The sequence below is a fragment of the Malania oleifera genome, chromosome 6, assembly GCF_029873635.1.
Source record: "Malania oleifera isolate guangnan ecotype guangnan chromosome 6, ASM2987363v1, whole genome shotgun sequence".
NCBI classification, from domain to species: domain Eukaryota; kingdom Viridiplantae; phylum Streptophyta; class Magnoliopsida; order Santalales; family Ximeniaceae; genus Malania; species Malania oleifera.
Genome location: NC_080422.1, coordinates 108,712,201 through 108,839,655, shown reverse-complemented (window position 1 = coordinate 108,839,655; position 127,455 = coordinate 108,712,201). Strand labels below are relative to the sequence as shown.

The following is a 127,455-nucleotide window of genomic DNA, read 5'->3' as shown; positions in this document are numbered from 1 at the left end:
TTAACTTGAATTCCAACTATGAACTCTACGGTCCTCAAAACTACGAACCGAGACTCCAAAACCTACAACCCACAATACAATACATACTTACAATCCGTACTACTACACATATTCTGAATCAGAAATGAAAACCAAGTCTTACCTCAATTTTAGCCCGAAACCCGAAATCGCACGAAACAAGATTCCAATCCGCTAGAAACGTAGAGAATCCTTCACTGATCCTCGTAGTAACTTTGGATTTGCGAATCAGGCAACAAACAACGAAGAAATAGAAGAGAGAGAGAGAGAGCGAGAGAGTGCTTCGAATTCTAGAGAGAGAGGGAGAGGATTTCCAAAACTTAGCAACTAAGCAACCCCAAAAGATCTTTTAAAGGCCTTTGACCTGGGCGATTTCGTCGATGAGATGGCGTCCTCATCGATGAGGTCTTTAGGAATTTCATCGACGAGACAGAGATTTCGTCGACGAACCTGATATTTCCAACTTTCCAGATCTCTCGGCTTTTCCTTGTCGATGAGCCTCTGAATTTCATCGACGAGAAGCCTTCTACCTTCGTCGACGAATTATGGCCTCGTCAACGAAGTCTGCACAATTCTATTTTTACCCCTTTTTTACATAATAAACTCATATATCACGGTTCAGGTTCTTACATATAGGGAATTGGAGGAAGGGTATTTTCATAATTTCATAAATTACTTAAGGATTAAGAAAATAAATAAAATAAATAAAATAAATAAATAAGGGAGAGAGAGAGATAAGGACAGAGAGGCAGAGGAAGAGGGCGAGAGAGACGAAGACGAAAGAAGGGAGGCTACTTCCATTCAGATTCAATTAAATTTTATTTCCTTTATTAAGTTGATAAGGATGCAAGGATGCAATGCATCCTTATCATCCACACACACACACACACACACACACACACACACACACACACATATATATATATATATATATAATTATATTATTATATTAATTAATAAATAATGTTTTTATTTTTTTATTTTTTATTTTCATTTTATTTTTTTAGAATTATTACACTAATCATGTATATATATATATATATATATATATATATATATATATATATATATATATATTAGAGTTGTTACAAATAGAGATGCCAATGAGGAGTTCTTATCATCCCAAGCATCTCTAAGTCCAGTTTCAAAAAGAGAGAAATCAAGTACTCTCCTGCAAAGTGTCCATATTGTAGTCTAGTTTCTCCTATTTCTTAGAGAGATTTGTATACTCATAATTCAAGAGAGAGAATTATCATTGTTATCTTATTGTAATTAGAAAGAAGTTGTAACATCCTTTTTTCATAGTGGATTTCTTCTACTCTTATTAGTAGAAAAGTTATGCTGTTACTTGTTGACGAGAGCTGGAGTTTGAGGTGGGAAGTATGGTGTTCCTGAAGATTGCTCCAATGAAAGGGGTGATGAGGTTTGGGAAGAAATGAAGGTTAAGTCCTCGATATATTGGGCCTTTCGAGATCCTAAAAAGGATAGGTTCGGTTGCTTATCGAGTGGCTTTACCCCCAGCACTATCCAGAGTTCATGATGTGTTTCACGTGTCAGTGCTGAGGAAGTACATGTCATATCCATCACACGTGCTGAGTTACGAGCCTCTAGAGATCAGTGAAGCCTTATCATATGAGGAGGTCTCAGTGCAGGTATTAGATCGAAAAGTTCAGCAGTTACGAACTAAAGAGATACTGATAGTGAAGGTATTATGGCATAACCATGTAGTGGAGGAAGCTTCATGGGAGTTAGATACGCCAGAAGTACCCTCACTTATTCAGAGATAGTTAGAGTTATATAGGTAAGAAGAAGGATATGTAAGTAAATGTATGTGTGTTTAGTAAAGTATATATGACTTTGGGGGAGTTTGTATGTATATTGTAATCTCCCGAAGTATTATATTGTAACCATGGTATTCCTCTGCCATATGTGAGGGCATGTAATAAACTTGGGCCAGAGCCGCTATGTGGGTGGCTTTTGACTTTTCAGTAGGACTGAGCCGTAAGTGTAGAATAGGCATAGTATCGATTAGCAAATTTTGAGGACGAAATTCTTATAAGTAGGGGAGATTGTAGAGACCCGAACCCGTAAATAAGGAAAATAAATAAGAAAAGGGTAAAAAAGGGATTTCAGCAGGGTTTGTCGACGAATCCCTTTAGTTCTTCATTGCTGAAATTCAGAGCGTTGTCGACGAAGAAATACCGATCGAACCAAGAAAATATCCGGATGGGGTTCGTCGACGAAGGAAGAGCTTCGTCCACGAATAGTCCAGGTGGTTCGTCGACGAAGGCGCCGCTTCGTCAATGAATTTAACTCGGTCAAAGGCTCTACAAATATCATTTTTGGTTACTTAAGGGGTAAGAAAACCCAAAAGATCTCTCTCTCTAGAACCGACGAGTTATCTCTCTCTCTCTCTCTCTCTCTCTCTCTCTCTCTCTCTACAATCCTTCACCGTTCATCATCCGTTTTGACGATCGGAGGTTTTTGCGTGGATTAGGGGAGGAAACTCTACAGTTATAGTGGATCAGATCATCGTTTTGATGATTTTCAGGATTTTTTCTAAAATCGAGGTAAGGATCTGAATTTATTTTCATTTTTGTAGATCTGTAGTAAATTGAATAATATTGAAGTATTATTCTTCAATTTTTAGGTTTTGAGGATCTCGTGTTGTAGTTTTGGATCAATAAGCTCGTGTTTCACTTTCAGGATAAAGGTAAGGGGATTTTTTTACATCAGTATTTTTAGAAAACAAAAACGACATAATATGTAGCTTATGTTTATATGTACTTGTTGATTGCTTATTTGCAAAATTTTACTGGGTAAAAATTCCGATTCTTACGATTTTCACGATTTTACGGTTTTGGCAAAAATGAGGTTTTTGGCATATGATTTCCAAATTTCTTAAACTACTTTATTTGCACTAAAACTAAAGTAGGAGATGCTTGAAACTTTTAATAGCAACAGAAATGATATTTTACGAACCAGTTTATATGAAACGTATAATTGACCAAATAAGTGTGATGTATGATATGAATTGAATCTATATTGATTTGAGATATATGTATATGAGCTATTGGGGACTAAGGTTCTAACGACCTGTTAAATTAACTAAGTTTTTTTTCCTCTTTATAATAATAATAATTATTGTGAAATTCCATTTCTCTGATACCTTCCTATACAAAATTAGTCATCCACCTAAGCAGCAAGAAGCTAAAATCCCACAACCACCACCTTATATAAATATGTACAATACCAGAGAGCTACAATGTTCCCAAACTATACATATGTGACTATTTCCCAAAATACCCTCAACTGGGTTAGGGCTATACATAAATACTCCCAAAAATACTCACTCTACTGATAGGGCAGTATTGAAGCCCCTCTACCTGCGAGTCTGATCTGCTCGCTTGGCTGGATCACCTGAAAAATATTAATTTAATGGGATGAGACAACGCTCGGTAAGACGAAATATGCTATTACTAGTGTGTGGCAAATGAGTTACAATATTATGAAAATTTGTTTCTATATAATCATGTATAATTGAATCTGTAAATACAGTACAAGTAATGTAAACCACCACCTTTTCCATGTTGCTTAACATATCTGTATTTTAGGTTTCTATACATAATACTTTTAATACATACACACGTATATTCCCTATTTTCGTGAAACTTTACATACATAATAATAACTGAAAACTTCCCTGGATGGATAACTGAATGTCATGATTTAACCCCTTATGACAGGATTTTGCAGCCCGTAGGCGGGATCTATCACTGGCTGGCCTACCAGGATAAACCACTATACTCCGTCAGTCCAATCGGCCCTCCTCAACCCATATCTAATGGGGAGCCTGTCCACACGTAGGCACGATCGACTTATCTACCATGTATTATCTAAATAGGTGGTTGCACTCTATTCTTTATATAGCAATGGTACCGTGCTCTGTAAACTATATATGTAATGGTCCATCAGGTTCTGATACTATATAATACCTCTCTATATAAAACTATCTGTTTTACCATGATTCTATAATAACTATATTAACCATGAAGCTGTAGTAAATTGTATCTATATCAATTGTGTTTCTGAGATTCACTGTAAATCTGTATGTCATGGTATTGTAAAACTGTATAATCATGGTATTCTGAAAATGCTGTAAAACATATTCACTGTTTGTGTATTTTGTATAACATAACTCTGAAAAATAATGTAAAACATGTTTCTGTATTATATCTATATTCCCAAGCCATGCAGTATTTTAAAACATATTAAACATACTTGATAAACTGTATTAATTTCTGCTGTGAATAATAATCTGGTAATAACGTATAATTTATACTGAAAACATACTAGAATTGTCTAGAATAACATATTTCCCTTACCTGATTCCTGCTAAAATCCCCTACTATGACGGGTCTTACACTTGCAGGGCTCTCCACTCAACACCTTGAAAACCATATATCCCAGAACAAAATATTACTATTTCTACGTCTACTACATTTCCTACAACTGTTGGAAAGTCAAATTTCAACAAAAAGACCTTATCCTGAATCTGGGATGAAATCCAACTTCGTCCATCGACGATCCGCTTTGGCAGACTTAGGGAGAACTTCCCTAGGATCGTCGTGGTGGCCTCAGATGGTCGATGAATTTTATGCATAAAACCCTTCGTTTAACACTATTTATATTGCGAGCTTCGTCGACGAGTCACGTCTCCTCGTCGATGAGGCCAAGAAGAAGGTTCGTCGATGAACACCATCATCTCGTCGATGAAATTCAGAACTTGAACACAGTCTCTCGGTATCTTCTCGTCAACGAAACTTGTCTTCGTCGATGAGGCCCTCTTATACCCTTGTCAACGAATCCCTTGTGTTCATCGACGAGGACTTAATAAATTTTCTTGGGTCATTGGATCCCAAAGAGCAACGTCGCGTTCGTCGACAAAGTCGACTGCCTCCTTCTGTTACTGTTTCCATTTCCCCCACTCTTTATTATTTAAATACCATTATTATTTGGGTCATTACAAAGGTTCCAAGTGATTATCAGAAAATGCAGAAAGCAGGTGCCAGTTAGATACTGTGCCAAGTATAAGAAAAGGGTAAAACCAAGAGGTTATGAGCTGATTTTTACCATAATATGAATGAAAGTATGCATGAATGAGATTATGAAAATACTGGAATTGCACAGGTTATTATGTTTTAATGTAGATTGTATATATGATATTAGGGCCACAACTTGTCTCAATAGTATATAAAGCCTTAAAAATGCTTATATTATGTAGGCTCGATACCGTTGCCAAAACAGAGGTACAGTACAACCACACACAGTTATTTTTCTGTGTGAGTACCTAGTAGTAGGCTTGGTAAGAAGGGCCACTAGTCAAAGGGATCAAGGTGGTGATGGCTAAGTCAGATTGCAGTATGTTATGATGCCTGACAATGCCTGCACGAACAGGGCTTGATCAGTGCTTTCTTATTGCACAACCCTTACCATAGGGAGTTACTAGCATAGTTATGATAGTGTCAAGCTGGACGGTGTTCTAAATATGACTATGCATGATTTAAAAGCTTTAATGGGCAAAGTCACAGGTTTAAGTACCGAGCAGAGGGATTGTACAGTGTGTGAGCCTGTACCCTACCCTAACCTCAGGAACTCTCACTTACAATGATGTTGGGTTGTATATTATCAGGGATTTATATATGTACTATATATATACATTACGGTATTGAGAATGTGCAATCTATGTAACTGTTTTCAAACAAGAATATAACTGTACAGTCACACACTGATGTAATATCTTCCTCCTTATTGAGAAGTGTCTCACCCGAATCTTACAACCTTTATTTCAAGAGTTACAGGAAATCGGTCCTAGTCTTCTAGATAGACTTTGGAGCGTCGCGTCTGGTTAGTTTACGTAAGTTTTGTATGAGTTCTGGGTTGTTTAGCCAGGATAAGTTTTCTTTTTGGGAATGTAATACAATTTATGTTTTATGTACGGATGAATCTAGGAAAAAAACAGTTAGATACTCTGGTATGTCTATTAGAATCTGTATGAATGTTATGTTTTCCGCAATATATGTGAGTACAGATCATTATGAAATACTCGTATATCCCTGTTTAGGGCGGGTAGTTATGTATTGCTTTTAAGGATTTGTACAGGATATGTATGTATAGTAGCACTCTGGGGCTGTATTAAGTGCCGGGGTGTTACAGACGGTTAATTAACCATCACTAAAAGGTACCATTTAGTGACGCATTGAAATCTTCACTAATACCCAAATAATCGTCGCTAATTGTTTCTCAGAATAGTTTTCACATGAAAAGTGGTTTCCCATGTTGGTTTGAGTGGGGAAACTAGAGTATTAGTGACTGAAGTATTAGTGATAGATGAAATTTCGTCACTAAAAGTGCAGTATTAGTGACAAATGACATTTTGTTACTAATAATCGAACTATTAGTGACGTTTCTAAAAAATCGTCACTAATATTGCACTTTTAGTGACAAAATTTTATCTGTCACTAATACTTCCGTCACTAAAAGCCAATTATCTTGTAGTGTCGTGTTCACACACATTCATACAATTATTTATCAGTGAAGGTTCCTGAGAATAGGGGAGATTACACGTCCATACATGTAACTCCCCTCTGCTCTAATACGTTATGCAACCTAGTATGGCTACATCTGATACCTATCAGGGCACTCGCTTTTCTCAGCAAGCCCTCGGGCAGAGAGTTTACTTCGCCCCAAGTACATATTATACTAAAATATATAATACATTTATTCTTTACTCTTTATCTGTTGTCTCTGTAATACTCATCTCTTCAAGATCTCAGTTCTCACATTTCTCAGTATTTCACAACACATAATCTTATTTCACATTTCTCATCTTCTATCTTCACATACTTAGTATTCACAGATATTGCACATACACTGTTATATAATATTCACCGGTTAAATCAACAATTATGCATTTAGAATTCACTGCCAGTGGATAAACACTGTCATGTTTCCCTCCATGATGGGTTGTGCGGTCCGTAGGCTGGACTTAATCCCGGTCAGCCCACTAGAGTTAAATTAGTAACAACCTCTTCAGTCTGTAAGTCAGATTGGCTGTTCTTATACTGGTCTAGACTCCAAGGGGACTCTACCCTTCTTAGTACAATCGACCATCCCGTCTCTACACACTCTCTAAGACGTGTGGGTGCACTAGTTCTTCAGAAATCACACGCAATAATACTGTCCCTACTATGGTCCACCGGAGTTCTCAAACCATAACTTGCAATTTAACATTCACATTTAGCTTTATTTTAAACAATCATACACAATATATATTCTTAATGCATTTCATTATTCCCAACATCTCACAAATATATCATAATTCAACACAATATATCATACCATACGATTTGAACAATGTGCATAATTATATCATCTGAAACAATAAGCCAACACATGTTCATCATCTGTTATACTGAAAATACACGTTAAATTATCTCCACAATTTATCCTGAAAATCCATTACTTTAATCATTCTATTTTTGTAAATAATAACTAATAACACAACCCTAGGCTCAAAATCACAGTTCAAACGGTTTGTTTTTGAAAACCCACATGATAACCATGTATATATATATACACACACACATATAATTTCCATTTTAACTGGTTGAATTACAAAATTACTAGTTTAATCTATTCCCCTTACCTTATTCACGGAAACTGTGACTGTAAGATTCCTAAACCGACGCCTACGACATTCAGAGCACAAACTTTGTAACCACATATTTCAGTATAATCAACTAAGTCCTGAAATAATAATTATTTTAATATTCCTAGGCTCACACACTCCCGTTAACCAGTTAAATTCTAAAATCGGGAGTATGATTCACTTCCCATATTTAAATTTAATCTCTAACATAATAAAAAAAATACCAATATGATCAAATCCTTACAGTTTAATCTTATTTCAAAATATTCCCTAAATTCTAATTTAATCCAATCCTTGTGATTTAACTTAATTCCAAAATGTTCCCAAAAAATTCTATTTAATCAAATTCTTGCAGTTTAATTTAATCCAAAGAAGATCTCCAAAAAAATCTAATATAATCCAATCCTGTAGTTTAATTTAATCCTACGAATATTTCCAAAAATCTAATTTAATTAATTCCCTACAATTTAAATTATTCCCAAAACACTCCCAAAAATATGATATAATTAAATACTACAATTTAATAAGTTAAAAATTTTAAAATAGCCTACATAATTTGTACTCCTCACCTTAGCCTCCGAGTGGTGCTTGGAAAGTCCAGTTAAAAAATTTACTTCGCTAGACTTGTAGATAAACGCCCTAGATCATCGTGGTGATTTATAATCGTCAGTTTGGCTAAAGATTGGGGAGAAATTGAAGAGAAAGACTGAATTTACCTTACCCCAGGAGTGGTGCTTACAACACTCTTACGAAAAATCCATTCCGGTTAAATTGACGATGGTAGAGAATGGAATCCAACGGTATTTTCCGTTTTCCGATCGGTCAAATATTTGTCAAGAAAATGAGGAGGGAGAGAGAGAGAGAGAGAAGTGGAATAAAGAGAGAGAAGTGGAATAAAGAGAGAGAAAGCACAGAGAAACTTGTTGAGAGAGAGACGACCAACATTTGAAATCTTCAGAAGTCTCTGGAAGCTCCTGAGACTTCCCTTTGGTAATATACATATTATTATAACTAAATAATATAATATTATATTATAGATATATTATATACATAGTGTTCTTCAATTTAACAATAATATAATTCAATTTAACAAGAATGAATGAATAAATGAATTAATTAATAATGATAATAATTTTTTTTTTCGAGTTACTACCACAAGACCCTTTTGAAAAAGGGATCTTAAAGATTATCAAATGAGCGCTTCTAATGATGAAGGCAGAAAAGATTGTGGCACATCTATACATGTTGCTGGCAATTATGACACAATAGGGAGACACATCAGTTGCATTAACCTAGGAAGAATCATCGATAATATGATATCGTAGACTTGACCACATGTTTAAAAGTGGTTTGAAGATTCTTTCATAACGTAGTGTTCTTCCTGGACTTAAATCAGTAAGTCTACCTTCTTGTGAGCACGATGTTACAAGTAAGCAGCATAGATTAAAATTTGATAGATCTACTGCTAGAAGCAAACACATTTTAGACTTCATTCACTCAGATGTTTGGGAATCACTAGTTACATCCCTAGGAGGAGCAAATTATTTTGTGTCATTTATTGATGACTATTCTAGGAGATTATAAGTATTTCCAATTAAAAGGAAGTATAATGTGTTTCTAGTATTTAAAAAATTCAAAGCGTAGGTGGAATTTGAATCTGAAAAAAGAATCAAGTGTTTAAGGACAGATAATGAAGGAGAATATACAAATGACATTTTTTTTTTTTTCATTTTGTAAGGAAGAGGGTATTCTAAGGCAGTTCTGTAGTAACCGGGTAAAAAAAATAAAATTTAAAATAATAATAATAATAATAAAATAATAAAATAAAATTAATTAATTAAATTAACAAATAAAATGAATAGTATGATAAGGACAAAATATATATATATATATATAAGTAATTATGATATTATATATATATATATATATATATATATATATATATATAATAAAAGCTTCTTCAAAAAAAAAAAAAAAAAAAAAAGAAGCTTTGAAAAGTCAAATAAATTAAAACCACAAGCTTAAGCTTTGAAAAGTCAAAAAAAGAAAAAAATCCAATTTGAATTGGATTCATTTGCTGTGCGTGAGTGCTCTCTCTCTCTCTCTCTCTCTCTCTCTTTTCTCTCTCTCTCCTACGACTCTCTCTCTTCGATTCCGGGCTAGTTTTACGCCGGATCGACAAACCGAAGCCACCACGACGCTCCTGGCGAAGTTCTCTACAAGTTTGCAGGAATGGATCGTCAGGAAAACGAAGTTGGATTTCATTCGAAATCCAAGGTAAGACTTTATATTCAATATTTGGATTTTTGACAGTTGAAGAAAGTAATATACGCGTAAAAATACTGAACTTTAATACTAGAAATTTTCAGTTCCAAGGTATTAATTGGGAACCTTGGGAATCATCCCTAAGTTGAGGTAAGATTTTTTAAGTCGAATTTGACTTAGTGGTAGTTATAAAAAATATTGTACGTACGAAAATACTAAACTTTAATTCTGCGAGTTTTCATTTTCAGGTATTGAGTTGAGAACCTTGTGGGTACGGGAAAGATTTTCTTAGGGGCTTTTCAGAAATCAGGTAAGGGGATAAACTAAGCTAGTTTTGTTTTGAGAAAATGTATGTATATATATATAGCATCTGGTTTCAAGAAAAATAAATATATTTATATATATGATTTATATTTGGAAAATACTGTTTAAATGATGATATGTTGAATACATAGAAAATTTGTTTAGTGTGGCATGAGTATAAAAATGTTGTGAAATACTGTTTTTTTTGGGAATGGGGACGATATGGATTTCTATGATGGAAAACCGGCGTACGGGCCGAGATATTTTTATATGTATATGTGATTTGCCGGCGTATGGGCCGTGCTATGTGGATGAGATTTGCCGGCGTATGGGCCGTGCTATGTGGTTTGCCAGCGTACGGGCTGTGCTATGTGATTTTTCGGCGTACGGGCCGTGCTATGTGGTTTGCCAGCGTACGGGCTGTGCTATGTGATTTGCCGGCGTACGGGCCGTGCTATGTTAAAATGTGTAATACCGGCGTACGGGCCGATGATTTTCATGATACACGTATATATGTGAAATGATATGATTGATGTGAAAATAAATGATATGAGATATTTATGTATCACGGTTTTAGTATATGTATATGATATCAGAACCTGGTTGGCTTGGTCTAGGCTAGCACTTGCACGGTACCGTTGCTATGTGTCTATGGTCCTCGTGATCATGATATCTGTGTTAACGCCGCTGTACGGAGTGGTGTGAGATTGGATGGTCGATGTGGTTATTTTCAAGAAGTGTGCTGTTATCGCCCTTGGTGTACGGACCAGTCTGGGTAGACCCATCGGACCTATAGACTACTGTTTGACTTGGCAGTGGTCGGCCAACCATTGTCAGGTCCCGCCTTCGGGCCACACAATCCAGTCATGTGGGGGTAATACATGACAACAGCCAGCTAACCTACCAGGATTGTTTTATATTATTATTAGTGTATGAGATGAGACATGTATGTTTTCCCAGATTTGATAAACAGTATTGAATATGTTATGTATGGTATATGTAGAACACATAATACTCATGTTGCCACACACTGGTATTAGTTTATTTCCCTTACTGAGAGGTGTCTCACCCCTAAATCTTATACATTTTTCAGGAGCCCCTGATAGGAGAGTGGGAAAAGCCCCGCTGATCTAGATCAGTTGTTTGCTCTCTTTGGAAGGGTAAGTTTTTGGTAGGAACAGTTAGGTTTTGTGGGGATTGTCCCTAGATTTCATTTTTGAGATGTATATACTGTGAGATAGTAATTGTAGTGACTCTGGTATGTGTTATGCACTTTATGATGAGATGTATATGATTTTATACTTTCTGCTGCGTAGGCTTCTGCTGTATGTTTTGTTATATCCCTGGTGCCCACGGGCCCAGGTGGATTGTGACCTGCTGAGTTGGGATGTATGATGTGATGATAATTTATTTATATATAAAAAAAAAAATATGTGAAAAAGGAGCAGGTCGTTACAGTTGGTATCAGAGCCTAGGTTGCTAGGTTCTGTAGACTTTAGAGTGCAGCAGGAATAATACCAGAGTTTAGGAAATGATTTGAGGTTTTGTTCTACAGTCTAGAGGCAGGACTTCCGTGGTAGTTTCTGTGCTTTTCCTGGGGTGACGATTTCAGGAAAACCATAGTAAGCTATTGTCGGGTTGTGTTCCTAGAATGTAGGACTGGGGATTAACAATGAGTTAGAAATGTTGAGATGAGTGGTGAGGATAGGTGGGTAAATTATGAGGATAGGATTACTGAATTGCAACTGCTATTTTCCAGGATGGATCGAGAAGGAAATAGTGCCCATGCGAGTGGCAGTGATGGAGCAGGACCATCAGGTACAGCTGGGACCGACTCTGATGCGGTATTACGTAGCGTGGCTCAGCAGGTTATGGCTGAGATTGCTAGGAGCTCGAGGGAGCAGAGTGGTCCATCTACAGGCCATGGGTGCACTATAGAGAAATTTACAAAGATGAATCCTCCGGCGTTCACAGGTGGAGTTGATCTAGTAGCCGCTGAGAACTGGACGCAGGAGATTGAGAAAATCTTGGCTGTGTTGCAATGTACTGAGGAACAGAGGATCCTCTTTGCCACCTATAAATTGACAGGAGAGGCTGAGAGGTGGTGGACTGCGGTGAGACTATTAGAGCAGCAGAGGGTGACTCCAATAGCTATGACATGGGACCGGTTTAAAGATCTGTTCTTTGACAGATATTTTCCAGCTACTGTGAGGGAGGCTAAGGTAGAAGAGTTCCCGAGTCTGAAGCAGGGACAGCTATCCATCCAGCAGTATGCAGCACGTTTTATCGAACTCTCTCGATTCGCCCCATACATTGTTCCTGATGAGGTGAAGAAGGCGAGGCAGTTTGAGAGAGGCTTGAGGCGGAGTATATTTAGGCAGGTGGTGGTGCTGCGGATCCAGGACTTTGCTGAATTGGTCGACAGGGCGGCCTTGGCAGAGATTGGTGAGCGTCTTGATGCGGATGAGCAGGGACAGAGGAAGAGATCTGCATCTACGAGCTACCAGCAGGGTCACAGGCCGGGTCAGTGGAGGAGAGGTAATCATGGTAGAGGGCGGAGACAGGAGACGGGAGGACGCCAGGTGCAGATAGGGCAGGGTCCTCCAGTTTGTCAGACTTGTGGTAGGAGGCACTGGGGAGAGTGTCGAGCTGGTGGTGTAGTGTGCTACCGCTGCGGTAGATCGGGACATATAGTGCGAGATTGTCCTACCCCACCAGATGCAGCTCCGGTGTGCTATCGCTGCGGTAGATCGGGGCACATGGTTCGAGACTGCCCTACTCCACCAGATGCAGTTCCAGCTCCTAAACCATATCGGGGAGGTTATCAGGCACCAGGGGGGGCCAGCAGAGGAATACGGCTCCAGCCAGGGTGTTTACTTTGACGCCGGGTGAGGCTGAGGTGTCAGGTGACGTGGTGACAGGTATGGTCATTATGCTTTCTTTTAAAGTTATTGCATTATTTGATTCAGGAGCTACACACTCGTTTGTGTCCTTGGGGTGTATTAAATTATGTGAGGCTGAAACACAATCATTAGATGTTGAACTGTTGGTATCTACACCGACTGGGTCGGTAGTGAGGTGTGGTAGGGTACTCCACGACTGCCCAGTAGAGATTCAGGGGAAAACATTGTCTGCTGATTTGATAGTGTTAGACATGCATGGGTTTGACGTTATATTTGGCATGGATTGGCTAGCAGCTAATTTTGCCAGCATAGATTGTCGTGCACGAGAGGTGATATTTACACCCCCGGGGGAAGCAGAATTCAAGTTTGTAGGGTCGCATGTACAATCCCCGCATCATCTAGTTTCAGCTATTCAGGCCAGGAGACTACTGCTGAATGGTTGTCAGGGGTTTGTGGCGATTGTGAAAGAGATGTTAGAGAATGAGTCGAAACTTGCTAGCACGCTTGTAGTGAAGGAGTTTGTGGATGTTTTTCCAGATGAGTTACCAGGCTTGCCACCCAACCGTGAGGTGGATTTCTCTATTGATCTACCTCCCGGTACAGCGCCGATTTCTAAAGTACCTTATCGAATGGCGCCAGTGGAGTTAGCAGAATTGAAGAATCAGTTGCAATATCTGCTAGATAAGGGCTTCATACGGCCCAGTGTATCTCCGTGGGGAGCTCCAGTTTTATTTGTGAAAAAGAAAGACGGGACTATGAGGATGTGTATAGACTATAGGGAGATAAATAAAGTGACAATCAAGAATAGGTATCCTCTACCCCATATCGATGATTTGTTTGACCAGCTCCAGGGTACACGGGTGTATTCGAAGATTGACCTCAGATCTGGCTACCATCAGGTGAAGGTGAAAGCAGAAGATGTCTCAAAGACGGCCTTCAGGACTAGGTATGGGCATTACGAGTTTCTAGTGATGCCGTTTGGTTTGACGAATGCTCCTGCGGTATTTATGGACTTGATGAATAGAGTCTTCCATCAATACCTAGACCAGTTTGTTGTTGTTTTTATTGATGATGTACTGGTCTATTCTAGGAACTATGAGGAGCATGAGACACACTTGAGGCAGGTTTTGTAGACACTTCGGGAAAAGAAGTTGTACGCCAAGTTCAGTAAATGTGAATTTTGGCTGGAGAAGGTCGTGTTCTTGGGGCATGTTGTATCTGGAGGCGGTATTTCTGTGGATCCTAGCAAGATTGAGGCTGTAGTGAATTGGGCTAGACCGAGAAATGTCCAGGAGATTAGGAGTTTCTTGGGGCTAGCAGGCTATTACCGTCGTTTTGTTGAGGGATTCTCAGCTTTGTCAGGGCCTTTGACACGACTGACTAGGAAGAATGTTAGATTTGAGTGGGACGATAGTTGTGAGCAGAGTTTTCAGGAGCTGAAGCAGAGACTAGTCACAGCACCAGTGTTGATCATCCCATGTGGGGGTGAAGGGTATACCATTTACAGTGATGCGTCCTTGAAGGGACTTGGCTGTGTATTAATGCAACATGGCAGGGTAGTGGCGTATGCATCCAGGCAGTTGAAAGAATATGAGAAGAACTACCCTACCCATGATCTTGAGTTGGCTGCAGTGGTACACGCACTGAAGATTTGGAGGCATTACCTGTACGGTGAGCAGTGTGAGATCTTCTCTGACTATAAAAGTTTGAAGTATTTCTTTACGCAGAAAGAACTGAATATGAGGCAGAGAAGGTGGTTGGAGCTGATTAAGGATTTTGATTGTACCATCAGTTATCACCCAGGGAAAGCAAACGTGGTAGCTGATGCGTTGAGCAGGAAATCCAGGGAGCCAGTGTTGGCGGCTATGGGGATCCAGCATCCGATCATAATGGATCTGGAGAGACTCGGCATAGAGTTGGTGGAGAGTGATCTCCCAGTATGTATTGTCAGCCTAGTGGTACAGCCTACCCTGCAGGAGAGAATTAAAGCTGCCCAAAAGGAAGATCCAGAGCTAGTGGAGGTGATTGACAGAGTACAGAGTGGGCAGGGGGAGGAGTTCAGTATCGCAGATGACGGAGCTTTGCGGTTCCGTTCCAGATTATGTGTTCCTGCCGATACTGAGATCAGGAAGACTATTCTAGAGGAGGCTCACAGATCTTTGTATACAGTTCATCCCGGTAGTACGAAGATGTATAGAGATCTGCGAGAGTCATACTGGTGGAGTGGTATGAAGAGAGAGATTGCTGAGTATGTAGCGCAGTGTTTGACGTGCCAGCAGGTAAAGGCTGAGCACCAGAGACCGGCAGGGCAGTTGCAGCCGTTATTCATCCCGGAGTGGAAGTGGGATCACATATCGATGGACTTCGTGTCAGGACTGCCGACGGCGTTACATGGTCATAATGCCATCTGGGTGATTGTTGATCGATTGACGAAGACCGCCCACTTTATTCCCATCAAGATCTGCTACTCCCTCAGCCGTTTAGCGGAGATTTACATTCAGGAGATAGTACGTTCTCATGGGGTGCCTGTATCTATTGTGTCGGATCGAGACCCACGATTCACATCACGATTTTGGAGGAGTCTGCAGGAGGCTCTGGGGTCTCAGTTATCTTTTAGTACGACATTCCATCCTCAGTCAGACGGGCAGACTGAGAGGACGATACAGATATTAGAGGACATGCTCAGAGCGTGTGTACTAGACTTTGGGGGTAGTTGGACTCAGTTCATGCCATTAGTAGAATTTGCGTATAATAACAGTTATCAGTCTAGCATTGGCATGGCACCATTTGAGGCTCTGTACGGTAGGAGATGTCGTTCTCCTTTGTTCTGGGATGAAGTGGGTGAGCGGTGAGTAGTGGGGCCAGAGTTGGTTCAGCAGGCATGTGATAAAGTTCGTCTTATCAGGGACAGAATCAGTGCAGCTCAGAGTCGACAGAAGAGTTATGCCGACAATCGCCGTAGGAATTTAGAGTTTGACGTAGGTGATCACGTATTTTTGAAGATAGCTCCGATGAAAGGGGTTATGCGATTTGGGAGGAAGGGTAAACTTAGTCCTAGGTTTATCGGTCCATTTGAGATTCTAGATAAAGTGGGATCGGTAGCCTACAGGCTAGCTTTGCCACCTGTATTGTCCAGGATTCACAACGTATTTCATGTTGCTATGTTGAGAAAATACGTCCCAGACCCTTCTCATGTCATCAATTATGATGAGTTGGAGCTTAGTGATTCACTGGGATATGAGGAGGTACCAGTACAGATTCTGGATAGGAAAGTGCAAGAGCTACGTAACAGGACGATTCCTCAAGTAAAAGTCTTGTGGAGGAATCATGCAGTAGAAGAGGCTTCTTGGGAGTCTGAGGAGCAGATGAAGCAGAGGTATCCGCATTTATTTCAAGAAGTCTGAGTGAATAAATGTAAATAGTTAAGTAGTTTTCTGTTGCAGGTACATGTAATGGTTGAATAGTGTAGTACTTTAGTTTTGGGAGAATGGTTTTTTTTTTTATATGTAATCTTCCAAGACTCGAAATGTAACCACGGTATTCCTCCGCCATAAGTGAGGGTAGGTAATAAAATGAGTAGACCCTTTTTCCTAATTAAAGGATGGCGAATTACGGAAACAGTAAATTTCGAGGACGAAATTCTTTTAAGGGGGGAGGAATGTAGTAACCGGGTAAAAAAAAATAAAATTTAAAATAATAATAATAATAATAAAATAATAAAATAAAATTAATTAATTAAATTAACAAGTAAAATGAATAGTATGATAAGGACAAAATATATATATATATATATATATAAGTAATTATTATATTTTATTTATATATATATTTATATATTTATATTTATATAATACAAGCTTCTTCAAAAAAAAAAAAAAAAGAAGAAGCTTTGAAAAGTCAAATAAATTCAAACCACAAGTTTAAGCTTTGAAAAGTCAAAAAAAGAAAAAAATCCAATTTGAATTGGATTCATTTGGTGTGCGTGAGTGCTCTTTCTCTCTCTCTCTCTCTCTCTCTCTCTTCTCTCTTTCTCTCTCCTACGACTCTCTCTCTTCGATTCCGGGCCAGTTTTACGCCGGATCGACAAACCGAAGCCACCACGACGCTCCTGGCAAAGTTCTCTACAAGTCTGCCGGAACGGATCGTCAGGAAAACGAAGTTGGATTTCATCCGAAATCCAAGGTAAGGCTTTATATTCAATATTTGGATTTTTGACAGTTGAAGAAAGTAATATACGCGTAAAAATACTGAACTTTAATACTAGAAATTTTCAGTTCCAGGGTATTAATTGGGAACCTTGGGAATCATCCCTAAGTTGAGGTAAGATTTTTTAAGTTGAATTTGACTTAGTGGTAGTTATAGAAAATATTGTATGTACGAAAATACTAAACTTTAATTCTGCGAGTTTTCATTTTCAGGGTATTGAGTTGAGAACCTTGTGGGTACGGGAAAGATTTTCTTAGTGGCTTTTCAGGAATCAGGTAAGGGGATAAACTAAGCTAGTTTTGTTTTGAGAAAATATATGTATATATATATAGTATCTGGTTTCAAGAAAAATAAATATATTTATATATATGATTTATATTTGGAAAATACTGTTTAAATGATGATATGTTGAATACATAGAAAATTTGTTTAGTGTGGCATGAGTATAAAAATGTTGTGAAATACTGTTTTTTTTGGGAATGGGGACGATATGGATTTCTATGATGGAAAACCGGCGTACGGGCCGAGATATTTTTATATGTATATGTGATTTGCCGGCGTATGGGCCGTGCTATGTGGATGAGATTTGCCGGCATATGGGCCGTGCTATGTGGTTTGCCAGCGTACGGGCTGTGCTATGTGATTTGCCGGCGTACGGGCCGTGCTATGTGGTTTGCCAGCGTACGGGCTGTGCTATGTGATTTGCCGGCGTACGGGCCGTGCTATGTTAAAATGTGTAATACCGGCGTACGGGCCGATGATTTTCATGATACACGTATATATGTGAAATGATATGATTGATGTGAAAATAAATGATATGAGATATTTATGTATCACGGTTTTAGTATATGTATATGATATCAGAACCTGGTTGGCTTGGTCTAGGCTAGCACTTGCACGGTACCGTTGCTATGTGTCTATGGTCCTCGTGATCATGATATCTGTGTTAACGCCACTGTACGGAGTGGTGTGAGATTGGATGGTCGATGTGGTTATTTTCAAGAAGTGTGCTGTTATCGCCCTTGGTGTACGGACCAGTCTGGGTAGACCCATCGGACCTACAGACTACTGTTTGACTTGGCAGTGGTCGGCCAACCATTGTCAGGTCCCGCCTTCGGGCCACACAACCCAGTCATGTGGGGGTAATACATGACAACAGCCAGCTAACCTACCAGGATTGTTTTATATTATTATTAGTGTATGAGATGAGACATGTATGTTTTCCCAGATTTGATAAACAGTATTGAATATGTTATGTATGGTATATGTAAAACACATAATACTCATGTTGCCACACACTGGTATTAGTTTATTTCCCTTACTGAGAGGTGTCTCACCCCTAAATCTTATACATTTTTCAGGAGCCCCTGATAGGAGAGTGGGAAAAGCCCCGCTGATCTAGATCAGTTGTTTGCTCTCTTTGGAAGGGTAAGTTTTTGGTAGGGACAGTTAGGTTTTGTGGGGATTGTCCCTAGATTTCATTTTTGAGATGTATATACTGTGAGATAGTAATTGTAGTGACTCTGGTATGTGTTATGCACTTTATGATGAGATGTATATGATTTTATACTTTCTGCTGCGTAGGCTTCTGCTGTATGTTTTGTTATATCCCTGGTGCCCACGGGCCCAGGTGGATTGTGACCTGCTGAGTTGGGATGTATGATGTGATGATAATTTATTTATATATATAAAAAAAATATGTGAAAAAGGAGCAGGTCGTTACAAGTTCGCTGTTGCACATACGCCTCAGCAAAATGGCGTAGCAAATTGGATGAATAGAACCCTATTGGAGAGGACCAGAGCCATGTTGAAGACTGCAGATCTAGTTAGGCCATTATGGGCTGAAGCAGTTAGAACCGCTTGTTATGTGATAAATCAGGCACCGTAAACAACAATTGGTTTGAAGACACCAATGGAGATGTGGACTGGAAAACCAGCCCAGTATTCTTCTCTTCACATATTTGGATGTCCTGCATAGGTAATGTATAATGCCCAGGAAAGAACTAAACTGGACCTAAAGTCTAGAAAATGCATATTCTTGGGTTATGCTAACGGAGTCAAGGGGTATCGCCTGTGGGATCCCACTACCTACAAGGCCGTAGTCAGCGGAGATGTGATATTTATAGAAAATGAACTGCAAAATAAAGAAAACATCAGCACTTTGGAAACAACTACTACTGTTCAGATAGAAGAAAAGAAAGATTCTTCTAAAGCCACACCAAAGCATGAGGAATAAGAACCAAATGAGGCCAATGATACATAAATTTAACGTTCAGTACGTAAGACAAAGAAACCATCATGGCACTCAGATTATGTCATGGCAAGCGATACTGCATATTGTCATCTAACAGAAGATGGAGAGCCATCAACTTTCCTTGAGGTTGTTAGTAGCATTGATTATTATTTTTTTTTTTTGTGGATGACAGTAATACATGAAGAAATTGAAGCCTTGTACAGAAATAATACATGGAAGCTTGTTCCATTACCACACGGACGTAAAGCCATTGGAAATAAATGAGTCTATAAGATCAAGCGAGATGACAATGATTAGGTGGAGTGATATCGTGCAAACTGGTGGTGAAAGGGTATGCTAAAAAAGAAGGTATTGATTTTAATGAGACATTTTCTCCAATTGTTAGACTTACTACTATCAAAAATGTATTGGCTATGTGTGTTGTGTTTGATTTATATCTAGAGCAGTTAGATGTGAAAATTGCTTTTCTTCATGGTGAATTTGAAGAAAAGATTTACATACTCCAACTAGAAGGTTGTGAAGAAAAAGGAAAAGAAAACTTGGTTTTTAGGTTGACCAAATCTCTGTACGGCTTAAAGCAGGAGCCAAGGTGTTGGTACAAGAGATTCGATTCCTTCATAATTAGCCTCAGATACAACAGATTCAGTTTAGACCATTATACATACTACAAGAGGTTTGGTGATAATGATTTCATTATTTTACTGTTGTATGTCGATGATATGTTGGTTGTAGGTCCCAACAAAGAAAGAGTCCAAGAATTGAAGGCACAATTGGTTAGGGACTTTGATATGAAGGATTTGGGACCAGAAAATAAGATTTTAGGGATGCAAATTAACCGAGACAGAAAATACAAGAAGATTTGACTTTCTTAAAAGAATTATTTGAAGAAAGTCTTGCGATGCTTCAACATGCAAGATTGTAAGCCAATTTATACCTCACTTGTTGTCAATAATAAATTATCCTCAAGTATGTGTCCTAACAATGAAGTAGAGAGGGTGGAAATGTCTTGAGTTCTATATGCATCAGCAGTGGAAAGCCTAATGTATGCTACGATTTGTACGAGACCAAATATTGCTTTGGTAATCGATATTGTTAGTCAGTTCATGGAGAATCATGGTAGAGAGCATTGGAATACTGTGAAGAGGGTCCTAAGATACATTAAAGGGACCTCATATGCTGCATTATGTTATGGAGGATCATAATTTATTCTCAGGGGATATGTTGAGTCAGATTTTGCAAGTAATCTAGACAAAATAAAATCCATTACAAGTTATGTATTTACCGTTGCAGGAGGAGCAGTAAACTGGGTATCAAAGTTACAGACTGTTGTGGCATTGTCTACGACTGAAGCTGAATACATGGTAGTTATGTAGGCTTGAAAGGAGGCAATCTGGATTAAAAGGTTAATGGAACAACTCGGACACACGCAAGAGAGGATTCTTTTGTATTATGACAGTCAGAGTGCCTTGCATATTGTAAGGAATCCGTTTTTTCATTCCAGAACAAAACTGTAACACCCCGACCCCGAGGGGCCTGGGATATTAACTTTTTACTACTAATTTACAGCGGAAGCAAATAAACTCAATTTTATTTAAACCAGAGCGCTAATTATTCATGTTACAATCACTTATTTCAAATGAAGAAAATTACACAAACGTAAATATCTGAAATCATACTAATGTTTCTAAATAAATCTTTATTTTTCTAATTCCCACCCGCATGCTTGCTAAGCCTGATTTCCGACATGTCCTTCAGAGTTATCTGAAATAAAATATGATTGGGGTGAGACGACGCTCAGTAAGTAAATAAGATTATTATTAGTGTGTGACCAAAATGAGCTTTTAAAGAATTTCGTAAAACAATATTTAATACTATAACTTCAATACTGCTTTTAGAATAAACATAAATTTAAAATTTCTGCATAAAACTTTTGTCATCAATTTCAACAGTAAATTTTTACAATCATATACTATAACTGTTAAATTAAACTTTTAACTTTAAAACTGTAAAAATATTTAATGATAAACATACATATACTTTTCCTTATACGTGTTCCTTAGATCGTCATTTAAGTACCAAAATGATCCTTTTCACGTAAACTTACACTTTTCCTTCAAATCATCAGTAACTTTGTACACGTAATTAAATATGTATAAACATATATTATAAAAACCCACCCTTAGGCCTGTTTGCCGTAAGTCATGTTTACCCCCATGACTGGGTTGTGCGGTCCGAAGACTGGACTTAGCTGGCTGGCCGACCAAACTAAATCAACGTACGTAAACTTTAAGTGAGATTTTCCTTATTAAGTCCTGGACTTAAACCAGGTGTGCACTCAGGAGAAATCCACTAACATAAATAACCACTCTGTAAACAGTGTGGGTGCACTCTGATCCGTATAAACTTTAAGCTGCGGTACCGAGCATCTGTAACTTTGAACTTTCGTTGCCATAAGGGGTTTGAAAATCATCTTATTATAATTTATGCAATTTAAAATAATATCGTGAAAATCTCATCTTTACTCATATTTACATAAAAAATGTAACGTAGAAATAAACTCATGCCACACAATTTTTGTGTTATAAATATATATAATTTTATTTTTGAATAGAAAGAAATGCTGAAAATTTACCCGAGGGGATTGGAACATTTCTTAACCTAAAAATAGATGCAAGTATATTAAAGATAGAACTGGTATAATTAAATATGCGTAAAAATAAACTCATAGAAATTTTGTGGAACTAAGTAACATAATTAAAATTTTCGTACAAAATAAACTCGGGTATGAATTTAAAATAAAAAGAAACTAACATAATCAAAATTTACTTACCTTCTTCTTTTACCGTGTGCTACGAACACAATAATTATCTTTAAGAAATGAGATCGGAAAAAGTGGGTGATTGAGAACTTACTCAAAATTCTCACTCCACCACAAATTCTTTCACTCACTAATCCTTCTCTTCCTTAGAAAATTGTTGTGAAAAATGAAGGTTGAGAGCTCCCTATTTATAGGAAAATTTTGGAGAAGAAATGAAATTTATAAAAGTGTGGGGAGATGGGTGAAATTATAATTTTTTTAATTAAAGAATGGGCAAAGGATGGGCAAGGTATGGGTTGAGTATGGGATGGGGATGGAGGCCATGTGGGAGTGCTTGCCACCATTCCCATTAAATAAATTCTTAATTAATTACTTACCTAATTAATTAATCAATTAGTTAATTAATTATTTTATTATTTTTCTTAATCATTATTATCATTGTTATTACTTTTAAACTATTTTTAGTATTTATTTATTTTATTATTTATTTTTGAACAAGAATTTAATTTGAATTTTGAAAACTCATGTGGGCCCCACACGGTCTTGTGGGCCCCACACAACTTCGAGACCCGAATGGATCCTACGTAACTCGAATAATTCTTATACGATTTTATGCATCCTAATTAGCTTCGAGACTCGTGTAAACCTCCATACGGCTTCGGGACTCATGTGGGCCCCACACAGTCTTGTGGGCCCCGCATATGATACTTACATTATTATTATTTTATCATATATTTCTACAAATTATATCAGTTAAAACATTATTTTATGTACTTATTTACGTATATAAACAGTGTCTTGTGGCTCCGGGACTCATGTGGACCCCACATAGTCTTGTGGGCCCCACATATGATACCTATATTATTATTATCTTATTATGTATTTCTACAAATTATGTCTGTCAAAACACTATTTTATGTATATATACTTATTTACGTGTACAAATAGTGTCTATCCTGTTTATCCTATGAAATTCCATTTTGACCAGGCTGACCTCCAGGGAGCGACTGAGCCGCAATGGTCTCTGAGCACTCGCTAAGACAAGGTCTTTCTTAGGCATCAAACATGGAATCAAGGATCCTACAGAAAAACACTTCTGTATTGATATTAACTTAATGACTATTTTTATTATTTTATTATTATTGTACTTTAATCATATATATATATTTTTGGGTCATCACAAAAACACATTGGAATACAGTATCACTTCGTTCGAGAAGTTGTGGAGGAAGAAGTGTGGACATGCAAAAGATTCGCACCAAAGACAACCTAATAGATGTTATGACAAAACCAATCAATGTTGACAAGTTCATATGGTATAGATCCTCTTATGGCCTAACAGAAACGTAAGTGACATGAAACTGGCAAGACTAGAAAAGGATGAAAAGATGTTTGAAAATGACTTTAAGTGGGAGAATGTGAAATGTAAAACTTTTTTTCAATATTTGTGGGTTGCAATTGTCAACATACGTGGGTTGCAATTATCAACATATGTGGCTACAATTGTCAACAAATGCGAGCTATAGTTTTTTCAACATTAGTTTGCTGAAGGAGTCTATAAAGGAGGGTTGCAGGAATCAATAAAAGTAGACTACAAAATTCAACAAATGTGGGCAGTACTCTCTACTATAAATAGAGATGCCTATGAGGAGTTTTTATCATCCCGGGCATCTTCAGCTCTAGTTTCAAAGAGAGAGAAATCAAGTACTCACCAGCAAAGTCTCCCTATTGCAACCTAGTTTCTTCTATTTCTTAGAGAGATTTGTATACTCTTAATTCAAGAGAGAGAGTTATCATTGTTTTTTTTCTTGTAATTAGAGAGAGTTGTAACATCCTTTTTCATAGGGGATTCCTTCTACTATTGACCGTGGTTTTTCCCTCAATTTGTTTGAAGATATTTTTCACGTAAATCTTAGTGTCAATTCTTATTTTCTCATTTCTTAGTTTAGCCGTACAATATTGATCCTACCCATTCAATTTCCAAACAGGGGGGAATTAAATTAAAGGGGTGTATCCGACACCCCCCATCATTCATATATATATATATATATATATATAATATTTTTATTTATATACTCCATTATATATATTATATATATTATTTATTTATTTATATATATTATTTATTTACATACACACACACACACATATATATATATATATATGTATATAATTTTTATTATTAGTTTTATATATTATTACCCAACTCTTAATATATTATATATACATATTATTATGCGGGTAAACGGAAATAAAAAAGAGTTTCTAATAAAATATTATTTTATTATATTATACTACTTTATTCTACTCATATATATATTTGACATCATTACATAAATGGAAAAAAAGTATTTCTTAGTGGGACATTTGTCAAATTGGCAATTAGAAGCCAATGTTACTATTATTAAAATGCTCTTTCTTGAAACCGTTTCTGGATACTCCAAAGTCCAATCTCTTTGCCTCTGCATGCATGGTTTCCAATGTTTAATTTCAAAAGTTCTATTGTACTTTAGCAAGAATAAAATGTATCTACCTAGAATAAAATATATTACAAAAGTTACTTTTTGAACTTTTTTTATTTATTTATAGGGAAATGAGATAAGTAGGGATGAATATTTGGTTGGTTCGGTTAATTAGTCGAAACATTTCGTTTAAAAAATCTTATTAACTAATTCAAACTGAAATTTCATATTAACTGAACTCAAAATCGACCAAATCGAATTCGTAAATTGGTTAACGAATTTTAATTGATTTAATATTTTAACATATATAAAATATACAGTTATATAATACTAATATATATATATATAAAATTAATTTGTACTATTCGATTAATTCACTTAATCGAACTAAAAGCCAAAAATCAAAATTAAATGAAAATAAAAAAAAATTTAAATAAATTTTTTTCAACCAAATCAAACTAATTAAATTTGCTCCATTAATTTGATTTTAACTTTTTTTTTTTTTTTTAGTAAGTAACGCGTGACTCTATTCTTTCTCCCACTCAGACATTCTCGTCTCCCTCCCTCCCTCTCCCGCACTGTGATCTTGCGCAGCTGCACCTCTACGGTGCCTCCGCCGCCGCCTCCTCCTCTGCTGATGCCTCCTCCTCATCCTCCTCCGTTAATGCTTCCTCCTCCATCTCCTCTGCTGCTGCCGCACCCTCCTCTTCCTCCGCTCCTCCGTCAGTGCTTCCTCTTTCCGGCGCTGCTTGCTTGCTCTTTCTCCTCCACCTCCTCCACCCCGATTTATGCTTTGACTACCGAATTTGTTTTTTTAATTTTTATACAACTTAGATTTTTCCATTTGTGTGATTAACAATTAGTAAAATTTTGTTAATATGTACTTAATGATAAGTAATAGAACAAAGTTAATATGAATTAAAAGTCTTAATTAATACATAATATTTTAAGAAATACTAACAATTTATATTTAATTACTTCTAATTATTGTCACATTTTTTCATTAAAAATATTTCTAATTATATTTTATTACTTTGAAATATCAACACATAATTAATGTTACCATTGCAAAAAGTAATATTCCAAATGTTAGCCGAGGTTTTTATCTTGTAGGACAATAAAATGTCTAATAAAAAGTATTAAAATGTCAAGCAATATAAATATTCATTACATTTTGATTTAAGAAGCAATTGAAATGTTAATTAAAAATATTAATAAAAAATGTTAGTTTATTAACATAATCTAATAATCATAAGCTTTCTCAATTGACCCCTTTATTAGATAATATTAAAAATATCAATTAAGATATAATTAATATAAATATTTATTGATTTGTTAGTTTAAAAATAAAAAATGTTAATTGCAAATATTAATTAGATCGTATTAATTAAAAATTTTAACATAAATTAATAATTATATATAATCTTGTTCTACATTACAATATGTTAATTATATGCTAAAATAATAATTCTATTTATATGATAATAATATATATTTAAAGAGTACTTATAGTAAATGTATTATCTAAATACAACTTATTTTATAAGTACTTACAACCAGTAGTTATTTTTAAATATAACCAAATAATACTTTTTTAGGGTTTGAATTTTCATTTAATTTTAATCTTGGGAAGGGGTTGGAAGGGATTTGCATGGGACGGGGGTTAGACTAATCCTATCTCCATGTTTGGAGAGAATTAGGATTTGGATAAGATGTAATACAAACTTATATTGAAATTTTTTCAAATTCACCTAAATCCAAATTCAAGATTAGAAATTCGTGCCCCAAAACACATTTGTGTAGTGCTGGTCGAATATTAGAGTTAGAGAATTCATCCTCAAAATCTAAGTATTAAAGAAAGAGAGTTAAGAGGATCTTATACTACCTTGGGATTGTCCAAAAAGGCGATGTGGGATTAGACGCACACCAACACTCTCCCTCGAGCCCATAGGGTGATAGGGTACCTTTACTCTTATCAATAACAAAATTTAAAGACGGAGAGCAGAAACAACCCAAGGAAAAAATAAGAAGAAAATTGCTGAATACACAAACTAGTAGGAAAATATTTTACAAGATCCTACTTCTATCAAGCAAAACCAAATACAAATACACTCTCTAATTGGCAAGAAACTAGCCTGTTAATTATCTGTTGATGGTCGTTCAACGTGATAACATCCAACTGTACTTGCAGCCCCTTCTCCATTTCATTAACATGTTTCATGCTATTTTCTCTGTGGATTTAACCCTGATAAAAGCTTTAATGCATCTTCTATGGATGTCCAATTGAACTCACAAATCTCTCTCAGAAGAACCTCCCTTGGCTAGCTTTGTACGCTTCCTCCCGCATTCGTCAGCCTACCATTTGTTAGAATTTCCACGATGACTTCCACAAATTTGTAAATGTCCATGCTGATTTCCTCTTTGGTGACACTGTTGAACTCACCTGTTCAGACAAGACAGAATTAGCTTTAAGAATGTTTATTGAAGAAATATAGGTAAGTGATTAGATGCAGGATCACATAGAAAAGATGTCAAGGTCTTAATTACGGTAAAGATACTATTGCAGGCAAGCACCGACTTAAACTAATTATACTGAGACAAATGACCACTTTCATTGTTGAACCTTTTTGTGGTTTACCCAAAACTTGTAAAGTACTCGTTGTACTAAACATTCTTCTGGTTTAGCATCCTTTCAGGGCTTATCATCCAGTTTGCTGTCACTATTTTCAGTCGACCAATTGCTGTGGTTCTGCATATTGCTTTCAACAAAATTCAAGTTATGTTAAACTTAACAATACAATCTGCAGAAACAATTCAGAAGAGGCTCGAGGTGCAATTGCTTACATGCAGAATTCATTCTCCATCTTGGACAGCTACAGAAGACAAAAACAATTTTTTATCTCTAAAAGGGCACTGTGTTGAACTTTTTTCTGTTCTCATCCACCCTACCTCTTCTATTTACATTAGACAAATTGTGATGCTGACTTCTGCATATTTTGGCTTAACCTTCACGTTAGCATCAAGAGGACCCAACATCAACAAAAAGGAATTTTAACTTTTAATATAAAGATTTCTAACTTGAATATTTTGCCGACATGAGCATACTAATGGAATAGGAAATATGATTATGGTGGCAACAACAACAGGAAAAATATAGGAAGAAAAATTGTTGAATAAATACAGTAATTCACTTATATCTTCCACCACAAGCTTAAATACACAAACTTATAGGACAATACTTTACAAGAGCCTAATTTCATCTGTACTGACAGGAACAAGCTATCAACCAACTCAAATACAAATGCAAATGCACACTCTAATTGGCAGCTATCTAGTCTATTAACTATCTGTAGATAGTCCGGAACTTGCAGCCCCTTCCTCATTACACTAATATGTTTCCTGCTATTTTCTCTGTGGCTTTAAACCTGATAGAAGCTTTAACGCATCTTCCATGGATGGCCTATCAGAAGGCCTGCTTCTGGTGCAGAGCAATGCAACTTCAAGCACCAGTTTTATCTCCTCTTGTGATGAGCAGGTGGAACCAATAACTCTGTTCTCCTCACAAACCTCTCTCAAAAGAACCTCCCTTTGCTTGCTTTGTATGCTTCCTCCCGCATTCGTCAGCCTACCATTTGTTAGAATTTCCAGGATGACTTCCCCAAATTTGTAAATGTCCATGTAGAGTTCCTCTTTGGTTGCAGTGTTGAGCTCACCTGTTCAGACAGACAGAATAAGCTTTTAAGAATGTTTCTTGAAGAAGATAAGAAAGTGATTAGATACAGGCCGACATAGAAAGATGTCAAAGTCTTAAGATTAAGAAATGGTATATTCTTGCAGGCAAGCACTGTTTGAAACTATTTTTATTGAGACAAATAACAAGTTCCATTGTTGGACTTTTTGGGGTTTACCAAAAGCTTGTAAAGTATTGAAGTACCATACAAACATTCTTCTGGTTTAGCATACTTCAGGACTTTTCAGGAAAGTACTGATCCCTTGTCTGATTACGGAGAACAAGTTATTTTTGGAACAGGACCATACAGTATTTTGTACTAGTCATTGATTAAGATGTGCAAGAAGTTGGGTAGTTGGCGTACCTGTTTCTATCCCAGAAAATGCTGCAGAAAATGATCCTCTTTTGGGTTGAACAAGAGATTTGAATCCAAATTCAGCCAAATGGGGTTCCATATTTTCATCAAACAGTATGTTACTAGATTTCAGATCACCATGTGGAATTGCTGGATAACAATCATGATGAAGGTGACAAAGTCCTCTAGCAATGCCAATTACAATTTTGTACTTGGCTGCCCAATCCCTCTTCAATCTGATCTTCTCAGCCAGGTTTCCATTAGGCAAGTAATCATACAAGAGATAAGCAAGATGCTTGTTATAGCAGAACCCTAGCAATCTTATCAAATTCTTGTGCCTTACATTGCCCATTTGGGTTATGATATCTGACATGACCTTCATTCTTTTTGCTTCCCATTCGACCTTCTTCACTGAGACTGTTATTCCTGTGGGAAGAACTGCTTTGCAGACTGAAGCCGATTGCATTGTTAATGTTTCCACAGGTTCTGTGGCGTTGAAGCTTCGCAGAACATCATTTGCTGTGAACTGGGGGAGCCCAATGAAGGATACAATCTTCCACCGGCCTTTAATTCTTTTTCGAACATAAATTATCCCCATAACTGAAACTGCAATGAACAACACAACCCCTGCACACAGCAGCAGAACCCATGTAAGTTTGCTTCCGCATCTTAGACCATGTTGAATATCCTTTGAATCAGCACATGGTTGCAAAGGTGCTCCGCACAGCTTTGGATTTCCAACAAAAGCACTGGCACCCATCAAACCGAATCTCTTCGCCGAAGGAATAGAACCTGAAATATCATTGAAAGATACATTCAAGAGTACTAATGTTGAAGAATTACTGAACCTCATGGGTATAGGGCCACTGAAATTATTCTGTGATAGGTCTAGGACTTCAAGTGCAGGAAGACCTGCAAGCTCGAGAGGTATAGGGCCTGTTAAATTATTGTCTGCTAAGTCCAACCTCTCAAGAGCCCAACACTTGGAGATGCTATCTGGGACAGACCCTGATAAGATGTTCCCACCCAATTCAATCACATAAACTGACTTGCATACTTGGAATGGAGGAAGATTGCCTGAAATATTACACGAGGATGCTGAGAAATTCTGAAGAAATGACAGAGACCATGTTTGTGCTGGTACGGTGCCTCCAAGCCCTGGATTCTCTGAAACATTGAAGTGCTGAAGCTTGGAAGATTGGGATACATCAGAGGGTATCCCACCTATGAATTTGTTTCTGGACAGATCAACATAGGTGATATTGGACAGACGGCTAAATTTCAATGGGATCTCGCCTGAGAATGAATTATCTTCAAGACGAAGACGAACAAGGGAAGAACAGTTGGAGAGTGATGGAGGAATCCTGCCCGTAAAATTATTCGAAAACAACATCAACTTGAGCAGCACACCTCCATCGCAGATGCCTGGAGGAATGCTGCCGATAAAATTATTTGATGAAACATCCACCGTTTTGAGTTTCGAGTACATTCCCAAGCTGGGTGGAAGTGACCCAGAGAAGAAATTGTTCCAAATGAGAAGAGCATCCAGTAATGGGAGTCGTGCAATTCCTTCAGGAACAGAGCCACTCATGTCATTGTACATTAAACTGAGCAATCTAAGATTCTTCAGCCAGGCAAAACTCTCAGGAATTGCCCCAGAGATTTGGTTTACAGAAAGATCCAAGTTTCTAAGAGCACTGATTCTGCTGAATTCCCGAGGAATCGATCCAGTGAGCTGGTTTTTGAAGAGAAAAAGTGATTGAAGATTGGTGAGATTGCTGAGTTCTTTTGGGATTGGTCCAGAGAGATTAGCGCCAGCAATATCAAGATACTGAAGCTCGCTCATGTTACCCAATTGCCAAGGGATGCCACCTTGGTAAGAATTGTAGCCAATCTCCATATGTGTCAGAGTCTTAAGCTTACCCAATTCTGGTGGAATGTTTCCACTTAAAAAATTTCCTGCAAGATGAATAAACTCAAGGCTCTTGAAAGAGCCATACTCTGGTGGGATTGGTCCAATGAAGTAACTCCCAGCTAAATTGAAAACTCTGAGAAGTTCAAGCTGGGAGACCTCTGACGGCAATGGCCCGGAAAAGCTGTTGCTGAGTGCATCAAGCACAACAAGGTGCCGGAGGGCGGAAATCCCAACAGGGAAGTGGCCAGAAAAATTGTTTCTGCTGATATCCAAGCTTCTCAGATTGTTGAGATTGAAAATCTCCACTGGAAGCCGGCCTGAGAAAGAATTGGCACTGAGGTTGAGATCAACAAGCTCAGTGAAGAGATTGAATTGCTTTCCAGAGATCACACCATCAAGATTCTTCCCGGAGAGATCCAAACCAGTGACTGTGGTAAGATTCTTGTTGCAGGTGACACCAGACCAAGAACAGGCATGGATTTTTTGAGATGGGTTCTCTCCTGGAGGCACAATCCAATCACTCAAACTGTTGTAGTTATCAGCAAGCTCAGACTTTAAGCTCAGGAGAGCCTCAGAGAAGCGATCAGCTTCTGAAACTGCAGAGACAAGCATTGAAGCAAGAAGGAGATTGAGGTAGAATCCTCTGAAGATCTCCATTGGAACTTGCAGACCAAACCAGAGAATGACACTTGCAGAAATTAACAAACCACCCCCCCCCCCCCCCGGGCCAGGGGGAGAAAGAAATTAAACTGTGCAGTTCATGATAAATTTTGCATTTTTTTTATGAATTGGGCGAGCGATATTATGCATGGGGACTAGAGAAAGCTTGTGAAAAAGAAGGAAAGACGTGGTGTAATTAGGTGATATGAGATTATAATTTAGCTGCTTTTTGAAACAAGAAGGGGACCAGAAGGGCGTTTGTTTATTTCAATAGCGTAGCAGTGTTGGCCATTTGGGAATAAAGGTCGAACACATGGTGGGCATCTTTTATCTCCCCTTTCGCTGAAGAGAATCCAATAAGATAGCAGGGAGATGGAGTTCGTGTATTGTAATTTGAACGTTGTGGGGCAATGCTTCAAGTCCTCAAAATCTATGTTGTGTGAAAAACAAGCTTCACCCATGAAAAAGAAAGTAACATTTGGTTTGTTTCATATGCAGACGAAGATAGAAATGAATTTAAAGGAATTTCCATAAACTCTGAGTGCATGTGTTGACTGAAATGACAGGGGAAGGTGCCCTTTGGTAGGGACTGAAGACAGATTTGTGACTAAAGCTAGCAGTTCTATCTTTTCTTTTTTTGATTACGAGCTAGCCACAAAACAGCACCATTTTGATCTTGTATGTAAATAATAAAAATGATGATCCAATGCAATGATCTTTTTGTGAAATGGGCTAATTTATTGAGCTAATACTATTTTGATCGTTTGATGCAGCAGCTAGGAGCTAGCTAGCTTATGAGAAAAAGAGCAAGTGGGCTAGGCTGCTATGTAGGGGTTTGAACTTTTGATTTGTTGGGTGTGAGAGAAAATTACTTCAAATTTTTTTCTTTAAGGGTCAATTTAATCGTGAATTGTGTTGAGGAAAAGAAAGGAAAAGAAAAATAAGATAAAAATTTATTTTCCCCTCTATTTTTTCTCCATATCAAATACCATCAAAAATAAAAATAAAAAATATTTTAAAATAACAAAGAATTTAGAATAATCAAATAGTGAATAATCTTCAACTCTTCTGATTCTCAATAAATTTCCTTAGTAGTCTTAAGGTTCCAGACCGATGATAAATTTTCAAAATTAAGATGATAAAATAGGGAGCTTATTATGTCATCATTAACCTAGAGGAAAACGTAGGTAAGAGGAGAAAATTGTAATAGTAAATAATCATTTTTTCAATTGTTAACAAAAAAGTTTATTGATTAAAGGAGAGTACACCACAAATATGGCCCAAGTGAAAACCTAGGACCCCATCTAAAGAAGACTTTGCAATTACAGGTACGAATAAAGTTGATGTATGTGATGATGGGAGCCCAATTAAACCAAAGGATAAGTGGGAACTTGACCAAATACATCATAACAACAGTGTGTAGCACAATGAAATGAAACCCAAAGCTAGATTAAAGTATTGTTGGCTCTTTATATTTTTGTATAAACATATTGATGGGAGTTGATGATAGTGTGCAGAATAATAATGTCATTGATAAAGACTAATGTCACGGTTCGCGATCATTATACTCACAAAGTCTCGTGCAAGATGAATGTCAGTGCTCAATAAGTCATGAACAAGCATCTGAATGTATGTGTCAATTAACCAAATTTGTAGTTATTTCGGTTAATCCAATTTAATCGAATCAAATTATAATTAATTATAGAAAAAAATATATGATCTTATAATTTATATGCTTTCAAAATTCAACTTAATAATTTATATTTAATTATTATTAATTATATAATTCAAAAATTTTATGGATTTGGGAAATTGTGGGAACCCTAAATTATATAATTGATATTTAATTATTAATTAATTGATGGGTGGAGGAGACTCGCTCAATCACTGGTTGTAATTGAAACTCAGTGAGGAATTACACTCAATTGATTTCAATCTAAAAAAAAAAAAGTACAGAGGAATTCAAAATACACAAAACACTTCTTCTCACTGGTTAATGTCTCCCTCTACACCACACATTACATTACACACACACACACACACACGCACACATACACACATCTATTTATAGCAAATGATGAATGGTAGGTAGGATTAAATTCAAACAAGTAGGCTAGTTGGTGAAGGTAGGTTGCCTACTCTTCATTGCAATTCAACAACAGTGGGCTGGGGTTGGTGGAGCTGTCGTCGTCAAATTTTGCTGCCACCGTCAAGTTTAGTTTTAATCTTCAACATCCCCCCCTTAAACTTGACTCTCTTGGTTTTGTCATTCCGAGCATTGTCTTCAGTCTTACAAAAATATCATACTTGAGTGGCTTCGTGAAAATGTCAACAATCTGATCATACGTTCTGCAAGATATCAACTTCACTTCTTTATTCTTGACATGCTCCTTGATAAAATGATACCGAGTATCAATATATTTGCTTCTTTCATGGTAAACTGGATTTTTCACAAGTGCAATCACTGATCGATTGTCGATGCAGAATTTCGTGGGGTTATCTTGAAGATATCCTAAATACTTCAGTACATTCCTAATCCGTATACGATGACAGACAGTTGAGCTGGCAACAACATACTCAGCTTCACATGATGACAATGTTACAATGAGTTGCTTCTTTGTGACCATGTAAACGTTGTATCTCCCATGAAGAATGTGAATCCAGTCATGCTTTTTCTTTCATCAAAATCTCTTCCCCAATCGCTATCTGAATAGCTGATAAGTTTGCAATCTCCTCTTAATGAATAGAACATACCATCAGTGATGGTACCCTTAACATAGCAGAATATCCTTTTCGCTGCATTTAGGTGGAACTGGTTAGAAGTCTCTATGTACCTGCTAACAAGTCCAACTCCATAGAGTATATATGGTCTAGTGCATGTCAAATACCTTAACGAACGATCTTGTGAGTCGATCGTGCAAACTTATCGACTTCTTTTGATGGGCTTTCTTGGTACCCATCTTCAACGATGTCCATGACATCTTGAGCACCTAGAAGAGCTCTCATTTGAATAGACCAGTTGTCATAATTCTCTCGTGTCAACTTTGGAATGACCGCTTGGGTGCATCGTTCCCCATCGGGTTTAATATATATATAAAACAGAGTGATAGAGATTGATTTTGGCAAATCTAATGCCACCAATGTGTTCAGAAGGTCAAAAAATTTTAGGAACTGGTTTTGGGTTACAACGAACTGATTTAAAAATCACTGAACTGGCTAAAAAATAATTCTGGACTGGTTTGACTTAGACCGATTTTTCTTAACGGAGATAAACGGTGTCAGCTCTTACCGTTAGTCCACGTGGCGACTTCTAGGCATGCCGCGTGTTGACGATTGGACGCGGGTCTGTTAGTCGGGTTGGGTTGTGCTCGCGGGTTTGGATTCAAGTTGCTAGGCCGGGTCGTGGATCGAGTGTCCGGGTCGGATTACGTCAGTCAGGCGAAGAAGATGCGTGCGGGCGCATGAGGGACGTGGCGTCAGTAGTCAGTATCTTTGCCGGCGTGTGCGGAGGACGCTATTTCGTTTGTTGGCGCGTGAAAGCGCGTGTGGGGGCTTTGGGACTCCGGTTGAGACGTGGTTTCCACCTCTAGACTCGTCTCAACACGAATTTCACAATGGTATACTCAATTTCGGATTTTGAGCAACTTCAAATCTAAGAAAAAATTCAAATTTCCCATTTATTCGCCTCTGTTTGGCGAATTTCGACAAACCTAAAGCTCTGATACCACTAATGGGTGGAGGAGACTCACTCAATCACTGGTTGTGATTGAAACTCAGTGAGGAATTGCACTCAATTGATTTCAATCTAAAAAAAAATTACAGAGGAATTCAAAATACACGAAACACTCCTCACTAGTTAATGTCTCTCTACACCACACATTACATTACACACACACACACACATCTATTTATAGCAAAGGATGAATGGTAGGTAGGATTAAATTTAAACAAGTAGACTGGTTGGTGAAAGTAGGTTGCCTACTCTCCACTGCAATTTAACAATAGTGGGCTGGGGGTGGTGGAGATACCGCCGTCAAATTTTGTTGCCATCGTCAAGTTTAGTTTTAATCTTCAACATTAATTACATAATTCAGTTAAATCGGTTAGTTGAAATTCACTTTCTCCATAATCGAACTGAATAACCGAATTTACCAAATTATAAAACCAAATCAAACCAAATAAAAAATGAACCTAACGAATTGACCGAATTTGGTCGCCAAATTCGGTTAAAACCGAATTATGCTCACCCTTATGTATGTGTGTGTGTATGACGATGGTTTATGTGAGTGAGGCTCTTGAATTCTATAACCATGTGTCTAATAACTGTTAGGGCACCAAAAAATAAAATATATATATATGATGACTTAATTAACAAAAAAAATTAATTTTTATACATCATTAGCATTGATTTTTTTTAAAAAAAAAATTAGATTGTGTTAAAAAGATTATCGTTTTTAGTATTATTTAATATAAATAAAAATAAGAGTAAAAGTCAAGAACTTAAAAACACACACACACACACAAACTTTCCAAATGTTTTAAAAATTCTATGTAATTTTGATAAAAGATGTAGATTTCTCCATATTTAAAAATCTCATGAACCTCTCTTCACATTTAATTTTTAGAACGGAAACTTATACTCCCTCATTGTTGACTTGTTTTGCTGTCAAATATTGGTCGGGACAAATCAGGAAAGTTGTATGAGATTTTTGAAATGCAAGGAGTGGTTTGTATTTTTTATCAAATTATTTGAGGGGAAGTCACTTTATCCCAAAAATAAATCTTCTTTTATTTTTTAAAAATTTTCTTTTTAGATAAAATTCACAATCCAAACACATCCTTCAACCATGGTCTTAAATTTTTACGAAATTATTAAAATTTTCTTCAAAATATCTGCTCTCCATCACTTTCGAAATTGAACTGGCAATTAATTATATCTTACATTATTTTTTGTCTAAATTTCAATAAATCATTCAAAATTTATCGAAATCTTGGCATCTTAGCGAACCTTGTCGAAATTTTAACTATAGAATAAAATTAACTTTCTTAAAATTCAAATGTGCGGTTTAGACGCAAAGTGAAAAATTTCTCCTAATTTATCCTTTTTTTTTTATTGAAACAAAATATCGTTACAAGAACTTTTGAAATTACATGAAAAGTTAAACTTTGAACTATATTTATTTTATCATTAATGTTTAAATTATCCTTATTTGTATAATAAATAATATTTAATTAATTTATGAATTTCATTTACATTAACCTAATATGTTTAATACACACATTATATTACAACTATATATCACACCACACATACAATATAGATGTATTTAATTTGTAATATATTAGTCCTAAAACATACATTATTATGTCTATTACCCATTTTTGAAGTATCATAAAAGAAATTTTTACTTTAGTGCTAATTTTCATCATTTTTTTCAAATCGAATCAAAATTTTTATACTTTTGATCCTATGTTTGGAGAAATTTTAAATTTAAATTTATATTAAATTTGATAAGATATAATATAAAATTATATTAAAAATTATCTAAATCTACTTAAATTTAAATTTAAGTTCTGAAATTTGAAACTGCAACTTGAAAATTTTCAAAGATGGCTGCAAGTTGTGGAGGTAGCTGGCTAGGTGATGTGTCATGAGGAGGGGCAGTGGCTAGCTAGGTTTTGTTTGGTGATGGGTTAAACTAACAGAGACTGGCAGCAGAAACGTACGTACAGGGAATAGCTAGCTAGGCAGTCAGCCATGCAGCCAGCTGGGGCAAAAAAGGTGTTTGTATTTATATATGTACGTACTGCATGCATAGGGGAAAGTAGGAATATCCTTTATAGATATGCATGCATGCAGTACAGGCCATATATATATATATATATTCATATATCGTATGGCCTACGGAGAGATTACATGCAGGAGTACTGCACATGCAGGAAGGTAGCTAGCACAGTGGTGCATCCGTGATTCTTCACTGTACTGTTATCCATTAATGGTGACTGGAGATCATCATGAGGAACCCTAATTGATGAGACCAAAGCTATACACTCATCTAGCTGCTTCTATATATATATACATGTTAAAATGGGCCAACAAACAGTCCAACCATGAGAGAGAGAGAGAGAGAGAGAGATTTGTGTTTAGCTTTTTTCTTCTTTTCTTTTACATCATTTTTGGGGCCCTTTGTCTTTTTTAATGGGATCAAAAGTATACTGGAGGGGGTAGAGAGAGAAACTTTGTTTTGATTCATGAAATTATGAAAGAAAAAAATACAACAGCTTGCAGTCGAAACGTGGCACAATTATGTCCACATTGATTTTAGTTATCAATTTCTATAGTATATATGATGAAGGAATGAATTTAGCTACTAGAGGCCTCTTTATTTCATTTTTCCTCTTACCAAACATATGTTCACTCCTTACTAAATGTATTCCAGAGGTATAATTATGGTGATAGAAGATAGATATAATTTACTCCATCATAATCTAAACAAGATATTGAAAGCAGTATAGCAATAATAACGTAATGGCTATTTTTTTTTAATATGATAGATGACTTGAATATATATCCCGAAATTTGCGATAGGTTATTTAAGAAAAAGAATTATATTTTTGACTTAATAAAACTATTGATTGGTCAATAGACATATTCATAAAAAACTTTGATTTTACAAAAATAATATATTATTACAATCCCTGTCATTGTGCTGTTAGGCTTGTTAATTCAATTAAGTCGGTGATGCATCATAATTTGCTATTGGATCATCGAATAAATGATGATACCCATTAATAAGTTAGTTGTGTATCTTTATTTGTCGCTCAATTAAATTAATGTATACATCATTACTTGCCATTAAATTCATAACACCTTTTGAAAAAAATATATGGTCTTCTTTTTAAACGTTGATTGTGCTTTTGCGGTTCTATTAAAAATTGAATATGTTGGGTTGGTTATCTTTTACTCTTTAGTTTTAATTTTTTTAGTAAATTAGGAAGAGCAAAATTAAGGATATTTAGAGAGTAAACATTTATTTAAACTCTAGTCTAGTTGCGAGAAAAATATTATTTGTGTACCGAGCTTCGGGTTTTTATTAAACAAAAAAAATGGTCAGAAGTGTCTTCAATTTTAATTTTGAAAAAGAAAAAGATACCAACTCTAATCTTAATGCGCTCTTTTGGATGTGATAATACGAATAATTGTAGTATTAGAAATTGAACCTTTGAAAGAGAAAGGTTTTCATTTATATTAATTGTGGGCATTTGTTTTATGAATAAATAAATAGAAACCCTAAATTATATGGTGTAAAAGTGATTTAATTTTAACAAACCCTAAATTCAAGAAATAGTATAAACAATGTGCATTTTCAAAGGGTAAGAGTGTGACACGAGAAGAGAGTGAGACCTTCCACTAGCATTTTCTTCTTCGACTTCTTCTTCTACGTCTTCTTTTGCTATTGCTGTAAAAATTATGAAAAATAAAAATAAATACTAAAAATAAAAAACAATAACAAAAAATGAAAACCATCAATACTTATAAATTTAAATAAATTAAAAACTTAATTAAAGAAATGTACATTTTTGTTCTTGGCTAGAAGAACAATTTAAAAGTATGATTAAAATAATAAAATAATAAAAAATTAAAATATCATCATAAAAATAAAAGTAATTCTTAATTATTGTATTTCAAAATTAACTTACTAGGAAAATCTTATTATACATAACAATTGCAATTTACAAAAAAATATTCTGTAAATGACCTTTTTATTATTTTTTAAATTCCTAAAAAATTTTATGGGCTTTTTTCATAAGATTATTTTAATTAAAAATGAATTATATAGATAATTTAATCCAAAAAAGTTAACTCTAGATATTTAAATAGTCTTATAATAGGTTACCAAAACAATTGAAAATTATAAAATTTAATTTTTAATTTTTATATAAGCAGCTAAAAACTTACAACAGAAATAAAAAAATTAGTAATATAAACAAGCGCTAACGTGCTTTTTCATTATATATATCAAAAAAATAATGCCAAACATTCTTGAGCTTTTCTTCCAACTAGATGTTATTTCCCCACCCCACCTTGAATCAAGACCCTTGATCCTATCTTCTATTTCCTTGTTTTTGGCAACACTACAAAATGAAAAAAACTAAACAAAGTCCTTCAAAACAACCATACTATCCTCTTGCTACATTTTTCGAACCAATAAATTCATTCCAAACAATGAATCCATTAACTCATATACAAACTAGCGAGACTTCCTGTTTGGAGTGATTTCATTGATCCAAAAGAGCTGATAAAATTCACAATCCAAAATGCCAAAGAGAAAAATCAAATGATCAAATAGTGTAGACCCAGTAACTTTTTGAAGTATAGACCATGCCATTACAAAGAAGAAAAGGAGGACACAAAATTAATTTTGATTTTGAAAAAGGGATGATTGCTTATTTATTTATTTATTTGATAAACTTGCTAAAGTGATGGGAAGAGCTAAAAGGAAGAAATTAAGAATTATCAGGGAAAAAGATTTTCCAAACCAGGTATGAAAAGACACATGCATCTGCCCTGTCTCTGTAGGCTAAGATCAACACATCTTTTCAGAGAAAAGTACTCACTACTCGCTTAAAAAATTTTGATTCCCTTGAGACTACGGTGGTCAAAAGACAGAGCACTGGCTTTAGATATCTTAAATCTAATCACTTAAAAGAATATTACTTCTAATAATTAGCATCGTGCAATACTCCATGATAAGGAGGAAGAACACTTTCGACAGCCAAAAGACAGCTGCCGCCCCTGTTTCACCAGGATCTGTGAAGATGAAATGAAGGGCATTTTGGACAATCTGCCTGCCATTGATCGACAGGGGGCAGACCTTCCAAATTCAAATCAAGCTGCGGTGGTGCATAAACTAATAAGCAAAGAGGAAAAAACATTCTGCAGACAAAACCATCAATCACCCAAAAAGGTATGCGTAAATATATAGCAAAAGATGAGATAGTGCGTATAGTAAAGGTGATTGAAGAAAGGACATTTCTTCCGTTTATATTTCTTTTAAGAATCCTTTACGATTTTTTGTTCCTTTTGACCTTAATGACCAAGCAACTTCAGGAGCAATTTTCAGATTCATTACATGAAAATTCAATAACCAGAGAAATGAGATAATGATCTTTTCACTGTGGATGTACTGTGAAAGAGGGTTGGATTTGTTGTAAGGTGGCCAGAAGGGATGGGGGAGCAAGTGTCATGGAGGAGTGGAGAGGACAAATGAATAGGAAATGAAGGTTTGCTCTAGCCTCTAGCAGCCTGTCTTGGTGCAACTCCACACAAGCTTCAATAAGTGCATGCTCCCTGGCTCCAAAACTTATTATTTTATTTTATTTTATTTTGGTTTTCTGTAGATGCAGTCATCCGACCTTTAAATATATAACGCTCGAGGTACAAAGGATAGACCCGTATCACCCGCATCATCCCATTCAAAGAACATGTAAATATATATCTCATTCGACCCTGCCAGGGTAAAAAATCAGCAGCTGAATTTTTACACCCCAACTTTTGCAGACTAAAAATTAAATTGAAATTCAGATGAAGGAAAACTATTTATTAATGTCACTTGATTTTAGATGCTGATTCGCTTATAATGATACATGGAAAGTTTTTGAAAAATGGTGCCCAATTAAATAATGGCGTTAAATTTGGAAAACAAGTTGACAGACAAATATTGACATATAGAAACCTCAAGCCTCAAGTGGAACAGCAGAATCAAGGCTGACACGATTTAGTCGAACGGTCCCGAGAATGTATTCAGGCAGCTCTTTCTCTTCCTTTCCCTGTAAACACAGCTTCCATCAATAACTATTTGTGTGGGCATTTGATAAATGACAGGCATTTTAGAAGTTTATAATTGTGAGCATTGATATATCATTTCACAGATCAGATGTTCATAAATGTATAAATTCAACAAAAAATTTTAACAATTGGGCCTGCAAAGACTGTTGACCAAATAAAATTTGAAGTAAACTGTAACATACAAGTGGTAATCTGCTTTTAGTCCAATGTTTGTGCTCCTAATACCTTCAGAGTACAAGTGATGCAGCACAGCAATATTAGCTTCATATAAAGTCTTAGGCTGTGTTGGGAGCACAGACTTTGGGGCTTCAATTGGATTTGCATGGATTTGAAATAAAATTAATATAGTTTTGTAATACATTTTGCTCAAACCCCAAGTCCAAATGCAAAGATCCAAACAAATGGTTAACATGTTCCAAATTTATTGAGGTTCAATTTTAAAGATCAATTTTACAATGACAGAAATCTCAACAATTTGACCTGCAACGACACAGACAGCACAAAGCCTCCAAAAAATAACAAAAATATTACTTGAAAGCAATGTCTCAAAAATGCGTAAGGTGAGGCATTTTAACCCTAATGAGGCGAGGTGTAACCTTTTGGGAATTTTTTATATAACTATATATACACATATAAAAGAAAAAAGAAAAAATTCATAATATTTTTTTTAAAAGGTCAAATATGACTTGTAAAGGAACATGTATGGTGATTAGACCCTGAACTGCTAGCTGGGGGCAAATTGACTGATATTTGCTGCATTTTGTAATTTTACAATTTTACTTACCCTGCATTTCAAAAGCTTTCAACACGTATAATATCTGCGAAGGCCTACAAGTTATAAAATTGTCCACATCTAAAACAGCAATAGGATGATGGTACATTAGCAGTTAATAGCTAGATGCAACATTTCAATCTGTGTGAATGCAAGCTGAGCTGTTCAAAGGTCTGAACTCATACAAAAGCTCGTAATTGAAGAACACAAGTCTATACCATTTCATTCAAAATATATTGAACCATATAGGCACCAACCTCTACCAAAATTGCAAGATCAACTACTATGCTTGTAACATATCCGAGGACGAGGCCAATCACACTCCTTGCAACAGATGAAGAGCCAATATCCAAATCAATCTGCACAGCATTTAGTCAAAGTTATTGTTAATGGTTATTTAGTCATTTAGCATTATTAGTATGTGCTAGAGTTATGTTAGTAAGTGTAAGGGTGTTATGGTCATTGGTATTGTACTTGACATATATTATAAATAGCAGGAGAGACCTATCATTGAGTTAAGTTCTTCCGTTTTACCCAATTATTCAACATGGTATCAAAGCAAGATCCAACCTAAATCCTACCCCTACCACCAAATCAAACCCTAAACCTAGCCATCCTATGCAAATCAGTCAGTATAGGAGGATCAACCATACTACTACAGCCTATAAACAAGTCCAGGGATTGCCAGAAAACTCAGCCATTGCTGAAATTTCCTGGCCGTTGCTTTCCTTCTCCAAACCTTCAAAACCCTTACATATTTCACAAAAGCAACCATATAACCAAAAACAGAACACTCTGATCTGTACATCCGCAAAAACCCATCGCCAGAAACTTGCTCACTTGCCCCCACACACCAGCTGACTGCACCAACCCCATTGGCCAGTGCATGAGACAATTTCTGACCACCTTTTTTGCAGTTTTGCTGTAGGATGCCTTGATTACTTCATAGACCATACTATCGAGCTATTGAGCATGTGTTTTGTTGAAAAATCCAACCTTTTTCGACCATGCGCTCTTGGCAACCTGGTGGTGGTGTTCTGTATTAGTAAAGTTCATTGGCAAGTCTCTTGGAGCGGTGTCAGTGTTCATACATTATTTTTGTAGAGCTGTGGCAGAGCTATGTCCAGTTGTTGGTGACTTGTTTGTGGTTGAACTAGTGATTGATTTTCTTGTGGTTGTTTCGGTTGGTCTGGAAGTCCACTTGTAGTTGTTTCGGTTGGTCCAAAAGTTCACTTTTGGAAACCCAAGAGCATTTTGTTTGCTGTGTATTTTTTTGATTTGCTGCTACATTGAGGTTGTGCATGTGTGGGATGGTGTCCTCAAATCCCAAAAGTGTCTTTCCCTTGTCAAACACATTTGTTCAGGTGAACAACATTACTGTAACTGTCTCAGAGGAAGTGTATTCAAGGTTCCTGCAGTATCAAGCATCCCAACAAGCATCTTATCCAATGTTTTAAAAGGCAAAAGGCTTAAGAAGAGGCAAGGCATAAGCCTTAATGCATTGGGGTGTAAGCCTTTTGAGAATTTTATTTTTAGATAAAAATATGTAAAAAAAATATAATATAACAAAAATCAAATATTATTTGCAAACTACTTGTTAGCCATTCAAAAATTGCTCACTTAAATTCATTATATAAATCATGGCGACAAGGGATAAGCTATCCAAGTTTTTTTTCAAGACCTAAGGTACAATTCTCAATTATTTTGGAAAGGTGGGGGTTCAAGAGTTTAGAAATCAACTCATATTATGACATTCCTTTTATATAAACATTGAGTTAAAATTTTCTAGCTAAATCTACCTTGAAAATCACACACCCAAAATGCATGAGCATCAACAACAAAAGGTCTGCCTTTTATACAAATGCGTAAATCTCAGCATATAATGCATTAGCCTTTTTGGGATTTTGTGTTTTAGATAGAGCCTTAATGCATTCTAGGCATGCCTTGCGTCGAGGATCGCCTTAAGGTGTGCTTCGATTGAGCCTTTCAAAGCATTGATCTCATCACATTGCATCTTCTACTCAGAAGGGTAATCCTACAATATGTATGTCATTTGGTATCTCTCCTTCTAGCTCTTGAATTATTGACTCTGCCGCTATTGACCATGTGACAAATGTAACCAACCTCTTTTCTGTGCTCCAGATATCCTAAAAATCTACCTTAAGTTACCCTTGCTAATGGATCTACTACTATAGTGAAGGAATAGGAACAATAAATCCTACTCCGTCCATCTCTCTTTCTTCTCTTTTGTACATTCCCAAGTCCTTGTTCAAAATCTTATGTTAGTTAATCCATTATTGCCTTGATCACCTATCCTTGGACAAATTGAAACAACCAGTTCCTATCTTTAGTTCTGTGTCTAGTCTTGAGTGTGAATCTTTTCAGTTGTGAAAACATCATCTTATTACCTTTGCTTCCTGGTAAACAAACGGGGTGGCTAGTCCTTTCGTGCTCATCCATTATGATGTTTGGGGTCCTAGTCATGTCACATTGAAATTGGTGTTTCAATACTTTGTTACATTTGTCAATGACTATTCTAAGATGACTTGGTTGTAATTAGCATGGTTATCAAAATCCTAATTTGGATCTTATGATCCTCTGATCTAGACTTGCCTAATCGATCTAGATCTTAACTAGAATCTTAATCAAGTAGGACCCTATCTAGATCGTTAGGATCTTAGGATTGAGATCCTACTAATCCTACTCGTGCAATGCAATATGTTTAGGATATGCAATATGGATTTGTTCAATCCAAGTCAGAAGAGCGCATCAACAAACGCATTCTGACTCGACTTGCTCGCCCTTTGCTTGCTTGCTTCTTCTTCTTCTTCTACTCGACTCGATCTCCCTTTGCTTGCTTCCCCCTTTTCTTGCTTGCTCCTTCTTCTTCTTCTTCTTCCCTTTGCTTGCCTCTACGCTCTTCTTCTTCTTCCTTCGCTTTCCCTTTGCTTGCTTGCTTCTTCTTCTTCGTTTTGTTTTTCTTATTAATTACAATTATTAAATAAATAAGCTAGCAACAGTCTGCCTTTTGAAGAACACTTTGCATTTCAGACTATTTAGATTTTCTTTTAGGGTCAAATTGTTGAAGGAAAACCCTGCTAGGTGCTAGCTAGCATGCTAGCTACATTCCTGAAATTTGTTTTAATTTCTTAAACTCACTCCAATATTTTGGGACTATTTTATTGAGAGCTCTCATAAAATGGCAAATATATAAGATTTTAATTTGTTTTACATTGTAAGTAAAATCTTAAAATCCACGATCCAATCCTGCGGACCCTTCGAACGATCCTATGTAGGATCCTGATTCTAACAACCTTGGTTTAATGAAGGATCGTTCTAAATTGTTTAATATCTTTCGTGCCTTCTATTTTCAAATAAGACCCACTTTGATACACTAGTCGAGATACTTCATAGTGATAATGCTAAGGAGTACTTCAGTACCCAATTCAATATCTATATGACTAATTCTGGTACGATCCATCAATCATCTTATGTCGGCACTCCACAACAAAATGGAGTTTCAGGACGAAAAAATAGATATTCCTGAAGTCACTCCTGTTAAAATCCCAAGTATCATTGTAAATAATTAGCAAATTAGGAAAGTGAGTAAATGTGGGGGATTTGATATTATTCGGTAAGGAGATTATTTCCATGTTTAGAATAGGGAATTGTATTATATAAGATTGGGATGTACATATGAAAATTAATTCAATAGAATTTAAAAACTTCCGCTTACATGGTATCAGAGTTAGGGTTTCTCAACCTTAGCTAACTATGGCCAGCGGCACCATCAACAGCAGAGGGTCGACCTCTTCTGCAAATATTGACAGCGACTTAGAGGCCACATCTGTTGGGGGTTCAAATGGGCTTGACAACATATCCTTTCCACTCTCAGTGTAGAAATTAAATAGAAAAAATTTCTGTGAGTGGGCTAAATCCATAAAATTGGTGATTGAAGGAAAATGGAGGCTAGGCTATCTTACCGGCGAACGGAGGAAACCAGACTCTACCGATGTTGTTGCCTTGCAAAAATGGAGGTCCGAAAACTCCATGGCCATCGCCTGGCTCGTCAACTCGATGCAGCCATCACTCGGGAAAATCTACCTGTTCTTGCAAACGACGAAGGACGTTTGGGACGCTGTTCGTGAGACATATTCCGACGTCGAGAGTTACTCGCAAATCTTCGAAATCAAGACCCGATTGTGGCAGATGAGGCAAGGTGAGAGAGGCGTTACTGAGTACTTCAAGGAGATGACCCATCTCTGGTAGGAACTCGACTTAAGCACCGACGAGGAGTGGGAGTGCTCCGGTGACAGCACACGATACCGAAGGAGGCTCAAGAACGAAAGGGTCTTCGAGTTTCTTGTCGGCCTGAACCGAGATCTGGACGAGGTGAGGGGACGCATCCTTAGCCAACGACCTCTTCCTTTAACCCGAGAGGTATTCGTAGAGGTTAGGAGGGAGGAAAGCAGGAGGCGTGTAATGCTGAGGCCCCAAAATGATCCTGTCAGGTTGGACCTACCCGTATCCGCCCCAAATCTAAATGGGCATACTAATGGGCCTGATGTCTCGGCCATTGTATCAAAAGGCCCACGGGGATCCAGCCAACGACCACAAAAAGGTAAATTATGGGGCGAACATTGCCGAAAAAAAGGGCATTCAAAAGATACTTGCTAGGAGATTCATGGAAAACCGGAAGATTGGAAGTCGAGACAATACCAAAAAAATCGTGGGTACCAGACTAGCACTGACAGGTCAACTGAAAAATTACAAGGAGAAAAAATCAATAACTCTTCAAGTAGTGCATTTAGTCCTAAATAGTTAGACCAGCTGTATAAAATGATTTCGTCAATTCAAACATTGGGTCAGTCTTCTTCTGGTTCCCTAGCTCACCGAGGTAATTATCTGTCAACTTTAAATACTACATCCTATTACAAATCTCCACGGATAATTGACTCGGGCGCATCTAATCATATGACTGGTTCTTATCAATGTTTTTCATCCTACTCACCATATGTTGGGAATTTGAGAGTAAAAATTGTAGATGACTCTCTCTCACCAGTTGCTGGTAAAGGAAGTATTCGCATGTCTGACTCGATCACTTTACAATCAGTCCTACATGTTCCCAAGCTGTCTTGCAATCTATTATCCATCAGTCAATTAACAAAAGACTCGAATTGTTCTGCTAAATTTGTTTCATCTCATTGTGTTTTTCAGGATCTATCATCAGGGAAGACGATTGGCACTGCTAAGACGCATGAGGGACTTTACTACTTTGAGGAGGCAAGCTTGAGCGAACTATAAAATACTGCAATTTGTGATTTTGTATCTATTTCCAGAGATAGTGAACTTTTGTTATGGCATGCAAGAATGACTTATCCCAATTTCCAATATTTAAAACGTTTGTTTCCGTCTATTTGTTCAAATAAAAAGTCTCCTGAGTTTCAATGTGAAGTGTGTGAGCTTGCAAAACACCGTCGTACTTATTTCCCATCATCCATATACAAACCATCTCGCCCATTTACTATGATTCATAGTGATTTGTGGGGTCCCTCACGTTCACTCAATCGCACAAATACAAAATGGTTCGTTACGTTTATTGATGACCATACTCGTCTTTGTTGGGTTAACTTGCTGAAAGACAAAACTGAAGTCCGCTCCATTTTTATCAGTTTTCATTCCATGATTCATACACAATTCCAGACTAATATTCAAATTTTACGTACTGATAATGGTACGGAATACTTTAATACTATTCTGGAAACTTATCTTCAAGAAAATGGGATTGTTCATCAGAGTTCTTGTGTGGATACCCCTCAACAAAATGGGGTGGCTGGTCGGAAAAATAGACATATACTTGAAGTAGCTCGGGCGTTAATGTTCACTACCAACATGAAAAACTATTTTTGGGGCAATGCCATCTTAACAGCCACACATCTCATTAAACGAATGCCGAGTCGAGTACTTTCCTTTGTCACTCCTCTTCAGAAATTCCAAGAACACTTTCCTACCTCTCGGCTTCCATCCAATCTCCTGCTGAAAATCTTTGGTTGTACTACGTTTGTTTATGTTCATGCACAAAACTGGGATAAATTGGATCCACAAGCCGTTAAATGTGTCTTCCTTGGTTATTCCCCTACTCAGAAAGGCTACAAATGCTATGATCCAGTCTCCAAAAGGCTGTTTGTTAGTCTTGACATTACTTTCTTTGAAACAACTCCTTATTTCCCAAAGCCCTCTCTTCAGGGGGAGACATGGAGTGAAGATCGGTTCTTTGACCTCTTTACTATTGAATCTGTGTCATCTGAACCCGTACCACCTATTGAGCCTTCCGTTGCTTCATTCCCTGACCCATCTATCGAGCCTTCCATTGCATCAATTCCTGACCTGCCAAACACAACAGAACACTTAACCTCAGGGGGAGATACAGGAAAGCAAAACAACGCAGACATACTTGTTTACTCAAGAAAGCCGAACACAAAGAATAGGGAGAATCACATACCTGAGGCACCAAGAGCGTCAGAACCGGTGATGGCTCCAAATAACCATGAGTCCATGCCTAATCGTGATCTTGTAATTGAGCTTTCTTCTGATAATCCTGTACCTGATGATATCAATTTACCTATTGCAATCAGAAAACAAACCAGGTCATGTACTCAATACCCCTGGTCTAAATATATGTCTTATAAAATCTTTTCTACAGGATTTCGTGCTTTTATCTCTAATCTTGACAGGATGAGAGTACCAAAGAACATTCAGGAAGCTCTAGAAATACCTAAATGGAGAGAGGCAGTCATGGAAGAAATGCGGGCCCTAGAAAAAAATGGAACTTGGGAGTTGATAAATTTGCCGAGAGGGAAAAAGCCAGTCGGTTGTAAATGGTCTTCACAGTGAAATATAAATCTGATGGGACAGTTGAAAGATATAAAGTCAGACTTGTTGCAAAAGGATTTACACAGACTTACAACATTGACTATATAGAGACATTTGCACCAGTGGCAAACTTAAATACAGTACGGGTCCTCTTATCCTTGGCAGCCAATTTAGATTGGCCACTACAACAACTTGATATTAAAAATGCTTTTTTAAATGGCGAGTTAGAAGAAGAAGTATACATGACTATACCACCAGGATTCAGTGGGAAAGGTGAAGAAAACAGAGTGTGTAAACTCAAGAAGTCCTTGTATGGACTCGAACAATCTCCCAAAGCATGGTTTGACAGATTTGCAAAAATAATAAAGAATCAAGGTTATCAACAAGGGCAATCAGATCATACCCTATTCTTCCAGCAGTCTGAAAGAGGTAAGAAAACAATTCTAATAGTGTATGTTGATGACATAATTCTTACTGGTGATGATATAGTAGAGATGGAGAGATTGAAGAAAGTTTTGGCTGCTGAATTTGAAGTTAAAGACTTGGCACAAATGCGGTATTTTTTGGGCATGGAAGTGGCGAGAACGAGAAAGGGAATTAGTGTTTCTCAGTGAAAGTATGTTACTGATCTCCTAATTGAAACTGGCATGCTTGGATGCAAACCTAGGGAAACCCCGATTGAAGTGGTAAAGAGGGTTGAAGACTGTGGAATACCAGTTGAAAAGGAAAGGTATCAGAGGTTGGTTGGCAAGCTAATCTACCTATCACATACTAGACCAGATATTGCATTTGCAGTCAGTGTAGTAAGCCAACACATGCATTCACCAAAAGAGGCCCAATTAGATGTCGTGTACAAGATCCTTCGATATCTCAAGGGATCCCTGGGAAGAGGACTCTTCTTTAAGAAATGTGAAAGCAAGGATGTAGAGATCTTTATCGATGCAGATTGGGCAGGATCAGTGGAAGATAGAAGGTCCACCACAGGTTATTGCACATTCGTCTGGGGAAATCTGGTAACTTGGAAAAGCAAAAAACAGAATGTGGTGGCTCATAGTAGTGCTGAAGCTGAATTCAGGGCAGTTGCTCAAGGGATATGTGAAAGACTGTGTTTACGAAAACTCTTGAAAGAGTTACAGGTCCCGGTGAAATTTCCTATCAAACTCTATTGTGACAATAAGGTAGCTATCAGCATCTCTCTCAATCCAGTTCAACATGACAGGACTAAACATGTGGAAGAGGACAGACACTTTATCAAAGAGAAAATCGAAGAAGCAATTATCTGTATGACTCATGTACCTACCAAGGAACAAACTGCAGATATTTTCACTAAAGGGTTGGGACAACAGAACTTTGATGATCTCATTAGCAAGTTGGAGATGATTAATATTTATGATCCAACTTGAGGGGAAATGTTAAAATCCCAAGTATCACTGTAAATAATTAACAAATTAGGAAAGTGGGTAAATGTGGGGGATTTGATATTATTCGGTAAGGAGATTATTTCCTTGTTTAGAATAGGAAATTGTATTATATAAGATTGGGATGTACATATGAAAATTAATTCAATAGAATTCAAAAACTTCTGCTTACAACTCCACTAGACTATCAACATTCTAGATTAAGCGGATCAGTGTGAGGTTGCTCTTTAAGCAAGTAGGCTCAAGAGATAAGAAAAAAATGTGGCTTTGTTAGTTGCTTTACAAACCCAACCTAACTTCATCATGGGACAAGCTTTAACTGTTGGCGTATAGCTTTGATCACTTGATGAAATGTTATAGTTGGACAACTTGGACTTTCACCCTATGTTTGGGAGAGGCCTTTGGTTTGGATTTGTATGGATTTGGATAAAATGTAATACAAAATTGTATTGAATTTTGTCCAAAACTACCCAAATCCAAATCCAAAGCCCAAAATTCATGCCCCCAAACATTACCTTTGTGATTACAATGTAAGATTCTATTTCAAGATAATCACAATGCCTAATATAGGGTTCATAATAGCAGATTGCAGAACTGTATAACCTCCAGAAAGTTGTCTTGTCTTAGATACTTGCAGGTTACTGCTTTCCCGAGCAGACAAGCTTTTGTTCCAACTGCACGCTTTACCATCCAGTATCCCTGCACCCAGTGAAAAACATTTACCAGAAATACCACTGGAAAACCATTAAGCTTTCATTAGTTGTCACCATCGAATATATCATACCTGAACTATACTTGGAATTAGTTTGAACCTTGAATCCCGATAAATGTCATTCCCATCCACGAATTTACCCAATGACGAATTTTGGTTTATGGGCCTGTCTGCAGCATAGTAGAGAACCAAACTGTAGTTTGGTTTTGCTGGAACCTGAAAAAGTTCAATGAAGATACAATTTCTTTTGAGAATGATGTAACAATATAATAATAATGAAGATAGAATCTCTCTCATAAATTGATATAACTGATAATATTTTTCATGACCATTCACAAACAATATTGCAAGGACATTTGTCCATCCTTGTCAAGCATAAGAATAGCCAGTTAAAGTAACATTATTATTATTATAAAAAATAAGAGATTTCATTAATAAATTAAGAGTTTAAATGAAGGAGAGATATCCCGATAAGATCTGGAACAAACCAGAAGGAAACCCTAAGAATAACAAAAGAAAGAATAGGGAACAAATTAAACCAAAACTCCCAAAATCAGACCAGAAGATTACTCAATCTCGCTGAACTTCCAGAAAACTCACACCATTGAAATACCCAAACCCAAAACATCACAATGATGCTAAATAATGAATCTTTTCCCAGACCGACAACCAATTCGAATTCTTCCCCAAAAATATCTGTGCATTATGCTCCAACAATAACCCCCACAGAGCTGCAAAGAAACTACATTTCCATAACGTAGCCCTATCCTTCCTCCTACCAAAACCCACAAATGAAATATCCAAAAATTCCTCCAACAACTCTGGACAGACCCAACTTTCTCCCAAAACTCCAAATAACTTGTTCCATATTTTCCATGAGAAATCGTAATGCAATAAAATAAAATAAAATAAAACGATGCAGTCTCTGAATTATTATAACAAAGCACATAAACATCTATAGAAAGTGACTTCAGCGATCTCTTAATCTGCAACAAGTTATTAGTATTGATTATACGCACAACCAACCAAATAAAAGCCTTAATTTTGTGAGGTAATTTAACCTTCCAAATAATAGAGAAGGACAAGTCTAATTCGAATGGGTAAAGAAATATTACCTAGAATGTGGAACATTTTGGTTCGTGGAACAATGTCATGAGCCAAGTTTGTTCAAGGCATTATGCTTGCTTGTGAACACTTGACTTGTGAGCATGAGATGTCTAACCATCATACAAATAGTAGTATAGGTTTTATATTATGAGTATGTTTGTGCCTTAGTGTAAAGTGGTAGTATAACTCGTTCAGTTTGATGTTTCCTAGTATTAGAGCTAAAATAGCATAAGCTCTTTAGGGGAGGGTGAGTGTTCATCCATCATTGTAAAATTCACTAGCTTTTGTAAGTGTGTTTAGCCTACTTGCCTCCCTTGCTAAACACACATTGCCTACGGAGGTGGTGTTAATGAATTACATTGCTTCAATGTTTACAGCGTGCTTGTCAATTGCTTACTTTGGGTACTTTGCATTCGACTGTTGTGAATGTGTTCTTGTGGTAAACTGCGGTATACTTCGCCTAACTAGTTATGCAAGAGTTCTTTAGCTAGTACAGCACAGCCCTTCACAAGGTGTGAAGTGTTCAGCCTGTGACAAGCGAGAATGGGATCGTGGTACTGCAAATGCTCCAAAATGTGGAATGTTAGGGGTATACATAATTAGATATATTGGTGAAAAAATTTTAACGACACTAGTATATTTTGGAGAGGATGTTGAGATGTTTCTAAATCTAAAGGAGATTTTTTGTTGTGGAATAGATTAATTACAGAGATAGAATTAAAATGTGATGATTCCCCATTTTTACCAAATAAAAAGTTATGTAGTGTGAAATTATTGAACTAAAACTTTGGATTGTTAGATTTAGCGCTCTGGAACAAAAATGTACCACATATTGCAACATTTGTAACAATATGTGGTTAGCTAGGGTGTTAACATTTTCCGGTAACTATGGTCAAGCACTGAAAATATGATTTACAAGAATAAACCCTTGAATGACCCAAGGACCAAGAACGAACATCACTCCCTGAAGAAATATGTCAGTTATTCAATAAACTCAACAAGGAGGGCAGCACAACCAACTCTCTATCTTTAAGAGGTCGCCTTCAAATGAAAATCTGAAGAAGCCAAAAGACTATCTGAATCACTAGAAAAGAAAGAAACACTATTGCCCTGATCTCAAACAGAAGAGACTAGGAAAAAATATGGATAAGACACCATTCCCCAACCAAGGGTCTTTCCAAAAACGAATCAGAGATGCCCTACCTGCCAAATTTAGTGTGAGGAATCAATAAGGAATAATTCTAAAGATAGAACAGAATGGGCTATGGTTAGAGAAGAACTTCAATTTCACAAATCATATCCATTTTCAGGTGGTTACACAGCTTTTGTGTAAGCTTTTTACCTTTCCTGGAGAGGTGATGTTGTCCTCTTGCACTTTAAGTGATTCTTTTGAGGATGAAGTTTTGGATGTAAAGGCTTGATTACATTGTAGGCCCACTACCTAACAACTTAAGCTTTAAGATAAAGTGGTATTCTAACATGCTATCAGAGCCAGGTTGCCAGGAGGTCTTTGGTTTTAGTCTTGTTGCCTGCGTTTATTGTTTTTTTGACAATAATTATCTTCTTTCCTATAATGATTGTTGTTTATTGTTTGCTTCTCTCTCCACATGCTGTTGGGCTGCAAGTGCGGGGAGAGTTAAGGCTTGATATACATTGTGGGCCCACAACCTAACAGCTTAAGTTTTAAGGTAAAGTGGTTCTCTAACATGGGGATTTGGGGTTTCAGCAAGAGCAACAAAGGGAAGGTGCTGCGGTGCTGTGCTTGGTTAGCTATTCTTTAGATTTTGTGAAAAGAAGAGCATGCTAGAATATTTAAAGATCAAATTACACCTACATAGTTGTGGATAGAGTGGTTATTTCTTGCTTCGCTTTGGGCTTTAGCTTCTAGGATTTTTAGAAGTGTTTCGTTAATTAATTTTCAAAGCGATTAGAGGCAGCTTTTCTGCATTTTTTTTTTTCAGTTTCCATTTGTTGGACACTTTGTTCTCCAGCTTTTTTACTTTTTTTCTCTATTTTTTATTCTTTCCATAAAAAAATTACTATTAGAAAGGGGATTCCCCATGTTTGTCTGTTATTTTTTTATTTCAAAAACACTCTTTAAATTTATTTAACCATGATTGTACCATGTGCTTGAGAACATTTTTTAAAACAATGAACTAACTTCCACCAGTGTTCCCTAAAAGCTCCTTATTGTGTTCTTCCCATTTATGATCCTTACATACAACTTAATATTCAGTAACAATTCTATTTAAATTATCTATAATTACAGTCACAATACACCACCAGTTTCCATGTGCCCACGGACAGTATACACAAAAAGCTAAATGTACACCACTTTGAAACTCTAAACAGGCATATTATTGAGGAACTACAATAAATATATTATCACAGAATTCCCTCAACTATCTTTCATGCTTATCACAGAAATATAAACCCAAGCACAAAAATAGAACTGCTTTTATTAAATATATGTTGTAAGGACAGAGACTGAAGGACATTCTTATACATACCTCAAGATTAAAGACCAGGATAAATGGAAGTTTCTTCCCAGCTTCTGACTGAAATAGCAAAAGGAACAGTAAGACAAAGAAACAACTTCTCAAATAATGAAAATATTAGTACAAGAAGCTCAAATTCCTTTTAAAGAACACATTGTTTACTGAGCATGAAAACATCCTTCACATTGGTTTCAAACATATTCTGATTATTGTCAAGAAATTTGCAAGATGCACCAAAGGTTGTAGTTATTTCATATATTAAAATAACTAGACAAGCAACAAGATTAGGTGAGAGCATAAAGATATGAAGATACTGACAAAATTAATGATAATTCACAGTAAATACATGAGATGCAAGATGGCCATAAAACCTTGATGAAGGTGATGAGATGGTTTTGCAAGTAAAGAGAATTAAAGAAAGGACAAGAAACACCAGACTAGAGGAAAAAGAGAGAAACAAGAAGAAACAGAAGATGAAGGGAGAGAAAGAGGGAGAGGGACCAGCGACATGTATAAACGAGGAACACAATCCATCAATAAAACCCATCAAAACTATCAAGTAAAAGGGATAATCAAAGAGACATTTAAAGGATCACATGACTAATACTAGTTATACGAGTTCGTTGCTATGGTAAAATAAACAGCAATACAGTACAGTAAAGCAAGCAATAATTTGCTATAACGAAGTGAACAATCCACACTACAATGGCTACTTCAAAATATAAGATTTACTCACTACATAGCCAGTAACCTTGATGAGTAACTTACAACAACTAATTAAACTAAATTATGTAATTGGCTGAAACATAATTATTCAAATACATAAAATATGTTAAATAACCCCAAATATTTCCTTAATTTCTCTCTTGTAAATATGAACCAATTAATTTGCATGAGCCATCAATAGGACCATGCAAGATGTGGATTCAGCATCCTTCACTGAGGACCTGGCCATGGCAGTTAAAATACTCTTAACTGCCTCTCACTGTCATAACAAGAGACAAGTAGGCAAAACTTTTTCAGTATTGGGAGTATAGGAGGGAAGTGATGGCACCTTCAGTCCTTTAGCAACAGATGTAAACAGGAATAGTAAAGTAGAAGGTATAGAATTTATCATTATCATTAACTGTGTTAATCAGAGAATCAATTAAAGCATCACTGGAGCTCCAGTGGCGGCCTTACAAAGGACGGTTCACATATTTCTTTTTTATTTATCCTATCAATTTTCCAGTGTATTAGGCAACATGAAACCCTTATTTCCACTATCTTGGGAAAATGCTTGAGAAGGTTTGCAAGGGAAGAAAGATGAAATCAAGGTTTTAAGCCAATTGAACTAAACTCTAATTTCAAATAGCTCAAATCATAGAGTAACTGAAAAACTTAGCCCTCAATTCCTTTAGCATCAAACAATTAGTAAGAGGATAGCCACCTTAGATCATATAAAAATGGATCTTGGGATTGCTTGCATATTATATTGTCAAATTTAAACTTTACATAACATTGCACACCGTCAATCAAAACTACAGCATCTGCAAAAAAATTGGACTTAGGAGTTGATATAGGTTTCTGCAAAAATGGCAGGTATGGGGTTCATTTTGTACCCTGCAGCTAATTATCACATGGTATAAACAACAAGGACGAATGCATCTTTCATCATACCTGAACAAGACACTTTGGATGCAGTGCAATCCTCTCTGTGCACTTTTCAACCTTAAACCAATCAACTGCTATGAGCTTGAGAAAGGGATCTCCTCCCATTACCTGGAAACAGGTTACATAGGAAAATTTAAAATTTAAATTTCTTCAATTTTTTTTTTTTTTGGAGGATTCCTCACCGTCTACTTTTTGTATTCTTTTCTTTAAAGGAAACTAGTTCTTTTTTATTGAAAAAAAAAATTTGTGGCCTTAAATGCTGACATCCCACACTTTGTAAACCACGATATTTCACAAAGAACCAAAAAAATGTCATGTATGCAGAAGTTGGAGATTGACACCAGAGAAACCAAGGAGGACAGCCCAGTGCCTGAGGCACCTGCCAAAGCTGGGTATGGGAGGATCAGATGCCATGCATGCTGCCTTACCTCTGCAAATGGAGAGAGGCTGCTTCTGCATGAAAGCTCACAAGTGTTGTATGGTGACAATGAATTGTTCAAAAACAGGAATGAATGTGCAACTCAAACAAAACATCACTGAATTCAGATTAAATAAGATCACAATTTGGCAATAATGAAAAGATATCTCAAAAGCCTCTGTAAACTTATGCATGCTTGCAAATGACACATTTACTTCAGAATGTGTATGCTAAAATAAACTGGAAATATACAGCACTATGCAGAATGCTCAAGCTCATGAGACATGCTTCTGATTCCCAATGTTTTGAGACCTCAACAACTTCAAACAAATAGCTAGTTATACTACAAGAATGCCTATACTCAGCTCTAAAATCTGTGAATCAGCTACAGATATACTCGCAACCAATTGGTGAATTAAGAACATCTCTACCCGCCTTAGGCAACCAAAAAAATGGGGCATCCCCGGGCCACAAGGCTCTGCGCTTTGCAAGGGTAGAGGGAGGGTCATCAGCGTACACAGCCTGACCCCTGCTTTATGCGGAGAGGCTGTTTGCTTGGACTCAAACCCATGACCAACCAGTCACAAAGGAGTAACCTTACTTTTGACCCAAGGCCAGCCCTCTACCCGCTTTAGGCAACCAAATTACACAATGTGTTTATCCAAGTAGCACAGTGTGTCAGCACAACAATTCCTCTTTTTTTTATTAATAAAATACATATATTTTGAAATAGAATAGAGAAATTTACAAGCAAAGGGAGGACAAGAGATCCTCAAAACTGAAATGAGAAAAAATGATAGAAATAAAAAACCTAGAAAAAATAAATAAAAATACAAATATAAAAAACCAAAACAAACCCTAATTAAGAAACCCCTTCCCTTCATAATTAATATAACTTTGAAGCCTTGCTAATTCCCACTGAACTTTAGTTGATTTATTTTTATCTCCATCCAATCAGAACTTCATTCACTCCATAATTAGCCATCCACAGTCCCATTTTATCCAAAAGATTTTGATGGTACTTTATTTGGTCCCATTTCATTTTTTCTGTTGATGGTAGTTCATTTGGGAGCTTCTTTGCCTGCCAGATTGGATAAGTTGTGCTACTAAGTCCTTCCTATTATACTCCCCCACACAAGAAATAGGAATGGGCAAAAATACCAGCCTCAGTCTGCTCTTTCACCTGCTTCTCCTTGCCAGTTCCACCATTCCCAAATATAGGAACAAGATCTAAACTGTCCAACAGCGATGGAGGCACATAAGAAATATCACCCCAGTAAATAAGATACAAACTAAATTGATTGGGAATCACATCTAAAAGCAAGCCTCCATCAAAAACAAAATCTCTATCTGACACACACTCACATCAGATGCGTCTACCCTTCTTTTTATCCTTAATAAGATTTTCGTTACTATCCTTCTTTGTTGAGTCTAACTTTCACCTATTTGGAAATTCCTCAGAAAAAAAAATAGTCACCACTATTACTGTTCAAAAACTTCTGTGCAGGTCAGAACCATTTTGTCTATCAACATAAGTCCCTTCTGCCTGGGAATATAAACCACGGATGTAGCAGACTTTCTCTCAACCAGAGGCTTCCCCCCAGCCATTCCCCCCTTATGTTTAATCCCTAACTATCTCGAACACCAACCTGTCATCAGCCGAATCAACAGTCATCAGCCTTTCCTGCACCAGAGAAGAAGCACTCAACGAGTCACAATCATTTGTCTCTCCTGCCTGCGAAATTTCCATGATACAAGAACTGAGACAACAGTACATTAAACAGGCCTCTCCACCACTTATATATATCTGTGTAGTTTGCTGGGCCTCAATGTCAGCCTTCTGGAACCCCCCCCCCCCCCACTCTGCCCCATAATGAGCCTCTGCAGACTTTCTCTCTTATTGGCCTCCACAATAGCCAACTCTGTTTGGTGCTGAATCCTTCTTTTTTCCTAATTAATTGATGCTTTTAGTACTGATGATAATTTTGGGTCATCAAACATCTTTTTTATAAAAGAAAGTCAAGCTTTTTTCTAGTGGAAGAATTGAATAAATCCTATTTGCCACTACAAGTAAAATCAATTATGTTTAATGAGAAAAGTATGCAATGACCCAGAAACCCAAAATGGTAGCTCTCATCCACCACAATAATAAGGTAACAAAAAACAGGTTTAACCAATTTATTTACTCTAAGAGGAGGTGCTAAAATAAATTCAAATTGGTTAGTAAGAAAAACAGTAAAGACCAAACATCAGTTCAGCCTGGTTTTTTGGAGTCAATCAAAGAAACGACTGTCGATGACTCAATATTAATCACTGGAGAGACTATCATACCGATATTCAATGCACCATGGTCAGGCACAATACAGGAAAAAATAAATAAATTAAGATAATCCATGAAACATCAATAAATCATTAGGGAGAAAATTATAAACCTACCTTAGAATGATCCTTTAGGTATGTCTTTCCTCTAATCATGAATCCGTTACCACTAGGAGATGTCCAACAGTTTGTGTCAGTCTCATCATTTCCTTGGCGCATGGAGCCGCTAAACTGGCTTGAATCAATAGGCACAGGTGGTACATTTGCATCTAGTTCCTTATTTGTGTCACGTGCTGCATCCAGCATAACCTAGTACTTAGTGCATAATTATAGCAGGGAAAAAGGTAAACAGACAAGAATTCAACTTTCTCCTCTTAAGACTTTGCTATTAGTACAAATAGAACTTATGAAATGTATACTTTACATACATTTATGGTATATTCAAACAATGTGTCCTCAAATGAACTAAATTCCAACAACCTTGATCTTAAAGTCAACCCGATCAATAGCAAGAGTGCTGTGGGACTGATGACTGTCCTAACAAATATAATAATTGCAAGAAAATTTGACAATAATAACTAGTGTTGCATTGGTTTGGCTAAAAATAAACACAATGAGATTTGAATTACTTTAGTGAAAAGAGGAAGAGGTTAGTTGACATTCCAAGTCAACCAACTGGATATCCGTGTTTACAGACAATACTTTTTTATTTTTGCAGAATTTTGTCCATTCATAACGTCTCTCACAAAAATATAATAACATGTTGTTAGGAATACATTAGGCACTTCTCAAAGTTCTCATTTTGCCTTCTCCCTCGTCTGGTTCCTCCTCTTCGATCACCTTTCCTTTCATTTCTCAAGAATATATTGATCAAGCCAGTACCAGATCATTGGTTTTCCATATGTTTCAGGTAGAGACCTCATTACTTCTATCCCTCGCTTAGTGTATCCATGTATGTTTATCTGCCCCTACATGTGCAGCGGCACCACATGAAGGAGAAATACTAGCATAATATACATTGCTGGCCCTGCGGTAGATTAACACATGGCTAACAATTCATTCTAGTATCCTAGCAGTGATTATCATACGACAAGTAAATCCATTCTGTACAATCCTAAACACAATTATTCCACCTAAACAAAAGGAATTGGTGCCCTCAGTGTGTTTACTTCTTTTTCCTATCAAAAGGAAAAAGAAATCCACACTGGCAAAAAACGTCCATGATTCAAACTCACTTACTGAATCACTTATAGTTCGAACAGAAAAATTGGTGAAAGCAGATCCATGTGAAATACATGGCTATTGATGACATTAGTTAATAGGTGTCATTACTTGTTGATGCATAGCTTTAATTCAATTGTGAAGCAATCATAAAAATACCTGAAGTTCGTCTTAAAGCCAAGCCTGTGATGGCCCACGAAACATTCTTCAGCTTCACTGTTTGGTCCTGAGAAATTTTAAGAAAAAACTAAAATTATGGAGGATTTTAGTATGACAGTTTGTGACTATTCATTAATTGTGTTCATTTGAACAAAGTATCATCTAATTTCCAATGCAAAAGCAGGGGAGAAAAACCACAAAAGAGGACCTTATTGTTAACCCCTTCATCGTTGTCACTCTCTTCATCTTCGGATGATGAGTCAGCAGCAATGGCATCATAGAACTCATCCTGCACTTCTGAATCCTCAAATTCACTACCAGAAGAACTGTCCGAAATTTTTGAATGGATAATCGTGGTGGAAGTTTCAGCTTTAAGTGCTGGATTTGCCCCAATATATTCCTTCAAACCTGACCAATCATGAATCAAGATAACATCACTGCCAACAAAATGCATTTAACTGAAAAGGATTTAAGACTGACAAAATTTCACTCATTTCATGATCTTAGAACGAATAGAACACACTGAATCTAGAAATTAATTTATATAAAAAGTCAAATATAAGGATTCATATAGCTTATCTCATTCTGCTTCACTGAAGAAATTTTCTTCTCATTGTGAGGAATACCATCATGACCATCAATGCCTACTTTTCAGAGGACATTTTTGTCTTCTATAATTTATGTTGATTTTCCACTTCTTTAAATTTTAAAGACACATTTTTCATTCCTTTCTACTAACCATTCTCTATCTTCTCTCTCTCTCTCTCAATTAGTTTATATAAAAAGTCAAATATAAGGATTCATAAAGCTTATCGAAGAAATTTTCTTCTCATTGTTAGGAATACCATCATGGTCATCAATGTTTAGTTTCCACGCACATTTCTCTCTCTCTTTCTTTCTCTCTCTCTTCTTCATGCAAATCACTTGCTTTAAACTAGGAAACCAAACCCTGTCAATTATAACCATAATTAAAATCGGCACATGAATATCTTACCCAACCTAAAAGAACATTCTAAAGGTAACTGGGATCCGTAATGCCCTTAGTGTTCTGTTTATTGAGTAAAGCTCTCATCTAATCAGTATACGGATTCAGCTGGCAAAAATTGTTGCTTTGGCATTTAGTAGAAGTTGAAGGCAAGCTTGTTGTCATCCACATAAATGTTTGAAGATAGTTGCCAAAAAAGGTCTCAGGCTATCAAGCATGAATGTACAGGTTTGAGTCTTGAGAGTAACCAATGCAGGCAAAAAAGGACAAAATTTAGGACTCTATCCAATTCCCACCACCCCTTACTACAACCTTGTGCAGCAGATAGCTAGCATAACACAGAGATTAACATTTGGAATTCATTTTGTAACAGTAAAGAAAAAAACAATTACTTCAACATGCAAAGAAACCTCAAATTGGTCTTCCAAATGCTAAAATTGACAGACAAAACCTATTTGTTCTAACCCAGGTTCAGGTCTCAAATTTCTGAGCCAGGTTATCAGCAACTTTCAATTAGAAGATATTGATGTATGCACAGTTGAAATTAGTCAAGGCCCAAGGAGAACCCAACCAACTGCATAACATGTGTCAAAAATTCTGAAAAGAAAAAACTTTATTGGAACATTTCACAGATCAAAATGAATAAGATCAACTCTCTTTAAGTTCTCAAGTTCACCAAATTTTGCCAGTCAGTTTCCAAAGAGATATTAAAAAGAAATGTCCATGTTACCAAACCTGCCACTTGGCACAACAAAGCGTAAGGTATAGTATTTTCAAACTTTGAGCATTTGTTTTTCTTCCATTTACACCATCCTCCAGAGGGTATCTCTAACATGTGCGTCACAAGACATCTTGCTGCACTTGAACCTGTGGCTGTGTTCAAATTTCGAATCTCCCATGTAGAAGCTACAATGCAAAGTTCAAAGAGGTTCAATTGCTTATTTATTTATTTATTTTTAGAACAAGACATAAGTCCCATCTGTATAACTCATAGTCTCTGATAAAATAAATATTTAATTTTCATTAATGAAAAGAATAGAAAGCAAGGGCCCATCAAAAGAGTCTACAAATAGAAATTAACTAGAGTTAAAAATGTGTACTTCAATCAGAAAAAGAGTCACAAATATAAATAAGCAATATATCAGGTGGCCATGAAATCCAAATAAATCTTTCAAGGACCCTGAACAATTAAGAAATGAATTATCAAAGAATTAGAACGTAAGAAGAAAGCAGGAGGTATGTGTATAATGAAGAATATAAAGAATAGAAGTGCATATAAGATCACTTTCAAGTTTCAAAGCATTTGACTGCTGAAAAGTTAAGTATATGTTGTAATGTCAAGTATGTCGAAGTACATAGGAATATCATTCTCCAACCTTTGATTTATTTAACATTAATATTTAGTTTCTTCATCTTTAACATCTACCTTTGTTGTCACTAGAATATTAATCCAACTGGAAACAATTTTAATGAATAGATCAAATATGTGTCATCATGTGTAGTATTTTCTTTTAGATTATTAAAAACAAAATGAATCAACCTTGAAGATCTTATTGATGACTTGACCTACTTCATTTTACACTTTTGCTTCCAACTACAAGAGTATCAGTGACAATGATATTTTTTTTAAGATAGTGAAAGAAATATACATACATTTAGAGAGTGAGAGAGAGGAATTACAAGTAGAGGAAGGAGAAGAGGCCCTCAAATGAAAATAAAAAATAAAAAATAAAAAGAAAGAGCCTAACCCAATCTAATTCAAAAAACCTCTCTTGAGACCTAATTTGCTTTGTGACTTTGTCCCCACCCAATTTTGCTACATCCCTCAATCGTCCGGTCTTGTATATTGTACCTCTTCTGTGCTAACTACGGCTAGAATTGAAGTGGTTGTGTATCTCTTACCTCTACACCTTGACGAACTATAAACTAAGGACGTCTCTTAGAGATCCAGCAAGTGAGCCTGGAAGTGATCGATAGCAAGTAATAAAGGTTAAAATTTTTTGGGTATCATTAAGGGCCCATTTAGTTTTGGAAAATTTTTTCATTTTCCAATTTTTAGTTTCCAAAGAACTATAGAAATTTTAGCATATCTTTTAATTTTTCAAGATTCGTATTAAAAAGTCGGAAAAAAAGAGTTTGTTTAAATGTGCAAAAAAAAAAAAATCTCATTTTTTTTTTTAGATTTCAAAATAATCACAAAAAAAAAAAAACGTGTTTTCCAATTTTTCAAAATTTATATAAGGTAATATTTGGAATCATGGATTTTTAGACTTGAATTTGGATTTGTGTAGATTTACAATAAACTCTATACGCAATCCATAGAATTAAAGTCCAAGATTTGAATGCCATGCTCCCATATGTAGAGTAAGAGTTATAAAGCTAAAAAAATAATGAAAAGATGTTTTTTCAAATTTTCTATAAATAAATTTGGAAAATTGGAACACAAGGTGGCATTTTTGTAATTATTTGAAAAATTATAAATGAAAAATAAAACTATTTCCACTGGCAAATAGTGCCAAAACTGTTAATTGTTGTTCATTTATTTCATAAAAATGTTTCAAATCATATTTTAATAAATTTTTTGGAAAATGAAAACTATTTTCCCCAACTAAATAGATCCCAAAGTTTCTTACCAACTTAGAAATAAAACGTCAAGACAGCATGATTTTCACAAATTTCAATCCAAAATCTTGGGTTATCTAGAAATATTGAAATCTCAACTTAGGAGAACCAGAGGTTGGCAATATTCCATTACCATCCCTCCACCCAAAGAAAAAAACACTCAGATTGCACACAGCTAAGTGCCGCTTGCATCCTTACGCAACTTTTTGTTAGCAGTTTAAGAATCATTTCAGTTAATTATATCTCACAGTTTCATAAAGTCATTTACGCCATAAAGAGAGATATCTGAACTTTTGGAGTGACTGCAAACCTGTTCTAAACTTCTCAAGTGGAAATAGATTACAGGCTTAATTGTGCAAAAGCACCTGAATTTTAGTCAAAATTTCAATTATCCCAACTTTCTTTTGTAGCAATCTGTTTCCCAAATCTATTAAAATTTAAAATTCTGCACCTCTGTCAGTCCCACTTCCCAAAGGGGTTCCAATTGGGAAACCAGAAGCCAGAATCAAGGGCAGAGGAACTCATTGTCTCAAGGGAAATCAAGGGAACTCAAGGGATTTGAAGGGAAACCAAAGAAACTCATCAGCAATGATGCCTCTTTGGGAAGTATAGACATTGGTGAGGCACCAACTAGTTTCTTTGTACTCAGATCATGTTTGATTGCAGAATAAAACGGGATAGGAATGGATTAAATTAAAATTTGAATGAAGAATATGCAAAGCTCAACTGGTGAATTAGATTCCATTCCATGTAATTCCATTCCATTCCTACATAGAAAACATATAGTTAGTGTTTAGCAGCACAACACGTCACTTCAAACCCCAAAAGACTACGTGAACTCAAATTCTGACAGTTATACAACAAGACTAAACAAATAATATTTGGCTAAAATACTCGATACTAAAACCAAAATCACTACACCTAAATCCCCTCTTTTTAGATATATTATCAACGAATCTCAAGACATTTTGATCTGACCCTTATATTCCATAGAATAGATCAATAAAGAAAAAAGATCCATCCTACAATCTACAGAATGCAAGCATACCCAAAAAAATCCCTCTAAATCTACAGGGATAAAGAAGGCATGTAGTTAAAGCAAAACAAAGCAAGGAGTGCAAAATCTATATGTTTCCCAAGTTAGTCATTGAATTTCCTTACTATTAATTTTTGTGCGTTGATATCCATGTCTTGGAGGCTTTTTCTTATTTACAACTGGGAATTGCAAGATTGCTGCACCAATACATGTATACAAATGTCAGTCAGTAAAACACAACTGAATTTTAAAAATAAATAAACAAATAATTAAATAAAGTGCAGTGTACACTCAAATATTTCACTGGAAATAATTTATATCATCTCAGGCCATTCAATAACACTTGATTTTTCCCAATTTTTCTTAATGAAACATACTGAATAAATCAATGAAGTATAAGTGAGAACCCAGAGTTGTAACAAACAGCCACCATAGTCTAGACATTCCAACAGAAGAAAAGAGAAATATTTCCATTTAAAAAAGAAAATAAGTGACAGCAATGGAATCCATAACCCACTGAAACTCATTTTAAACTGAACTTCAAAGCCACACCATTAGATGTACATCAACAGATGACCAAGCTTCTCAAAGCAAGTTATGCCCAGGCATCCATAGCCTGTTTTTTAAACCAAAACATGTAGATTTAGTCCCTTAAATTATCCTTATCATCAACTAGGATTTCCACCCATTCAGTTGATAAAAGCATTTTGCCACAACCTCACTGTAATTAGATTACAAAAGCCATAACACCAGTACAAATTGATGCCGTGTTCAAATTGAGAAGTGTTTTGCTTCTACAATGATCAATCTCTTTTGCCTCAAAATTCAAACATCAAATGCATGATGAAAAAAAACATAATGCAAATACATGCCCCATAATATGTTAATGATGGCACTGAAAACATGACAATCAGATTCTCTTACTATATGTTCCATCTTGGCCACGAAACCATTGACGGGAGAAGACAAAATCCTTCTTAGAATACCACCTACAAAAGATATCATCTAAAACATTAGTCTTTGGGTTGTCATAGCCAAAAAGATAAACCCCAGGTAATTGAAGAGGAGTGTTGTGAGGTTTGCACCCTACTCAGTGGTGGAATTAGTCCATCATCATGATGTCATCCCCTGTCCTCAATTCCAAGCCAAACTTATAATGGAGAAAATATTATTGATTGACACCCTCTAATTTCAAATAATTACTTGGCAATACAACAAGTAGGAAAAAACAATAATCTTGCAATATCATAACCATTGTAAATGCAATGTCTAAAAAATCGTTGACTTTATTGACTAAAGACACTAAATACATATTTCAGACCCAAATTTCTAACCCATGTAATCAAGGTACTCAGACCATTGTTACTTTAGAGGAAAGGACTTTCATAGTCCCATTACAGTTATTTCTCATCTGAAGAAGAATGAACCACTTATTTCATCTTCACAGGGCATATCTACATCACAGAACAGGCCAAGCAACATGTCTCGTACACTGCGCAAAAGTGTGAGACCTGATGAGCAGTCTCCGCCTCCGGCCAGGGATAGGAGTGACTCAGTTATTTACAGGTCTTTGAGGGACGTTTCAACACCCTTAGAGGAAGAGGCTGCTGTGATGCTGTCAGGACAAGGGTTTCATCAGGAAGCTGCCATTGACTAACGGTCAAAAGGGCAATTTTCACTAAGCCCAGGAAGGATGCGTGGATGATATTCAAAAGCAAGTAGGTATTGGAAGGAATTACAAGAAGGTTTATAGCACAGTAGGTAAAAAAACTAGGTATTTCTTCTGGGACAAAGGAAAAAGTCACAGGGAGAAATACCGAAGGCAGTCTGTATTGTGGATTCTCAGAACATACAAGGGAGAAACAGTTGTCAGGAGTTGCAAGGGTAAAGGAGAGAAAAATGAGGTGATCTGTCAGATAATGATAGCAATGATATTAGTGAGTCTACATGTGATAGAAGTTTTCTTTTGGATGAGATTCAGAAACAATGTGGCTAGGTTTCTGAATCATCGGATTTACTTGGGGATAGTTCATATGCGCTACTAACTCCAAATCCAATGGAAGGTTTAGAGGGTGTCTCGTTGTTTGAGAAGGATATAAGGTACAAAGAGCAGCAGTGTAGGGAGAGGATTTTTGCCCACTCCTGTAGAAAATGTTAATGAGAAAGGATTTATAAGCTCAATATCTCTTGGATGAGGTGGCTTTGTGGTTATCTGATGATAGAGGTAAAATAGTTCATTTGGATGGAGATGATAGGAAATAAAAGAGGGGTCAGCATCAATTAGTAAACTTGAAGTGCTCCGTGAATTATGATGGAATGGGTTTAAAAGAGGTTTTCTTAAATTCTTAGAAAGGGTTTCTTTTTGTTTTCATTTTCTGTTTTTATTTTCTCCCACCGATGTTTGGTCCCCTTTTAGGTTGTAATCTCATTTTCCTCTCTTAATATACCTTCTTCTATTACCAACAAAAGGAAAAAGAAAAGAAAAAATAAATAAATAAAGATAACTACAAAATTGAAAACACAGCCATTACAATAAAAGTGGCTTTCACATATCAATAACCCAATGACCAAGCATGTGCGCATATCTAAGCCCGAGTCTGCTCACACTTTGACAATCTTATTAACTAAAATTTCATTCTTTCACATTTTAAAATGTCATAAGTTAGGAGTATAAACAGCATGGGTTAGAAATCCTTGGCCACTGTTTAATATGTTTCTAAAATATTGTTGAAAGTTGATAAATGGAAATAAAAATTTGGGGAAATGCTTTAAAAACACATAACATATGCAATTCAGGCAGTGCATTTCTATTGTTCTATAATCATCCAACTGAAAGCTGAATACTAGCAAGAACTGAAGGAGTGGTCAGGTTCAACAACTTTACCCTGTAAAATATTTTGGATCGCATGTCCCATAGACAACATCATAGTGTCCATCACAAGAGTCTACTAGTTCTAAATCACCTGTCAACATATCCCACCTGCAAAGATAATCATTCATGAGACTTTTTGTTTATAATCATCCATCCATCTAGAAGATAATCAGAGCAACTTACTCATATCTTCGCCGTTTCTCGAGGTTTAGAAGCACTTCAAATACAGTGTCAGCACTTGCATCAACAACACCAACAGATTTCACAAGAGCACCTTTACCGCTCTACAAATTTTAAAAAGAAAAAAATAAAACAGAAGATGAGATTATTTGACGGCCCCAAAATTAGTTCAGCTACATTACTGTTGAAAGTGGTATGAGAAAACTTAACAACAATGAAAAACATACAGAGAAGGAAACCTATATAACAAATATATGCATGTACTCAGAAATCGTCATACTAATATTAATTTAATTACAGATGTGGAAACAGGAGTGGAGATTGAAGGTCATGAAGGGCACTTATAGGATTGGCCTTGGAAATCTACCATGAGTGATTCAAAGAATTTGAAAGGAATGAAATTTAAAGTGGACGCTGATAAAGAATTAAGGAAGTGCTTGCTTATCCTAAATTAACTTTTAATAGGCCAGTCTCTAAATAGCAGCTGCAGCCATTATGTAACCCCGTTACATAATGAATTTTTGGGTTCCCTGTAGAAATCCTGAGTGTCTTGGAGTGATTTAGGGGATATTTATGTAGAGAATTGTCTATTATTAAGAGATATTATTTTAGGAGATTGTCTTCATCTTTAGCATACCCGATTGTATTATAAGTATAATGTATCGGCTTGTACAAGTAAATTATTCAAGAAATACAGAAAACCTATTCTGATTTCATGGTATCAGAGCTAGGGTTTCTATAATCCTAGTTAACGATGGCAGAAGGAGCTGTCAACAGCAAAGGGTCGGGTGCCTTTGAAGCTCTCGACGTCAAGACTGAAGCCACCTCCACCTTGAATTCGAATGGGCTAGAAAGCTCGTCCTTCCCACTCTCGGTGGACAAACTAAACGGAAAGAATTCCCATGAATGGGCTCAGTCAATCAAACTTGTGATTGACTGCAAAGGAAAGTAAGGCTACCTTACCGGCGAGAAGAAGAAGCCTGCCTCAACCAACGTTGCAGCTCTGTAGAAGTGGAAGTCCGAGAACTCCATGGTGACTCTGTGGCTAGTGAACTCCATGAAACCTTCAATCGGCAAGACCTATCTATTCCTACCGACGGCGAAGGACGTATGGGATGCTGTCCGAGAGATATACTCAAACGTTGAAAGCTACTCTCAAATCTTTGAGATCAAAACTCGGCTATGGCAGATGCGGCAAGGAGAAAGAGAAGTCACAGAGTAATATGGCAATGACTCGACCTGAGCATTGAGGAAGAATGGGAATGCCCTGGAGACAGTGCTCGATACAAGAAAAGACTCGAGAATGAACGAGTCTTCGAATTTTTGGCCGGACTCAACCGAGACTTGGACGAGGTGTGAAGGAGGATTCTCGGCCGATGTCCTCTGCCTTCAATTTGGGAAGTTTTCTCGGAAGTGAGGCGAGAGGAGAACCGTTGCAAAGTGATGTTGAAGGAGGCGATTCTGATAAAAAACAATGGGCCCGAAATGTCTACCCTCATTTCAAGAGGAACTCCTGCTGGGACAAGCCAAAAAATGTAGAAAGGAAGACCCTAGTGTGAGCACTGCTGCAAGCCAGGCCACTCAAAAGATAATTGTTGGGAAATACATGGGAAGCCCACAGATTGGAAGCCGAGATAAAATCCCAAAAATCGTGGCTACCAAGCTGCTATTCATAACCCAGCCAAGAAACCACAAGGTGAGAAAAATAATAATTCCACTTCAAGTGGCGCATTCAGTCCAGAACAGTTGGAGCAACTCTATAAAATGTTCTCTACCATTCAAGCATCGGGTCAGCCTTCCACATGTATTCCTTCTGGTTCTTTAGCCCACCGAGATAATTTTTTGACAGCCTTAAATACCATCTCTCATTACAAATCACCATGGATAATTGATTCTGGTGCCTCTGATCATATGACCAATTCCTATCATTTGTTCTCATCCTACTCACCTTGTGCTGGAAATTTGAAAGTTAAAATTGCAAATGGATTACTCTCATCTATTGCAAGCAAAGGGAGTATTCGAATATCTAACTCTATAACTCTAGAATCTATCCTACACGTCACTAGGTTGTCTTGCAATTTGTTATCCATTAACCAGTTGACAAAAGATTCCAATTACTCTGCTAAATTAGTTTCCTCTCACTGTGTTTTCCAAGACCTATCATCGGGGAACACGATTGGCAGTGCTAAGGAGCGTGAGGGACTCTACTACTTTGAGGAGGCGAATGTGAGTGAACAATGTCAAACTGCCATTTGTGATTCTGCATCTATTTCTAGGAAAAATGAAATTTCGTTATGGCATTCTAGGATGGATCATCCAAATTTCCAATACTTAAGACGTTTATTTCCTTCCATTTGTTCAAATAAGACGTCTTCTGTTTTTCAGTGTGAGATTTGTGAACTTGCAAACCACCAACGTAATTCCTTTCCAAAATCTACATACAAACCATCCAGACCTTTTACCATGATTCACAGTGATTTATAGGGGCCCTCACGCTCTCTTAATCACACTCAAACAAAATGGTTTGTCACTTTTATTGATGATCACACTTGTATTTGTTGGGTTTACCTGTTGAAAGATAAAACTGAAGTCCATTCTATTTTTATCAATTTCCCCTCCATGATTCAAACACAATTTCAAACTCACATTCAAATCTTGCTTACTAATAATGGTACATAATATTTCAATAATATCTTGGGAAATTATCTTCAAAAAAATGGAATCATCCATCAAAGTTCCTGTGTGGATACCTTACAACAAAATAGGGTTGCCAAACACAAAAATAAGCATATTTTCGAAGTAGCTCGGGCATTGATGTTCACTACATATATGAAAAAATATTTTTGGGGCGATGCCATTTTAACAACTACATATCTCATTAATAGAATGCCTAGTCGGGTTCTTTCTTTTGCCACTCCTCTCCAAAAATTCCAAGAATGTTTTCCCAACTCTCGGCTCAACTCCAATCTCTCCCCAAAAATTTTTGGGTGTACTGCATTTATACATATTCATGCTCACAATAGGGATAAATTGGAACCTCGTGTCATTAAGTGTGTTTTTATTGGTTACTCTCCTACTCAGAAAAGCTACAAATGTTATGATCCTGTCACAAAAAAAAATTGTTTATTAGCCTTGATGTCAATTTCTTTGAAACCACTCCTTATTTCCAAAAGCCCTCTCTTCAGGGGGGAGAATTGGAGTGAAGATCGGTTTTTTGATTTCTCTGTTGATGAATCTGTGCCATACACTGAGTCTGTCAACACCACTACACCATTCCTTCATCTATCATGTACAAAAGACCACTTAAACTCCGGGGGAGATGTAGAAAAACAAAATAACAGGGAGATACTTGTTTATTCAAGGAAGCCAAAATCAAATAACAAGGAGAATCTCATACCTGAGGCCCCAAAAGAGTTAAAAACCGGTGATAGCTCTGAGCAACCGTGAGTCCACGCCCAATCCCGATAAGGTAATAAATCCAAATGGTCATGAACTTCCTTCTGATAAGTCTGCGCCTGATGACATCAATTTACCCATTGCTCTCAGAAAACAAACTAGGTCATGTACTCTCCATCCTTGGTCAAAATACATGTCTTATAAAACTCTGTCTACAGGGTGTCATGCTTTTACCTCTAGCCTTGACAAGATAAAAATCCCAAACAATATCCAGGAAGCCTTGGAGATTCCTGAATGGAGGGAAGCCGTCATGGAGGAAATGCAGGCCCAAGAAAAGAATGGAACTTGGGATGTTATGAATTTTCCGAGAGGGAAGAAGCTAGTAGGCTGCAAATGGGTATTCACAGTGAAATATAGAGTTGATGAGACAATTGAACGGTATAAAGTCGTCTTGTTGCAAAAGGGTTTACATAGACTACACGAAGACGTTTGCACCGGTGGCAAAATTGAATACAGTTCAGGTTCTCTTGTCCTTGGCAGCCAACTTGGATTGGTCACTTCAGCAACTCGATATTAAGAATGCATTTCTAAATGACGAGTTAAAAGAAGAAGTCTACATGACGATACCACCAAGTTTCAGTAAGAAAGGTGAAGAAAACAGAGTATGTAAACTCAAGAAGTCCTTATATGGACTCAAGCAATCTCCTCAAGCATGGTTCGATAGATTTGCGAAGGTGATAAAGAACCAAAGATATCGACAAGGGCAATCAAATCACGCTATGTTTTTCCAACAGTCAGAAAGTGCAAAGAAAACAATCTTGATTGTGTATGTTGATGATATAATCCTAATCGGAGATGATACAATGGAGATGGAAAGATTGAAGAAAGTCCTAATTGCTGAGTTTGAAGTTAAAGACCTAGAACGAATGTGGTACTTCTTGGGAATGGAAGTTGCTAGATCAAAAAAGGGTATCAGTGTCTCTCAGCAAAAGTATATCTTGATTTCCTAACCGAAACTAGCATGCTTGGATGAAACCTAGTGAAACCCCCATTGAAGCAGTAAAGAGAGTTGAAGACTGCGGAATATCGGTTGAAAAGGAGAGGTATCAGAGATTGGTTGGTAAACTAATCTATCTATCACATACCAGACCCGACATCGCATTTGCAGTAAGTGTGGTAAGCCAACACATGCATTCACTAAAGAAGACTCACCTAGAGGTTGAGTACAAGATTCTCAGGTATCTTCAGGGTTCTTTGAGAAAAGGACTCTTCTTCAAAAGGTGTGAAAGCAAGGAAGTAGAAGTTTTCACAAATGCTGGTTAGGCAGGATCAGCGGAAGATAGAAGATGTACCACCGGATATTGCACCTTTGTATGGGGAAATTTGGTGACTTGGAGGAGTGAAAAACAGAATGTAGTGGCTTGAAGTAGTGCTGAAACTGAGTTCAAGGCAGTTGCACAAGGGATATGTGAAGGACTGTAGTTACGGAAACTTTTGGAAGAACTACAGATCACGGTGAAATTCCCTATCAAACTCTACTGTGATAACAAAGCAGCCATCAGTATCTCTCTCAATCCAGTTCAACATGACATGACTAAGCATGTAGAAGTGGAGCGACACTTTATCAAAGAAAAGGTTGAAAAAGGAACCATTTGTATGACTTATGTTCCTACCAAGGAACAAACAGTTGACATCTTTACCAAAGGGTTAGCCCGACGGAGTTTTGATGATTTCATCTGCAAGTTGGATATGATCAATATCTATGATCCAACTTGAGGGGAAGTGTAGAAACCCTGAGTGTCTTGGAGTGATTTAGGGGATATTTATGTAGAGAATTGTCTATTATTAAGAGAGATTATTTTAGGAGATTGTTTCCATTTTAGCACACCCGATTGTGTTATAAGTATAGTGTATCAACTTGTACAAATAAATTATTCAAGAAATACAGAAAACTTATTCTAATTTCACTCCCGATACCATTACACCCATTAAATCAGCAGAAAGAAAAATCCCAGATGTTACAAGCAGCCACCATTATGAAACAGCCACTACGATCATTACAAAACCACCATGACTTGTTATGGCAATTTTTTTTTTTTATTTACTTTTTTCTTTTCATTTTTCCTTTTCCCCTTCCATAAATCATTTTCAATAAGCTATCTGAGAGGAGGGGGGGGGGGGGGGGAGAAGATTATAATTAGGATGATAATGATACAATAATTATTTAATTTTTTGTAACTTCACAACAATTGCATTAATTAACGATTTGATATGCACCCTATTTGTTTTTATATATATATATTTGATAGTACAAGAAGAATTTCATTAAAAAATTAAGAATATGCAGCCAGGACAATAAGAAATCTCCTTAGTGAAATCTGGAAAAATCCAGATAAAACAACAAAGAAAAAACCAGAAAAAACCAATCGATCTGAATATCACAAAAGCTCACCCCTTTAAAATTCCCATCCCACACACCAAAGAGAAGCCAAATAATGTATCTTTTCCCAAATCAACAAATGTGGCGACTTCTTCCCTAAAAAAATGCATGCATACCCATCCACAACCCTCAAAATACTGCAAAGAAGGCACACTTCCAGAGTGCTGCCTTTGCCCTTTTCCTGCAAAACCAACAAAAGAAACTGCCAAAAAGTCCTCCACTGCCTCTGAATTCACCCAACATTCGTAAAATACCAAAAAACTTGCTCCATACAATCCAAGCATAACCACAATGTATAAAAAGATGTGATGCAGTTTCTGAACAATTAAAACAAAGAACATAGACATTCAAAGACAGAACCTGTTGAATAATTGGGTAAAATGGAAGACCTCACAACAATGATAGGTTTCTCCCTCTATTTATAATACATGTCAAGTAAAACACCAATGACCATAATACCCTTACTAACTCACACTGCTAACATAACTCCAACACATACTAATAATGCAAAATGACCAAATAACCATTAACACTCACCCAGAAGCTGGAGCATATATATTGTATGCTCCTAGCTTTTCACAAATGAATTTCACACAAGCACCTCCCAATGCTATAGTGAATCACATGGGTGGTTGTAATGAGCTTCTGAACAAGTTTCTCTCGAACAAAGTGGCAACCAACTTCATTATGCTTTGTCGGCTCATGGAAGATTGGGTTGGAGGCAATATGAATAGCAGCTCGATTATCACACATCAGTTCCATAGGCAAAGAAGAATGTGGAAAACCAAATTCATGTTCTTCAACCAAACAAGTCCACATGCAGTATGAGTCATAGCCCTATAATCTGACTCAACACTTTGACTTGGCCACGATAGTTTGCTTCTTACACTTCTAAGAAACCAAATTACCACAAACAAAGATATAGCACCCAGTTATGGATTTTCATTCGGAAGGCGACTCGGCCTAATCTACATTTATATATCCTTGAATATTAGTGTGACCTCGATCCTAATATAAGAGACCTCTCCCTCATGCACCTTTGAGATATCTCAAAATGTGAATTACTGCATCCCAGTGACTTGTTCTTTGTAAATTGAGAAATTGACTCACAACATTTGTTGCGAAAGATAAATCTAGTTAAGTGGCTATGAGATAATTCAACTTTCCAACAAATCTCCCATACCGTCTTGGGTTAGGCAACAACACCCATGTCTAGTACCTATTGTTGGGATCCATGGGCGTACCAAGAAGTTTGGATCCCAACAACCCAGTCTTATCTAACAGATCAAGAACATATTTTCTCTGTGACAAGACCATTTTTCCCGATATGAGATCTCGATACTTCTATACCCAAGAAGTACTTCAATGCTCCCAAATCCCTGATCTAAAACTTAGTCTATAGGAAAAGCTTTAAATCCTAGATGCCTTAATCATCATCTCTAGTAATCACAATATCATCCACATACACGATAAGCAAAATTCTGCCAGATGGAGTATGAGGATAAAATACACAGTGATCCACTCCACACTGTTGGAAGCCAAACTCAAGTACGACAACACTGGATTGAGTGATTGACTAAGGAGATGAACGAACGTACTGAAGCAAGTTTATCAGCTGGAGAGAATATGACTGAATAATTCAAACCACACACTTGAGTGTATCCCTTAGCAACAAGGCAGGCTTTTAATCGAGCCACGAGACTTCTGGATTGATCTTCACAGTAGACACCCATCGACAACCAACCACAAACTTATAAGGAGGTAGAGGTACCGACTCCCAAGTATCACTATCCTATAGTGCATGCATCTATTCAATCATCGCATTCCTCCACCCAAATTGGACAAGGCTTCAAAAATAGATTTTGGGAGGGCAACAAAAGACAAAGTACTAACAAAACAGCAATATGAGGGTGGTAAAAAATCATAACAAACAAAATTAGAGATTGGGTGTTGGGTACAACAATGTTTACCTTTTCGAACAACGATAGGAGGATCAACATCTTCGGAAATATGATCATCTAATAAGGGAACTAAAGGTGTAGAAGTGGAAGCTAAGGGAGGCTCTCTCCTCCCTTGAGTTGCTATATGCATACCTACAAATTGGGATGATTCTAGCAACAAGAAGGACTCAAACTAGATGAAAATATAGGAGTATTAGGAACAAATATTAGGTTATGATCTGGAAGGCAAGGAAGAGGAAAGGAATCATTACGATCAACAGAGCTCAAGGAATCAGAGTAATATGGTGTAGACTCAAAAAGGTGACATCAGCAAAGATAAAATCAATGTAAAGTAGGGCTATAACATCGATATCCATTTTGAGTATAGGAATACCCAAAAAAAATACATTTGATAGCACGAGGATCCAACTTATTTGTTCCTAGAGTTAACTGATGGACAAAAGACACAAACATACAAGGAGGAAGGGGGAACAAAGGAACCTTAGGGAAGATAACTACAAATGGGAATTTTCTACAAAGGACATAGGATGGCATTTTATTAATGAAAGAGCAAGCAATGAGCATGACATCACTCCAAAAAACTTCGGGGACATTCATTTGATACAATAGGCTATAAGTGACTCCGAGAATGTCTATTTTTCTATTCTGCAACTCCATTTTATTGTGGAGTGTGGGCACAAGATGACTAATGGATCATATCCCAGAATTAGTCAAATAGGTTCTGAATTGGCCACTAAACTTCTCCTTAGCATCATCACTATGAAGTACCTTGATTGGCATATCAAACTAAGTACTTATTTGAGAATAGAAGGCGCAAAAGATATTAAACTACTCAAAATGATCTTCATTAAATACAAACAAGTCATCCTAAAGTAGTCATCAACAAATGTAACGGAGTATCGAAATCCCAATTTTGACGTGACACGACTAGGACCCCAAACATCAAAATGGACAAGCATGAAAGGACTATTTGCCTATTTGTTAACCTAGGAAGCAAAGGGAACATGATGATGCCTTTCCAACTGACAAGACTCACAGTCAAGACTAGACACAGAACTCATGGTAAGAACTATGTATTAATTTGTCTAAGGACAGATGACCAATGCGACAATGAATTTGAAGCGGCATAGCAGCAGCTGTACAAGGAATAAGAAAAGAGAGCAACTCAAAGTAGTAAAATCCACGAGCCTCACTTCCTGTGCTAATTGTCTTCCTCATCTTCATATCCTCAATAACCATAGAATTAGGAAAGAAGATTATAGAACAATTTAGTGCCTTTGCAAGCTTATTAAATGATATGAGATTGAAAGCAGATTTAGGAATGTACAAAACAAAAGAAAGAGAGAGGGAGAGAGTAGGATTTACAGTTTCTATCCCTTAACTGTAGTTGTGGACCCCATCAGCAAGGGTAACTTGTGGTAGACTTTTAGGATACTAGACGGCTGAAAAGAAGTTGGTTATGCCTATCATATGGACTGTAGCAGCAGATTTGCTAATCCAAGGACTAGTGGGTGAGATACTAGATGACATACAAATTGTAGGATTACCTTTTTTAGCAAAGGATGCAGTGTGATGAGATGCTTGATGCTATAGGAACCTTGAATATTCTTCCTCCAAGACAGTTATAGTACGTTGTTCACCTAAACAAATGCCTGACAAGGGAAAAACACTTTGGGATTTGAGGACGCCATCCCAATACACACACAACCTTGATACAGCAGCAAACCAGAAATACATAGCGAACACAATATTCTTGGGATTCCAAAAGTGAACTTCTTAGAGTCCTGGATCAATCAAAACAAAAAAATAAACAAGTCAACCACTGATTCAACCACAAACAAGTCACCAACAACTGGACATAGCACTTCCACAGTACTACAAAATCAATGTATAAAGACTACCACTGCTCCAAGAGGCTTAGACACAGTCCCAAGAAACCAACACACAGCACTGGAACAATTGGAGCAACCACGAATAAGGTGACCCGCCACTTATAACTCACAACTAAACCAGCATAAGGCTTCCATAGCACCCAAAAAAAAAAGAAATACTTACACACATCCCCAAGAAACCAGCACAGAGCTTATCAGTAACAAACAGCCTCTATACAGTAGCAAATCAGAAAGACAGAGCGAACAACATCCTCTTGGAATTGATGGACACCATCCCAGCATACAACGTTTGACAACCGGAGCAACCACAAGCACACGATGAACAAGATAAAAACGAATCAAGAACACAGCAATACCACTGTTTCAGGCCTCAATGAACTCAATAAACATTGACCAACAGCTTTGGGCATTAGCAAACAATCATTCCCAGAATGCCGCACATGATAAACTTAAACGGTAATATCTTTGGACAAAAAGGATGACAAACAATATGGTATTATGGAGTAGGGAAGGATTCAAAACATTTGGGAGAAAACTGGGGCAAAATGGCTGCCCAAAAGACTCTTACAAACCAGCACACGGGGTCGGCACTGCCGGATTTTGGCTGGCGCGTGGCAGTGAGTGGAGGTTCCTATGGCTGTGAAATTTTGCAGGCTGGCATATCGGAAGGTTTTGTGGCTTTCTATGTGGTTAGTTTTGTAAAATATGAGGTATTTCTTGAGGTTTTGAAGACACAGCAGCATGGAGGATTTTTACGGAAACTGCAGCTTTTTCTGGCAACTCCTGAACCTGCTCCTGTACTTTGATGATGCTGATGATCCTTCTGCAGCAGCAGGTTTGGGTGGTATAATGATGTTTAGGTTTTGATTTAGTGGTGATCATGCAATCAGGGTTTATGTCAGATCTTGCTCTTGAATAATTGGATAAAATGAAACACCTCACAACAATGATAGGTCTCTCCCTCTATTTATAATATATGTCAAATACAATACCAATGACCATAATACCCTTACTAACTCACACTACTAACATAACTCTAACATGCTAATAATGCTAAATGACCAAACAACCATTAACAGAGCCTTCAAAAGTCTCCTAATTTGTAATAAGTTATTGGTATTAAATCTATCAAGGGCAACCAACTAGATAAAAGCCTTGATTTTAAAGGGGACTGTGGCCTTCCAAATGGATCTATAGAGAGGGAAAGATGAATTAGATCTAGTCAAAAAAACACAAAAAGATTTGCAGGAATAAACCCCTGAAGGATCCAAAGACCAAGATCGACAATCCTCTTCCAAAGAAAATCAACAATTATTCAACAAGACTAACAAAGTGGATAGCTCTACCAGCTCCCTATCTTTCAACGACCTATGAAAATGAAAAAATACCAAGGCGGCAAAAGACCACTAGAATCAGCAACAAAGGATGAAATGGGACCATCCTGCCCTGAGATCGAAAGAAGCGAGGAAAAGAGGTTTGTGAAAAAATATTAATTTTGATATGTTAGAATACTACTTTACCTAAAAGCTTAAGCTATTAGGTTGTGGGCTAACAATGTATATCAAGACTTAACACTCCCCCACACATGCAGCCTGACAGCATCAGTTTCGAGAAAAATAAACTATAAATAACACCATTATAGGAAACAAGATAACTTTTAACAAACAAACAATAAATGCGCGCAACAATACTAGAACCAAGGACCTCTTGTCAACCTGGTTTTGATACAATGTTAGATTACCACTTCACCTAAAAGCTTAAGCTGTTAGATTATGGGCCAACAATGTATATCAAGCTTTAACACTCCCCTGCACATGCAGCCCAACAGCAGGTGGAGAGATAAACAAATGAGAAATAACACCCATTACAGAGAATACAATAATTTTTAAACACCACACAATAAACTCAAGTAAGAAGACTAGAAACTAGGACCTCCTGATAACCAGCTCTGGTACCATGTTAGAATACTGCTTCACATAAAAGCTTAAGCTATTAGGTTGTTGGCCAACAATATAAATCAAGCCTTAAAAGATAATATTAGTAAATTTGATATTTTTTTTTTCTAGATTTTTTAACTTCAACCTTCCTTTCTTTTCTAGTTTTTACCATGTTCAAGTTGTTAGTACATTATTTATTTAATGAGAAATTTTATGGTTATAAATATTAGTTATACAATATAACTAGTTGGTCTAAATATATTAGATTTTTACTACTTGAACTAATAAAATAATAAAACTTGCTTAATTTGTTGTATTATTTGTAAGTACATTGTGCCTAATAGATTAATGGAGAGTATAAAGTATTTTGTTTCACTAATTAATTTAACACACATAAATTAATGTAAAAGTGAAAAACTATAAATTTTCAATGGTATTAAGTTGGACTAAAGGATCCAAAATACACTAAATTTTTTTTTAAGAAGAGTTAAAGAGCTTAAAACATGCAAATATACCAATATACATAAGATAGTATGCGCCTGAAAAAATTCAAAAATGTTAAACCCTCTTCTTGTTATGTACATCCGCTACCCCCACTCCCCACCACACGCATTACAGGTATGCTACCTGCTACCACTATTTTAAACCATGATTGCACACCTTAATATTCTTTTACCACTTCTAAATTGGTAACTCCCCCTCTCCCCCAAAAATAAATAAATAAATAAGATTTATTACTCTATTTTTCTTTTATCAGGAAAAAACTTATTACTCCTCTTCTTCACTCAAAGACTAGTTCACAAACTCAATCTCTATATAATTTGATCCTTGGGATGACTTAGGATGGAGATAATTTTCCAGCTGGGCTTATGTTCGTGATTGAAGTCGGCTTGTAAAACTTTATAGAAGAACAAAAGAAGGAAACATTAATCACGATGGAGGCAAGAAAGAGGTGAAAAAGGTCAGCAAATTTGAAGCATTCAACAAATTTTAATATGGAGGGATTAACAAGGAGCTTTTCATTTAATTATGTTAGGTTTTCCTCTTTGTTTTTTTTTTTTTTTTTCATTTTTTTCTTTTGACCTCTTTTTTTTCTTTTTTATTAGTAAATCAATTCAATTGGAAGGGCATCAAGGGGATGCCAACCTGGAGTATGGACAGTCAACCACCCTACAGTGTGTCACAGAAATCTAGAATTACACGTGCTCATTTACTACAAGCCCATTATGCCAGCTGGTAACCACAGTAATCCACTGCTCTTTACTAATCTAAAGCAGTATGATTGAATTTTTAAACACTCACCTGTTCCTTTCTTTCCAAGGCACAAGAAAATTGCAAGAGGGATGAGAAATAATGCCTTTCTCTTTTTCTTGTTTGCCCAAATCCCTTTCCAAGCCCAGAGCTCCCCTCCCACAGAGCTGGCGTTAGCCCACTACCGATCAAGTTCAAAGCCATATTCCAAAGGTTCCTAGTCCAGGGGCAACGAAGGAGGATGTGCTCAATTAATTCTGCATCACACATGCATAGAAAAACACCTATTGGCGATGGTCAGACCCCTTCTCTGCAAGCTGTCCAGGGTTAAGATCTTTCCATGGGTTGCCTCCTAGGCAGGCAAGAAAAGCAACCTTTGTAGGGGCAGCTGCCTTCTAAATGCGAGTGCACTGGGGGGGTGGAGGTGACTATGGTTTGATTCCAATGGAAAGAGTTTCCTGTAAAAGGATCTGACAGTGAAGACCCTGTTTCCATCTAAGGTCCATTCTAGATGATCGGGAATTTTTTTGGTGTCAGAAGTTATAAAGATTGCTGTAAACATCGATGAGCTAATGGAGTTCCCAATTTGAAATGTTCCAAAAGACCCCTGATACGAAATTTAAAGGCGATGAGTGATAAGGGATTCTTCATTGCAAGCCAAGTTGTAAATGGTAGGAAATAAGACACTTAGAGCATCTTGGTCATGCCACATATCATACAACAACAATAACAAGCCTTAGGTCCCGCTAGATGGGGTCGGCTACATAAATCCTTTTCCACCAATTCACCCAATCAAGAGCATTTTCCTCTATTTAAGAGCTCTTAAATAATTCCTCAACACTTCATTCCAACTTATTTTAGGTCTAGCCCTACCTCTTTTAATACCAAAAACAATAACTAACTCTCTCCTCCTCACAAGGGCGATACTAGGCCTACGTTTCATATGCCCAAACCATCTAAGCCGCCCCTCCCTCATCTTGTCTTCGACCAACGCTATGCCTAGTTTATTGCATATATGTTCATTTATTAATTTATCTTTTAATGTTATACCACTCATCAACCTTAACATTCACATTTTGGAAACTTTTCCTTTTTGTACATCTTGTTTCTTAGTTACCCAACATTATGATCTATAAAGCATGGCTAGACTTATAGCCGTCTTATAGAACTTTCCTTTTAATTTTAAGGGTTTTCTACAATCACACAACACACCCGATGCACTCCTCCATTTTACCCAACATGCTTTAACTCTATGTATTACATCCTCTTCAATTTCCCCTTCTGCTAGCATAATAGATCCAAGATATTGAAATCTATCAGTGCAATTAATTTCTTGATTTTCAAGTTTAATCATCTCTCGAATACTCTCCCATACATTACTGAGTTACATATCATATATTTTTTCTTATTCCTACTTATACACTAAGGAATCTCGTTTTGGATATTTTCTAGTGAGTTCATGAATCACCAAAGTAAAAAGATAAGGACTCAATGAAGAACCTTGATGTGCACCTACTGTGATTGGAAATTCTCCAAAATCCCCTCCTACAGTCCTAATGCTGGTTGTTACCCTATCATACATATTCTTAATGCACTCAGTATCTACTTCAGACTCCCTTCTTTCCTAAAACCCACCAAGAACTTCCCTAAGTACTCTATCATAGGCATTCTCTAGGTTAATAAAAAACCATATGCAAATCCCTTTTCTTTTCCCTAAACTTTTCCATTAATCTTTGTAAAAGATAAATAGCTTCTATTGTTGGTCTCCAAGGCACAAAACCATATTGATCCTTTGAAACTATCATTTCTAATCTTATTCTCTGTTCAATTACCCTTTCCCTGTAGTTTCATCGTATGACTCATAATATTACTTCCTCGATAGTTATTATAATTTTGAATATCACCTTTGTTTTTGTATAAAGGTAGTAACGCACTTTACCTCCATTCCTCTAGCATTTTCTTGGTTTTTTTAAATAGTGTTGAATAGATTAATTAACCATATACTTCCTTTATCCCTAAACATTTCTGAACTTCAATTAGTATGTTAGCTGCTCCTATAAATTTCCAACATTTCATCCTTTTTAAAGCCATTTTAACTTCAAGGACTCTAATTTTGCAAATAAATCTCCTATTTTTAGTCTTTTCCTTATTTGTCACTTCCAAGATCATGCTTTCAAATTTGTTTTCATTAAACAATTTATTAAAGTATCTCCACCACCTCTCTTTTATGTCTTCTTCTTTGATTAAGGATTATCATTTTCATGCTTTATACAATCTATATTACCTAAATCTTTGCATTTTCTTTCTCTAGCACTAACAAGTTTGTAACGTCTTTTTCTCCTTTTGTGTCTAGTTTAGTATATAACATATCATAAGCTCTATGTTTAGCTTCACTAATATCCTTTTTTGCATTTTTCCTTGCCTCTTTATACTTTTCAAGATTTTCTATATTTTTACAACTTTACCATGTTTTATACCAATTTCTTTTGTCTTTACGGATTTGTGGACGTCTTGATCCCACCACTAACTTTTTTTACCAACTGAGTATCTTCCTCTAAATTCACCTACAACTTCTTTTGCTATCTTTATGATTGAGTTGGCCATTTTATTTCATATAGTGTTCCAAACTACCTTATCCTCTATTATCCAATCACTCTCTTTAATCATTTCATCTTTGAATTTTACTATATTTTCTCCCTTCAAGCTCCACCACCTAGTCCTCTTGCATTGATTTATGTTGCTCTTTTTCTTCCATTTCGTAGTATAATTTAACACTAGGACTCTATGTTGTGTAGGATAACTTGACAATCCTAACATGATAGACGATCCCTCTTCCTACTTTAGAAGAAATCTAGTTGGCTTTTGTTTTGCCCTTCTTGAAAGTTATTAAATGTTCTGCTCTTTTTATAAAGTAGGTATTCAATATAACCAAATCATAGGACATGTCAAAATCTAAAACTGTATCACCAACCTAATTTTTATCTCCATATCCATAGTCTCCATGTATCCTCTCATAACCATATTGTCCTTTCCAATGTGCCAATTCAAATCAACTCCTACAAATGTCTTTTCAGACATTGGCATCCCTCATTTCTACACTGTTCATTCGCATGGGATTTGTGGAACACACTGTTTGGGGTTCATGGTGAAGTGTGGGTTAGCCTGAAGTTGGTGAAGGAGTTTTTGAGTATTTCTTTGCTGGTTTTGGAAAGGGTAAGGATGTAGAAAAGCTGTGGAGGGGTGCTCTTGTGCTGTTTTAAGGGGCATTTGGTTGGAACGGAGTGCTAGAATTATTTCTAGAAAGAGAATTTCATAAGGATCATTTTTGGGACAGAATACGGTATTTAGCTTCTCTTTGGGCTTTATCATGAAGGATTTTTCAAGGGCTGCTGTTTTCAGGATGTTAATCAGGAGTCGGAATTGAGTGGCATTATTTAGATGCTGCTGGTTTTTTTCTCCCTCTTCTTATGTTCAAGAACTTCTTATTCTCCATTATATATATTTTATTCTCCTCACTATTTTCAATAAAGCTTCTTTTTTCTGTTAATTTTTTTTCAAAAAGACTTAAGACTCTAAACCATATTTGAATCCCTAATTTTCTAGTCATATTTTCACCTATTTCCCAACTCCTCTCCAACCCTACCATAAATCAAATTCTCAAATTCTCCCCATGCTTGTCCTGCATCATTGGCGCCCCTGAAATTAAACCCAAAATCCCAAAGCTTTCCTAGTGAGCATAAGAACCACCCCTGTTGCTTATGTCTCACCCATTCTTTCACTAATGAGCAAAACTTGCTATCTTTTTATTGAACCAACCATATACCCCATCCTCATCAACTCCCACACATAACAGCATCACAGTCTCCAGTAATGTTCACCCTTCCACCAATATAAATACCCTATATAAGTCTATTGGTCACGCTCACCACAAAGCTTCTTTCCAGAACTCTCTCAAAAGAAAGAAAAGCTCACCTCACTCTTCTACCTAATCTCCCCGATGGCTTCATCCTCCCATCGCTCCTACATTTCCTCTTCCCCTCTACACCATCTCATCACTCTATTCCCCACCCAGCATACCCTTTCTCCCTTGTCAAAGCCTCTTATACTTCTCTTCCACTATTTGTATCCAAGATTAACTAGTCTACTCCTCTAAAGAACCTTTTTTAACTTGGTGACTCAACACAAATGATCACGAGAACTCCAACTCATTTTGGTGGATAGTTTAACCATGCAAACAACATTAATGGTTGGGAACAATAATGGATATTCATAGTTTTCTTCTTTTGCTTCCACCCTAAGCAGTTTTTTCTAGTTTGATTTAAAGGATCCCTCATTCTACCGTGTGTGTGTGTGAGAGAGAGTGAGAGAGGGAGAGAGAGATTCTATGCATAGACCATGCATGTGTCAGCATGTGCATGCCTTCATGCATCAGTATTTGTTCATTATCAAATCAATCAATCCTTGTCTTCAAAAATATATAATAAGGAACCCTAGTTTTTTTTTTTTTATCCAAATCAATTTCACATTATACATAAGGATATTAAATGTGTTAGCTTTTTCAATAGTGGATAATGGACATCCAATGTCTAGAACATTCAAAAGCAATGTCACATATATTATAGGAGAGAGAGCTGCATCTAACATGATATCTTGTGAACTCTGCTGGCTATGCCTCTGTTTATGGAAAGTAGTCTTAGAAAAGTACTATGAGACCCACTTGTCCCAATGGAGAAATTTTAGTTTAACCATTCAATTATTTTGTTTGACATTAAGCAGAAAATTTAAAATATTTCTTTAGTTGGCATCGAAAAATGTTTCCCTAGGTGCTAACATTTTCTTTCCCCCAAAAAAGTGAAAAAAACAAAGATTATATACATCAAAACAAAGTATGAAGGATGATGGAAAGGGATCTCCCTTCAATGTTCTTTCATTCTACCACCTCTTATTTTGTTTTCATGCTCCTCCCAACTTATGTAATGAATTTGTTAGCTTTTGTTAATGATACAAATATGATAGCACATACCTTGGTGTCAGCCACATCCTCAAAGATTCTGATGCCTGAAACACAAAAAACATTACTTTAAAGAAGGAAATGAAATTTTTTCATAAAACCAAATATAATCGTATCCATGCAGAATAAATTGTTGTATAGCCATCTGTTTTTAAGTAATTAAATATTTCAGCATAGGTCATTTTTGTTCCACTAGCCCAGTCACAACATGGCATACATCTAGTCAACCATGAGCTACATCCAGCATGTTCTACATCTACACAAGACGTGCGCTCCTCCATTAGTTTAAAGGAAGATGTGGATAATTGTGGGGAACAAAATTTTGGTATCTCCAGTTAATTAGCTCAATGTTGAATATTACAATTCTCATTTTCTATATCCATAAATCTTTAAACAAATAAATAAGCACTCATTAATTCAGCTTACTTTCTTTTCCTAAAAACCAAAACCCTTCACCACTTTCACCTTAACTTTACCAGGCTTAAATTAATTTCTGTTTTTTTTTTCGTTTTAGTAAAAAATAAAGAATACCATTAATTGTACGGACACATTTCCACTGATGTGCTTCAATTGCATCTCCACTATCGCCTTCAAAGAACCCGTCTGACCTAACATTACCACCAAAGTCAGAAGAGTGGCGCAAAAGCGTCTCCGGGCCTATGAGTAATAAATGAGAGACTAAATTAATATATACTCAAAATAAAACCTGTGTCAGTTTAAGACAAAACCAATATCAGTTACAATGACTTTCAAAACTAAAGAAGAAGATTCTTCTATACTACATTACGTGTCAGGAAAAAAAAAATATGATTTATATTTAAAAAATAAATAAATTTGAGGAAGAATCCTGCAATAAAACAAAAGCATGATTCCAAATACGCATCATTGCTAAGCCAAGAAAATAACACAAGCCACAGTAACTAAAAACACTAACACCCTGGCGAACCACAAATTTGTCTGAACATTCCCAAATGTGGTACATTTTCATTTTGAAACAACAATAAATTTAATGATCTAATATTTTAATTCAATGTTTTCCACATGACATATTTTTAATTAGTTAAAGGGGAGAATTATTGCATATTAATTCTATTTTGAGTATTTTCAGTCATTAAAATTTTTTTTTCCTGATAAAAGGAGAAGAGAATTTATTAAGAAGAAGAAGAAGTGCAACAAGGAGCATAAGAAATCCTCCTCAAAAGATACAAGAACAAAAAACGAAAAAATCAAAATAAACCAATTAATCAAAACAGCACAGCCAATCAATCGCACTGTAAATCAGAAAAAGAAAACCCTTTGAGAAACCAGCAGCAAAAGCCCACAAGAAAAACAGATACTAAATATTATCCCAAAGCACAATCAAAGACATCCTTTTCCCAGAAAAAAAATATGAGCACTCTGCTCCAACCAAATCCCCCACAACTGCAAAAAACGCACACCTCCATGACGCCAAAGGATCTTACCCCTACCAAAACCGAAAAAATAGATAACCAACAAATCCTTCACTGATTTCGGACACGCCCAAGTCTCTCCAATAAGGCAAAAAAATTTTCCACGCCCTCCAAGAAAAAAGCAATGGAGGAACAAGTGAGAAGCAGATTCTGAATTTTTAAAACAAAAAGGACATACATCCGGAGATAAAGCCTTGAAAGGCCTCCTACTCTGCAATAGATTGTTAGTGTTAACTCTACTAAGAACATCCAACCAAATAAAAGCCTTAATCTTAAGAGGGGACTGTTGAATAATTAGGTAAATGGAAGGCATAACACAATGATAGGTCTCTCCATCTATTTATAAATAATGTCAAGTACATAACAACGACCATAATACCCTCACTAACTCTCACTCATTAACATAACACTAACGCACTAATAATGCTAGATAACTAAAATAACCATTAACAGGGACTTTAGCCTTCCAAATAGATCTAAGAAGCAGGAAAGACAAATTTTTATATGCTCAAAAAAAGATTTACAAGAATACTTCTCAGAAGAATCAAGAATCCAGGAACAATACGCTCTCCTTTAGGAAAGAAGCCTACTGTCCAACAAACTTAATCAAGAGGTAAGCTCCAACTTCACCCCCCACCCCCCCCCCCCCCCCCCGGGGGCTACCATTAAGGGCATTGGAAATCCCAAAAGGAATCAACCCCATTAGAAATAATGAATGAAAAAATGGATTTTTTGTGCAAAGAGGACAATCTGTACAAACAGGGAAAAATGAGCAAAGCGAAGAACCACCACCCATATGTCTGCCCAAAACCGAATAGGAGACCCATTTCTCCACAGAAAAATTTGTATAAGGAATAAAAAGAGGATATAACTGTGAAATACCCTTCCAAGGACTTCCATAAGAACATCTCAACCCCAAATTACCATCCCACCCATTATATTGAAAGCCAAATTTACTTTTAATAATTCTGTGCAGAAGGGAAGACTCCTATAAATAAAAAGCCACAGCCATTTACCCATTAAAGCAATGTTCTTAGACACCAACTTGCCGAGAACCAACCACCTCCCCCACCTTCCTTTTTAAACCTATAAACAACCCCCCAAATAACCAAATGATCCTTATTCTCCCCCACCTCAGACCAAAGGAAGTCCCTCATTATTTTCTCAATATTACTTGCTACCCTCATAGGTATTCTATAAGATAGACAAGAAATAAAGACAAATACTAGCAAGGCAAGAATGAATAAGAGTAATATGCCCACCTAAATAAAATAAAGCACCCTTCTACCCATCCAACCCTTAGACATCCCATATTCAGTCGTTATTAGAAAAGAAAATGTTTTCTAGATGTAGAAACACCTCAACATCCTCTCAAAAATATACTAGCAAGGCAAGAACGATGCTTTTTGCTAATTACATATTGTTCACCAATGAACTGGAACATTCTTCATTCTAGGTAACATTGGAACAAGGTTAACCATGGCAAAAAGCATCATTCCGAAACCATAGTAAAGGTGCAAAAGGAACATGAGGCTTGGGAATAAGGAGTAGGCATACGCACATGCCCAAAGAAGGAAAGGCGTCTACTAGTCCAAAAAAAAGGGGGGGGGGGGGGGGGGAGCAAAGCACTTAAATAATGGATTTTCAACTAATAAACAATATATTTTAGCAATTTTACAAAGGGTGATGTAGATTCTATTATTATAAGCCCTAGCATTGCACAATCATGTCAATACACAATTTACAACCTCTGATAGTACGACTGTTAAAAATTACTTTCATATAGGACAGGTAAGACCAGTTATACTCTATAGATTAGGTAAATGTATCTTAAAAGAGAAGGCTAAGATGGGTAAGTGACACAATTTAATAAAAAATAAATAAATAAAAATAAAATAAAATAAAATAAAGGAATGAACATATTTGTAGTAGGTTAGCTGTAGCACTGATGAAGGAGGGGTGGTTGAGATGGTTTGGCAGTTGCAATGCAAATCGAGTAATGCTCCAATTAATGTTGGTTTTAATTTATTAGATTTTTCCTACATTAACAAATAAAATAATAGAACTTGATTAATTTTTTATATCATTTGTATGTCTTATGTGGCTAATAGATTGATGGAGTGTATAATGTATTTCGTTTTATTAATCAATTTATCACACATATATATAATGAAAAAGTGAATACATACATATATATATATTTTTATATAAAATCTTTCTGTCAATAGATGATTTAAAACAAATGTAAAATTTGTTGCCCTTACCAAACAACATTATTGGCTATCGCTTTTTAGAGACAGACGAACAAGTTCAATAACCAATATCCCCTTTTTCATTAATTTTGTAAGAATTAAATTCTTCTGAATCAGCAATACAACCAGACTCATTTCGTTAGTAAGTGGAACTAAAGGATCCAAAATACAATAAAACTATTTTTAAGAATGGCTAAGAGCTTAAAACATGCAACTATACCAATATATGTAAGGTCATGCGTGCTTGAAAAAGATTTACACTCATTACACCTGCTTCCTATTATGTCATATCCGCTACTCCCGCTTCTCACTACACTAATCACTGTTATGCCGCCTTAGCCACTACCGCTAATTTAAAACCATGATATATCCTCCAAGAAAGCTTTAAAGTTTCTATAATTCTTTAGACATACTTTGAAAAATGATTCAGCAGGCCCTCCATGAAATTTAATTGATAAGTGAAAAACCGATGAGTTAAGAACCTTTAAGAAGACAAGCTCACCTTGTCCAATCCTTATAAGCCTTCTTAAACCATTTGCATACCGCCTCACCCTAGGTCGATGTCCTTCAAGGTTGATCCTTCCACCAAAACGCAAAAAATAATTAGACCTTAACAGGTGATTGAAGAAATAGCATGCATCAATGAAGCACAACATAATATGAATCCTGACCAAAAGAGAGCATAGAATAAAAGAATAAATTGAAGATCAGGTTAGTATCAACAAAAACAATGTGTCAGTCACGACATGGTATCATCCCTTCATCCTTGCCAGTAAGTTTGGAAGACCCTCAAAATGTATCCAATTAGCATGACTGATCAAAGAAATCCAATATGCTAGTATTTCCTCCATCCATAGATATTAGATAGTAAGCATACTCATTCTCCATGTTCAGTTTCTCTCTAGCACTTCTTCCTTTTGAAAGCTCAAATTCAGCCTGTCAATAAAAAATAGCATAACAATTACACAAAATAAGGAATATATGAACATTATGGAGAAAATAGCAGCTGATTTTGTGGAAGATAATTCCTCAACTCTAGTAAAAACTTAGTTAGTCTGTAATATAACAAAAGAAAAAAAATGTTTGATCTTTTATTATAAAAAAAATAATGTGAAAAAAAAAATCTAAAATGAAAAATAAAGATGCGTAACAAAATTATATTATCTAAGCTAAAACCAAATTTGGATTGCAGCCATGCATTAATGATGATATCTTACAAGGAAAAATAATTGTTGCTTTCTCTCAAAAACTCCACTAACTCTAATTTTATCACATTATTTACGAATTTTAATTTAATACCTGCTGCTTGGCATGATCAAATGCCTCCATCCATTTTTGGGCTTCTCCAGCAGCAGCACAAGCAATCTAGCAGAAAAAACAAAAACAGTCAATTAATTGAGAACCATCCCAGCACTTAAAATAGGAATACCAAACTTACATCCAAAATAAAGGTAACACATTGAATAAACCACCAACAAAAAGGGAAAAAATAAATAAATTAGACTCATCAAGCTGCAGTATGGTTACTCTCGCTATTTATGTCATCCACCCAAAAGTAATAAAATCTGAATCCCTCACAGATCACTTGACTGATCCATTATTAATGTAAAGGATCGAACAGAGAAGAGGGAATGGGAAAATGACACTAATGAGTCTTTCCTTGCCATAAGAGAGGAAAGGGAATGGGATCTCTATTTTTGGACATGCAAACCACCCTTGGTGGGGGAAGGGGAAACATTGTACTTTTCTTGCAAGTTTGAGAATCCACCTCCCAGGAGTCAGGTTAAGAATCCCCATCTCCCTTGCCCTTGCTCAATTATTATTCTCCTTACTCTTCAAAGCCTTATGAAGGTCCTCACATAAGTGATACTGCAAGTGCATTGTCCAGCTTCTTCCTCAGGGGCATCACAGCAATCACTCCTTCACATGAGAGTCATAAAAATGCAGAGAGTTTGACAATAGTTGCTTAGAAGTCTCATATATAGGTAAACAGAAGAAACGGAGAGAGCTAAGTGCAGAGAACAAGACAATTCAAAGAGAGCTCAACTTTCATCCTTATGATACATAACATGTCATTTTTGCTCTTTCTTGCCTAAAATTACGACGTCACTCCACTAGTGAACCAAAGTAATATCCTTGTTATTTGATCCAGATACTGCATGCCATTTTTCTATTAGAACATGGCCACCTCCCAGACACAATAAATAACACCTCTGATTCTTTGTTTAGCTTCTTACAGTATCTCTCTCTCGCCTTCTCTAGAACTAGGCTTCCTCTCTCTAGAAAACCTCACCAAGCAGATACCACCATTCTTACATCTCCTATCATGTCACTCCTATATGCCACCATAAATTTTCATTCCTCTACAATACCCGTCTTTCCATGCCCAACATTCTTTGGAACTCCCTAGGCACTTTTCTGGATGTTCCGTCTCAGCTTTCACCACTACTTCCCATGACCTTAAATGGAGCATCACCTCAACTCTACTATTCTCAAGAATTCCCTACAGTCCAACCCACAATAGCAGTAGGCATGAGCAGGTACAGTGATGCAGGAGATGTGGTTAGAAGCTTCAAAGCATCTACATGCATTGCATACATTATTGCCAAAAATGCACAAAACCATAAAATGCAAACTAACAAAAAATATTTTCAAATAAATATGTCCACCTCTAAGACATCAATAGCACAGTTACATAAAGCCAATATTTTTTTTATAATAAAATCTAGGAGTTACAAAAAAAAAAAAAAATTACAGTTTAATTACATCTCCATAGAATCTAAAATAACAGACTATTATGCCTAAGGCTATCAAAAGTATTTCAAAGCTTATAGCGATACTAATGAGGTTCTACAATGAACATATGTGTCCTGATTGTAGTGGGGTCCTATCAAGGTTATATGCAAGAAATGTCAAATAAAGGTTCCAAAGCAAGAGCATCACCTAGTGTAGGAGAATCCTATAAGTAAGGACTGATTTAGTGCAAATTTTCTTAATGCAGGCTATTGTGCTGAGCTCCAAAATTGTCCCCTCCAGGCAGTACCAATCAGTATGGTTCAAATGCAGAGTTAACAAGTTGAGATAGAGCTATTTTATTTTGATAACTGCACGCAGACACACATACACACATCATCATCATGTGATTCATGTCAATGTCATTCTCTAGATTCACACCCAAAAAAAAAAAAAACAATTCATCCACTGTATCCATCAAAATTATATAATGTTTGAGCCATATGCTCATGTCTATCAAAGAAGAAAAACAATTCCTGCAATTGACCTTTAGTATTGCAATAAACTGTATAAGCATTATATATTATCAAATGAAAAAAAAGGGTATAGTCTATACCTATCTCAGCAACAAATATATATATATATATATATGTGTGTGTGTGTGTGTGTGTGTGTGTGTATGAATAAATTAAAAATTATAAACTACAACTTACTTCGCCCTTTTTCGTCTCATCCAACCGACTGTAAAATCGGAGAACATAAACATCCTACAAAAACAAAAAAAAAATTAAGGATGAAACTCAGTTGCATTCTCTTCTGAAGCTGATAAAGACACTAAATAAACGAAAAACCAAATATTACTCACAAAAGGAACTCATCGTAGCAATACAAGTAATAAATAACAGGTCCAAATAAGGACTTGAAAAAATAAATACGAAAAAAGAGTAAACTTCCACAAATATAAATAAAAAAAAATTAAAAAAGACAAATGAAACAGATAAAGCCTTACCCTATTGTTGACCTTCCGACGCCCTAGCTCCTCCACCATAAGTGTCTGTCCTACTACTCCCTTCCTAATGGGTTTCTGCACCATGAACATGTGCAGCACAAAGTATAAATATAGTAATAAAAAAAATTACCTAACAATTAGTGGAACCAATGTTTTGAAACCCATAGCTATACCATAAATTAAAAAATTAAAAACTAAGTATCTTTGCTAAAGCTTGATATACATTGTTAGCCCACATTCTAAGAACTTAAGCTTTTGGGGCTTTTGGGCAAAGTGGTTGTCTAACATGGAGTTGGATGGTGGTTTTTGCCAAGAGTTCCATGGTTCTAGTCTTGTTGCCAGCATTTATTATGTGATTGTTAACAATTATCTTATTCCTCATAATGGGTGTTACTTTGTGCAGGGGGGGTGGTAATTAAAGCTTGACATAAGTTGTTTGTCAAAACCTAACAACTTAAGCTTTTAGGTAATGGTTGTCTAACAATTTCACAAAAAATGTGCGAAGTAAGCATACCACCAATTGAAAGAATGACATTTTATGCCATGGGTAAACCGGGGGGAAAAAAAAAAAGACATGCCCTACCCCAGCCCTCATTCCATGCTTTTATGTTACAATAACTCTAATTTCTCTAATTTGACTGGTAAAATCATGTGTTATAAGTGTTATATTGTGAAAAAAGTTCACACTAGATGATGTAAAACACACTTCATTATGCCAAATGTTAATCTTGACCGGCACTAGCAATGATATTGGTGCTATTTCAACTTCAAAGCCCTAGATCTCAAAGTAAGTCCCATAGTTGCTCAGCTTGAGACAATATTTGAAATCAGTACCATTCTCTATGCAGCGGCAATGATTTCAAGTCCAGCAACTCCTCAACTTAACTTTTATAGAAAAAAAAAAAAACAACAACAACAAAGGGATGAAGAATGTCTCAAGAAATTTCTCTTATAAATTTGTCCCACATTGAAATTTTGATTTTTTTTTTTTTTGATAATAAAAAATTTGATTTGTTAGGTTTCCCCTATATAGAAGATGGCCCATATACATGTGGAGTGGTCCACTCAACTATCTTGATCCATGCTAAGTGGAATCCATGCTCAAGTGGAAGATGGTATCTAATTTGAGGTTGGCTCATTGTATTTTTACTATTTTGAATCTTTGATATGGTCAAAGATTAGAAGTGGACTTCAGCCCTATAGTTTTTTCCTTCACATAAGAGGGTTTTCAACATAAATCTAGGTGTCCGCTTTGTGTGTAGCTGACTTGTGTTGTTAATTTCCGGTCACTTGTGAGACTTATAATATTATTTTGCTTAGCGTTGATTCGAACAAGGTGAGGGAATCTTGGACTATTGTATTTTTTTATCACCTCCATACCTCCCTTTTCCAACAAAATAGCCCAATATTTTTCTTCTAGCTTTCCGCCTCCCCCCCCCCCCCCCCCACCCACCAATGATAATTAGAATATAAAATTAGTTAGACTGGACCAATCAATGACGGAATAATTTTTGCTGTTGTTTGACTCCATAATGATTACATCCCTTCTTCTCCACAAACACCCTTAACAGTTTTAAGACAAAAAGTTCAAGATAGTGAAACAAACAAAATTGCACACGGCCAACCAGTTAGATCTACTCCAAACACTATCTTGACTTTCAAATTAATCACACTCACATCGTCAAGGTAATAAAAAAGAAACAAAATACTGGCAATGCAGATACACTCCAGGAAGTACTCAACCTTCCATTCCATAGCACGGAAAATCGCCTTTAACCCAATCGTGTGCAATTCAATGCCAAAAAGATGTTCAAACACTCAATAAGAAATCTTCAACACAAATTTACAAAAAAAAAAAAAAAAAATGGAACCTTCAAAACACACATACACACACCTCCCACAAATATGTCCCCTCAAACCAACCCCCCTCCCAAAGTTGGCTCTGAACCTTCCATTCTAAAGCTTCCAAAAACGCACAAACTCAGCTCAGCCAAACCCCTATAATCTTAATTAAAGCTTTTAAATTCAAACTCCAGATCATTTCCATGCCCCCAAAATTTTCCCAGCAACCAAACCCACGGAACACAACACCGAGAATAAAAAAAAATAAAAAATAAAAAAGACGAATTCTTACAATTCCAGGATTCTCTTGGGGGTCCCGCTTGTACATCTCCACATACTTGCCTCTGATGATCAAGAACCGAAGGTGACAGTACTCGTGACCAATGGAATTCACGCCCAAATGATAAACCCACCCGAAGTACTCCGACTTCGCCCCTCTCTCCTCAGCCCCGCGCTCCATTCCCTCCTTGTCGGAGCCCTCGCTTCCCACCTTCCTGTGCAACGACGTCATTTCCCCTTCCCCCTTCTCTCCACCTCCGAAACTGCGATTCGCAGCTCAATTGCTCGCTGGCTCTCTGTCTCTCTCGGTCTGCGTCGATCGGCAGGGACGGAGACGGTGGGAAGAGGGTGGCAGTTGAATTGTCGTTACGCTCTTTGTGGTTTTTGCTTTTGCTTTCCGTTTTCTTGTTTTTTATTTTTTTTCGTTTTTTGAGCTTTTGCTTTTGCTTGTTTTGTTTTCGCTGTCGGAAAGTATCGGCCTCACAATGGAAAGGTGTTTCGCTTGGCGGCTTGGCTGTGGTCGTAAACCCCAAATTCCATTTTCAATTTCCCTTTGCTTCCCATTTCCATGTATGAGAAAATCCTAAAAACACCAATAGAGGTGGAGCCCATTCTGGGTTGGCACAAAACATATTTAAAAATATTATAATTTTTCCTTAAAGTTTATTAAAAACGCATGCACCTCTCTTTAAAAAAATTATATCTTTTTAATAGATCTTAAGAAAGTTTTTTGAAATTCTTGAAATGAATTTTTTGAAATCTCCAAATGATCAATATCTTTTACCTTTTTTATTATTATTAGAGTTAACGAAATTAAGTTTGCACTAAAAAAGATGAAGAATGAGAAAACTATGAGACCACATAACATCCTAATTGAAGTTTGAAAATGCTTAAGTGATAACGGAATTATATGATTAATTAATTTATTTAATATAATTGTAAAAACTAAAAAAATGTTAGATGAATGGAGGAAAAGTACTGTAAAACTTATATACAAAAATAAATGAAATATTCAAAATTATAATAGTTATCATAAAATTAAACTTATGAGTCATACGATGAAACTATGAGAAAAGGTAGTTGAACAAAGATTAAGGTTAGAAACGAAGATCTCAGAAAATCAATTTGGTTTTATGCCTGAGAAATCTATCGCAAAAGCTATTTATCTTTTAAGAAAATTAATAGAAAAGTTTAGGGAAAAGAATAGGGACTTGCATATGATATTTATTGACCTTGAGAAAGTATATGATAAGATATCGAGAGAAGTCCTATAGTAGGTTTTAGGAAAAAAAAAAGGTACATGTAGTAGGTATACTGATGTCATTAAGGATATGTACGATGAAGTAATGACTAATGTAAGGACTATAAATGGAGAAACTAGAGAATTTCCAATTGTCCCTAGTTTCATCAATTAATACAATATCATTTCCAATTGACTAAGAGTATTCAAAAGGAGGTTCCATGGTGTATGTTGTTTGCAAATGATATTATATTAATTGATGAAACTAGGGACGGAGTAAAGGTTGAATTAGAATTGTGGAGAGAAATTTTAGAATCTAGAGGCTTTAGAATAAGTAGAAATAAGACAGAATATATGAAATATAATTTTGGTAATGATAGGAGGAATATTAAAAATAAAGTTAAACTTGATGATGAAGAAATAAATAGTACTTATAAATTTCGATACCTTGGATCTATTATGCAAATTGAAGGAGAAATTGAAGATGATGTAATGTATAGAGTTAAAGCAAATTGGGTAAAATGGAGATGTGTTTCAAGTGTACTTTGTGATAATAGAATACCCTTAAAATTAAAAGGGAAGTTTTATAAGACAGCTATAAGACCAACTATACTATATGGAACGAAATGTTGGGTGACGAAGAAATATAATATCCAAAAAGTAAAAGTTGCCGAGATGAGAATGCTTAGATGAATGAGTGGTATAATATTGAAAGATAAATTAAGGAATGAATATATTCGTGGTAAGTTAAGTTTAGCTCCTATAAAAGATAAGATAAAGGAGGGAAGACTCAAATGGTATGAGCACCTGCAACGTAAGTCACTTAGTGCATCTCTGAAGAAGAGTGACTTAGTTATTGTGGAGGGCAGTAGAAGGGGTAGGGGTAGACCTAAAATAACTTGCGAGGAGATAGTGAGTAAGGATTTAATATCCTTGAATCTATCAAAATAAATGATCCATGATCACATAAATTGGTAGAAAAGGATTTATATAAACGACCCCACTTAGTGGAATTAAGGCTTGATTTTGTTGTTGTTGTATTATTATATGTGCATAAATTGTAATAATAGTCCTACCTATTAATGTTTATATTGGAACTCAAACATCAATTTATCTCACCACCATCAATTTCAAGCTTTCAAAACAGTTTTGATACTTTGAACTACCTGCAACTCCATTCAATGGAAGTACACCATTTATTTATTGGTTTGATTTTGTACTTCTTGTCAACATATTAATTAAGTTTTATATAGAAGCAAAGTTTAGAGACAAATGCGAAACTTAGTTAATTATTTTGGGATTATTTACGTCCAAACTCCAACTAAAATTTACAATAAGAAGAAGTCAATATGGTTTTGAAAGTTTGAAACCGTAGTGAAACATATTAAACTTTAGTGTAAAAGATGCTAACTTTTCTTAAAGTTTGATATGAAAAAAAAATACTGACCTACTCTAAGGTTTCAGAAATTATAAAGACCTACTTTGAGGATCGCAATGACCCAAAGGAGTCCAAGATAGCAAGAGGTGAAATATATACTCTTATTCAATGGAAACACCTTTGACTAATATTTGCCTAAGTGTGGTTAGTTCATGTAATTATTATTTGTTGATTGATCTTTAAACTAATCCTAAGGCCAAAAAATCGATAGTCTTTGTTTGTTTTTGTGACGACCTGCTTAATTTTCATAATTTTTTTCCATTATAAAATATAACCAATATAATAAAACTCAACAGATCATAATCCACCTGAACTTGTGGGTATCAAGGATACATCAGAACACATAATGGAAGCCTAAGTAGCAGGAAATATACAATTATATATATATATATATATATATATATATATATCTCATTATACCATACATCACAATACCAGAGTTACTACAACCATTGTATTTATATACACACAGTACACAACCCAAAAAATATCTTAGGGCCATCTCACAAAATACATCCGACCCTATCAAAACACTTACCTTTCTGGAAGGGCAGATCAACAGTACTAAATCAGCGGAGCTTTACCCGCTCTCCTATCAGGGGCTCTTGAAATGTTTATGAAATTCGGGGTGAGACACCTCTCAGTAAGGGAAATAAACTAACACTAGTGTGTGGCAACATGAGCATTTCTGTGATATATATATATATAATCATGAACATAACCTATAAAACTGTAAATATATATTTATGGGAAAAACATATATAATCATAACATGACAGAACATACTGTATTCTTATAGCATAACTCATCTCATATAATAATAATACAAAAACATTCCTGGTAGGTTAGCTGACTGTTGTCATGTATTACCCCCACATGACTGGGTTGTGTGATTCGAAGGTGGGAGCTGACAATGGTTGACCGACCACTGTCAAGTCAAAAGTATAGTCTGTAAGTCCGATGGGTCTGCCAGACCTGGTCCGTACACCAGGGGTGCTCACACACTTCTTAAAACCACATCGACCATCCAATCTCACACCACTCCAAACAGCGGCGTTAACACAAATATCACGATCATGATGATCATAGACACATAGCATCGGTACTGCGCAAGTGCTAGCCTAGACCAAATCCACCAGGTTCTGATATTATATAGTATATATGAAACTGTGATACATGGGTATTTCATACTATTAATTATCAAATCAATCATATCATTTTGCATATATACGTATATCATGAAAATCATCGGTCTGGACACCGGTAAATCATATCCATAGCTCAACCCATACATTGCCAAATCATATCCATAGTTCGGCCCGTACGCCGACAAATCATATCCATAGCTTGGTCCGTACACTGACAAATCATATACATAGCACAGCCCGTATGCCGACAAAATATATCCATAGCTCAGCCCGTACACTGGCAAATCATACACATAGCGTAGCCCGTACGCCGACAAAACATATATAAATCTCGGCCCGTACGCCGATTTTTCATTATACAAATCCAAATCTTTATCATATTCCCCGAAAACAATTTTTCATTATAATTTCTACACATGCCACACAAAATAGGTTTTTTCAAATATCTAACATACCATCATTTTCGGCAGTATTTCCAAATATAAATCATATATAAATATATTTATTTTCCTGAAATCAAATTCTATAATATTATACATACTTTTCATAAAATACTAGTTTAGTTTATCCCCTAACCTGATTCCTGAAGAGCCCCTAAAAGAAATACTCCTGCACCCACAGGGTTTCTCGCTCAACACCCTGAAAATGACATTTTTCAGAATTAAAATTCAGTATTTCTACGCATACTACACTTTCTACAACTGTCAAATAGTCAAATACTGAGTAGAAAGTCTTACCCTGGATTTGGGATGGTTTCCAACTCAGTCCCACCGACGATCCGCCCTGGTAAACTTGTAGAGAACTTCGCTAGGAGCCTTGTGGTAGCTTCAGATCGTCGAACCGACGAGAATCCGGCCCGAGATTGTAGAGAGAAGGTAGAAAGGGCGTAGAGGAGAGAGAGAGAGAGAAATGTTTGCGCAAGATTTCGACCAAAAATGAAAGTTGGCCATATTTATACACTGGGCTTCATTGACGATCCACGCCACCTCGTCGACGAGGTCAACAGGAAATTCGTTGACAAACTCTCCCCTTCGTCAACGAAATTCAGAGTCTCCTAAAAATTTTCTCAATATTTTCTCGTCGACATACCCTCGTCGACGAGACCCTGTGTTATCCTCGTCGACAAACGCGAAGCATTCGTCAATGAAATCTGCTGCCTCCTTCTGTTTCTGTTTCCATTTCCCTCCCTTTTTATTATTTAAATACCATTATTCTTCGGATCATTACAGTTTTTACCATAACTGGGTTCGAAAGTACAATTATGAAATGGGAAGGTTATTAGCAACCCCTATACACTCATTTTATGAACTGTACCTAATTAACTATAGATTATCTCAAATTAAGTTAGATGATCCTTAATTAACTCCTAAACAATCGAGTGAATACTAAAAGTTAAAAAAGAGAATGCAAAATTTAAGTGTAATTTAGGATTGTCTAATAAGATCTCTAAAGGAGGGAATCTTACTAGATAAATTCCCCTCAAAATTGATATATGTATGTCTGAAACACTTCTTTATCCTTTATTTTTTCATTGAATCGCATACATGCACACATACACAAAATATAATGCATACAAATATTAAACTTGTTAAATGATCACGTCAATGGATCAAATTTAAGCAAAAATTATTTTCAAAAATTATTAGTTATTTTAAAAGGACGGTTCAAGTGGTTAAACTGGGTCAAATCAAGTCAACTAATTTGACCAAGTCAACAAGGAAACCCAAGTTGACCCAATTAAAGATGAGTGGTTAGGGTTTTACCATGTGTCACCCATCTAGGGTGACTAGTGGTGGCCAAGGAGTGGCCCAATTTTTATTATTATTTTTAAAATAATAGAGGGTGACAATGATGTCACCACCACATGGCATCATGTTACTAGAAAGATTAAAAAAACATGGATCGCTGACGTGACAACTATCCGACGTCCATAGAAAATACAATGTGGACAGTCAAGATTGCACCATGTCGATGGTTGATGTTACTTAACAGGTGCAGTTTCTGCCTTTCGAATCCTTCTAATGGTGTGATGTCACATGGCGGTGATGTCATGATGATGTCACCCTGCCACATGTCATCCTCTATTTGGAAAAAAAAAAATCAGAATCAAACCACTCCTGAATGGGCGACACATGGAAAAATCATAACCACTCTCTCTTAATTGGGTCAATCCAATTTGACACGGGTCAATTTGAGTCCTCCCTACTGACCTAGTCAAATTGGTTGACTCGGTTTGACCTAGTTTAACCATTTGAACCGCACCCCCTTTTTCTCTCTTTCTCTTCTTTAAAAATAATTTAAAATTTATTTTTCAAATATTGAAAATTCAAAAAAAAAAAAAAAATTTGCAAAAAAAAATTTAAAAATAAAAAAAATTAGAAAAATTTCAATAAGTCTTATATTAACTCAAGAGATAAAAAAATATTTAAAAAATGGCAAAAAAAAAAAATAAAATTAGAGGAAATTCCCAAAAAATTCTATAAAAAAATTACAAAAAAAATCTTGAAAATTCTAGAAAACTTCACAAAAATCTCTAAAAATTATGAATTTTTTAATATCATTTTTACTTAAATTTGATGCATTGACATGATAAGTTGGCATGTTTAATATTTAAATGCATTATATTTTGTATATTTGTGCATATGTGCAATCCAATAATAAAACAAAGTGTAAATATGAAACGATATGAGAGATTTAGCTTAAATTTCTCTGATACCAAATAATTATATTGCGGAAGACCTCAATATTTATATACCAGAGTACTAAAAACATTTTATTACAAGAATATCTCCAATAACAAATTTAAATACATTCTTAGAAATTCTAAGATAACCCATAAATAACAAATTTAATTATTAATCTAAATTACTATTTCTAACCCTACCCACACTTTCACTGCGCTACTCTGATTCCTGTATTTTTCCACAGGACGTCTGAAAAATATTTGATAATGATGGGGCGAGACACTTCTCAGTAAGGATGAAATAAATTATTATCAATGTGTGGCCAATGAGTTTTAGTATATCATATATATATATATATATATATATATATATCAAAAACATTTAATACTGTAACATTCATATTTACATATAAAACAACTAAACAATTCCATAAACCAATATTTTTATCTCCTCATTCTCTGGATCATGTTTACGTATAAGTAATTCTATCTTTCAGTGACCACATCAGGTGCATACCCAGGCACTCGTTGTGAGACGTTACGTCTCACCGTCCCCCACCTGCAAGCCCCCAAGTTAAGTCCTGAGGATCAGGGTCCCATAATCAAGATCGCGTCCCCCTTTGCCTTGATATCATCAAACATATCTCTCAGATGTACAATTGCACAATACCATGGTACCATATTCATAAAGGTCTACACACATTACTATCAACAATCTCGTGATCTCAACAAGTTTAATTTATACAATAATCTAAATTAAATAATAAAATCATACTTTAATAACACTTAGAAAATCATATACCTCATAATATAATCATATATTCAAATTTAAAACCAACATATACTCAGATTAAAATCAACATAAAATCCATATATTGTATTTTTTAATTTAATCGGTTAATTTTTAAAAATTTATGACATAATTTATTCCCCTTGCCTTTCTCTAGGAGTGGTGCTTAGGATCCCCAAATCACGAATCTGCTTTGATTAACTTGTTAAGGATCAAAGTCAGGACCTTGTGGTGGTGTCCGATCGTTAATTTGGCTGAATATTGGGGAGAAATTAAGGAGAGAGAGAGTGAGAGAGAGAGAGAGAGTTTACCTTATCCCATGAGTGGTGCCTACGATGCCCTAATCACGAATCCACTCTAGTTAAAATGTTGGTGGCCGAGAATGGAACCCAGTGATATTTTTCATTCTTCAATCAACCGAGAATCGGGAAAGAAATTGAGGAGAGAGGGAGAGTTGGCGGAAGAGAGAGTGAGAGAGAGAGAGACATGAGAGACGCCTGAGAGAGAGAGAGAGAGATGGAACTATCAGGAAAGACATTTCCTGAAGGATCACTTGATCCTTTAGGTTTGATTTCATATATATAAATATTTTATATTATTATAATATTATATAATATTTGTAACGACCCGAATAATAATGGGATTTAAATAATAAAGAGGAAGGAAAATAGAGACAGTAACAGAAGGAGGAAGTCGACTTCGTCGATGACATTGCACTTTGGAAGGAATAACCGAGGGGAAATCATCAGGGCTTCGTCGACGAATACAGGGGATTCATCGACGAGGGTTTAAGAGAATTCGTTGACAAAGACTAAATTTCATCGACGAAGAAATACCAATAGAGGTTTTGAGCCGACTGAATTTCATCGACGAGGACTGAATTTTGTTGATGAAATTATTAAAGGATTCGTCGACGAGGGTTTAAGAGAATTCGTCGACAAAGACTGAATTTCATCGACGAAGAAATACCGAGAGAGGTTTTGAGCCGACTGAATTTCGTTGACGAGAACTAAATTTTGTCGATGAAATTATTAAAGGATTCGTCGACGAATGATGTGGCTCGTCGACGAATATAGTTCTATAAATAACAAAAATCCAGATTTTTACTTTCCAATTAAGAAATCTCTCTTCTCTCTCTCTCCCCTTCGGTTCTCTCTCTCCCCTTCGGTTCTCTCTCTCTCTTTCGTCGATTTCGGGCTAGATTTATGCCAGATTGACAATCTGAAGCCACCACGACGCTCTTGGGGAAGTTCTCTCCAAATCTGCCGGAGCGAATAGTTGGTGAAAGTAAGTTGAAAATCATCCCTAAGTTGAGGTAAGATTTTTTAAGCCAAATTTGACTTTACGGTAGTTATAAGAAGTGATATACGCGTAGAAATACTAAAGTTTAGTACTGAGAATTTTCATTTCCAGGGTGTTGAGTTGGGAACCCTACGAGTGCGGGACAAATTTTCTTAGGGGCTTTTCAAGAATCAGGTAAGGGGATAAACTAAGCTAGTCTTTTTGAGAAAATGTATGTATATGTATACCGCATTTGATTTTAGGAATATATATATATATATGTATAATTTATATTTGAGAAAATATTGTTGAAAATGATCGTATGTTGAATATGCGAAAAATTTGTTAGTGTGGCATGAGTAGAAATTGCTTTGAAATACTGTTTTCTGGAAACGTGTTAATGATACAGATTTTTATAATGGAAAACCGGCGTACGGGCCAAGATTTTTATATATGATTTGTCGGCGTACGGGCCGAGCTATGTGTATGATTTGCCAGCGTACGGGCCAAGCTATGTGTATGATTGCCAGCGTACGGGCTGAGCTATGGATATGTTTTTGTCGGCGTATGGGCCGAGCTATGGAAATGATTTGCCAGCTACGGGCTGTGCTATGATTTGCCGGTGTACGTGCCGAGCTATGATAAAATGTGAAATACCGGCGTGCAGGCAGATGATTTTCATGATATACGTATGTATGTAAAATGACATGATTGATTTGATAATTAATGATATGAGATATCCATGTATCACAGTTTCAGTATATGTTATATGATATCAGAACCTGGTTGGTTTGGTGTAGGCTAGCACTTACACGGTATCGTTGTTATGTGTCCATGGTCCTCGTGATCATGATATCTGTGTTAACACCGTTGTACGGAGTGGTGTGAGATTGGATGGTCGATGTGGTTTTTAAGAAGAGTGTGATCGCCCCTTGTGTACGGACCAGGTCAGGCAGACCCACCAAACTTACAGACTGTACTTTTGACTTGGTAGTGGTCGACCAACCATTGTCAAGTCTCGCCTTCGGGTCACATAACCCAATTATGTGGGGGTAATACATGACAACAGCCAGCTAATCTACCAGAAATGTTTTTGTATTATTATTATATGAGATGAAATATGTCTATGGAAATGCAGTATGTTTTGCCATGATTTGATGATATATATGTTTTCCCATATACATAACAGTTATTGAATATGTTCTGTATGATATATGTATGACACGGAATACTCATGTTGCCACACACTGGTATTAGTTCATTTCCCTTACTGAGAGGTGTCTCACCCCAAAATTCTATAAACTTTTCAGGAGCCCCTGATAGAAGAGCGGGAAAAACCCCGCTGATCTAGAGTTGTTGATCTGCCTTCTGTGAAGGGTAAGTTTTTGTAAGGACAGTTAAATTTTGTGGAAATGTCCCTAGATATGATTTTTGGGATGTATATACTGAAATGCAGTGATTGTAGTAACTCTGGTATTGTGATATATGATATTGAGATGTATATGATTGTATGTTTCCTGCTGCTTAGGCTTCCGTTAGGTGTTCTGAGGTATCCCTGGTACCCACGGGTCCAGGTGGATTATAATCTGCTGAGCTGAGATTTGTGATATTGGTTTTATTATATTATATATTTTTTTAAAAAAAAACCCAGTTAATTAAGCAGGTTGTCACAATATTAATGTATTATTATATTATTAAATTAATAAAAATTATTATTTATTTATTTATTTTTTAAAATTTTTTTTTTTTAGGATCACACTTACTCACATATTATTTTTGAGGTCGTTACAAAATAGGTGTTTCAAATCTCACTTATATCAATTCTGTGAGGAATTTATCTAGTAAGACCATACTTTAGAAGTCTTGTGTAACATTCCTAAATTGCATTTGAATTTGTGTTCTCTTTTGAAATTTTGGTATTTTTTTTTTCATTACATAAGAACTCCAGCTACCAACAAGCCCTTCGGACCCCCTGATGCGGCACCAAACCTACGGATCATCGTCCTCCCATTAGGTCTCGTTGATTAGGTAAAGTCCGGAATGCGGACAGGACTTCCGCGCATCAGTTGGACGTTCGGCCAACCCGACCCCCAGGACACATATCCATTACCATCTACGGTCCCTGCTAGCTCACAGAGAACTTTTACCATCCACGATCCCCGCTGGCTCACAGAGCGAGCTCTCACCATCCACGGTTTTTGCTGGCTCACAGAGTAAATTCTCACCATCCACAGGTACCGTTGGCTCTGTGAATGTATCTACCTGGAATTGAACCTCCGATACTCCTTCTTACGTGCTTATGTCTTTCCACTACTCCATGCCCGTAGTGGGTAAATTACAGTATTTACTTGATTGTTTAGGAGTTAATTAAGGATCATCTGAGTTAATTTGAGACAATCCATAGTTAATTAGATATTGTTTATAAAACAGATGCATAGGGAATGTTGTTACCTTGCCTTGCATAAATGTACTTCCAAACCAATTTTGGTAAAAGCAGACCAATATTACCGGTTTCTTGGCCTTAGGATTAGTTAAAGACTAATAAAGAAGTAGTAATTAGGTGAACTAATAGTACTTAGGTAAATAACAAGTTAGTAACGATTCTATCAAATAAGACTATATCTTTCACCCCTCGCTATCCTAGACCCCTCCGGGACATTGCGGCACTGAAATTTCAAAAAATTTCCCTAAAGTTTGTTTAAGAAATGCAAATCTCTTCTCAAAATATTTGTTTTTTTTTGTAAAATATAAAAGGAGGGATTGTTTCTTTTCAGCAAACCTTAAGCGAGGTTGACATTTTTGAAATCTTAGGGGGGTCAATGGCATTTTTGAAACCTCATATAGGAGGTTAATGAAATTTTAGAATGTTTAGGGGAGGTTCCTATCTTTTTGTCAAATCTCAAACGAGATAAGTGTCTTTTGCCCAAAAATTTAAGATGAAAGAGTCATATTTGAGGAAAATTAGTTAGTTTGCCTAATATGTTAGGTTGCCTAATCACATTATATTTTAGCAATCAATTAAATTATTGCATTTGATTTGTATTTTAGGTGTTTTTGATTAGTGGTTATTGACTTATTCAAACTTAGTTTTTTCAATAGATTTTTGGGAAAGTTTGACTTAAACTAATAATCATTAATTAAAAATTATCCCAATACCTAATAATTTGATTACTTGTTTAAAATATGAAACAAGTAAGGTAGTCTATTGGAAAAAAAAAAATTAAAATTTATATTTATGATTTTTAGTTCTTTTCACAGGTTGTTGCCACAATACTTTAAAGTGTAGAGTCAAAATTTGAAACTTAAATTATTTATTTTATATATTTTAATTAAAATCAAAAGAACGTGACTATGTGAATGTAAAATATAATTAAAATAAAAATATTCAAAAATTTATAAAAATTTGATAAATAATAATTCATTTGAAAATGTTTTTGCTATTTTCAATTTTCATGCACAATAATTTTGTTGTTGTAGCACTAAAAAGTGAGTTTTGAAAAATAATAATTAAGTAAAAATAATTATAGCAATCTTTATTTTTATCATAATTTTTAATTTATATTTTATATTTTAATTATTTTAATTATCGTTTCTAATTTTTAATTTTTGTTCCAAATTTTTATTTTAATATTTTTTGATAATGATATGATCCCTTAAAAATTTTGTACTTAATTCACTTAAATTTATTCGTTACATTTATCGTTCACATGTGATTTTATATCATCTACTTATAATACAAAAATTAGCATTTAATTTGTTTGATGTTGGGTTTTTAAATATGTCATTAACTAGTAATTTTTGAAATTTTTACATAACATAACACACTAAATTGATACTGGGTAATTAAAAATTGTTGTAGTACAAAATTTATTTATATTAGAATGGATTATGTTTGATAATCTCCAATGTGTTAAATATCATGCTTCCTTGATTTTAATTTTATGTTATGATCATGTGACTTTCAAAAATCATGTATGAATAATATTTTAATTAACATAATCTTTGAAGGGTTAAGTTCAAGTTTCAAAATCTATAAATTAGTAACAAATAATTTTTGTGATTAATTGAAGTAACAAATTTAACATTTTGATTAAATCACTTTTTCAAGATATGCATACTGTAATCTTTGGTTGGTTAATAAGAAAATAAAAAATTAATAATTTTCAGTAATGATTTTTTTTTCATACATTATCTCATGTCTAATGAATTTAAACATTAAGAAAAGGCAAGGCCAAATAAATATATATATATATATATATATGGCTCCTCTTTGCTATAATATAATCAAATCAATTAATTTGAATACGTGTGTGTGTGTGTGTGTGTGTTGCTGCCTGGGTAGTTAATATTGACTGATCTTTGACTATGACCATCTGCAAGAAATCAAATAAGAGAGGTTTAGTGAACCTGAGGTGTACCTTAGAGGATTGCTCTGATGCCTAAGTCAGAGAGTGTGAAAGGATACGATTGCAACAGTAAGAATGAATAGATGAGAATGATATGATTACCTCCTTTGAGAGTGCACCTATTATAGTTGGGGGTGGCATATGTCCCTTTAAAATTCAACATTTATTTGCTAATTATTTTGATGGTGAGGGTTTCATTTTAATTTAAAGGTAGTTATTGGGGGATAGTTGTAGTGCCTTAATTTTTGCCTTTTATTAATACATTTTACCAATTTTGTTTTTATGTCATATCGAGCCTCCCCCATTAAATCTCAAGTTACAAAAATTTAATTCAAAAACTCAAGAGTACTTCGGGCCACCTACCTTGTGTTGATGACTTTGTTTCAATCTAAGTGGTTTGTATGTTACTTGACTCAATTTGGAGTCATTTTGGCAAACTTAGCTCAATACAAGCCATTTTTAGAATCGTTCAGTTCAATTTGATCCATATGAGGAAATCAAGGCTCCATTCAAGCCATTTTTAGAAATATTGGCTTCATCTAAGCCATATAACTCAATTTGAGCCAACCTTGAGGACCTCGGCTTAATGTGAGCCGCTTTGAGAGAGTTTGGCTCAATCCGAGCCAATTGAAGGGTTCTTGTCTCAATCTAAGCCAATTCTTTGGGGGGGGGGGGGGGTGGGGGGGTTCCTTGGCTCAATCCAAATTGATTTCGGTGGAACTAGCTCAATTTGAGCCGCCTAAGAGGCACACAACTTACTACAAGCCTCTTAAGGGGGCATTAGCTCAATTCGAGCTGCTTTAAGGGGTGTCAACTCAATCTCACTTTGAGAGAGTTCAGCTTAATCTAAGCCACCTAAGAGGAACGTTGCTTGCTCCAAGCTACTTTTAGGGGGGTCAACTCAATCTGAGCCATGTAGTTTAAGCATCAAGCCGTTTAAAGGTTAGAGTTTGTTAATACGAACTGTTTGAAGGGAGAACGACTCATCTAAGTGGCATCGCTGAAGCTCCAAGCTATTTGAAGGTTGAAGTAGGCTCATCTGAGTTGTTTGAAAAGAAACAGACTCATCTGAACCACGTAATTAAAGCCTCGAGCCACTTCACGAACGCTTCGGTTCGCTCGAGCCATTATTCTCTTTCCACTTTGGCTGTGATTGGCTTCTCTAAGCCACTTTTGCAACGCTTCTGCTCCAATTGAGCCGATTTCTTCTTCGCAACATGCTTGACTACTCCAAGCTATTTTCTAAGCATTTTAGCTTGTTCAAGTCGTTCTATCTATGTGATGGCTCAATCTAAGCCGTTTTAAGTGCATATCACTCCTTTTGAACTATTTCTTGCTCAGTTTAGACAGCTCCAAGGCGGGGGTTAGTTTTGTGAGTAGATATCAGAACGGTTGTGTGTTTAGTTTTATGTTTAATATATTTTATTCTCGTTATGTAATATGAAGAATGAGATTGTATTTTATGGGTTATATAAATATAGAACTCTAGTATTTTGTTTGAGGTTATTTAATTAATTCTGCTGCGTGAATAGTATCAGAGACGTGTGGACGGTCTCGTAACACTCCGGGCCCCATGTGGCAGGTGCGGGGCATTACAGTTGGTATCAGAGCATAACAGTCTTGCGGACTTTAGAAAAATAAATACTAGAGTATATGTTTGAGTTGGACATGGGTAGGAATGGGTAGGTTAAGGTACTAGCAGGAGTTTGAGTTTGTTTCGTAGCCTAGAGGAAGAAATCCCTTAATAGACTTTTGTGATTTTTTGAATCAGTCGACGGTTTCAGAAAACCACGATAAATCCATTGATGGTGATGTTTCCAAGCAGAGAGACTGAGATTTGAAATTTGAATTTGAAGGTTAATATGATTGCGGATAATTGAATGATGGATATTTAATTGAGGATTTGGATATTAAATTGGTTTCATGCTTTATGATTATGTCAGATATATTAAGATGTAGAGATTCTAAATTTCTCTTTGTTATATATATATATATATTCAGGGATGGATCCTAGAGGCAAAGGCATGGATGAAATAGGAGGAAGCAAGTTGGGAGCTTCCAGCGGGGATGAGATTGACACCTCTCGACTATTACGAGGAATAGCTCGTCAAGTTAGGGAAGAAATGAGGCGAGACTTCGGGGATCAAGTTACCCACCAGTGCACCAGGGTTACACGATTGATCAAGTCACCCGTCTAAAACCCTCATCTTTTGAGGGTGGTACTGACCTGATCAAGGCTGAGACGTAGATGCAAGAGATGGAGAAGATAATGGCAGTGTTAAACTGCACTGAGGAGCAAAAGGTTCTTTTCACCACCTTCAAATTGACAGGAGAAGCTGAACGGTGGTGGCATGCGATGAAGTTGTTGGAGGAACAATGAGCAATACCTATAGCAATGACCTGGGGTCATTTCAAGTAGGTCTTGTACAATCGATATTTCCCTGCCACTACTAGAAATGCGAAGGCAGAAGAATTTTTCAACCTGACACAGGGGCACCTCACTATTCAGCAATATGCTGCTAGGTTCCTAGAACTTTCTCACTTTGCACCTTCCATGGTTTCAGATGAATACCAAAAGGTGAGATGGTTTGAAAGGGGCCTGAATTAGAGGATTCAAGAGCATATGGTGTGTTTGCAGATTCAAGATTTCATAGAATTGGTGGAGAAATCTACTGTTGCAGAGTCGAGTCTGCAGAGAGGTGCAAAGGCATCAGAATGAAGGAAAAGGCCTGCGTCTCCTCGTTCCCAAACAAATGTCAAACAAGGGTCGTGGAGGGGAGATAGAGATGTTGCACGTCAGGGGTCGGAAAGAAATGATCAAGTACGATAGGTCGATTCGTCATGCCCCCACTGTCCTAGATGTAACCAGCGGCATTGGGGAGAATGTCGGAGTAGGGATGTCGTATGCTATAAATGCAGCAAATACGATCATATAGCCCGGGAATGTTAAGAACCGCCGAACAATGCACCTGCTCCGAATTACAATAAGAGGAACAACACGGTGTCTCACTAAAGGCGCAAGTAATATGTTTACTTTAGCATGGGTATTACTTTTGTTTTACTTTGCATGATTTAATGTTGCATATGTTTGAATTGATTGAAATATGTATGAATGTGATTAGTTAGCTTTTTAGTTGTGAAAATGAGTGATTAACGAATTTCGAGGACGAAATTCTTTTAAGGAGGGGAGAATGTAATGACCCATAAAATTTTAACTATTTAAAATAATAAAAGGAAAATGGGAAATAGAAGAAAGGGAAAAGAAATTTTAAAAAGGTAACAACCAGGCACTCGTCGACGAACTGGATTTTCTCGTCGACGAGCAATCTTCTAAGCCTCGTCATCGAGTATGCATGTCTCGTCGATGAGGGTTTACCGAGGGAGGTTTTTATGTTTCTAAATTTCATCGACGAGCTCCTGGATTCGTCTATGAACTGTGTTCTTGGGCTCGTCGACAAGTCCAGATGTCTCGTCGACGAGGCCACGTGGCAAGTTGCCTATAAATAGGCAAAAATCAAAATTTCAGCAAAGGAATTCATTTTTCCTTTTGATTCTCTCTCTAAAAACGGTCCCTCTACCTTCTCCCTTCGAATCCGACCCGATTTTAGCCCGATTCGACAATCGAAAGCTACCACGAGACTCCTAAGAAGTTTCTCTACAACATAGGTAGAGCAGAATTTCGATTTAAGAAGTTTGGGAAACATCTCAAAACTAGGGTAAGTGAGATATTTTAGGATTTTATTACTATTTTGAAATATATGAAACCTAGGAAGTATTAAATGGATGTTTTTCTTAGATTTGAGTAAGTTGGGATTTTTGGAATACAGGGTTTTGTGTTTGTTCAATTTTAGGCAGAATCCCAAGGAGCAGGTAACGAGAAATACTTTATAATAGTTTTTTATTAATTTTAAATTGGTTAAATTTTGGGTATAATATATATATATATATATATATATATATATATACATATATTGGTATAATTTCTTGAACGGTGCAGGTATTGAAAATATTGTTTTTAATTATATATTATATTGGGAAAAATCTTGTGGCATGAAAACAACTTTGATAATCAAATGGATGTGGGTGCTGTTTGAATTTGATTGATGTTCGCTTGTGGATACTGTTTGGATTGTGAATACTGTTTGGTTGTGATGCTATTTGGATGATTAAATTCTGTGAAAGGAAATGCGTTGATGTGTTTACCTGTACTAGATGTGTATTGTGTTGCGGTATGTGTAAAAAAATTGTGATATAACGTTGGCAGTGATATGAGGAGGTTGTTATATCGTACCTAATATATATATTCATATAATGTTGGTAGAGGTATGAGGAGGTCATTATATGGGCATTTATATGGGGGGTTTAAAACATTGGCAGTGGTATGAGGAGCTTGTTTTACCTATTTACCCTGAACAAGGTTGTGCGTGTGTGGGTGTGAATGAAGATTGTGTGGGTAATTCTGTGTGGACTATGATACTTTTGTGGTTATGGACCCCTTGGTGGGTGTGATTGAGAGGCTTATGTTGTAATCTGTGTGGTTAAGAAGATTTTGTGTGTATCCTGTGTGGATCGATTGTGGTATGTGTACAAGTGAAACTTGTGAAATGATTAGCGTTGGTTGCGTTTAACTTTAACTGCATAAGTATTTATGATAAAGTAGATTACTCCGCTTGAGGGCTTGTTGAGGAAGATGAGTGCTCTGGTAATTATCTGTGGATACCATAGCAGAGGGAAGCCACTTGTATGGGCGAGTAACCTTCCTTATTCTCGGAGACTTTACCTAGATACATAACCCGAAGGCTTACTGAGAAAGGTGAGTACCCTAGTGTTAGCACTAGAGTAGAGGGAATCTACTTGTATGGACGGATAGACTTCCCTATTCTTGGGAATTATCAGTAAAAATAATTATCTATGTGTGTATATGATTGGGTGATAGAGAAGACGACAATGTTGTGATTAAGGATGCATTTTCTTAGCTGTTATTGGTAGTGGATTTCAATTGTATGTATATTTTGTAATTATATATCAAATACTTCAGCCACACATTGTTGTAACTTATTTTTTCCTTACTAGGAGGTGTCTCACCCCGGCGAATATTTAATCTTTTTAGGTCTTCCAGGTGATTGAGCTTAGATAGCTCCAGGGAGGGGTTAGTTTTGTGAGTAGATATCAGAACGGTTATGTGTTTAGTTTTTTATGTTTAAGATATTTTATTCTAGTTATGTAATATGAAGAATGAGATTGTATTTTATGGGTTTACATACATAAATATAGAACTCTGGTATTTTGTTTGAGGTTATTTAATTAATTTTGTAGCGTGAATGGTATCAGAGACGTGTGGACAGTCTCGTAACACTCCGGGCCCCATGTGGTGGGTCCGGGGTGTTACATGGTTGCCAGGGGTATATTGCTTACATAAAGGAGTTGTCGAGGGAAGAACTGAAATAGACTGATATTCCAGTAGTCAGATAATTTTCAGATGTGTTTCTAGAGAAATTACCTGGCTTACCACTAGATCGAGAGATTGAATTTACTGTGGATCTTCAACCAGGGTCGGCACCGGTATCTAAAGCACTGTACAGAATGGCTCCAGCTGAACTGAAAGAATTGAAAGACCAGTTGCAAGAGTTGATGGATAAAGGGCTTATCAAGCCTAGTGTGTGGCCTTGGGGAGCACCGGTCTTGTTTGTAAAGAAGAAAGATGGGACTATGAAAATGTGCATAGATTATAGAGAGATAAACAAACTGACAGTCAAGAATAAATATCCTCTTCCTAGAATTGACAATTTATTTTATCAGTTCCAAGGGACCCGAGTCTATTCTAAGATTGATCTTCGGTCAGGATACCACTAGGTGAAAGTTAGGGCAGAGGACATTTCGAAGACAGCATTCCGAACTAGGTACGGGCACTACGAGTTTCTAGTAATGCTGTTCGGATTGACTAATGCACCAGTAGTGTTTATGGACCTAAGGAATCGGGTGTTCCATCAGTACTTTGACCAGTTTGTTGTGGTATTTATTGATGATATACTGGTCAACTCAAAAATTTTTAAGGAACATGGGGATCATTTGAGGCTGGTCTTGCAGGTGTTAAGGGAGAAAAAGTTATACGCTAAATTCAGGAAATGTGAATTTTGGTTGAGGCAGGTTACTTTCTTCAGACATGTGATCTCTGGGAACGGCATAACAGCTGACCCGAGTAAGATAGAAGCAGTGGTGAGTTGGGTGAGACCGGGGAACTTTCAGGAGGTCAGAGGTTTTCTAGGTCTGGCAGGATATTACAGACGTTTTGTGAATGGCTTCTCTAGATTATCGAGACCACTAACATGACTCACGAGAAAAAATGTGAGGTTTGAATGGACCGATGATTGTGAGCAGAGCTTCCAAGAATTAAAGCGACGGTTGGTCACTACACTGGTATTATCTATTCTATTAAGATATGATAGGTTTGTGTATACAGTGATGCATTCCAAAAGGGACTCGGGTGCGTATTGATGCAGCGTGAGAAAGTTATTGCCTACCCTTCTCAGCAGCTTAAAGAATATGAAAAGAACTACCCAGTACATGACTTAAAGCTAGTTGCAGTGGTGTATACTCTAAAGATCTGGAGGCATTATCTTTGTGGTGGGAAATACGAGATCTTCACTGATCATAAAAGTTTAAAATATTTCTTCACTTAGAAAGAATTGAATATGAGGCAAAGAAGATGGTTAGAGCTTATTAAAAATTATGATTGCACCATTAGCTACCACCTAGGGAAAGCAAACATGGTGGCTGATGCACTAAGTCGAAAAGCAGCAGAAGCAGCGATGTCAGTAGTGGAGATCTAGCATCCTATTCAGATGGATTTGGAGAGACTAGGCATGGAACTGATAGAGGGTGATCACTAGGCATTCATTGCCAACCTAGTGTTACAACTTAACTTGCAGAAAAGAATTAAAGCTAATCAGAGATATGACCTAGAATTGGTAAAGCTGATAGATAAAGTGCAAAATGGACAGGGAGAGGAGTTTACTATATCAGATGATGGAGCCCTGAGGTTCCATACCAGACTCTGCATTTCTGCAGATGCTGAGATTAGGAGAGCTATTTTAGAGGAAGCTCATAGTTCATCTTGGTAGCACTAAGAAGTATCGGGATCTTCGAGAATTTTTTTGGTGGAGTAATATGAAGAGAGAGATAGTCGAGTTTGTGGAGCAGTGTTTGACATGCTAGCAGGTAAAGGCTGAGCACCAGAGGTCGGTAGGAAAGTTGCAGACACTCCACATCCTTAAGTGGAAGTGGGACCATATATCTATGGATTTCGTCACAGGTTTGCCGCCAGCGCTATATTTCCAGAACGCCATTTGGGTAATTATAGACCGACTGATGAAAATTGTCCACTTCCTACCTATTAGAGTCAGCTATCCTATGAACAGACTGACAAAAATATACATTCAAGAGATAGTTTGACCTTATGGAGTGCTAGTATCTATAGTTTCATACTGAGACCCGTGTTTCACATCATGGTTTTGGAGGAGCTTACAGGAGGTTTTGGGTCTTAGTTATCATTCAGCACAGCTTTTCATCCTCATACTGATAAGCAGACAGAGAAAACGATCCAGATACTTGAGGATATGCTACAAGCGTGTGTGCTAGATTTTGGGCGTAGTTGGACCTAGTATATGCCGTTTGTTGAGTTCGCTTATAATAACAACTATCAAGCCAGCATCGAGATGGCACCTTACGAGGCATTGTATGGTAGGAGGTGTCGCTCTCCACTACACTAGGATGAAATGGGTGAGAGGCGAGTTTTGGGACCAGAATTAGTGCAGCAAGCGTATGATAAAGTCTGACTAATCAAAGATAAGATCAGTGCAACTCAGAGTCGGTAGAAAAGCTATGCAGATACTCGCTACCAGAAGTTGGAGTTTGATGTGGGAGATCTGGTGATTTCGAAAGTAGCACCACTGAAAGGAGCTATGAGATTTGGGAAGAAGGGTAAGCTGAGCCCTAAGTTTATTGGCCCATCCGAGATACTAGAAAGAGAGGGTCTAGTGGCTTATATGCTAGTTTTACCACTAGCTTTATCTAGAATACATGATGTATTTCATGTTTCCATGCTAAGGAAATACGTCCCAGATTCCTCCCACGTGGTCAGTTAGGAGGAGATGGAGCTCAGAGATACACTAGCATATGAGGAGACACCAGTGCAGATCTTAGATAGAAAAGATCAGGAGTTGCGCACCAAGACAATACCATTACTGAAAGTCCTGTGGAGGAATCACACAGTAGAGGAGGCCTCGTGGGAGCTAGAAGAAAAAATATGATAAAAATAACCACATCTGTTTGGTGGGGATTAGTAGTAGTTAGGGGTAACAATCTAGATAAAATCAATATAATTTATTTCAGTGCATAGTAATTAAAATATGAATTGTATATTAGATTATAGGGTAGATAGTGTTTTTTGTTTTGGGAGAATTTTCTTTTATGTATATGCTTGTAATCTCCCAGAACCCTGATTGTAACCACGATATTCCGCCACCATAAGTGAGTGTAATTAATAAAATAAGTAGTAAATTTTCCTTAGAGGATGGTGCACAACACAGATAGTAAATTTCAAAAACGAAATTTTATATGGTGGGGAGAATGTAGAGGCCCGAAAATTATAATAATTGTTAGAATTGGTATATTCCCAAGAGGGGGGGTGAATTGGAATTTTAAAATTTATCTCCTAGGTTAAATGAAATACTCGTATAATACAACCTAGGGTTTTTCTATGCAATTCCAAATGCGCCAATAATATAATGTGTGGAAATTTAAATCAAACGCATCATTCACACCATAACATACATGTGCAGTAAATATAAAGTGCAGAAATATAAACAAGGCACACAATATGTTATCGGGGTTTGGCCAACTGTGCCTACGTCCCTACCTCTAGCTCGCAAGCCTGAGGATTCCACTAATGCTCACTTAACGGGTGGATCAGCACCGATTACAATCAGGTCAATTCAAGGGGCTGACCTCAACCAACACGCCTTAACAGGATGGCGCACCTAGCTTTCCAAATCGGGTCTAAGCCAGTCCGGGACTATTTACCAGGGCTAGTCTCCCTCTTCAGGCCCGTGCCTGGAATACAACAGATTTGTTCACAATGAAATGGTACAATGATTATTCTTTCATGTAAAGCATATGTGTACCCAGTTACGTGCAATCACATACACCACCAAATGATATAATAAGTAAGCTCGATGTGGTTTAAGATGTCTACTCTCAAATATATTTGCAATTGATGTAATTAGTGTGTGGGAGTGCAAACCAGTATAATCTTTGTATCACAAGATGTTCAGTCTAAATGCTCGAACAAAGATATTAGCCAAACAATATATATATATATATATATATATATATATATGTATGTATTTTTCAATTAGTAGATTTTCTCAATCATATAATGCTCAAGTAATGTATATGTTTGGTTTGCAAAAAGAGTTTAATCTTTGTATTCAATAAAAGATATAAATCAATGAATATTACAACAAAAATTTTTATCACATAAAAAATATCTTTTCAAAGATTTGTCAAAATAAAACACACAAGATATTTGAAAATCTTTTGAAAAGATTTTGCAGCCAAAATGAAATTCAAACTTCACAAGATATTGCAATGAATATGCAATACTCATAAGTTCAATAGAAGTCTTCTTAGGAGAGACTTATTAACAAAGTCCCCTAAGAATACTTAAGGTTTTTCTCTAAAAAAAAATCGTATCAATCAAGCACAACACTTAGGAGAGCAAACCTAATCAACTCTCAAAACAACTTACAAAGAATTTTTGACAATATAAGAAGGTAAGAATGAGTGTATAAAGCTCAGAAATGAGTAGTATGAATTTTGGATTTTGAGAGAAAATTTGCTAATATGGTTTTTCTAATCTCCTTCCTAATTATTCCAAATGAAGGGGTATATATAGACTTCCCCCTGATTATAACCGTTAGGGACACAAGTGGAATAATTAGAAAAGTTTTAATAATATTTAATTAATTTAACCTCGTTTAAAAATATTAACTATGGTAAAAAATTCAAAGCAACCCAAAAGCACCGGTCGACCAGGACAAGTTCAGTTGACCGAAGTTCTTGGGGTTCAATCGACCAGGCGTGAAATGAACTGTGAGTTCGGTCGACCAGACTTATATGTCCAAAGGCGATTTTCCCATTTTTGCGAGGTTCGTTCGACCAGGGTTAATTTGAATTGAGCCGATCGATTGATCAGACCGTGTGGGAACTCGGTCGACCAAGTTGGTGATATTCAAAATATGCTCAGTCGACCAGGAGGTCAATAAAGTTGACCCCTGGAGTGTTCAGTCAACCAGGGTCAAATGAACTGCAATAGTTCGGTTGATCGGGCTGTGGTCAACCAGTTGACCCTATTCTTGGTTGGTCGATCAGGGGCAAAATGTACATGAAGTGCCGGTTGACCGAGTATGCAGACTTTGGGCATTTCGTTCCTGTTTCAGCCAACAATCACCCTATTCAAATGACTAACACATGTGTATGCATGAGTGTAATGACCTGGGAATTTAAATAATTAGAAAATATGATAAATGAAATGGATTAATGGATAATGAAGGAAAAAGAAAAGAAATTAGATGGAAAAGCAGGCCTCGTCGACGAATGTGTTGTATTCGTTGATGAGTGTCCTTCTAAGCTCGTCGATGAAGTCTGCTCCTCGTCGACGAAGAAATCCAGAGAGAGAACTTTGGAAACCCTGAATTTTGTCGACGAAGGTATCTTCTCATCGATGAAGTCTCTATAGCACCTCGTCAACGAATCCATGTGTCTCGTCGACGAAGTCCTACCTATAAATAGGTTGTTCTTCATTTTTCGGCGTGAATTCTCAAATTCTCTCTCCTCTCTCTCTCTCTCTCTAAAACAGTCTCCCAGCCTTCTCTCATCGATTTTGGGCCAAGTTTGACCCGGTTTGACGATCTGAAACCATCACGAGGTTTGTAGGATCATTCTTTGCAAGGTTGTAGAAGTTGATCGTTGGTTTGAGGGGTTTAGGAAACATCCCAAAATCAGGGTAAGTAATTTATTTTGGGATTTTCTTAAGGAATGATGTTATTTGGAGCCTAGGAAGTAGTAAATAAGTATTTTCCTTAAGATTTAAGTTCATTGGAATTTATTTTAATTAAAGTAGGATTTTTGGATTCAGGGTCCAAGTGAACGCTGCGAGTATCGGTTCGGGGATCTTGCCAGCGTAGTTTGAAGTCAGGTAAGGGGGAAATTTATATATTAGATTAGGTTTTCATGAATTAAAATGAATTACGTGCTATTTATGTATATATGTTTTTATGTGAGTTTAAAATCCCAACCATGAAATTCATGTTTTCTGAGCCTAGGATCGTTTTTTTAGTTATGTATATGTGAAAATAAACGAATGAAAGTGAAAGAGATTTTCTGAAGAATTGAGTAAGAAATGAAACGTATTTTCAGTATATAAATGTTAATTATGGGTTGACTTATTTTGTAAGGAATGTATATAAATTTTACTGTTAAATTGTGTGGCATGAAATTCTATGCAAATATATGTTAAATATATAAGATGTAGGTTAAGCAAGTAAAGTACTATGAATAAAATATGATGTGGACAATGTTGCTTGTGTATGTTAAATGCAACCATGTAAATGTAAGATAGCTGAAAGACGGTCATGTTAGCAGATTCTAGCGCATTTCTATGTGGACTAACTGTAGCAAATTCTAGCGCATTTCTATGTGGACTAACAAATGATGGCTAAAGATCAGTTGTAGTACGAAGGAATGAAATGAAAATGTTATGCAATGAAATGACAATGGAATGACCATGAAATGAAATGACAAATGTGAACGATGTAAATGGGAAAGAATCACTTAAAGTGAAATGAAATGCAATGCTTAAGTTATGAACATGAACAGATGTGTAAGATTGAATAATGACAGAAAGGAATAATGTATTATGATATTAAAAGTATCTATGTATGTAGAACATGTTATGGTTGGGCGAGGCAAACTCTTCTCCTGAGGGCTTGTTGAGAAAGGCGAGTGCACTAGTAGCTTCAGATGTGGTAGTAGCTGCATAACGCACTAGGGAAGAGGAAACTTACTTGTATGGGCGGGTAGATTTCCCTATCCTTAGGGCCTTTGCCATAAACTATTCTTGAATGCATGAGTATAAGATCAAGTTAACACTTGAGAGCTTACTGAGTAAGGTGAGTGCCCTGGTATGCTTTAGTCGTGACCTTAGGGTTACCTAAGTATCAAAACAGAGAGGTGCTACTTGTATGGGCGGGTAATCACCCCTATCCTTGGGTAATCTTGTAGATTAAATATTTGCATATGATTGTTTAGGTTCAGAAAATGATTTCAGAGTTATGTTAATGATTTGCAAATGTAATTAAAATGATATTTATTTACCTCATGTTAGCCACACGCTGTTTTAATATATGTATTTCTTCCCTTATTAAGATGTGTCTCACCTGAATATAAATATTTCTTTTTCAGGACATCCTCGAGGTCGGGCTTAGGAGCTCGAGGGTATTTTAGCATTTTGAGGACTATATAAGAAAGGGTAAATGTTAAGCATATTTTGGGGATGTATATGTTTATGTTTTATGTCTTTTTGTTTTAAGGATGTTGTGAGAGAATGGTTGTGAATATACTGGAATGTGTTGGAGATGCATGTATCTATGGAAAATGCAGGTGTTGGATAAATTTTTTTGGATTTCTAAATAGGATATAGCAAGCTCTCGTATTATAGAATGTTGGTATTATAAAACTACGTTTATGGAGATATGTTTATGTTTTCTGCTGCGTATGTTATGGATTATGATTTATCAGGATATTATCAGGTATAACACATCGGACCCGGGTTTATGGGTTTGGGGTGTTACAATGAGTGAGTGTCCTAGGGTCATCCTAGGCCTTTTTTAGGACACCGAAGGGTGTTCCCTAAGGTCCAACTACGGTCTTGAGCTTATCCTTTTTAGTTTGAGCTTACCTATTGTATCATGCAGGTGGTGCGTATGATTATTACAAGCCAAGCCCTATTTACTATTACAAATCCTTAAAGAGTAATGAAATTAAATACAACATAAATTGGGTCTTCAACTTCAATTATTTGTGCCATTATTATGATCTGCCAATCAGTATACCTGCACATTAACTCGGCAGACATTAAATAACTGAGCATTTGTTATGATCAAAATAGGGTATGACCCATAGGGTCAAAAATAATTAAATAATAGATCGAAAGGAAAAATTTTTAAAAAGGTCAAAGCAGGGTTCGTCGACGAATGCCCTGGTTTCATCAACGAACTCCCTGTAGGATTTGTGGACAAGTCTCAGTGTCTCGTCGATGAAGAGATCTCGAGAGGAGGTAATTCAAGCCTATTGGTTTGTCGACGAGCCCTTTACCTTCATCGACGAACTCCCTTCTTCGGTTCGTTGATGAGGCCATGTGTCTCGTCGATGAAGCCATGTGGCAACTAAAATTATATAAAAGCGCAAAAATCAGAATTTGATGAAATTTAGTTGCTCTTCTCTCTTTTTCTCACTCTGAATTTCAGTGCCTCTACCTTCTCTCTAGATTTTCGGCTCCGTCTCTCCTTGATTCAGCAATCAGAAGTTACCACGATGATCCTAGGGAGATTCTCTACAACTTAGCTGGAGCATAATTTTGATTTGAGAAGTTTGAGCACCATCCCAAAATCAGGGTAAGTGGGTTATTTAAGGTATATTTGGTTAGTAGACATTTTTTAGCCAAGATTTTGTATTAAATATTGATATACTGGTGAATAGGATGATTAAACTAGGGTGTTACGATTTCAGGGTTTGGGCTTCCTAATACCGCAGACATGGGTTAAAGATCCCAACGAGTATTATCTCAAGAACCCAGGTAAAATGATAAATAGACTATAGTTTAGGAAAATGTGAGTATGAAGATTATACTGGATGTCAGTTGGTTGACAGGGATATATATATGTACAATTTCAGGATTTTGGAATTATGAATGTTGTGGGCGTGAGTTAGGAATTAGCAGATGAGCTTAGTTTGTCAGGTAAGGGAAATATGTTATGCTAAAAATTTTAGAAATTGTTATCAGTAAAGTATATGTACTTTGGAATATGATTTATAGTTGTTTAAACGAATTAAATTATATGTTTTTCCATATCAGTATACAGTTCATAAATTATTTTATTATTAGGAAATACAGATTTCAAAACATGATACACAAGCTTCAGAACCATAACATTCAGATTTTACAATATATTAAGATATTACAGATTATTCAGATTATACAACATACTCATATCAGAAATTACAATGTTATGGTATTTTAGTTGTATCAGAATCATGATAAAACAGTAAGATACATATATAATAGTATTATACAGTATCAGATCCCTAATGAATTAGTTCAGTCAGCAGAGCACGGTACCATAGCTATTTCATATCAGAGTGCAACCACATGTCTCAGATAGTGTGTGGATTTCAATCAACCGTGCCTTGGAGGCATTGCAGGCTCCCCAGAAGTTTGGGTTGACGTGGCCGGTTTGACAAGGGAGGTGCCAGTTACCGTGCCTTTGGAGGGATTACAAAGTGGCCGATCTGATGATGATAGAGTTTGTTGACTTTTTGAGTCTGATCTCTGGTATTGACACTGACGAAACACAAGGATCTTATGTGTTATCTAGTTTGTGTGTAGGACAAATTAGCAGTATCATATGATGCACATGAACTTGAAGAAAATGAAGACCCAACATATTTATGTCTTGCAATTTATAACTCATTCTGGGTCTGTAATATTATTAATTTCAAAGGTCTTTAATAATCTGCATATCATGCATGATAGGGAATAAACTCAAAAGGCCTTAGACTGACCTTAGGACACACAACTCTGCATGAAAAAGTTCTCTATTGACTTAGAACTGATTATCATGTGATTAGGGACATTGCATAAGAGGAATAGGACCGAAATGCCCAAAATTGGCATGTTCGGTTGACCGAACCCTAATACTGAGGGACCTTCGGTTGACCGAACCTCTACCGGGTCAACAGTTTGACCATTCGATCGACCGACCTTAAAATGAGCTGCAACGCTCTAGTGACGGTCTTGAAAATAATATGTGGAAAAAATATATATATAAATAAATAAATAATAAATAAATTATTTAAGATTTAAAATTAAATTTAATAGTAAATTAATTAATTAAATAATAGAAATTATGAATTAAGTAATATAATATATAAATATGTTAAAGGTTATTATTATTACATATATGTATATATATGTATATATATATATATATATATATATATATATATAAGTTAAAGGTTATAGGTTATTATTATTATTATTATTATTATTATTATTATTATTATTATTATTATATTAGTTATATATGTTTTGAAATCTAACCTGAAGTTTCTCTTCGGAAGTTTCAGGAATTGAAAATGAATTGTAGAAGTAGAGACGCCTCCTGCCTGTGCTCAACTCGCTCACCTCTGTTTCTCTCCCACTTCCTTCAATTTCTCAACTGATTTTTGCCCAATCGAAAATCAGAAAATACCACTGGACTTCATTCTTCGCCACCAACATTTTTACTAGAGCGGATTTGTCATAGGAGTGGTATAAGCACCATTCCTGGGTAAGGTAATCTTTTCCTATTTTCTCAATTTCTCTTTAGATCTTCAACCAAATCAACGATCAAGCACCACCACAGGGTCCTAGTCGCGTTCGTCGTCATTTTGGCTAGAGTAAATTTTCAATTTGGGTTTCCTAGGCACCATTTCAAAGCGAGAATAGGATTTGAAAAATTAAGTAAATTGGTTATATTTGAGGGTATAATTATTTATTTGGAATTTATGGGCTTACGAAATATTAAAATAGTATTTTATTTAGGATTGATTTAATGGAATTAGGATTTTTGATTCAAGGTCCGGGTGAGCGTCGCAAGCATTAGTTTGGGATTCCTATTGGCGTAATTCAAGAAATCAAGTAAGGGAATAAATTAAATCAGTATTTTTCATGGAAATATTTACTATTTTACAACATTTTATTGCAGGAAATTATGTATAGCATAGAATTATGTTTGGGAAATTTACTGTTGTTAACAGGAGATTGTTTTAATACATTTAATCAGGGAAAATGATTTCAGTGCAGATTTTATGAGTAGAACATGATTTACTTTTGTGTGACATGGGTATAGAATTTTATGATTTTATGTAATGGCAAAATGCTATGTTTTCAGAATAAATATGCTATCACTGTTTTAGGAAATTGTTAAAAACATAACAGAAATATGTTTAAAGTATATTATAATGCAACGGCACAAGGGCCGTAATTTATATGAAATGGTGCAAGGGCCATAATTTATATGATATGATATATCAGCACAAGGGTCGTGATGTATGATATGCTATTTTCATGAAATTATTATTATATTAGATATTATGATGAAACAGAGTGTGGACGTCCACCTGGCAGTCCGGACCAGGGTGTAGCGGGCTCATCGTACTTACAGACATATTTGACTTGGCAGTGGTCGGCCAGCCATTGTCGGGTCCCGCCTTCGGGCTGCACAACCCGTCATGGGGGGTAATACATGACATTAGCTAGCTATTCATCCTGGGTGTATTTTCAATATTATAGTTATAATAGATGTTTTATGTATGTTATGATTTATTAACAAATATGAAAGTATATGATTATCCAATATGATATGATGAATATTTTTAGAGTTAAAATGTACTATATATGTATAAGTGCCTTAAATATTCATGTTACCACACAACTATATTTAGTTTATTTTCCCTTACTAAGATGTGTCTCACCCCTAATATTAATTAATTTTTCAGGAGCCCCTGAGTGACCGACGGGTCATAATCGTCATTGAGTTTACTAAGCTACCCTGTTAGGAGGGTAAGATTTTGTACTAGGATCAGGATTACTTTGTGTTTGATCCTAGAGTTATTTTGATGTCTTTGGGGGATGTATAAAAGTACAGTTTCAAGACTTACCCCTGCTGCTAAGGTTTCCGCTGTGATTAACAGGTGTCCTCGTTACTCACGGGTTCGAGTCGACTTTCCCATTTATCACGTTATATTTCTTATTAAGAAATTGGGGTCGTTACATTTGGTATCAGAGCCTAAGATACTAGGTTCTGTAGACTCTAGAGTGTAGCAGGAATAATACTAGAGTATAGGATAAGGGAATTTGAGGTCTGATTTTGTAGTCTAGATGCAGGACTTTCGTGGTGGTTTGTGTGATTTTCCTGGGGTGACGATTTCAGGAAAGTCATTGTAAACTATTGTCGGGTTGGGTATTTAGGTTGTAGGATTGAACCTTGAACTAAGATCAGGAGAGATGAATTAATTAGGAGAATATACTATATGAGTTGAGTGATATGTATAGTGAAGGAGGTTTTGAGTTAAGTTACATGTTTTTCAGGATGGACCTTAGTGGCAATAGTGCCCACGCCAGTGGGAGTGAGGGTGTTGGACCCTCAGGCACTGCGGGTAGTGATTCAGATGTCGTTTTACGCAGCGTGGCACAGCAGGTTATGGCAGAAATTTCCAGGAGTTCGAAGGAACCGGGTGGTCCATTGGTGGGCCACGGTAGCTCGATCGAGAAGTTTATTAAGATGAGTCCTTTAGCTTTCTCATGAGGGACAGATCCTGCAATCGTTGAAAATTGGGTGCAGGAGATAGAGAAGATATTTACAATGCGGCAGTGTTCAGAGGAGCAGAAGGTGCTGTTTGCCACCTATAGACTGACTGGAGAGACCGAGAGATGGTGGTTAGCAGTGAGATTATTAGAACAGCAGAGGACTATTCCTGTGGAGATGACATGGGAGCGGTTTAAAGAAATATTCTTCAACAAGTATTTTCCAGCCTCTTCCAAGGAGGCTAAGATTGCGGAGTTCCTGAATCTGAAGTAGGGACAACTGTTAGTACAATAGTACGCGATGAGGTTCATCAAGCTATCCCGCTTCGCCCTGTACATTATTCCAGATGAGGTGAAGAAGGTACGACAGCTTGAGAGAGGTCTAAGGAGAGAAATTTATAAACAGGTATCGATTATGAAGTTGCATGATTTTACTGAACTAGTAGATAGAGCCACTATATCAGAGATTGGTGAGCGATTGGAGGCTGAAGAATAGAGACAGAAGAAGAGATTTGCACCTTCCGGTTTCCAGTAGGGAGTTGACTGTACTATGTGGAAAAGAGGTGGCTATTATAGAGATCAGAGGCAGGAGATCGGGAATCGCAGTTTCTAGGGTGCGGAGCCATCTCCAGCTTGCCCATTTTGCTGGAAGAGACACTTGGGGGAGTGTCGTGCCGGGCGAGGTGTCTGCTACAAGTGCGGGGAGCCAGGACATATGATGAGGGAGTGTCCGACGCAGTGTGGTGCTGCTCCTGCTCCTAGACCTGCACGAGGAGGTTACCAGGCACCACGTTGAGGCTAGTAGAGGAATATGGCCCCAGCCAGGGTTTTCGCTTTGACGCCGGGTGATGCTGAGGTAGCCGGCGACATGGTGACAGATATTGTTAATTTGTTTTCATTTAAAGTTATTGCACTTTTGATTCTGGTGCCACACACTCGTTTGTGTCCTTGGGGTGTGTTAAATTATGTGGGGTGGAAACGCAATCATTAAATGTTAAACTGTTAGTGGTGACACCGACCGGGTCAGCAGTGAG

The 127,455-nt window shown here is 36.4% G+C and overlaps 2 protein-coding genes and 2 long non-coding RNA genes across 6 annotated transcripts; 1 reads left to right on the top strand and 3 right to left on the bottom strand.

Annotated features, from left to right (window-relative positions):
* The first annotated feature begins 17,160 nt into the window (after nucleotides 1–17,160).
* On the top strand, nucleotides 17,161–18,983 carry LOC131157915 (uncharacterized). The gene is made up of 4 exons (XR_009137350.1): nucleotides 17,161–17,382; nucleotides 17,475–17,520; nucleotides 17,619–17,681; nucleotides 18,768–18,983. It is a non-coding gene; the product is annotated as an uncharacterized LOC131157915 (long non-coding RNA).
* A 9,126-nt stretch (nucleotides 18,984–28,109) lies between these two features.
* Nucleotides 28,110–32,538, bottom strand: LOC131157914 (leucine-rich repeat receptor-like protein kinase TDR). The gene is made up of 2 exons (XM_058112377.1): nucleotides 29,035–32,538; nucleotides 28,110–28,653 (listed from the first exon to the last, which is right to left on the bottom strand). Exons 1-2 carry the CDS (start codon nucleotides 31,595–31,597, stop codon nucleotides 28,343–28,345), a joined length of 2,874 nt encoding a protein of 957 aa, XP_057968360.1. The 5' UTR covers nucleotides 31,598–32,538; the 3' UTR covers nucleotides 28,110–28,342.
* An 8,643-nt stretch (nucleotides 32,539–41,181) lies between these two features.
* Nucleotides 41,182–96,228, bottom strand: LOC131157912 (protein ENHANCED DISEASE RESISTANCE 2-like). Of its 3 annotated transcripts, none has more exons than XM_058112374.1 (22): nucleotides 95,763–96,228; nucleotides 93,629–93,703; nucleotides 93,333–93,386; nucleotides 91,186–91,251; nucleotides 90,764–90,822; nucleotides 90,389–90,465; nucleotides 86,715–86,840; nucleotides 86,196–86,230; nucleotides 68,299–68,399; nucleotides 68,128–68,223; nucleotides 66,168–66,232; nucleotides 65,369–65,440; nucleotides 62,321–62,491; nucleotides 60,809–61,008; nucleotides 60,601–60,667; nucleotides 59,338–59,513; nucleotides 56,490–56,591; nucleotides 54,843–54,890; nucleotides 51,298–51,441; nucleotides 51,117–51,212; nucleotides 42,480–42,581; nucleotides 41,182–41,431 (listed from the first exon to the last, which is right to left on the bottom strand). In XM_058112374.1, exons 1-22 carry the CDS (start codon nucleotides 95,979–95,981, stop codon nucleotides 41,339–41,341), a joined length of 2,244 nt encoding a protein of 747 aa, XP_057968357.1. In that variant the 5' UTR covers nucleotides 95,982–96,228; the 3' UTR covers nucleotides 41,182–41,338. The 3 variants fall into 3 exon arrangements, with proteins under 3 accessions (XP_057968357.1, XP_057968358.1, XP_057968359.1); XM_058112375.1 differs by having other exon boundaries at nucleotides 86,715–86,786; XM_058112376.1 differs by lacking the exon at nucleotides 62,321–62,491.
* Nucleotides 45,124–48,846, bottom strand: LOC131157913 (uncharacterized). The gene is made up of 2 exons (XR_009137349.1): nucleotides 48,725–48,846; nucleotides 45,124–48,609 (listed from the first exon to the last, which is right to left on the bottom strand). It is a non-coding gene; the product is annotated as an uncharacterized LOC131157913 (long non-coding RNA).
* Nucleotides 96,229–127,455: the final 31,227 nt, after the last annotated feature.

Bases quoted from the DNA above. Each gene is read 5' to 3' on its own strand.
- LOC131157914 (XM_058112377.1), bottom strand. From the start codon at position 31,597: ATGGAGATCTTCAGAGGATTCTACCTCAATCTCCTTCTTGCTTCAATG. The intron at 28,654-29,034 runs GTACGCCAACTA...CTGTCTGAACAG, and splicing joins ATTTTCTGGGATAGAAACAG to GTGAGCTCAACACTGCAACC.
- LOC131157912 (XM_058112374.1), bottom strand. From the start codon at position 95,981: ATGACGTCGTTGCACAGGAAGGTGGGAAGCGAGGGCTCCGACAAGGAG. The intron at 86,231-86,714 runs GTATTCTTTATT...TTTGTGTTTCAG, and splicing joins ATGTGTCCGTACAATTAATG to GCATCAGAATCTTTGAGGAT. The intron at 41,432-42,479 runs GTTGGTGCCTAT...CTGTGTTTACAG, and splicing joins ATCTTGCAATTTTGGTAGAG to GGAAAGGAAGAGAAAGAGCT.